This window comes from Populus nigra, chromosome 1 (assembly GCF_951802175.1).
Source record: "Populus nigra chromosome 1, ddPopNigr1.1, whole genome shotgun sequence".
Lineage (NCBI taxonomy): Eukaryota > Viridiplantae > Streptophyta > Magnoliopsida > Malpighiales > Salicaceae > Populus > Populus nigra.
The window spans coordinates 17,181,831-17,303,726 of record NC_084852.1 but is presented as its reverse complement, the minus strand read 5'-3'; the positions used below and the strand labels follow the sequence as shown (position 1 = coordinate 17,303,726).

The window sequence follows — 121,896 nt, the reverse complement described above, 5'->3', positions numbered from 1 at the left end:
AAAACATTGAACTGATCATTAGAGGTAAAAAGATATTGGATTCATTATTCATTATCATAGTAATTGGAGGCAAATAGGTCTTTTTATATTTTTTTTCATAGTAAACGGACTTAATAACTCTTAAAAACAAAATAATTTAAATTATCATCCAAAAACTTTCCAGTCTTCGCGCCTTTTCAGTACAATAATATGATTTAATTATAGCTAAAAACAAAAATTACTAAACTTGCTATCAAGGGCATTTTTGTATTTTTCATTTATTTTTTGTTATAATAAAGTTGATTGAGGGGAAATTTAGTAATTTTATAAATATAAAATATTAATTAAAAAAATAACTAATGCGTGCCGTGTATATGTCAACAAATAGGTTGTTACTCTTATCGTTTATAGATGACGCAAGGGGAGTCTTACGACGACCAAATAATATCTTTCAAGGAGGAGTTCAAATTATTTTGATGGCCCCTCCATTCCTGGACAGCATGTGTGGCCAACAAACCTCTAGTTTTACACCCACAACCTTTTTTCTTTTGTTTCCCTATCTTTTTCTCTCTTTATCGATTTTCATGTAGGACCTTTCAAAGTTTCAAAGCAGTCTTTTAATTTGTTTCCCCTTAATATTTGATTTATGTTCTTTTGATTACTATTTATTTTAAAAATAATTTATAAAATTTAATTTTTTTTCAATTTCATCTTCATTCAATTTTTTTATTTATCAAATTTAGTCCATATTCTTTTGATTTATATTTATTTTATTTGAGTTGAATTTTTTTTTTTACAATTTCATCCTCCTTTAGTTTTTCCCTATTAGATTTGGTCTTAATTTTTTTTATTGCTATTTTTTTACTTTGACAATTTTTAAAAATTGATATTTTTTTTTATTTTATCATTCAACATTAAATTGATTGAGAATTGAGTTTTCTGATTGACTTCAAGTTAAGGATTTCACGGGTTACAGATTTGAGAAATTAACTTAAGATTTAAGAGATTCGTCCGGGTTTACTTATTTTTTTAAAAAAAAAACTTATGTTTTTTTAGTTTTATCATTTAACATGTATTTAATTAGAGATTGAGTTCCTTTAATTTTTTATATTTTCTTTTTATAAGATTTTTTACTAATTTTTAAAAATAACATGGGTTATCTCGGGTCTTTTTTTTTTTTTTTGTTAAATTTAGCTTTTTTGAAATGATTTTTTTCTTGAATTAAATTAAATTAAATTAATTGATTAAATATAAACATGAAAAATGAGCTTCTTAATTTAGCCAAGATTTAGAATTTCATGGGTTGCAAGTTTAAAAATTTAACATAAATTTAATTTTTTTTAAAGCTAATTTTTTTTTAGTTTTATTTTTTAATATTTATTTAATTTCAATATTTGACTTCATTATTGGATATAGTTGTATTGTTTTTTCAAGAGTCTTAGATTTTTTATTTTTATTTTAAAAAACACTAGCATCACCTGATCACGAGACATCCATCTAGTCATGTTTAAATTGGTAATGAACAATAAAACATCTACAAGGCTACAAATTTAACTTATTCTTGTTGTTCTTCAGCAATAACTTATCATATATTGATAATTCCAGAGAGAAAGCACGTCAATCCAACAGAAGCAAACATTGGACCTGTCATCTTCTAGACTGCCTAATTTTATGTACATATACAGGCAAAAGCACACTGATTTGTACAAGATTAAGTCACTCTTCATTTCAGGTAAAGCTCTGTTGTTTAACAAAATGCACTGCTATCTTTATAAGAAACCTAATAGAAGTCATCCAGAGACAAGTTCTCAACAGAACCGAAGCTCTCCAGATGCCCGATCCTTGAGAAATTAGTCATTGATCCACCCAAAAAATCAAGGGGTGAGTAATTTGAGAAGGTAGTGGTATCGTAGATAAAAGACAAGCCTGTATTGTCAACCACAGGATAATTCACATAAAAGGAGCTGAATTTGTTAACTTCATAATCATGAAGAACAGTGTCATTGACTGCATTTCTAGCTATATCAGTATATACATTTTGATCCGAGGCCTTTTTAGCTTGGATGACCTGAGAAAACATCAAGAACATGTAGCTATTAGCATTTAAGAATTGGTAAGATACTTTCTAATGGGAAACCTCACCATCAATCTACAGGTTTAGAATAGCAGCATACATAATTCTGACTTTGACTGTCTTGGTATACCATAATAAAGTCTCCAAGCTGTAATCCATGAGTGTTAACAAAGTCCCCTGCAAAAAATCGATACAAGTTCGGTGATTTGTATACATATATTGTTTATGGAAGAAAAAATTGGATGGAGAACTTTACAAGGAAATCGAGGTTTTACCGGTGTTTTCGAGTACATACATTCGGCTATTGTTATTAGGCCAGTACCTGCTTACGAAAGTAAAGAAAAATGTACGAGATCAGCAGCTGTATCTTGATGAAGTTCCTATTTGAAGCTGCAAGCAACCAATTCCACCTTCCATCGGAATTGATGACTTTTGGCAGTCTTGCAGATTTAAATTCGAAAACTTTTCGAAGTAATTAAATGTGCCGTCTAAAGGTTAATCCTAACAAAAATATTATTCCGTCTCCCTTGATGTACACCATTCATTATTGATATGTAATTTCTGCCATCAAAAGGAAAGGGGAGGGAGCTTGCACCTGTACTTGAAGCTCCAAACATGTAGACCGTCCAAGTCATCCATGCTGATAAATATCCCTTCCTTGGACTCCAGAAAAGGGAGGTGTGCCTCAGCTGCTTTCTGAAATATTGAGCCATCAAAATACATGTAAAGTTCAATTAGGAAAAGAAGTTTGAGATTAAATTGTTGCACCATGAAGATGCATTGACAAGGATACAACATTGTCCAAAATATATGAATCTCAACAAAAGAGAAATACAAAATACAGTATTAATTAGACCTTTGGGAGTATCATTCTCCTCAGAGAGCTTACATCACTGTTCTGAAGTTCCTTTTGGAAAAGGAATCTAAGTCTCCTTGGATCAATGACCTATGGCATAAGATCATTTGGAGTCGTAGATCAACTAATAATCTCGAAAAACTTATCAAATCATGAATTAAGAGGCAATTTATAAGTGATACAATGTGGTCAAATTTTCTAATCAATATCAAGCATATAGCAACAACGATTTGTCCAATATGTGACGAGCTCAAACTAAAGCAAGAACAATAAAGGAAATACATGTGTCTTGCAAATCACAAAAGAAAAAATTGCAAATTAAAATTGGAAGCTGGTAGAAACAGATTTCAATTTCCAAATTTCGATTGAATTTCTCCCATAACAAACCGCAGACAAACAGTTAACTTGCAAGGTATTCTACCGCATAAGACCGTGAAAGTTACTATACATGCTGCATTGAATTGAGCTAATGAAGAACATAATCATTAAATTCTATGTGTTCTGGAATAAGTGAAACAGATCAGTTCTGAGAGTTCAGTCAAAGCTGTCCGATGCAAAATCCCCCAAATCATGGCATTTGCTCTGTCTCTGAAGTAGATACATAAAGCAGCTCTTCGAAGTTAATTGGTTACATACCAGTCAAAGTTTTTCAATGCTCTGCATGAACTCATGTCTTTGAGAAACAATTAATTGGGATACATAAATACTCTTATTGAACAATTGATCTTTCCCTTTCAACAAAGTAAATCTTACCTAATTGTTCTAGCTAGATCACAGTCAAACAAAATGAGTCCAAAAACAATATTTAAAATTTAATTAAATTACTAAACGAAGAGAAACTTACCACTAGTAAAATCTTACCTCTCAGATTACCTTGAGCAAGACAACATCAAGTTGTCCAAATAAGCAGAAGTAGCTAGTAAGGAAATCCAAGACAATTAATGATATAATGACATAATAATTAAAGCTATTTATGAAAAGGAAAAGTTTCTCACACGTGCGGGGAGGGAAGAAGGGTCTTGAAGAGGAAGAGAGAAGGCAGGCACGTGCAAGTGAGTGGTGGCAGAGCAGGAAGCATTAGCAGCAAAAGAGAGAAGGTGATTGATAGTAGAAGATGATCTCCTCTGTCTGGGCATCCTTTTCTTCCTTTTAATCTCAAAACCCACCATAGAACCAACAAGGTGGTCACGGGTCGACCCGCGTATAACAAGATCTGAACCCCCTTCAATATTGGGACTCTGCTTATTGTCCCCCTCCACAGTGACACCTTCTCCATCTGCCATCCAAGAACAGGCCTCGGTTTTCTCATGAACCACATCTTGGTGCATCATCATTAGCTACTAAGGGTATTCTTCTTTTGGTTTCTACTTTTCTTGATTAAAAAGCAAAGAGTGCTAGTAGCTACTGATTAGTGAGTGCGCGCGCGCTTTAACTGGATTTCAGTGAGAGAGACTGACTGTCTCTCTCTGTGTGGCTTGGCAGATCGAGACTACCGGTGATCGACGCTCGGCAATCACGAAATGGGGGGTTTTCTTGACTTTCTTGTATGCTGTGGGTGGTCAAAGGGATCATAAAGAAAACAGTAAAGCTGGTTCTGTTTCTATTTTTAGCAAAAAGGGTTCTTGTAATGATTTCACTGCCAGGTTTTTATGCCATTTGTGTTTCTTTCATTCATGCTTCCTCTCAGATCTTTTGCTCCCATCACCCATCTTTAGTATTTTTAATCTCCAACACATTGCAACAATAATTACAAGTGGCATGGGGTTGGCAGGTGAGATTGGCTGCAGAACAAGGTAGAGTTAGGTTTAGTCTTTACATTGAGGTGGTTATGGAGACAAATGTGCAATGTGGATTCATGGCCAGTTTTTAGGGATCTTTTAGTGTTACACTGTCTATCAATACAATGGTCTTGTACTCTTGTTGAGGATGTATAGCTAACTAGAGTTAGGATACTTTGGTTGGTAGCTAGCTAGTTAGGGTTAACATTGAGAAAAGAGAGAGTAGTGGAGTATGGAGGGTGGAAAAGAATAAAAACTGGCTGAAGAGGGGGTGTGGGTGGTGGTGGTGGCGGCGGCAACGGAGCGGCCAAGAAAAGGTTGACGAATGGAGGGCGGAGAGGGAACAGGTGTTGCAAAAGTTCTGATTACTGTGTTGAGAAATCAATGGTGTTTTTGGGATTCATTGGGCTCCGTCTTTCTATGTACCAAAAAACAACACTCTCTTCTCTCTAGTGGTTTTCATGAGCTTGAATAGAGAAATAGGAACTAACCACTGTCATAGGTGTCCTGGCTTGATTGCGCGCCAATTCCAGGGTTTTTTTTCACTTTTTAGAGCTAGTGGGTCTATATATATATATATATATATATATATATATATATATATACTCGTACGTACCAGAAACCACGTACGGTGTGGGTATATTTATTTGCTTTTAATGATTTTTTAGTAATTAAACTCCTTTTGAAATTTATAGCAGTACCGTTAAGAGCATTCAAAGCCCAGGAGAATGTTTGTTATTGTTTTTAAAAATTTTATTTTTTATTTTAAATTAATATTTTATATTATTTTAATGTGTTAATATCAAAAAAATAATTTTTAAAAAATAAAAAAATATTATTTTAATATATTTTTAATTAAAAAACATTTAGAAAAATAACTTTTATCACTAAAACACTTTCTAAACTTAATTTTAAGAGTTACAAACAACTTATAGCTCTCCTAAATAATTTAAGGGTGCTCCTAAAATTTTTGAATTTTATTTTTTTGTTTAAAATAATTTTTTTTATGTTTTCAGATCGTTTTAATATGCTGATGTTAAAAATAATTTTTGAAAAATAAAAAAACTTCATTTTGATATATTTTTAAGTGAAAAACACTTTGAACCACCACCATAATCTCAAACAGGTCGTAAATAATACAAGAAATTTTAGATAAAACATGAAAAATTATTAAATAATTCTAAACTAAATAAAAAATTTTAATTAACAAAAAAATATATAACTAATTCCAAACATTAATTATTTGATCTAATCCGAGCGCTTTTCTAATATTAGATGGTATAACAGTAAAGAAAACAAGAATTCTACGATTTCTTAAAAGAAAATGAGGCCACTCCGATGAGAGATTGTACCCGAAACTTGAAGGCTACACGTTTAATCAGAATCTGCTGTGATCTGTGAGATTTGATCAAATTAAATGCCATTACTTTCCAATCTAATGAGGTTATAGCTTACACAAGTCGCAATTATATCGCCCTTTTAATTTGAAGTCAATATCTCCATTCTCTCTCTTTTTTTTAGATAGTAGTTTAGGATGTAAACTAGAATTTTAAAAAATAAAAAAAAAAGTAAGTAAAATTATGTGTTCAAATTAAGCCCACGTAGTTGGATTTTGAATACATACAAAAAAACAAAAAATTCAATAAATGCAAGGAACACAATCAAGCTGCAACACTTTTTCAAGGGGTGTTTTGAAGAGTTATAATGGTTGTGTTTTTATTTAGAAATGTATTAATTTTTTTTTTTTTTGATGTTAGTATATTAAAATGATCTAAAAATACCCAAAAAAATTAGTTTAAAGTAAAGAGATAAATAAAAAATTTTAATTTTTTTTCAAAAGTGCTTTTAAAACACAAAAACAAATAGATCCTAACATACGACAATAACTCTATCACATTTTTTTTGATAAATTTAAATTTAACGAGTTTAAAACAATTCCTAAAATGCTAAAAATCTCTATCATAAACATGCGGGATTTTGTAGTTGTCTAAACCCATGCTGGGCATGCTGCCTAATCAAGAAAAACAAGCTCAAGTTGATGCCTGAGCATATAATGGGTGTGACACGCCTAACTAGGATATTGGGTGTTAGGTCAGCACTCCAGCATATTTGAACTTATTTTTCACTCTTATCAGACTCAGACAACTCGTTTGAGCCCAATACTTCCTTTGAAATTTTTTCACAACCCCGTGCGGATTCCTCGATAATATTTTAGGACTCAACATGAGTTTCTTGATATTTTATATTAATACAATATATGCTATTTTGAGTGGAATACAATTCAAAAAATTATAAGGATAAAATTACACTTCAGGTTTTATTTTCTATAAAAAGACAAGATTCATGGATTATAAATACCCATAAATTCTTCAAATTCAACATTCAAAATCTCTTCATTCTTAATATTTTTATCATACATATTTTTATAGCATATCTCTTGAAAATATCATTACACTTTCTCTTTATATAAAGCTACTAGCCACTTTTACTTAAAAAAAAAAACAAATAAAATTACAAGAATTAAGTAATTAACTATTTATCTAACACATAATTAAATTTTATTTCTAAATCAATTGGATTTTTTTCCAGGAAAATCATCATTATCAAGTCTAGGCACACAATCTACCCGGTAGTGATCGTGTGAAAGTGGAAAGATAAAAAAAAAATTAAAAATAGAAATGCAAAATTCTACAGTGGTTTGGTACTAAACTATTACTCCACTTTCTATTTAAGAGTCGAGAATATTGGTGTTGAATTTGATTGACATTTTAATTACTCAGTTTTGTAATAAATTTATAGTAAAATTAAAAGTAAAACAATAGCTTATATTTTTTAATTATTTTTTAAAATTTTAATTTATTTTAAGTTAAATAAACTAAAACATATATATATATATATATATATATATATATATATATATATTAAATGATGTAAGTGAATTGAAGTTAACCGAGGGCTAATAATGATATTATAGAAATTATAAACATGTAAATATATCTATAGAACTCCACCCTATCCAGTAACTCACCGGTACAAAACCAACTCAAAGTCAAGTTCTTGAATTGAATTTTTTTTTATTGACTAAAACAACTTGTATCATTTAAAGAAAAATCAAACCTATTAAAAAAACAAAAAGAAAATAAAAAATATATATTCTTTGAGGGATACAAGGATTAGCTATTTTGCCCCAGTGAATGAGCTACTGCATTTCCATTTCTCTTCACATGTGATTTCTTTGTTTTTCTAAGAAAATTATATATATAATGGGATGATTAATTCAATTCATATACGTACTTTTATTTTTATAATTCAATTATAAAGTGGAATTAATAATTGATATAATACAAAATAAAAATGATCCACTTTCTATTTCATTCTCAAATACATGTAATTAAGAAAATGGAAACAATTTGTTAGAAAGACTAACTAATGACAAGAAATAAATTAGCTAGAACTAATTAATTTGCATTATCGAATAAACGATGTTCCTCCAGCTTCCCATCTTCCCTGAGATAAAATGCGCCCTCATCTTTTAGGCTCCAACTGCAGATATCGGCGCATCCTAACTTCGTAGCAAATGCCCAGAAGACTCCATGATATCTATCATTAAGCTGGGCATAACACCATACTAGTGGGAACATAATATCAACGACTTCGAATGCTATGCTTTCCTTAGGTCTTAATGCGTGCAATCCCTGGTCAAGTTTTGGGCTGTTACACATGTATGGGATGTCATGGCTAGCATCATTTGTGATACTGACTGTAACTCTTGGAAAAAACCAATCCTCCAATCGTTTTTTGAATGAGGGCTTCTTAGATGAGGACGACGACGACGACGACGACGGAACGAGGAATATTGATAAAAGAAGAACCAGAAAGATCATGTTATTACATATGGAAGGAGTTGTCATGGCGGAAAAACTAGCTATAATTAATGATGGCCCTGAGATGGATCAAGGCAATTAGCAAGAAAAATGGTGGTTAACATTTAGGGTTCCTAGCTAGGTCTTAATTTATATACGCAAATGTTAAAGAAGACAGATCGTATATGCATGCATGTAGATAGTTAAATCAAGCTGTTGCTTTTGTTTGTTTTAACAAAAAAACAGGTTTAAGGTATTAGTTAGTTAAGAAATCTGTGTGCCTCTGAATGATTCAGTCATATCTGTTTGGTGACATTTTGTCGGTTATCTTACCTTTTGTGGGCTGTACATGGTTGTTTAAGATTACATGTAATTCTAACATTGACAGAGAGCTATCTTGTTTTTCTTGTTAAACAACTTTTAACTAATTTTTGGGAATTACAAACATATATGTTTCTTCCAACAATTTTTCTTCTATTTCTTTAAAAATAATTAATGTTAGTATATATGTTTTCTATCCGATCAATTGGTTACATATAGCATTAACTTTGTTTATGTAAATATATTTAATTTTAATAAAAGTTTTATTTATCTTTACTATTTATTAAATATTTAATTAATAAATTTGATATGTAATTAATAAATATAGAGTAAAGATAAAGTTGTTATAATTGTGAGCCTATTGCATTAAAATATTGTTTCTAAATGTTTATTGTCAATGCTCTATTAAGACTTAGATATTAATTAGAGTCACTAAGACTAGTACATATTATGTTTTTTTCTTTATGAAATGAAACAATTGTTCTCATAAGATGATGTATAAGAAAAACTTAGAACTAATATATATAGGTGTTTGTCAGATGACATATAAACTAAATTGACTCGCATGAGAATTTTATATGAAGAAATCACTTGTGTCGATACAAAGACTCATGTGATAGTTGTGTAAGTGATCCTTAGATTTTAGATAACTAAGTTATCTTATATAGGAAACGTTATGTTTTGATCTTGTTGCATGTTTTCCTAATCAATGGTAATAAACGTGTAAATATTGGGTGTAACATAAACTACATAAAGGTATTTGAGTAATCACGAGAAGATTCATCATCCTAGGTGAATTAGATAAAATGTTACATCCGTTCTCAAATAATATTCATTGTATATCTTTATGCAAAGTGGAATGAGATTTGAAACGATTTTCAAATCTTATTCAAAGAATCAATGATTATGGTATTGAGAACACTCATGATTTGACAAAGTAAACAGAGTTCATACTATAATGTCTAAATCAGAACATTGTTGTGAAGAAATAATAATTATACTGAAAAATTAGTCACTGAAAGGTTAAATCAAACCACTTATGACTCTTATAATATTTGAGGGATCATGACATGTTGCCAGATATTATACTTGATCTTCATATATAAATCAATCAATTGTTGAATTGATAATAAATTGATTTGTTTAATTTGTTTAATACTATTTTATCTAGTATTGTAATTTATATTTAGGTCAACTTATTAGAAAACATAATGAGTCACACACATAAGAACTATTGGTCATAAATTAAATTGTGATTGTTAAAATTAGTTTTAAAAATTGAGAACTAGAATATAATTTATACAAGGAATTACAATTCTAAACTTAGAAAAATCAAGTAGAGACTTGATTAAATAAATTTCTAAAATTATCCTGAAATAATATATGTGAGATTACTTAGGGGAAATTTGATTTTTTTTCTATTTATAGGTTTTACAGGTTTTTCTATAAATAGAATTTTATGTATTTTATTTTTTTATACAACATAAAATAGTACATAAACTATGTAGGTTACAAAACACTTCAAAAACACAAAAATAAAAAAGTTAGTACTCAAAGGCATAACAATCCCTCCCTCCTAAAAGGTTTTAAAAGGTTTCTCATTGGTGGTTCATGTGGATTACCATTAGAGGTCGAACACTTGGACAACTTGTGGTTTGTAAAAACCCAACCTTGAAGCAATTATTCAAAGCCAAAAAGAACCTCTAATCTTCAGGTAATATTCGTATAAACCTTAAACAATCTTTGATCTATCTAGCGGGATATCCTTAGAACTCTTGAAAAAGTTTTAAATTTATAGTTTTCGCTATGTATGTGTTTTAAGTAGTTTGACATTACATCACCAAATGTGTTTAGCATTTTACTCCATTACTTAACCTCCTCATCCTTTTTCAAAGTTTTATTTTTTTAATATAAGCTTAATTATATTATTTATCCGTGTGCTTGTCTCTCTATCTATTTCTATAAAAATATTTAAATAAAAACAATATTGGTGATTGTAAATGAACCTTGCTATTATTTTGTTACCACCAATGGATATTAGCTATCCAACCGTTTTTTTTTTAGTAAGTGTAATTTAGTTGATGACTTTAAGGTGGATTAATAGTTTTATTATATAATAATTAAAATAAGTTGTTAAGTACAAGTGATTAACATGAAGTAGTCCATGATTACTATTAGTCCCTTGGTATTCCACCAACTTATTTTTATTATTTTTGGATATTTTGATTTATCTTAGCCTTATGATGATGGAAGGATAGAGGAATATTGATTACAATACCTTGAATTAGTGTTTGAAAATTCCTTAAATTGGATTTAATTCGTTACCTAGAGATTTTATGTGGTAGGCTTTCATGTCGAGTATGAAGCTCCACTTAAGAGGTGGTGTGTTTATTATGTATCTATCTATTTAATTTTCTTCTTTTCTTTTATTAAGCTTTTAACATGATCTCTTTCTCTTTCAAGCCTAGTAAAAAATAAAAAGAAATTATTAGAAAATCATGTTGGATTGAATTTCTGGTTGACTATGTTTACTCATGATTTCATCGGAAAAGCCAATAAAAATCCATGTATCCAAATTTGGCATACAAACAACACTTTTATGAGGTAATGTCATCTCTTTTTTATATGCTCTTTGTCTTCCAAGAAAAAGAAAATTATAAAAAAAGTCCATTTTGTGTTCAAATTAATGTGATCTACATAACAAATTAGAGAACATTCATATATATATATATATATATATATATATATATATATATATATATATATATTGTTCACAATAAAACACTTAGCTTTTTAATATAAAGATTAATTGTTGTTAAAATATGTTGTATTATATTAGACTAGGAGACAAGGATGTCTAATTTATCATAACAAGAGCATACAGAACATAAAAAAATTGTTCAAGGTAAGGCTAAAGTACATACAATTTTAAATCTATAAATATACAAAAAAAAAATATCTAGACAAACATGCTTTCAACATAAATATAATAAAAATAATACTATCATGCATATTAAACATATATTTAAACTTGTAATATATATATATATATATATATATATATATATATATATATATATATATATATATATAGAAGATCAAAGTTCTAATATGCATACTAATAATGGAAACAACAACACTTAAATTAAAACAAAAAAATGATACTTACTTGTTGAAGCATTTTAAAATAATAATACTTTTATTGTTGTTAATAATGAATCTTTTGTCCTTAAAATTTTATTACTCCTCATTTATACTATTAAGATGTTTGAAATATACATCTCAAGATTCCAACACCATCATCTTAGTTTAGATGCATTTCGAAATAAGGTTTTTAAACTAAAATAAAAGAACTTAAATTTCTCTGAACAAAGTATGAATCTAGCTATAGATTTGGAAGAAAAAACCAAAGCATAAAAGAGAATGAAAACACTAAAAATAATGTGAGAAAATGTGTGAAACAAATATGAAAAATTCAAGTTGGAAACTTTTCATTCACCTCTCTGTTTTTGTAGTGAACTTTAGAATCTAAAAGGTTGAAGAATTAATCCCCATCAATATCAACCTTTAATTAAACACCATAAATTAACAATTAAATCTAGTAAAACCATGAGTTCTTTAATATCAATTTCTCATTCACTCATAATTTATTTAAATCATGTTAATTAAATAAATTTCCAATAATCCCTTATATGAATGAAAATTATTTCACCAATTTGAAAACAACTTGAAGGTTTGTTGAGAGATATTGATCATGTAGATTACTACAATATGATATGTAGCTTTTGGTCTTAAATTTTTCTTAGTGAGATACTATCGAATTTACTCAGCTATACAGTGAACATGATATGTTAAATTATTCAATCTTTCATGTAAACCAAGATAATAGTACTTATATAGTTTTATACCTAGAGATTTCCTTTAGTTCTCACTGTTGTGTTTATTTTGTCCCTGAACAACTATTGGATTCATGAGTGTTTTACAAATTACAACCTTTATTAAAATTCTCAAAGAAACAACCATATTTCTCACTCTTGTATATGATTTTTCATTTAAAGTATTATGTAATACACTACTTAGTGTACCAAGATATGAAAATCATTAAGAGTTTAGCTTAGCATTTATCACGTTGCAATTAACACTTTTTTCGTCATAGAAATAAGTAAGAAATAATAATTTTCTAGTGCTACCGAGAATGTTATATGACTTAGTTTTTTATTTGAATCTAGGTCTTGGGATCTTCAATTAACTATAGATATAGTTACCACCATTACATTTTTTCATCTTTTAAAGGCTTTAAATTTATTCCTCTCGATGAATAATTATATACAAACTCTCTCGATAAACATTTGGTTAGTGAATCTATAATATTTTCCTTCGACTTTACATAGTCAATGAAAATAATTTCATTTGAGAGCAAGTGTTTAAATATATTATGTCTACGATGTATATGTCTAAACTTACCATTATACATACTACTTTGTGCCCTTCCACTTATTGACTGATTATCATAATGGACATAATAGTTGGCACTAGTTTGGACCAATATGGAATATCCCTTAAGAAATTTTTAATCCATTCGGCTTCCTCTACAGTTTTATCAAGAGTAATAAATTCTGATTTTATCATTAATCCAATGATATATATTTTTTTGGAGGATTTCCATGACAGAACTACTCCATTAAATGTGAATACTCATCCATCTGTGGATTTCAAATTCTTAGTATTAGATATCTAATTAACGCCATTATACTCTTATAGTACCGCTAGGTAACTAGTATAGTGCAGCCCATAGTCCACGATGTGCCTTAAATATTTAAGTACCTTTTTTTATTGCCTTCAAATGATCCATACTTGGATAACTTATAGATTTACTATGTTTACTAATCGAGAAAGCAATATTAGACCTTGAATAGTTTATAACGTCTATTAATCTTCAAATTATTTATGAATATTCTAATTGGTTTATTCTCTTACCTATATTTTTGGATAATTATATACTTATATCAATTGGTGTTTTGACAGTGCTATTGTCACTTTTAGAAAATTTGTCAAGCATTTTCTAAACATAATAAGATTCAAACAATACTAATCCATCAAATATCCTAGAAATTTGTATTCATAGTATGACATCCGCAACACTCAAGTCTTTTATGTCAAACTTTTTAGTTAACATTTTCTTAACAGACTTGATTATATGATCATTGCTACTTAAAATTAGCATATAATCCACAAATAGATATACAATGACATAACTTTTAGTTGTGTTTTTCACATAAACTCATTCGTCAACTTCATTGATTTTGAACTTATTTGACAACATAACATTGTCAAATCTTTCATGCCATTATTTAGATGCTTGTTTCAAACCATTTAATGATTTTACAAGCTTACAAACTTTCTTTTCTCATCTATTGATAACAAACCTTTCAAGTTGTTCCATGTAAACCTTATAATCAATGCCATCGTTTAAGAAAGTTGTTTCTCTATCCATTTAATGTATTTAAAACTCATTAATAGCTACAATGACTATTGATGATCGTATGGAAGTTATTCTTGACACAAGTGAATATATGTCAAAATACCCTACACCTTCTTGTTATATAAAACCTTTAAAAATAATTTTAGTTTTATATTTATCAATGGTGCTATCAGCTTTCATCTTTCTTTTGAAGATCTATTTATGACTTAATGGTTTACTTATAGGAGGAAGATCCACTGGTTCTCATGTATGATTATTCATAATAGATTTAATTTCACTATTAACTGCCTCCTTCTAATAGAAAACTTCTAGACAAGATATTTTCTTAGAGTAGGTTCAAGGTTCTTTTTTTAACAAGTATATTAAAAAATCATGACCAAATATTTTAGTTATTTTTTTCTTTTTTACTCCTAAGTTTAACATCATCATCTTCTGATTAATAATGATCATTTGAACTAGCCTTAATCGTTCTCTTAAGTGAATAATTCTATCATATTTCATTACATGGAAACACATCTTTAAAAAATATAGCATTTCTTGATTCTATAATAGTATTAGAATGAATATCCTTAATATTTTCTTTGTGTATAAGAAATCGATATGTATTATTATTATATGCATATTCGATAAATACATAATCCATAATTTTAATTCATATCTCAACCTTTTTAAGATCAGGTATTGCTACCTTTATAAGACACCCTCATATTTTGAGATATTTGTAGGAAGATTTTTTACCTTTTCATAATTCATAAGGTTTTCTTCCTAACTTTTTATAGGGTACATTGTTAAGTATATAATTAAAAGTTAACATTTTCTCCCCCCACAAGTTCTGAGGTGCTTTAAAACTTATTAACATGGTATTCATTATTTATTTTAATGTTTGTTTTTTCATTCTACAACACTATTTTGTTATGGTGAATAAGGAATAGTAGTTTGGTGAATAACATCATTTTGGGAGCAGAACTCACCAAATAGTGCTTTGTATTCTCCATCTCTATCACTTCTTATTACTTTCATCTTTTTGTTAAGTTGATTTTCTACTTCGTTCTTGTAATGTTTAAACATTTTAAAAACTTCATATTTGCTCATAAGCAAATAGGTATAACAATACCTCGTGTAATCATCTATGAAAATAATATAATACTTTTTTCCACCTCTTGTTTGCACAAACTTTAAATCACCAATATCTTAGTGAATTAACTTTATAGGTTCACTACTTATTTCAATTGTTTGAAAAGAAGAATTTATAAATTTTGATTCTATATAAATCTCACACTTATAATTTTTCTAAAAAATCATTCTTAGTAATAATTCATGGTCTTATTAACATTTTCATAGAATTATAATTTACATGACCTAACCTATCATGCCACACATCATAAAACTCAAGCAAATAAAAAGAAGAGACAATCTTATTATTAGTTTCATCATTGATTATAATGGTCTTTACATTCATTTTAATGAGGTCATCACAAAGATGCTTTTTTTACTCTTAAAAACATTCTTAAAACAAGTTTTGCTCAACAATGAGCATGACATTAAATTCTTCCTAATATTAGCAGTATGTAGTATATTGCTGAGGGTGAGAAGCTTTTTAGAGGTCATATTTAGTATGATATTTTCAACACTTAGTACCTTGGAGGTTGATAAGTCTCTCATGTATAAGTTTTCTTTATCTATTTTTTTATGAATGGAACATCCTTTTTTCTCAATATATACATATCTTATTGTACCAATATCAACCCATTACTACTCAGAACTTTTAATCAGGTTGACTTTGAAAACAACAAACATGTTTATTTATGAAACTTTATCAGCAAGGTAATCAACCTCATTGTTATTGGCTTCAACAATCATTCCTTTTTTGAAGTTACTTTATTGAGCTTTATTTTGGTCATTGTAATGTGTTCAATTAACACCATTTTATTTTACGAACTGTAATGTACATGAAAATAATATTGTGTAAATAATATTTTCTCTAAGTTCTCATAAAAGATTATAAAAGTCATAAATGATTTCGTTTTAAACTTAATCTCCTTAAATATAACTTTTTAAATTGTATTTATTCACCATATTAACTTTTTGTATATGTGAATAATAATGTATATATGACTAATGTTTTATACATGAACAAAACCAATCAAATAGCTATAACACCATTCTTAAGGAATATAAATTTATTACTCTCAAAGACGATTTTGAGATTTAAAAATTTACAGACTATGAACCTTTTCATAATGACAACTTCAAACTTGAACATTTTGGCCAAAGCTTTCCAAAATATTTTCGCACTCTTGACAGAACTATATACATCATATTGTTTACTCTATTCAAAATGTAGTTATTACACATGAAATTAGTATGATTCCATATGTCCAAAGCTACTATAATAATAAAATTGGATTTATTATTTGACAACTTTAGCATTTTGTTTCTACAAGAACTTAACTAAGTTCAAGGTGGGCATATAAATCAATATTTTCTGTTGTCAATATTTAAATTATAATCCATTAAACTTTTTAACTTTCTCACTACCGAATTAGTACTTGCAAAAGCAATATTGGTTAGAAAAACCAATTATTGAGTTAAAAACATGATATAATCTATAAAATAATAGACAATAATATTAACAAATAAATAAAACTTGTGATAAGGCAAATTAAGAAATAAAAATATTTAAACTATGCAAGATAAAATTGACATTTTAAAAGCTTAAATTCTTTTTAACATGCATCATATCATTATAAAATATTTGAGCATGTCAAGCATTTTGATTATATATACTTTTTGGTTTGTTATGATTTTTTCTTTTATTTATTTTTTGAAGGTTACTATAAATCTGTATTTTAAATAGTTTATCTTCTAAAACTATTTAACTTGGGCTCATTAGAGTTTTTATTTTTTAAAACACAATATTATAACTATTTTTCCTTTGATTTTTTTTTAAAATAGCCTTCTTTTCAGGGGTCTATTAGTACTTTTATCTTGACGTTTTTAGTAATTATCAAGTGGTATTAATGGTAAATTGATATTTTTTTATTAATATACAAAATAAAAAAATAATTGGAGCGTGCATCGCATACGCTAACGTGTAAGTCACCTCGCTATATTCAAGTGATGCATGTAGTAGTACTAAAAATGACCTTCCGAGGTGTTTTATGATTCGTTTCTCTCCACCTCGATTAGCACGCTGCCCCTGAAAAAAATCACAACAATCATTCAATTTATATTTTCTTGAGATTTAACCCCTTTTATTTTACTGCACTTTTTTTATTTCAATTAATTATTTCAAATTGAGATTTTTTTTAATTTCATCCCCTTCGATTTTTTTTATCTCTTAAATTTGATCCCTATTATTTTGATTGTTATATTTTTACGTGATTTCTCAAATTGGATTTTTTTTTAATTTCATCCTTCATCATTTTTTCTACAGTCATTATTATTTTGATTGTTGTTTTTTTCTTTGATAAATTCTTTGAATATATTTTATTTCTGATTTAATCCTTCAACATTAAATTTGTTAGGAATCTAACTTCTTTATTGAACTTAAGTATAGGATTTTACTTGTTGCGAATTTAGAGATTAACCCAGGTTTAGAAGATTCACCCGAGTTTACTTGATTTTTTATATTATTAAATTAGGGTGGTCTTTTTTTTCATAATATTAAAATAACAGAGCTTATCAAACCAGTTGACTCAATGACCAAAGTCTAGAATTTTTTTTCTGATTTTATTTTTTTACATAAAATTTGTTGGGAGTTGAGCTTCTTTATTAAATATGAGTTTAAGATTTCAAGGGCTTTGAATTTGAGGGACTAACTTCGGTTTAGAAGATTTGTTCTGGTTTGTTTGGTGTTTCATATTATTAAATTAAATGAGCTTATGAAACTCAATCACCTGAGTCTTAAATTTTTTTCTTTGCTCCTTTAGAAACACTTATGTACCTTTAATTTATTTTTTTATGATTGGTTAAAACTCTCTCGGTCCGCTTTGTAGTACCAACAACCAATCTAGGTTTACTTGAGTCACTTTTATTGATCCTTTTTTTTAGATTTATATTTCTTTTACCTTTAATATTTGGTTCATCACAATTGACCTTCATGATTTGACTTGATTTAAATTCCATAAGGTTATCATGTGCTTATGTCTTGAATTGCGAGTTTTGCATATTAACCATGGTTAACCCAGATCAATTTAATGTGTTGTTATCTTAATTTTTTTTTAAATAATAATTCATCCAATATATCGATATTTTAGTATTTTGAAAGATTGATTTTTATCCAGTATGCATCAAGTTTTTGACTTCCTAACATCTTTAATTTTTTTTAAGATTGGAAAGAAATTATCTGACCTATGGAGTAACATGAGTAAAAAAAACTAGTTAAATCTACATGTGAGAATATTATAAATTAAAAAAAAATCATAACATATATTTCAAAGATGCTAAAAACTTCTTTCACAAATAATAATAATAATAATAATAATAATAATAATTTATTTAAATTATGTTAATTAAAAAAGTTCTCAACACTAATTCTCTATATTATTGCGGGCATCTATTTCACTGGTTAATTGATGCTTATAATGGTAATTAAGGTAACTATTTATTATGGTATAAGATTTTTTTGGTGCTATCGCATTTATTTAAGAACTATTTGGGTGCTATGTATAATATTTAGTTAATGTTAATTTTGTTGGTATTATGGCTTGGGTTGTGGAGAGATGGCATGTTATTTTTTTAGGGATGACTTTCCTTTGATGAATCATTTTATTTTATTTTTACTTTTAGGTGTTATTTAGGTTTGGTTGTCTAATGAGGAATGAAATCAATTATATATGATTGTAGTGTACTTGCTTGCTTAGAAATGTCTTTAAATTTCGATGGAGGTTGCTTCTTCATAGAAGATGCTTATAGTTGTTCGATTGCACAAAGTTGAAAGTTCATAGGACAAGAGCAAGGCTAACTTTTTATGTAATTCTCAGCTGTACAGGGCTATGGATCTGCTCTAAAGGGTTGTAGTGGCAAGAAGAATATATGTTTGGCACAAAGGTATTCATTAGAGTTTATTTTTGGTTGGATAATTGGATGGCTTATTTTTTTTCATACCCAAATCTTCTTCAGATAAAAAAATATTAACTCAACTATATTTGGCTTGGTTATAGCAGCAATGAATTTTCTTAAAGTTTCTATATGATTGATTTTTACTTATACTAGTATAGAATGATCTTGGGAACTATACTAAGAAAATTTTGATCTTTGTTTTTCTTTGGAATAGTTTGCTCCATTCAGGATATTCATAATAATTTGATCTTCAATGAGATGAAAATAAAATAGAATAATAAATATTATTTATTTTTTCATAGAATTGAAACATAGACAAAATATTATGAGGAGAGTTTTTGTTATACTATGATAGATTTAGTAAGATCAATAAATGATATTCTTATATAGACCAATAAAGTAAGAGTGTGTTGTGAATCATCATGAATTCCTCCTCCTCAAGGTGTGCTTAAGTGGAATGTAGAAGTATTTGCAAATGACAAATCTAGATCTTGTATTAGGAGATCACGAAGGAAAAATCATTTGTATCCTTTTCTTATTCTACATGTTTTAGATTGAATCCAATGAAGTTGAGGTCTTAACAATTCAAAGACTTTCTTGTTCTACATGTATTAAGGATTAAGGTTTTCATTAACAAAGAAACTAAAACATGTTGCGATATTATTGTTCATCCAGACTCATGCAATTGTGGATTATAACAGTTGCTTCTGCCCTCATATCTTTTCTTTTGGTTTGTACACCCATGCCCTTTTTTTCTTTTGTTTTCTGCATTGTTAATTAAATGAGTGGGCCAATACGCATTAAATGAGGCAATGGCATCATCGTTTTCTTTTGGTTTCTTCATTGTTAATTAAATGAGTGGGCCAGTGCGCATTAAATGAGGCAGTGATATCATTGATATGCTATTTGCTGTCACATTGGTCTCTTTATAATATTAGGAGGGCTCTCTGGTTTGTCTGGGGAACTACTATCATGTTGGTTAGAGATAAGATTTTCCACTCTTTACATGTGATTTATTATGTAGCAATTGTCCTCTGTTTTTTGTGTGACCAGAAATTGAAAATGTCCTGTTCTTTTTTAGTTTACAGCCAAATACCTTTTCTTTTGGTTTGTCTGATTCTAGTCTATGTATTTCTTTGCCCACTAGTTGTTGGACTATCTTTTTATTTTTCTACATTGCCTCTTCTGCTGGTTGTTGCACCATCAATTTAGTGTTTTTTTTTCATCTTTCCATTGCCTTTCTTACTATCTTTGTTTAGTTTGTTTTCTGATGCATCCGTAATTAATCTGTGTGGCTCCTTTATTTTCAGCAGATTTGTTGAGCTTTTCTAGCCTTCTTTTCGGTTGGGTTGCTGGGTTGCTGCTTTGTTCACGTTAAGGCTTGATTGCTTTATGCTACTGGTATGTGTATGTATTTATGGTCTGCAAGATTAATGGTTGTCTCTTTCTTGCTTTGTTGGACTGTAAGACCAACTTCTTTTTTTTTTTCATTTGCTTTTTAACCAACCAACAAAGACGTTGGTTGCTAGGAGTTTGTATTGAAAATGGTTTCTGGTGTGTTTTCTTCCCTTTTAATGGTTGTTAAATTTGTGCTTTAGATTCCCATCTTTATTTATTTGGCCAATTCATGTTGCAATTTACATTTGTTCTTTTCATAGCTTGCCGTTTTAATTCCGGTCATTCATTTATTTGTGTTTACACTGTCATCAAATATATAACATTTAGTCAACAATTTTCAAAACTGAAAAAAATGAAGGAACGTGCTTCTTTCTTGCAGCAACAGATAACATTTAGTCAGTAATTTATAATTTTTTATTTACAAATACACAAAAATCATTAGATGTCAACCTTGAATAAGCTTCTTAGACCAAACCCTCTTCAAAATGTTTTCATATTAAAAGAATTGTTTAGCTAATGGAGAACCAAACAAATATACCTTATTGTTTTCACATCTCCAGCCATGTACATTGATGCAGCTAGCTGATAAATAGGTATTAACATGACAGAAATAGAATCATACATATTGCGGGGATATAATGACATAAAGGAGCAACTTATAATAAGGGGAAAAAACTGTCAAAGTTGTTATTGATAAAAAAGAAAAAAAAAAGTAATAGGGAAAAGGGAAAAGGCGAGTGCTACTTTTGTTGAGACATGATTATAGTGGTGACAAGAAGAGGAGGAAACGTCATATAGAGATCGTGCTGCAACTGCTTTTATGGATGGACCCACTCACTTTGCTTCTTCTTCTTAATTGAATAAACAATTGGTCTTGCTGAGGGCCTTGGAATTTTGACAATTTAATCTATAAGAAGATAATAGTAGTAGGAGGCCTCTAGCAGTTGCAAGAGTCAATTGTGAAACTGAATGTGAAAGAGGAAGATAAATATGAGGTTATTAACTGGATAGGCAGGTAGGACATCGAATGTGAACCGCAACAATCCTCTTATGTCTCAGCCTTTCCCTCCCTAATGATCTAGACATGAACTCAACCTTATAAGTGACTAAAATGTAGGATAAGAAAAGGTTCAAATTATTGTATTCGTATTTTTTATATTTTATTTGAATGTTGACAGAGTTTGAAGCTTTGACAATCCTAATGCAATTCACCAACTGAAGATTTGCAACCAAGCAACTTTGAAATCTTAGCCTTTTAGGTTGACCATTTTAATTATTGAGCTATCTCAAATGCTTTTTTCGGTCAGTCACGTTATACACCATTGTTTTCGCTGCTTGGTGTTCTTTTCAGTGTGCTGTGCAATTTAACTGTTGGGATTCTATGGATAAAATCCTTTTTCTTTTAATCAGTTGTTGGATTAACATATTAGCAAATTAGCATATTAGGCCAGCCTTAGCAGATTAATTAACTTCGTTTTATCCAGGAAAGTCAATATTTTAGGTTCTGTTAAAAATTTCTTTATTGGCCACACAAGTTTCATTTCAATTGATGTTTAGCTGCATATATTTCCTCTTATAAAAAACAATTTAGAAGTCAATGAGCATTTTAGGCCAACCTTTTTAAGTTGGTTGATTAATTAGCTTGATATTTGCTATCGTAAGCCTATAAGTAAGAAATTCATTTTTTTTTGTTTGGTTTCTTTTTAAAATAAGTCTGATAAGCTTTGGTTTGTTTCCTTTTGAACAAAAGAAAAAAAAATGGTTGCAAGTTCACCCAGGTAAATAGATATTCTAAGTTCTATTAAAAAATACTTCATTAGCGAAACAAGTGCTATTTGAATTGCGGTTTGGTGGTTGAAAAACAGAATGAAGATAAGGATTGTTGCATTTGAAACTTGGAATTTAAGAAACAAGAATGCAAGTTGGTGGTTGCTTTTTTCTGCATATCCTAAACTAAGATGGGGGTCTGGGAGTTTTAAATGCTTTTTTTAGGGTGAATATTGTTGTCATTACTACATGTTGTTGAGCTCAGACTGATGATGATTGTACATGTGTTTAATTCACTTAGGCAAGAAAAACAATCTTTTAATGGTTTGTTGAATTGCTAGCGCTGAGGATTTTTTCTTGTTAATAAGGGGTTATTATCATTCTTAGGTTGTGTGTTTGTTTGGGCTACATATTAAGAGGTAAAAAAGAAACAAGTGAGCGCTTTTAATTGGGTTATGAAAACAAAGTGTCAGGTTTACATTGTTGATCACTGTAGGTAGAGCCACCGATTGCTTTTTAATAATTTTATCATATCGGTGTAGCAATTATATTCTCTTAATCACCTCTAGGAAATTTATGTTGTGGTTGTTTTAAGTTGTTGTACATTAAACTTGCCTCTATTAGTTAGATTTTTCAAGAACTTTTTTTTGCATTTTTAGGATTTATTGTCCTTCAGCTTCATTATGATGTTTGTATATATACACTGGTTGCCGTGTAATGTTGAGAAAGCATATATTGACATTTTTTGTTTTTTTCTTAGTTAATTTTTTTGTTGTGTTTTTTACTATAAGTGTTGATGTACTGGTATTTGTTCATAATATATTCATATTATTGAGCTATTTTATTGTTGTCTAACTTTTTTAAAAGTTGCTTTAAGAAATAAAATAAACTTTTTAGGTAGAGAAATAGATTAATTTTTTTTTTATTATCTACGTTGCTCATTTGTTTTGTTTGGAATTTGATCATTGTTTTTTTGTTTCTTTGGTCAATTGTCAAGGACTACGCAAGATGATTTTTTCCTGTCGAGATACCGTTCATCAAGATAATGTATCATACTCCTACAGTGGTTTTTAGAGAATAAAAAAAAACAAAATAGAAAATAAATATTTGATACGCTGGATTTTGTTGATGCATTATTGTGCTGTAACTTTAATCTTTCTCGCGAGGTTTTTTGGCTAATTCATTGTTGCGCTTAGTTAACCTGATAAACTTATGGCTTCAATCATGAAATGAGAACAACCCATTAAAATGCAAATTCAATGTTTAAGAACCCATGAGCTTGGTCATGAAACCGAGATAATCTTAAAAAAAAATTAAAAAAACTTTTTTAACTAGGGTTCAAATGTCCAAACCAATAACCTTAATCTTAAGGCCAAGATATCTCCATAAAAATTATATCAAAACAAATTATAAAGCTCAATACCCAATTAACAAAGTGTTGACTGCTAGAATTAGAAAAAAAACACAAACAAAATCAAGTCAATTCAGGTATACGTTTTGAACACTATTATCAAATCATTGGATCAAGATAATATAATGCAAAGTAAAAATAAATTAATCATGAAATCTAATTTTAAATCAAGCCAATATAAATGATGCAATTAGAAAAAAAATTATTAAGAAAAAGAAAAAAAAAGAGTCAACTAAGTTAATCCGCCGGATATATAATCTATGTTATAAAAGTATGATAACTAAATAAAAAACAAATTTAATATTAAAAAATTAAATAAAATTTTTTTTCTAATTAATATAAAACCCTTACGTTTATGCAACTTCAATTATTGATTTTATACCTATCATGTTAGTGTTTTTGCTCTAAGTCTTAGCTCAATTTTATTACCGCTTTTTTCCTTGCACCACTTCTTTATCTAGTTTCATGTTAAGCTTTTTCAATGTTTTATTTTTTTAACTAGATTTTATACATACATGACTACTCGACGACAAGGCTTGCAATCATCATATGCAATTATATTTCATCGCAACGAGAAAATGAAACTTATATTTGCTTTGTTGGTACGTTAACACGGTCATCAAAGCTAGCTACAAATCTTGATCCTGGGCCTTCCAATGCTCAACTCTCATATTTTTATAATTTTTTTATTTATAAAATATTGGTTTATCTAGCATTAATTCACAATTATAATACTATCATAGATATTTTTTTTATAAGCCTACGGCAGCGCGCGGGCATGTCAACTCGTTTATATTATAAGTTATCTGGTATTATCTTTGTTTCTTTTTTTCTCCTATTTTAGCCATGCATTTTAGCTATATTTCTATTATTTTTATCTACTAACTAAACAATTGAATATTATAATTGAAACTCTACCTTGATGAAAAATTTCATAGAGTATGGAATCCATTAATAAACGAAGGTTAAAATTAACAATTAGATGTCAAGACTCTCCAGATAAAACTCATAACATATTGTGTCCTTGAGTTTATGCAACCTAGAAAAGAATCCATGCTTGTGAAAAACATAGTCAAATTTAGTCAATTCAATTTACCTCAACTAAATTGCATTAGATTGTAAAATTACTACAAATTAAAGTTTTTATAAGAAGTCAAAGAATAAACACATTAATTTTAAAATAGTTTTTTTTTCAAGTGCTTTAGGAATAAAACAATTATATTTCTCGAAAAATCCAAAGTTTAAACAATCTTTCGAGATCAAAACAATTCCTACAATTATCAATCATTACAATTTTAAAAAGAAAATTTTAATTTATAAAAAATATTTTTTGCATAAATAAAATCTTGGAATATGTTTAAAGAATTAAAATATTCTTAAATTCAAAAACGCTTTCCTATTGAAAAAATTGCAATTATTCTTTAGGAAAATATAATTTTTTAAAATGTTTAACAAATGGTAAAATTCCAAAATAACCCAACGAGTAAAAGAAATGTTGAACAAATAAAAAATTCCAAAATTAACAGAAATTAATTTTAGAGATAATTCTAAGAAATAAAAAAACTATTTTTTTCTGCTTAAACTTTTGAAATAATTAAAATTTATTTTATTTTTTTAATGAAATATGTTTTTGCACCTTCATGAGATTTCATTTGTATTACCTTATATAACCATTTTTTTTAATATTTAATTGAGATGAAAAAAATTATACTAACTAAAAATAATATTGTAAAGACTAGAGATGAGCATTTTTAAAACCTTTTATTTTGGCTATTCGTTTCAAATTTTTAAATCTTATTTTGGTTTGGTTTGTTTTAAATTTTTAAAAACCAATTAAGTTAAATTTAATTCATAAACCTTTTATTTTGGCTATTCTTGACATGTTTGATTTAATAAACCTTTTCTTATTTAATGAGTTTTTTCAATTTAATTAGTTTCAGTTCAATTTTCTTTTAGTTTTAGTTTCTAAAATCAAAATCAATTTGACTGAATTGTTTTCTTTTTTAAGAAAATAACCAAAATTATGTAAGAAATTCAATCACAATTATGAATATTGTAAATAATTAGATTAATTTAATTAACTCCTAATACAGATAAATTGAACCATATATATATATATTATATAAATAACTAGTCAATTGCTTTTGCGCTATCTCCAGAACTTTTCAACAATGTTATCAAATCCAGTTAAGTTTAATGACCCAGTTGTTCACTTGATCCAATCGAGTTTCAAAACAAACTTTGTGAGAGTTGACCAAAAGTGACCCAACCGACTTTGTGGGTGAATTTGCAAATCGATTGGCAAAGTAAAAATTTCTTTTGATTTTTTTAAAGAAAAAATTATTTTAAAAATGTATATTTAACATTTTTTCATAACAAAAATTTTGAAACGATATTTTTGAGTGACCTGGTTAAACCAGGTAAACTTGCCCAACTTATGACCTGTGTTATGACTTTAGTTGGGCATGACAATAAATTCTGTGAGCATGACGATATGTTTTTCCCTTTTTTTAGGTCCGGTTGTGCTGCACTTATGGCTTATTAGGCCATTTTGTTTTCTTTTTTTTTTTACTTGTCCTTTTCTCTTTTTGGTTGGGTCTTTATTGGGCTTAGTTATGATGAAATTCATAATAGAGTTGAAGAATTACTAAAGAATAAAGCACTAAATTGAATGATAGGTGAAAAATGTATGGCATTGTACCATACTCACCAATGTGTGCGGAAGGTTGTTGCGTTATGAAGGCATGTATGGCTTCATTCGAGCTCTGATGCCAACCTTCCTTGGTGTTATTTGAATCATCTCAGTGGGGGCTTCATTTTGAAGCTCGTATAAGGTGACCATGTGGATCTAGCATGGCTTCGACAACTCATTTTTCTTTTGTTTATTTTCCTTTCCTTTCCTTTCCTCTCTCGTCGATTTTCGTGTTTGATCTCTTTTATATAAAAGAAAAAGGCTGCATTTTTTTCATCAATTTCAATTCCAATCCCTTTATTCTCAATCATTTGAAAAATCCTAACTATTTTTTCACAAAATCAAGCGTCGGTTCAACATCATGATATTTTTTTTTACAACGCAAGAACCTCATACTAAACTAACCAAATCAAATTACTAGTCCCAATATCAATTCCTTATTGTGGAAGTATTGAATTAAAAAACAAAAAGTATGATAATAGAAATAAACTGTAACAGTTCGGCCCAATATGTCGTTTATTGTCCGATTTAGGCCTTACTGCCCTCACGATTTTGTTCTTGATGACGCAAGCCTACTTCTGAGCCTGACTTTCCAAAACATGTACAACAAGTTAGCAACCAACACTACTAATAAGGCCAGTTACCAAACCCTCACCCGCCGATGTGAGATATTACAATCCACCCCCTTTAAGGAGCCCGACAACCTCGTCAGCACAACCGGACAACCATTGAGGTCGGATCTAATATCAAACGTAACAGACCGGCCTAACATGTCGTATATTGTCCGCTTTGGGTCTTACAACCCTCACGGTTTTGTTCTTGGTGACGCGAGCCCACTTCTGAGCTTGACACCCCAAAACGCGTACAATATGTTAGCAACCAGCACTACTAATAAGGCCAGCTACCAAACCCTCACCCGCCGATGTGGGATATAATATAAACAAACCAAAGGACTATAGAAACTTAAAGAACAAAAAAAAAAAAGCATAGTGAAAAAACAGTAAAATACTAATGCGTTTTAGTAATCACCTAAGCCTTATTATTTTTCCTATTTTGTTTCTATTCTAGTAATAATTCTAATTACAAATACTGTAAAAGGCATGGAGAAACATTGTTTCTCTAGGCACTGTGGACTAAGACTCATGAGCATTGTTAATTCATTGGCCCATAAGTTTTTTTTATCTTTTTTTTTTAATTTTTCCCTTTAAGGTCTAATTGGAGGCTAATTTGGCTAAAATTGTTAAGTAAAGGTGAAACTAAAAGATGAAGGGCTAAAATGAAACATAAGAAGAAGAGGGGTGTTGTTTGAGATCCCCCCCCTAAATTTTCAACTTAGTCCTCATTCTTTACTAATTATAACAATTCAGTCCCTCCATTTTTTGAAGTTTAAGCATAAATCAATTTTCAATACGTTGTTTTTTTTATTTAGTTTCTAGTTTGAGAAAGGAGAGAGAAATTCATTGGTTTCTAGTGATAAAGAGAAAGATGTCTTGACATTTGACTTTGACTACCAAAATGGTTGATCTCCGTGTCAAGTGGTTCCATATAACAAGAGAAGTTCAACTTCAATGTTTTTTTTTACCTTGAAAATGCCTAAAAAGTATATATAAATCCAATAAAATTTTGATTTTGAGTTCTAAGATGGTTTTTTGAGGTCACGGATTCGTTTAACAAGGTTTTATATTGTTTTGTAGGTTTTTTTGGGTAAAAACAAATGGGTTGAAAATTGGGTTTTTGGGTTAAAAAACCTCTAGCCCTGATTTTTTTTATTTTTTTTTTCAAAAATAAAAGGGTGGATGACATTTTATTTGCTCCATCTACCATTAAAAAAAAATAAAGTCCCAAGCGCGTGTGCCCTTACTAAGTGGGCTAGACAGTTTAGCCTGACTTGCTAGGCCTAGTAGTGTCTGTCCTTTTTTTTTTTTCTAAATTTGTTTTTTTTATTGATGTTTTTTAAATGTATTTTTTTAAAATAATTTTTTTTGTGTTTAAATTATTACATATTCTCTTTTTTATTTTGTTTATATAGCTTCTTTTACATAACAATTATTTTTTAGTTATTTTATATGCATTTAATTTTTGATGTAATCTATATCATTTTTTTATGTTTTATATAAATGTGTAATCTTATATAATATTTCTTTATTTTATTCCATCAATTTCATGTATATTTATTTATATTATCATTTGATTAAATAAAAAATTGATTTTAATAACAAATTCATTCAATATAATCCGGTTAAAGGCTCTTGTTACAATATCAGGTATCTTAATCTATATATGTTTATTAATTTTTTTATTTTTTATATTATCGTTTGATTAAATAAAAATTTGATTTTAATAACAAATTCATTCAATATAATCGGGTTAAAGGCCTGTGTTACAATATCAGGTATCTTAATCTATATATGTTTATTAATTTTTCTATTTTTTATATTATCGTTTGATTAAATAAAAATTTGATTTTAATAACAAATTCATTTAATATAATCAGGTTAAAGGCCTGTATTACAATATCAGATATCTTAATATATATGTCTATTAATTTTTCTATTTTTATCTTTATTTATTGTCAATGATTTTTTTAATTTTTTTTTATAAATAATGTTCTGGATATATATATATATATATATTAAGATAAATATTGAAGCCGCGATGTAGAGCTGATCAAATAGCTACTCCAATCCTAATCCTGATCCTAATTCTAATTTTGATACTTTTTATGTAACTTTTAAATCAAGACAACCATGTGTGCTGTGTTTATACCATGAAAATAAATTCGTGTTCCATCCCACTACTTTACTTCACTTCGGTTTCTTTTCTTTCTCGTGCAAATTTTCAGTCTGTCAAACTGATCTCTCTTTTTTCTAATCTCCCAAAAACATCAATAAAACGACAACCCTGCAAATATGAAACGTTCTTCTTCAACGATCAACGAGCCAGGGCCATCGTAAGCGGGCCAAAAAAACGTCAGGTCTGCAACGTACTTGTTATAACTCCACCATTTTTTTACTGTTATTCAAACACTTATACTCGTTTCTTTTGTGCTGCTGCTTGTGTTTGATGGTTAGGTTTGATCTTTTTTCTTTCTGCCTGGTCTGTTTGGTTGTTGAGAAACTGCTGGGGCATAGGAATTTTAAACTTGGAGAAAATTTTGCTTTTTTTCCTTCTTTTAGATTTTGGGGAATTTAGGAGATAATTATAGAATTTGCACTTGAATAACATACTGGGATTTATGTTAAATCCAAGCAAACCCTTTTGACTGTTCTTGAATCTTGAGGTGAAACGTGAAAGTGGAAAGGGTCCAATTTTCTTATTGAATCGGTCGAGGGTTGATGTGATTCTATTTTCCATGTTTCTTTATAAATGAAAAATAAAAAAATAAAGTGGCATGATTTGAAAACTTTGTTTTCTATATTATTCCTGGCAATTATGCCATTGATTATGTTATCTAAATTTGTTCTTTCAGACAGGAAGAGGTTAAGTACTTAGAAGCATAACTTGTTCTCGAACCAGGATTATAATCATGAGGCAGCCTAGTGAGAGCTCAGTGAATGCCACAATCTGGGATTCAACGACTTTTTACAGGACACCGAATCTAAAAAACAATCCTCTGAAAAGGCCAAGGTCATGTCAAAACAAGGAGTGCCAAAAAGTAGACCGCATTAGCAATCTACCTGATCCCATCATCCAACACATCCTCTCTTTCTTGCCTGCTGATGATGCGATCAAAACATGCATATTATCAAAGCGGTGGGACTCTATTTGGACTTTAGTGCCAAATCTCATATTTCGCCGTGAATGTTCTTGCTCTCAAGAAGCTGAAAATTTTGCTGTCTTCGTTGACAAAGCTCTGATGCACTACTGCTCCCCAAAGGTGAAGAAGTTCCTTGTGGAGTTTGAGTTCACTGAATGTTTCAAGGCTCAAGTTGACTCGTGGGTGGACTTTGCTGTACGTCTCAAGGTGGAGGAGCTTTGTTTGGAGTTTCATAGAGAAATTGCTGATGATCCTGACTATTATTACTTGCCTAATTTTTTTTACAGCAATATCCCTGCAGAGAAACTGAGTCTAAGATTCTGTGCTTTATCTCCTAATAAGCTGAAGCAAGTTTCTTGGATGTCATTGAAGGTTTTATCCATCTCATATAGCTGGTTATCCAATGAGATGATTAAAAACATTTTTTCAGGCTGCTCCTTACTTGAGTACTTGAAATTGAATCAGTGTTGTGGCTTTGATCAGATTAATACTAATTTCAGTTCAAGTTTAAAAGATCTAGTGGTGGATGGTTCCTGGGGTCCTGAGGATAAATTTGGTGATTTTGTGATCACGATTAAAGGTCCTAATCTTCTATCCTTAACTTTAGCAGGGTATATGCATAGAGCGAATTATATGCTGCTAGATGTTTCATCTTTGGTAGAAGCTAATATTGGTTATCGGATGAAAAGTTGTAGCCATGGTTGCAGAAGCAATTGGTATAGTGCACATCGCAGCGTGTTGCATGACCTACTTGAAAAATTACAGCATGTTGAGAAACTTACAATTGGAACTTGGTGTCTTCAGGTAATTTTCTGACGCAATATGTTGCTTGTGCATTTTGTCAGATAAAACTAGCGAGGTGTTTCTTTGTTTTACGTTAGCTGCTCTATTTGTCTGTTCGCTCTTTCATGATTTAGCATCTGTTTACATTTGCTGTATTTTGAAATTTGAATGGCCTTGCTTCTGATATAGTGGAGAAGTCTATGATTTTAAATGAAACCATCAAAGCAAGTTAGGACTTTTGGGGGTTTTAGTTGCTCTCCCTTGCTCTCTCTCGCTCTTCTTGGAATGGTGTTAATTTGCATAAAATGCCCTTGGCATGATGATTGCTCTAATTCTTTAATTAGTTCATTCATAGTGATGGATGAGCACATTAAGCATTAACCTTGACATAATCAAAGAGATTTTAAATTCTATAATAAATGGTAAAATGGCTACAGCTTCAAGAATTCTGTTTCAAGCAAGTCAAGACTTGAATTTTTTTTATGGAGTACTTCTGTAACAGCATCTATTGTTAAGGTTTTTTTGGGGAATAAAAGAAATACATACTGTTTATTCATGCAACTCATGAAGTTTGTTATTCAAACTTCTGTGCAATCGTTATACTTTCTGTTGGATGTATCAATTTAATTGATTGCATCTATTTATGTAAAACACTTTATAAAGGGTATTTTCTTGCTTGTTCTTGAGTTCCCCTCATCTGCTTTTGGTGACAACATTATAAATGTTTTGAAGCCCCCTTTTCACCAAGTGTTGACTTACTGATCGCCCATTATTATTCATTATTGGATAATAGTATTTGTCAATGACCTATTTGAGATAAAATATCCCCATGACATCTTATTTAACCACCATGATACTTTCTGAGTCCCTTTCTTTTTCTTTTTTTTCTTACCTCTCAAGGTTCTATCTATATCAGAGGTGAAGGGTCTGTCTTCTCCAACTTCAGCATGCAAGTATCTAACACTGAACAAGAAGATCAACAAATGGGACCTTCCTGGGATTGCAAGCTTGCTACAAAGTTCACCTAATCTGCAGAAATTAACTATCAACTTGATGCCCTCCAACAATTTTGAGGTGTTTTTCTATCACAATCTCACTAGTTTATCTCTCTTCTTGTCGATCTAGCTTTGGTTTGGAACTTTGATAGGTTTCCTTTCGATCTCCATTTTCTTTTGTTTATCATGTTATTTTGGTCTTGGTATAATGAATCTGCACTGTCCTCTCACTGTGTCATCAGGTCTTTGCTACAACTAACATTTTAAGTTAAAAAATTCCATAGTAGTACATAGATCAGTTGAAATTATTTATGCTAGAATCATCACAACACTACTGCATGCCAATTAAAAATTAAGTTGTCTAATACAATGTTCATCTTCAGTTTGAGCTTGACAGGTCTTTTTATAAATATTATAGTTTTGATGGAGAGGAATACTGGAGTTTATATAATCAGAGGATTTTCAAATGTTTAGTGCTGCATCTCAAGAGTGTGGAGATTTTTGGATTTGACACAAGTTGTTCAAGTTTGAAACTTGTAGTTGATCAATGGGTGCAGTTTCTGCTCAAGAATGCCAAGGTACTGGAGAAGATGATTATACATGCACAGAGAGATGATGTAAATCGCACTTGGATGTCTGTTGAGGCACAGGAATTAATGGAATTACTTGAACTGACCCAAGCGTTCTTGTCCTACCCTAGAGCTTCACCAAATGCAAAGGTTATGTTAGAAAGTTGCTTTAAGTAATTTAAATTTGTACAAGTGCATTTGCCAGGGTTCCTTTAAGCATGTTAAAGTTAAGTTGAATATTGCTTTTCTGAAAAATGTAGATATTCTCGTTTTGAACTGAAGGATTTGATTTTTCGGCAGATTTTTTTCCAAGCATGTAGTGTATATGAAATGTTATATATGTCAGCTGTTTAGATTTATCTAACCTCTTTGGTACTGAACATTTTGAGTTTCGGAAATGTCATTCATGCATTGGCTCTTGAGATGATATCATTGTTAGGTCTTAGTTTAACTTCTGGGCGGAACAACAACCTGCTTCCGTTGTCCAACTCGCAGCTTTAGGCCATCTATTATGAATTAGTTGCTTTACGGTTTAGCATAATCAAAAGAGATCTCACTGCTATAAAATATACTTGTTTAAAAGGTAGAAGTTCAGTTTTATGTGGAGTGATTAGATTCTTGATTTTTTCAAACCGCAGATTCACCCAGAGATCCTGGGACTGGGAAGGATTTGATAGCACTTTATAACAACATTAGTCTTATTTTTGGGATGCTCATTGCGATTATACTTGTTATTGGTGCATTGAGCTTATACACATTTAAGCTCTGTCACTCCCACTGTATAGTTTGTGTTAGCACTTAGCAGGCCTTAAGATAGAAGTTTCTCGTGGATGGCTATTTCATTTTGAAGTCATTCTACGTTTGCTACTTCGTTCTTCTATATGGTTATGCAAATTTTTATGCTCTTCTTGATTGCGTAGCTGTAAAAACGCTGGCCGATCCCCGTCCTGCAGTGGTCTGGGTCGAAGAAAATATAGAAAGAAAAAACCCTGTTATCTAGTTGACTCGGGTCTGATCTCGTCAAAACCAGCTCTCAACCTGTAAATTTTTTTAAAAAATTAGTCAAAACCAGCTCTCCACCTGTAAATTTTTTTTTAAAAATAGTCAAAACGATTTTGTTTTATCCTTTTAAAAATAAATTTTTAGGGTTGACTCAAACTGATTCTCTTACCCCGTGATTTAAGTCTTTTTTGAGGTCGACTTTGAACACCTGATTGTAAAAATCAGGTTTTATAATTTATTTTATATGAGATATCCTCTTCTAATGATCCTCTTATAATGATCTGAGTTTCACTTTTAAAGCTGCTGGTTCTCATTGCCTCCATGTCTACCTAGGGGTTTGTTTGGCAGTGTGGTTGCAGTTGTTTTTCAAATAGCTTTTCGTGCCAAAATGCATGCTAATGATGTTTTTTTATTTTTTAAAAATCATTTTTGATATCAGCACATCAAAATGATTTGAAAACACTAAAAACATATTAATTTAAAGTTAATAAAAAAATTTTAAATTTTATTAAAAATACTTTTGAAACACAAAAACAAACAAGCCCTTCATGAATCGATATATTCACATCCCCCTCTAGCTAGGCGTTCTTGGGCTTCCAATAAAAAAAAAAAATGATTAATGATGATTTTGTTTTATAATTCACGGCACAAAATTTGTGTCTTATGATAGAAAATCCATATATAAAGTGGGTTGAAAATATTAAAACTAGCAACTTCATTGCTTAAAGATGTAAACGAGCGAACCTCTCATGATCTTACCATACTTCATCGAAAAACTATGCTAATGATATTTTAGTTGGATTGAATTAAAATAAAGTTATTTTAATATTTTTTTAAATAAAATAATATTGTTTTTAAATTTTTAAAAATCAATTTAAATTTTATTTTGAAAAGACCGAGTATTACTAAGTCTATTCTTTGCATTTTTTTTAAAATCTAGAATGCCTTAGTTTTTATTACATGTTGGTTTAATAACAGAGAAATAAATAAATTATAAACATAATTAAAAGAATTATAGAATTTATTGTTTTACGTTTCAAATAGTATGGCCCAAGTAGAAACCAGATACATGAGGTGTGTAATTGAAAAAAACAATAAACCTCGGGTGTCATAAATAAAAACTCGTCAATAGAAGAAACTAATAATGAAGCCCTCCTTTTCTTTATTCACTACTTACTACCCCACAAACTCTCCTTACCGTAAACCCTAATTTTCTTCAATAAACCCCGAACAAAACCAAACAATGGCAGAAACCGAAACCCAAAACGAACCCACATTACCTACAAAACGCAAACTCGATGACGACCCAATTCCTGAAAAAGATCAAGAACAAGATAATCACTACAACAAATCGCAAAAAATCGACTCACTCTCCAACAATTCACCAATCATCCAGGAGAAACTCGCTGAGAACTCGCGAACTCTAGAACCTTCAATCGATAGCCAAAACGACAACGTACAAGAAGGACAAGATGAAGATGGTAATCACTCCAACAAATCGCAAAAAATCGATTCACTCGCCAACAATTCACCAGTCATCCGAGAGAAACTCACTGAGAACTCGCAAACTCTAGAACCTTCAATCGATAACCAAAACGACACCGTACAAGAAGGAGAAGTTGAAGATGAAGACGAAGACGAAGATGGTGAGGAAGAAGATGGTGATTATGAGGATGAAGAAGAGAACAGGGAGGAAGCGGTGGTGGACAGGAAAGGAAAAGGGATATTGATTGAAGACGGAGACGAAGACGACGACGACGACGGGAGTGAATTAGAGGGTGGCGATGATAGTGAGGAGGCAGAGGAGGATGATCCATTGGCTGAAGTTGATTTGGATAACATTTTACCATCGAGGACGCGAAGAAAAGTTGTGCATCCTGGAGTTTATATTGCTGCTTCCGCTGATGATGATGATGACAGTGATGCGTGATTTTAAAGCAAGGTCAGTGTTAAGAAAATCGAGGTTAATTTGCTTAGTCGAGTAGTAATTAGAATTTAGTGATTTCGCAATGCGGCAATGTATGTTCTAGCAACCTTGATTAGATATTTTGTTCTCTTTTTTTTTTAATGATGCTCGTGGAATTGTAGATGTGGTAGTCTGTGGTTTCTGTTTTAAATTTTTTTTATTGCTTTTTGCAGAGGAAATAGAGTTAGGGTACGTTGGTGATGTTATCCTATGAGTGTTTGTCTTCAAACCTAGTAGTAATGTTGAAGACGTATGAAGAAGAGATGCCAGGAGAGTTGCGCTAGGATGTTGTTTTTTAATGAGCAATGTGGAGGAAAAAGATGAAATGAGTTTTTAAGTTGCAACAGTGGTGATGCTCCAGTAGGACCTTTTCGTTCTAGAGTTGGTAGGAAAGGATACCTGAGTGGTTGAGGTGTGTCGGAGAAAAACAAACATGCAGGTTAGCAACAACATGACGGTGTAATAGTTGCTCCTAATTGGGCCATGATAACCATGTATAATCATTGTTCCCATCGATTCTAATTTGCAAGTTTGATATAGGAAAAAAAATCCATGAATTCATGATCTGGGAAAATGATTAATGAACTTTGATTTCTGTCCTGATAGAAATTTTCTTGAATTAGAAAGAATGTTACTAAATGTTGCCCATCATCAATGCATGTTTCTGCCTTTCACAAGTTTATTTGAGTATTGCTTGCAGCTATTTGAATAGTTGAACTCGTATATTGTTCTTCCCTAAACTTTGTTTGGGAGTGTACAGAATATGATTGCTTGTTATAAACAAATAACTGGTAGCGAGTTCCACACCTGCATTAGGGATTGGAAATGAGTGGGAAAATATGTGTATGAATTTTGATCCTTGAAAATGAGTAGATAATTATGAGATTATGTAGTCCTGTGAATTAGTGGTAAAGAGTTAGGGGTACCTTTGTGTGGTTTCATGGGGTGCATCAACTCTTGGCAAACTTTTGGTGGGGCGCTCCAGTGTATGCTTGGCAGTGTCATTGCCATGTTCGTAAATGATGCAAAGATAATAGTGTGACAAATCTGTCCAAAACTATTGAGCGTATGGGTTGCAGTTAAAACATTGAAAGAAGAGGTGTATTGGAGTTTGCTAGGATATGACTATCATGCTTTCTGAAACTAAAGTTGGTTTGCTTTATTTGTGAGCTACAGTGGGTGGGTCAATGTTACCTACAAAGTGGTAAGTGGTATGGATACGGATACTCTGTTCACTACCCCTCCCAGATCACGGTTTGAGGGTTTAAGCTTAGTGTGGTCGCTAGTTCGGGTCATGTTTCATTTTTATGAGGGTTGTCCATATATATGCCCATATATAATTGAGGTAGAGGTAATATTTTCCATTAACATTCTTGTAAGTTGAAGGTTGTGTAGTAAGTTACAAAATTATTAATATTCTTTTGGCTATTAACCATTGGATTGGTTTTGTTAAGATAATCATGTCATGTTTTACTTTCAATTTCAATAAAAAGATAGAAGCATTGAATGGATGCGCGTAGACTAAAACTTCCAGAAAAGATATTTTCCAACTCTGGCTCTTGAAAATAGCGTACAAATTATCTCTTCCCAAAAAAACCTCTTGATCTTCTCCAGGCACGCAGCTGTACCAGCTTCTTTTCCTTTCTGTTTTATTTAAAGGCAACAAATTGAAAAGCTCAGCCTAAATATGCTACCTTTTAGATTCCAGTTAATAACAGATAATTAATGAGCAATTGGTGTTTTCTTAAATTTTGTGTTTTTACAATTGGTGTTTTCTTAAATTTTGAGTTTTTTCGCAAAAGGGCCAATAATAATGGGATATGAGTAGTAAGTCTTATGGCAAAATTCCCACCCTCACTGCCCTGCTCCAAAGCACACAACTAAACTGTTTAGCTCTGTTCTGTTATAACTTCTGACCTCTGGATTTCCTGGAGAAAAGCATATTTCCTATTTATCCATATCATATGTTCTCACTTTGACTGGCCACTGCCCTAACACATCGACCATGGCAAGTTTTTCTAGTCCTCTAAGAAGAGGGAAATAACCCACAGTTATCTGCCTTGTGATGAACTGTGTCTTGAGGCCCCATCTATCTTGGAGACAACCAGTACACTGGGGATATGCCATGTGGTTATTTCTTGTTCTAACTTATACATTTCCTATAGGTTATGTGTTTTGATGCTGAACTTTAATCTTGTTTGTGTTTCAGCTTGATTCAGTTTGACCCTTCCAAATTTTAGCTAAATAAGAGTTTGGGTCTCAACCTTTCTTCTAGGGCAGCACAAGTGGCAATACGGCCGGTGGCAGGCCTATTGTTCCAACCTCAGTTGGTCTCAATACCAATCATCCTGATCACAGTTACAAAATTAGCCTTCTTCAAGATTTTTCAACTAGGGATTGCACTGGGAGGTAGCTCTTGGATGACATGTGCACACATTGGTGTGTAGAACCCTTCATGATGACCCAAATTTGGTTAAAGAATGAATAGCTAGTCCAAGCCAATTACTCTCACGGATTCTAGATGTACCCGACTTCCTTTAATCTGAGTTGCATTTGGAGGTTCGGAGTAGATTTTATTTGTGCTCCTAATAAAGTAGACTGCTCAACAGAACTTTTGAATTCCTTTTACTTTTATTCTCTAAAACAGAGTAGTGCAGAAGAATTAATGAGTAAATTTGAACATATTGATTATTATATGCATGTTATTGTTAAATTGTTTCTGCAATACGGCCGCTCTTTGAACTTTCTGTGGTGTGTTTGGAAGGTTGGATCCTTTGGGACTTGACTATCAGTTTATCAAATAAACTTTGAAATCCAGATTCTTCTGTATTCGATATTTATTCAAATTCCCATTTCCTTGTTCTCTCAAGCTCTAGTTTATGCTGCGTAGTTATTTTGTATGTCATGGCACTGTTGAGATATCTTTTGGCCCAGTTTAATTAGCTATGTTAGTGTCACTTGAGCTGTTGTCAGCCACAATGATAGTGTACGCAGGCAATGTGTGGAGCAGCTGGATGGTCCTCACAGGACCACGCACTTACCTCACAACTGTACTGTTCTTAAACACAAGGCTGGGAGGATTATGTTATCTCGGGGTGCCAATATGTCCTCAGGCCGGCTGGTTCAGAGCATGATAACGAAGTTGCTGGTGCTTCGGTCCCTGCTTTATTTGAAGGTCCTCCCATAGCTTTTGCTGTAAGAACTTGCCTTTGTTTTGCTTGCATCTTAATGGATGTACACATTTGAGCACCTCCTCAGGTGCATATTTCTTGAAATCAAAATCGAGCAGGTCTATTTCCGTACTCTCAGCGTCCCGCAATCAACTCATTTGAAATGAACATGGACCACCCAAGCGTGGATTTCATATAATTGATTGCATAGAAAAAACGGTGTCACATTGGAACTGATAGTAACCGGGAAAACGCTGTAGAAGTGGCAGAATTCTGGTGTGCATCTTATCATTGATGTTGGCTTTCAGCTTTAGAACCAGTACGCCTACAAGTCAATTAATTGTCTGCATTCTTGCATTATAGCATGGCCACCATGCTCTTAGCGCTCATCTATATCAGGGATCAGGATCCATAGCTGAGGCCTAGCGTTCACAGTCTTGCTAGATGAGAAGCCAGCTTTACCTTTCAGCCTCCTACCATTACTTGTATGTAGAAAATGGCCATTGGCTTATTGAGGTTTAGTTTACACGCGCCACTTCCAAAGTCTCACCCTGGACCAGCTGACGACATGGTATCTGAATAGATGAAGACACATCGTAGGTTCACCATTGGCCAATCAAAGCCTCTCCTTTACAAAAGATAGGATGCTGACATCAACCGACCATTTACGTGGTCCTTTACCTCCTACTCCCTTCCTCGCTCCGCCCTTCATTTTTTTTTTCTCGACCTCTTCTTGAGTGTAGACCATGACCCTTTTGTCCCTCTCGCTCTCTCTCTCTCTCGCATTACTTACAAAAAAGTTTCGTTGTGGGGCAAAGCTTTTTGGACCATCTGAACCAATAAAAGGGACATCTTATGTTTCGTCTCCCTTTCAGCAGAGTCCAATCCCTATTTCCTCCCTACAATTATACGTGCCAGGACTCAGGACCACCATGCATTGCCATGCGTTATGATGCCTCCTGCCTCCATTTGAGCTCAATTTGCTTCCAAAATCAGGGTTTTCCTACTGTTTTTTCATGACATGAATCACACCCATATGCTGTGTAACTTTAAATTACTGCAGCAATTGTACTGCGCACATGCCCCATTTGGTGTCTAGATAGAAAGGGAATTGAGTTTCCAGTTTGTTGATTAGATAATATCTTGTGTAAGCTCTCACATGACTTGATGCATATCACATGGAAGCAATTCTAGGAAATGATGGGAAGGGCAATTGAAGATGGAAATGATCATGAGTGGTGCCTCTTTTTGAAGAATAGTTTTTTTTTCCCCTCTTCCCCTTTCACTTTCAATTATGCCCTTCTCCTTGTAATTATATGCAAGTGGGGCTATAATTTTATTTGTTTTAGCCGGCCTTTTGGCCTAACAACTCCCTCTTAAAAGGCAGTAAATATCAATCTTTTTGGATGATGTTGTTCGTTGTGCTCCCATTAACGTTGTTGCTTAATTAATCACGTACTCATACTTAATTGTTACTCCATGATTTTGTTCAGGTTGAGGGCTAATTAATGCCAGGCTAAATCTACTAGCAGGCATTAGGCTAGAAGATAGAAACACTTCCACTAATTTTATTTATTAAAAAATAAGAAGAAAAAAAAACTAATCCCAAAAGCACCTTTATCACGTTACTTTTCTTTCTTAAACAAGCGAGGACCTTCTCTCCATCATATAAACCTTATAATAGTTTATAGAACCGCAAATTATGTCATGTCAGGCAGTCAACTATGGCAGCTCAGCTTATTCGAAGCGGATCTTAGCCTCTCTCCATTGCTCCACGCTCGTCAACCAATTGAGCAGATAGTGCCAGCTCACCATGTATAAAGCACACGAAACGTTCTAAACATGGCTTCTTTTTTCTTTTCTTTTTAATTTATCATTTGGAGATTCAATGGATTTTATCTGCAAATCTTCGCATAGTGCGAGTGAAATCCAATATATATATATATATATATATTATAAGGTGGTACTCATCTTCTTCTTTAAACTCATTCGCTATATATTAATTAAGATTTGAGTGAGTAAAATATATCATTTAATAATGGAAATCTGAAATATTAACTGCTGGGTGTCCCTCAACGCAAACACCTCGAAATCTCCACGAGAAAAACGAAAGAGAGCTTCCATAGATGCTCTAGTAGGTGAATGATGATCCAATAAAGAAGCTCAAGATTTCTACCAAATCCAATCGAACCTTCACTAACGTACGTATATACAATATTGAATTAGGAATTAGTGCTCATGATTCAACATCACCTAACATGAAAGACAAGGAAAATGAGAAAAAAGTCGTTGGATTATGCAAGCTTTATGTTGCCTTACACTACAGTTGTGATTCTTGCTCTACTTTCTACATGTTGTCATCAATCGCATTCCACACACTAGCTAGCACTTGCACCTCAGAAGATTTCTTTATAGCTAGGAGGAGAGCCTAGACCATGGTCCAAGGAGCTTCGGTGCTACAAGAACCAGGCTCAGCGTGCTGTTAGCATGAGTCATCTAGCCACCTAGCTCTAATATTCTTGGCCGCCGTTAGGGCATGGATCGTAGGAAGAAGATAAACAATGGTACTGCCATCAAAGAATAACCAGTCACGAAGGACTACCCCACAATCGCCTGGCTAGCTAGTGATGCTCCTTAATTAGCAATGGCCCACGTTAGCGAAGTAAACAAGGTAGGTTAAAATTTTGGAAAGACTAGTCCGCTTGAAAATCTCCGCGTGGCTTAACCAGGTGGGGCTCTGCCATGCTTGGCTCTGCATGTTCAAAGTTCAAACACGGGTTCATGCCGCAAAAAACCAACAGAAGAGACACCAACGGTCCAACACTAGGGTACTATGCTCTCTAGAGTCTTGACGAAACCTGTGTGTTTGGTAAAGTATTTTTTAATTAAAAATATATTAGAACAATATTTTTTTCAGTTTTTTATATTAATATATCAAAATTATTAAAAAAATAAAATAATATATTAATTTAAAACTCTTTAAATGAATAAAAAAAACAACTTATAACGCAAAAAAAAAAAACTAAATAGCCATAAGTTTATAAAAGAAACCTTATTTTAGCCTTTCTTTTGTTCCAAATGCAAGTAATTAACATTGTATAACGTTGTTATGCAAATCCATGCTTTATTGGTGGCATTTGTTTTTACTATTTTCTTGAACTCTTTAAAAGTATAATAATAATTCTTTTTTAAAATATTTTACTTGAAAATATATTAAAATAATATTTTTTTATTTTTAAAAAGTTATTCTTAACATCATCATATTAAAACAATTCAAAATATAAAAAAATTAAGTTTAAGTAAAAAAAATCAATCTTTTTTAAATGTTGTTTGGAACGCAATTCCAAACAGCCTATAAATATTTTTATTCAAGTTATTAAAATAAGTATGATATAACTCAATTACCAGTTTTAGTTTTAGAATTTATCTTTCAAGCTAGATATAGGCTTTTTTTTTCTTTGTGTATTGGATGTGTGTTTGAGAATGTGGTAACGATTGCTTTTCAAAATATTTTTCGCTCGAAAAAGCATCAAAATAATATATTTTTTAAAAAATTTATTTTTGACAGTAGCACATCAAAATAATTCAAAAACACTAAAAGAATTAATTTGAAGAAAAAATATCGAATTTTAATAAAAATACAAGTTAAAACTCACTCTTACACACCTAAACACCCCGAAAGCATTGAAAGATTACATCCAAGTTAGATGGAATATTTTATTTAATGTTAAAATTTGATAGACGATCGAAGGGTTGAGAATGTTTAATGTGGATTAAGTTCGGGATAAACTCGAAAAACCAAAAGGTTTAGAATTTAATTCATAAGAAGGCAATACATTAGGGCCGGGTTATATTGGGTTTCTCTAAATTTATACATGTATTTCAAAAGAAAGGAGTGGCTAGTATATCCCTTGGAAATATCCGATTTTGACTCATATAGTTTAAAGTTTCCCAACCAATCATATATAATATATACTGACAAAAGTGGAACTTTTATTTATTTATTTATTTAGAATAAATAAATAAATAAATTCGAATGGTGGGCTTGCTTCCTATTTCATTAATTAACTATATATCAAGGATTAGGGATTAATTATGATGGAACTTCTGAAAACTCTGGAGATATGGTATTGAAAAAACTGAAACTTCGTGGGCGAAAGTGGAATATATATATATATATATATATATAAAGCTAACATATATTTTATTACAAAAAAATAAAAATAAAATCATTGCTTGTGATATCCTATACTCGGCCTTGAAATAAATACACATCACGAGTTCTTAAAAAAAAAAAAAGAGAGACAAAATTCCATTTGTAATCGATTATCCATTGGACACCAAGTGGGATCGGAGAAAGATTTTGGACCACGATTCATGTGAAGGTAAGATGATCAAGAAAATCATGTCCAAACTAGAAGGATTGTCTTTCTTATGTTTTTTGGATGACTACTCAAAGTAAATAATTCCAAGAATAAATATATATTCAGAAAAAAAAGAAATGAATTATATGCAATAATTTGCAGCTCCTAATATGACAATAAGTCATCTCATCAAAGCCACCAAAAGTTGTTCTTCGGTCAAACATACATCCCACTCGAAAGAAAGAAAGAAAAAAGCCGCAGCTTAATTTAGAATATATACGAAGGTTGACATTAGAGGCTAGATTAATATATATCATCCTAATCCTGGCAATCTGTGGTGGATTAATGCTTGACAGCAACGATTTAGTTAGGTATCAAGTTGACTTGACGAATCCCTAACTTATTTAGTCGTGATTAATCAAGTTGCATTGCAAGCTCAATAATCACGTTTGATATGGCTGCATGCATTAATTATTAATTATGCCTCTTTTTTTTTTCTTTTCTTTATTTTTCTTCAAGGAAATTAAGGGCTCCATGATTGTCTGGTTTCAAGCCACCATGGATCATTGGATCTAGACTAGCTAGGCCTTGTTTCAGAGCATGCACCTGCAAAATATATATGCTCTGGGAGCTGGATGGAAGGATAATTTGGAGGGGATTAGCAAAATATTGAAGGAAATAATTGTACTTTGCTTGGGAGAAAGGAAAGTGGATATATGGCAAATTTCACGTTGGACCCACCACAGGCTGAGGAGAAAGAATGATGGGAAAGTATAAATTTAAAGAAAGATTTATCCTTCGTTTTCAAGTAAGCTTTTGTTGCTTTTTTCTATGGTAGGAATTTGGAATCAATAAAAGATCAGAAAAATTAACTACATTAAATTTTTCTTTCTTTCTTTGGTTTGAAAACACAAATGTAAACTGCTTGATTTGATATTTTTTCACTTTATAATTAAATTTTTTTAATATTACACTCTGCATCTTAGTCAAAACAAATTTAAAAAATCAACCAAAAAAAATAATACTTCCATATATATATATATTAAAGTATTCTTTTCTCTCTTCCCCACCCCCTCACCCACACTACTAACCTTTTTTTTTTTTTTTTTATACAGGAAATAACTTCTTAAAATCTTATGGCATTAAATTATAGTGTAATAAAAAATCTTAGGTAATTTTTTTATTATTTATTAGAGTAGATTGATTTTTTTCTTTTTTTTTTCTAATTCTGTTTTTTTTTCTTTTTTTTTTCATATCTTTATATTTTATTTTAATTATTAGTTTTATGATCTTTTCAATATACTCTCGATGATTATATATATATATATAAAACCCTTCTCTCTTCTCTCACCCCTCTCTTTTACAAAATAATAATAATAAAAAAAATCACATTCTTCTTCCTAAAAAACTACTCCTACATGGGGCCAAGTGAGAGAACATCAATTTGAAAACCGAATGGAATATTTTTGGCTGTGAACGTACGAGGGAGAGGATCAAGAAAGACATGGCTATGAAGGTCGCTAAAAGATCTCTGTGTAGTAGAAATCACCATTTACGCCCCAAAAAAGAAGCTAAGGAAAACACGTACAGTTTTTGTAGAATGAGCTTGCACGAAGTAAAAAGGGTCATTAGCAAATAGATTAATTAGGAGTATGTATGTATGTATATATATATATATATATATATTGCGAGTTAATAGAAGTGGGATCGGACTCCACAAAGTGAGCTTTTGAAAGTGAGATCTGATCATTACATCTCTTATTAATTAAGACAGCCACCTCGTCCCATTTCAATGGAATATTGGTTAATCTTCAAATCTTTCCTTAATTACCATATATATGAAACTGACTTTGATCATGGGACTCTATATAACGCTTCAATGGCCCTTTTTTTTTTTAACATCAATCGATTGCTTGTATCATAATATAAGCACCTTACAAATTACATGATTTTCAGATCCTCTGCAAGAAGGAGAGGAAGGCCAGGAGAAACTCCAAAAAATTATGCTTCCTTGCTTCATTAATTCTACTAGCGAGGAAAGTTGGGCAAAGGGGGTTGGTGGCTGTGTGGGAGAGAGAGGGGAAGAAGATGAAGAAAAATAATGAGGGTTAGGTTTTCTAGTTATTTTAAAATTAATAAATTCATTTGCGATATTCCTCACACTAATTATTTTTGAGATTTCATATCAAACTAAAATACTTTAGGGGTCTTACAAAAATATATAAAACTATTTTTATTCAAATTATTATATGCACATAATATACAAATTTTTTAAAAATAAAAATACACTACATAAGGATAATTTGTTTTTCAAATATATGATATTAATTAACCTAGCATATGAAAACCACAGATATATAATAAGAATTAAACATCATAAGTTAATTTGACAATTTATGCTAGACATTTCAGGTCATGTATATACATTAAAAAGAAATATCGAGCATAAGGGATCAACCAGCAATTTTTTCAAAAAAAAGAGAGAGAGAGAGTATAAGGGGGGGCTAAATGATTAATTCAAGAAAACAAGATCCTAAAAACATGAAATTCGAAGAGGGGGAAAGGAGGAGAATAAAAAGCGTACACAATACATGGAAAGGAACTCTTTCCGAGAGAGAGATTGAAGATGTTACATGTGTTGTGGGTGACAAAATTGACATGGCAGGACAGGACAGAAGATGATGTTAAAACAACAGCAATTTACCAGGAAATAATAGCAGTACTATATATACATGTAACAGCAGCAGCAACAACTGGGTCAGTGGCTGGTTTCCAGCATAATTGAGGTATAATGTTTTGCAAAATGACAAAAAACAAAAAAACACAACATTTTCCTATGATTTGTCAAGCAAGTAAAGAGAATCCCAGATGGCATGGGTTTTTTTTTTGGTCGGGAACCACCCCTTGCATGTCTTTATATTCTTTCAATTTCACCCTTTACTGTGCTTTTTTACCTGACGTAGCAAGCATTACCATACATCAGTTTAGCAGTTGGTTACAGAAAAACAAAATATTTATATAGCAATTTACTGGGAATTAAGTTATAATACAAAAATTTATTATATTTTTCACAATCTTTATTTACAGTCACATAACAAGGTAACACATACGTACGTACGTAACATCATTCTAAAATCCCCTCACCCTAGGCAATGATCATTTCCTATGTGTACATGTACAATCCACGGCTTATAGCATCATATATATTCATTTATTGGAACATGATGCAGTAAGTGTTTGTCTATATATATATATATATATATATATATATATATATTATTGTAATTGTGTGTATGGTCATAGTAGTTCAAGGAAAATGTTTATATTTTGATAATTAATTAATTTTTTTTGGTTCTAACAATCTGATATTTTTTTTTTAGTTGGAGTGGCTGGTGGCTTATATCTTACATCTGCAAAATGTTTTATTTCGTGAATTTAAAGAATTTATAATGTTTAAATAATTATTTTTTTTTTAAAAATAATAATATTATAGAAAAAGATTCTGAAAAAAATATGTTGGAAAAGAAGATTAAGAGCCCCTTTTTATGAGGATCTAATAGGTCTCATTCTTCTTCTCCTTTTATTGAGGGGATGATGCTTATTTTTCTGATAGCATTTAATCTTTTTTTTTTAAAGAGAAAAATATATCTGATTTAATTACAGGAAAAATATCTCTAATTTTATTTAAAAGAAAATATCTTTGTATACGTGTTGGCTCGATATTTGGATGGATCCAAGGATGCCGAGATAAACCATTCGCTGACTCATATATGTTTGAGCTCAGTACTTAGCTAGGTTTAGGGATGCCGGGTCTAATAGTACACCAGATTTATACATGCTCGAGCTCAGCATTTGACTGGGCTCAAGAATGCCAGGTTTACTCAAAATATTGGGTTATTTTCCTTCCTATAAATTCCTTTAAATGAGGGAAAATAAGAATAAGACATGTTTATCTTGGTACGCATGGTTCTTGTTCTTTTCTACTGGCTCTTGAGGTTGTCCTGATCATGACAGTGAGGAAAAAATTATGTGCTCAGTTCGTATATGTTACTCCGACAAAACCAAAAATGTGAAAAGCAAGTAAATTAACAGTGCAAGAAGCTTGCTTGAGTTGTGGAAAAATTATACTTTATAATACAGGTGAATCTCCGGTCTCCACCCACAACAGCTGCGAGTGATAAAGTCCTGCTTCATTTTAATTACTAATCAATTAATTAATATCAACCAATCATTTAGAGATTTTCAAGAAAATGTTCAGTCAATGAGAAGAATTTGAAAGGTAAGAAGGGTTGCAGGGTCATCGGTTTTTTTTTTTTTTTGCATCTCAATATATAATTATGGTAATTAATCTTAAATCAGTTTTCTCACATAAAAACAAAGTTTTTCCAGTTAGATTAGTGCTTTTAATTTTTTGTCCGGTTGCATTTTCTTGAATTCCAACTCAAAATGCAACCAAGTCTGATCCCGACATGAATTTCGAAACACAAAAGCAAAAGCATCTTTGACTTTAGAGTTGGCAAGGTTCATTTCGAGATGGGTACGAAGACATTGAAGTTATTAGGTTTAATTTGGTGGGTATGTTCATTAAATTTACATCTTTTTTTGCTATATATATTCTAAATAAGTTAGAACCATTGAAATTGGTGCGATGGTTTAGTTCCTTCAGCCTGATCCTGATAGAGCTGCTTCTTTTTTTGAAAAAAAATATTTGAGAATACATAAACTTGAATAATTCACCAATGATCACAGATTATGTTCTCTCGTAGCAGAGGCTTTGAACAAGGCATACTGTTTCAAGGAAGAACCCTAGTTATCACTTCCACAAACCAAAAAGCAAGCCTAAAGTTGCTATTCGCACCATGACAATTTGACTCATGAGGCGGCTTCAAGCCAAGAAACCATTGGATAAAAGAGTGAGCCTATGGCAGCAGGTGGTCAGAGCCACAAATGATTGGCGAGATTGCAATTCACAGCCAGCCATGGGATTAAACTTGAACGTGTCTTTGCTAGAATCATAGTATATATATTTACTTTGTACTTTACACGGTGAAAATTTAGACGAGAGAGCTCTCATGCTGGCCACGGTATTGGCAGGTATACCTTTTATTATTATTGACGAGTGACTACCATGCTTTGCTTTTCTGGGCCGAGGAAGAAAGGTTTAGAATTAATGCACTTTTTTATAGTACTTTACATCAATCCAAACCTAACCAAAGTAATAAAAAGGAGGAGGGCCATCTCAATCATTGGGAGTTTGGGATATAATTAACAGCTCTTATAGAACCCTAATGAAGACGCCATTTTCGTTTTAAAGCAATAAAAGATATATGTCAGTAGAAACCGATCCATACACGACCTCGGATTGTTATTTGTAACGGCAAGAGGGTTGCTTGCAAACGCAGTTTCCTGCGTTTTGTAGGGGAAAAGGAGATATGTGCTTTTAATCGCAGCACTGTTGGAGTTTGTTCCTGGATAAGGAAATAAGCAGTGAAAGTCTAATTATCAGCTACATAAAGATGATGCCCTCCCCCTTCTTTTTTTTTTTTTTTTTTTTTGTCTTGTCCTTCGTTACAAATTAAAGTAGAAATACTGTTGCCAAACTAAATAGTTGTGTTTAGTTGCATCTATGTACTTGCATATAAAGTACATGATTGTGATTATTAGTGAGCATTGATATGTCATAACCCCCCATTCTTTCTTGTGTTTTTAAAAATTATATTTTTTTATCAAACTTAATTTTTAGTAATTTATCTAATTATTTTGATGACGACGATGATAAAAAAAAATTAAAGAGTGAAAAAAAAGAGAAAAAACAAAAAGGACTAATGTGATTAGGAATTAAAAATAATAATTGAAAATTATGCAAAAGAAAAATAAATAGGATCAAGCAAAATTAAAAATTTAATGAAAGAGATCTTGCACTTTAAAAAGATTGAAGTTTAATTAATTAGAAATCTATAGTCATGATTTTTTTTCCTGTGTTCAATTATGATTGTTTATAAAAATTGAGTTGGGTGAAATATTTGTGTTTTTTTTTAATTAATGAATATACTTGGGGTAATAATTAATTTATTATGGGTTAACATAAATTAGATAATTAAAGGAAATAATTCGAAAACCTCGTCCTTGTTATTTCAATCCTTGCCTCCATAATAATAATAAAAAAAAGTAAGTATTATATTTAGTTTATATGAATCTTGACATATTATATTACTATCCTATTAAGCTAAAATCCTAAATTACCATCCTGAATATTTTTACCACTAATAAATATATTATATTTAGTTTATATGAATCTTGACATATAAGCATAATTTTATCATTAAAATCAAATAACAATATAACTTATCTTAAATAACATGTTTTTGAATGATATTTATTTTTTGTTTAGTATAACCAGCCCGTTATCTAAATTAAAATATTTAGAAATCAGTTAGAGTTTTTAATTATCACAGTGATTCATTTCCTTTATTTTACACCTTTGGCAATAATCAAATAATTTGCCTAGATCGTTGATCTTTTTCATTTTCTCGTGAAGAAACATAGCAACCACCTTAAAAAATAGCAATTAGCTAGTGTTGGCCATCTTTGATGATCTTTCCAGCGGCACCAACAATTGTTTTTATCCTCTTTGAATAATCTCATATATATTGAGGTATTCATCATTGGATTCGATGTTTTTCATGGTTCAAAAAACTAGAAAGTAATCTAGATCTAATTAAATGATTTAGGAATTTTAGTTTGGTTTGATTGAGTTGTCGTCGGTTCTTAATTAGTAAGCTTTCTTTTGGTTATTTAGATAAGATATATACAGTGGGAATGATTTAGAATCTTTTTATCTTAATAAGATCTCCTATGCAAATTAATCCTAGTTGACCTTGTTCTGCTCTTAACTATTTTTTACATGGATCACCACGCAATTTCTCTGCAGATAGTAAATATATAACTTCTTCAAATATAGAAAAGTTAAAAACTATTCAATTCCTTCCATCATACACGATCCATTCATAACATTCCATACGTGCTATTTCGTGCTACGTATTAAGAAATGCTATGAGCACAGTAAACTCAGCTTTAGTCGGCTCAGCCCAATAGATTTATTTAAGACCCGATCAACTTGATTTGGGTTTCGAAAAAATCTCTTCGAATTCGATTGACCTAACAAGTCAAACTATGACCAAGTTAAAATCAAGTTGAACTTTTAAAAATCTAACTTGACATGTCAAATCATGACCTCGTCGAAATCAAGTTGGACTTTTAAAAATCTTTTCCCTTCAAAACAGCCTTGTTTTAACTTAAAAAAAGAGAAAGATTAAAACAAAGTCGTTTTAGTTTGGCTTAGGTCAATCCGTGTTAATTTACCAAACTTATGACTTGAACTTTGAGTCGGGTTATAGGCCGAGCCGAGTTTAATTGCTTTGCTTATAACAAAACTAAAATCATTGGTCTATATCTTATGTACGATCTTGACGAGTTCTAACGAATGACAAGTGGTATGATCAGTTTTATTAAATCAACTGAACCCATATATTACCGAGCCTAGCTTAGCAAGGTTAGCCGGCCGACCCACCAACCCAATTCCTAGCTAGGGTCGAGTTTAAGATCTGGTCTAAACTAGATTGGATTCATTATTTGTTTTTGGTAGATAAGAGAAAGAATTATCATAATCCATAACACTCAATGTGAACTATCCAATTTAAACATTAAATTAACTTAATCAATAAAATCATTTGAGTAAACCCTAAATGATTAGAAATCTAATTAATACAGCTTAGAGAGACATGGAAAGGGGAAAATAGCCATAGCAATCACATAGTATAACATCCACAATTACAGAATGGAAACATTTTCAAGTATTGAATCTGCAACACATAAATTTCCAGTACAGACACATTTATTAAACCCAGTCTTAGATTTTGTCAAAATCATTTCTCTCCTTTCCTTTTACTGGATTCCCTAATCATTAAAAGCTCACCCATTTCTCAATTATCCACAAAGCAAATCAGAAAAAGAAAAAAAAAACCCAACAAAATTCAGAAAAAATGGAAAAAATTGCTGACACACAGAAAAGGTCCTCATTTCTTGTGGAAACTAAATAAAAACCCATCTCAGAGAGTACAAAACCCGCATACTCTCTCCTCCTTATCATCATCTGCTCAACTGGGTCGCGGACGATGCCACCCCACATGGTGATGTCTACGTCAGAGAAAGCGAGTGCACTCACACTCGCGAGTACAAAACAAAAATCTTATCTTCACCGTGGCATCTAACGTAAATTAAACCAAAATCAATGTCCTGATAGCTAGCAATCCATTACTACTCGTCTCTTTAACAAGAAGACTTTTAGCAGAGATAAGGACACATGCATGTCACACCAACCAACGGTCAAGACTCTCTCTACTTTTTAACTAGATGACTCTCACCCTTAGATCTCTTAAAAAACCAACCATGGTTTAGAAACATTATTTATAACCATGGTTAAGTTAAGCTACTAGTCACTTCTCACTTGAGTTTAACTCAAAAAAACATTTTTTTCTCTGAGTTTAGAGAGAAGGGGAGAGATGAAAATCTGAACTTGAAGTAGTAATACGTGTTGGTCTCTCTCTTTATAACACCATTTCATTTCTTTGGTTTTTGGTTACTATTATTGTTATCATGGGGTTTTGATTTAGTTAAGAATCTCCAGTTATGGAAACCTTAGATTCTCAGATCTCTGTTTTTTTGATCAGTTTATGTTGTTTGTTTTTGATATTTTTTTTTCAGTTCTGTGTGATGTAATCATCACTATCTGATTCAACAACATTATCATTTCATAAAGAGAAAAAACCCAAAAAATTTTCCTTCACTTTCTCGAGAACGTTTGAGTCTTTTCTCATTTCTAATAAAACCCATTTGGTTTTTAGATCTCTAGATCTGTTTCCTTTTTTGTAAAGATCAAATTTTTTAGTTTCTAGATCTGGGTTCTTCCTCATCTTTGTTTTTTTTAGAAGTTTTTGAATAAAAATGAATTATTTCCCTGATGAAGTATTAGAGCATATTTTCGATTTTGTAACATCACAAAGAGACAGGAACTCAGTGTCTCAAGTGTGTAAACCATGGTACAAAATCGAAAGTACTAGCAGGCAAAAGGTTTTTGTAGGGAATTGTTATGCAATTAGTCCTGAGAGAGTGATTGAGAGGTTTCCAGGTTTGAAATCTATCACTTTGAAAGGAAAGCCTCATTTTGCTGATTTTAATTTGGTTCCTCATGATTGGGGAGGCTTTGTTTATCCATGGATTGAAGCTTTTGCAAGGAATAATATGGGGTTAGAGGAGCTCAAGTTGAAGAGGATGATAATATCCGATGAGTGCTTGGAGCTGATTTCAAGGTCTTTTGCCAATTTCAAGTCCTTGGTTCTTGTTAGTTGTGAAGGCTTCAGCACTGATGGCCTTGCTGCTATTGCTTCTAATTGTAGGTAAGAAATGCTTTCCTTTGTGGGTTTTTGTTTGATTATCTATCTAGCCATTTCAGTTTGTAATTATTGCTGATTTTTTTGGTTAGAAATTGTTTAAGCTTTATATTAGAAAATTAGGTTTCTTAACATGGTTTTGATTGCTAATTGTTGAATGCTAGTGCAAATGTCAGCACTGTTCGGGTTATCGTTGTTGTCAATTGTTGAATACAAGGGCAAGTGTCAAGTATGTTTGGGTTCTTACTGGTAATTAGTGGGGACTATTATTCTTAGTTTTCGTGCTTGTTTTGGAGTTTGGGTTTTGGTTTCTTTGACAGTATTGTACGGGGTTCTGCAGTTGTCTAATTGATGGTGGATGTGTGGCTATTAGGCAGTCAATGCTCTTAATTGCTTGCTAGGAGTTGAGCATAGAGTAAAGTAATGGAGTTAGCTTGGTATAACTTTATAGTGAAATTGTCGGATGATTCGGTGTTTCTTTTGTTTGTGATCTCGAAGCATATGTGATTCAGCTATATTCATCTTATTAGTACTTATAATGTTCTTTACGTTCCCCCTAGTGCCTATTTTGTGTTATTTCAATTCGTAATCTGTGAGTTATTACATGTTTTTTAAGTGTCTATATGTACACAGTCATCATTACTGGCCTGCTAATTAATACAGAAGGCTTTTCTATTTTATTGCTATTTATAAGGGTTACTGACGCCCCCATTGCTCAAAATATATATATATATATATAAAAGCTCCCTTTATGATCTCTGAAGTTCAACTTCTAATTTCCATTTGAGAACTTCTAATTTCCATTTAAGTTTTAAGTGCAGCTAATTGTAGTCCAGATGTTCATTCATGTTTGAGGTTTCAATTATTTGTGAAATTGTTATCCAATTTGATCTTTTAAAAGCATCTGAAAGATAAAATGCTGAGTAAACAAGGAGCAACAATCATTTGATTGATTTAATATGAATAGAAGAAAATGGCATGAGGGGTTTCAAGAGATGTATATATATTGAGATAGTTAGCTATGCTCTAACTACTTTGAACGTCATTCTTCGACCCAGGTTTCTGAGGGAGCTGGACCTGCAAGAAAATGATGTCGAGGATCATAGAGGCCATTGGCTTAGCTTCTTTCCTGACACTTGTACATCTCTTGTATCACTTAATTTTGCATGTCTCAAAGGAGATGTCAATTTAGCAGCTCTTGAGAGACTTGTAGCTAGATCTCCTAATCTGAGGAGTTTGAGGTTAAATCATGCCGTGCCACTTGATATACTTCAAAAAATATTGATGAGAGCACCTCATTTAGTGGACTTGGGTGTAGGGTCTTACGTGCATGATCCAGATTCTGAGACCTATAATAAATTAGTGACTGCTCTTCAAAAGTGTAAGTCAGTCAAGAGTTTGTCAGGGTTTCTGGAGGCTGCTCCTCAATGCCTATCGGCTTTTCATTTAATTTGCCCGAACCTGACTTCCTTGAACCTAAGCTATGCTCCAGGAATTCATGGTACTGAGCTCATAAAGCTAATTCGTCACTGCAGGAAACTCCAGCGCTTATGGGTATGCCTGTTCACCTGTTTTTAGGAATCACAAGTTCACTTGTTCTCACGATGACTGACAATGGTTTTTGCAATATCTGCAGATACTGGACTGCATTGGAGATGAAGGACTAGAAGTTGTAGCTTCCACTTGCAAACATTTGCAGGAAATAAGGGTCTTTCCTTCTGATCCATTTGTTGGGAATGCAGCTGTGACTGAAGTGGGCTTGGTTGCTCTTTCAAGTGGTTGCCGCAACCTTCACTCAATCCTATACTTCTGTCAGCAGATGACCAATGCAGCCCTCATAACTGTAGCTAAGAACTGCCCCAATTTTACCCGTTTCAGGTTGTGCATCCTTGACCCCACAAAACCGGACGCTGATACCAATCAGCCATTGGATGAAGGTTTTGGGGCTATTGTTCACTCATGCAAGGGGCTCAGGCGGTTGTCAATGTCTGGTCTGCTGACTGATCAAGTTTTCCTCTACATTGGAATGTATGCTGAGCAGCTTGAAATGCTTTCTATTGCTTTCGCTGGGGACACTGACAAGGGAATGCAGTATCTATTGAATGGTTGCAAGAAACTTCGCAAGCTTGAGATAAGGGACTGCCCTTTTGGTAATGCAGCACTTTTAATGGACGTGGGAAAGTATGAAACAATGCGATCCCTTTGGATGTCATCCTGTGACGTTACCCTTGGAGGCTGCAAGTCCCTTGCGAAGAAGATGCCGAGGCTCAATGTGGAGATCATAAATGAAAGTGACCAGATGGATATTACCGCTGATGATGGGCAAAAGGTAGAGAAGATGTTCTTGTATCGGACTTTGGCAGGGCGAAGGAAAGACGCACCAGAGTTCGTGTGGACTTTATAGGTGAATCTAGGGTGTGTTTTTGGCCCTACCTGGCATTTCTTTGTTATTAAGTAGTTGTACTTTGTTTAGGCCAGCTGATTTTATGGATTTTTTAGCCTGTTGGTGTTCTAGTGGCATGCTACTATTTTTTAATTTGTAAGAGATTTGCTACTTTGTACTTGGATGTTTTTATAAATACATAACTGTGCTAGTATTGGCATGATCAGCCAGTTCCATCAGGAATTGGATTCTCAAGTACGAGTTTGCCTACCTTCCAGTTGTGAAGATGCTCAAAGATTGTCAAGATATAGAGTACGGGGCAGAAGAGTCCTTCAACGAAGCAAAGCCTGTTTGTCAGCTCACCCATCAAAACATGACACGTTCCTTGTGGAGTTAATGAAGCTGCCATGTATTTAACCTCGCTTCTTTTGAATGCTGTTCGTCAGGATTTCATCAATGGAAGTTCTTCGGGTCAAGAAAATTCCAGCTGTGGCTAAATTTAGAAGCTACGAAGCATTTTAGTACCGCAGAAACGGAATCACAAGCGTTGGGAAATATATCGTATCATGTTTGCAGGCATCTAACGAGAAACTTGAACAATAGTCAACGTCAGTGCATCAGTGAATTCTTGGCTCCTAGCAGATGATGAGATGTTCAAAATTTCACATTGCGCAACTCCTCTCCTGTAGTTGAAAGTGTCCCAACTTATGCTTCCCCTCCAGAAGGAGAATTTTCCTGGAATCTTCGTGCTAGCATCTTTTGTTGGTTCTTTCTGATAATACAAGCAGTCCACCATTAGCTTTCAAGTTACAACCTTAGTTATTAATTTCATCGAGATCTTTTCCACCTTCCATGATCCCTCAAATGTCAGGAGTCGCCTATAAATATAAAGCTTTCAGCTTTCTCTGCTAGAAGCTTTCAGCACAGTAGTAATTAAAAAACAAGCTTTGCCAGATTTATCAAGGAAGCCACATTAAAGTCAAGAAGGTGCGCGAGACAATAGCATTGAGGCATATCTAAACTGTTTTCAAGTTGGAGGAAATGACACTATTAAATTACATGTACATAGAAATCCATACAATTCTAGACAAGAAGAATGCGAAACCATATACATCATTTGAAGCTAAATGAAGCAGTACAAATTTAGAAGCAGCATTCCTCCAACACACAACAGCAACATAGCGCGGCCAAACTGCACATGCACAATAAATAATCATTATTATCACATCAATAATGAAGAATAAAGGTCATCATTCAAGTACATTTAAATGAAGTCATTACAAAAAAATCAGGTAGATGCCATGATTATAAACATTGCAGGGTAAAGTAAGTGAGGATTCAGCAATCTAATATACCAACAGCTAAGCGACCGGGAGCATTCACAGCAAAGAGGAAGCATTAAGTGCTCCCCCATTTGCAAAGCAAATCGATGGGCAAAAGAATCCCAGATTGCTAACCAACCAGGTGACAAACCTATATGCATTTGCTGCATTAAGAGTTGCTGAAAGCCCTGGGACATGGAAACAAGATCTAATATCAAACAAGGAATGACATAAATGTTCATCGAAAGAGAAACCTCAACGACAATGATCACAAGGTATCAAAAGCATCCTGTTGATCCCAGGGAACCCAGACCTTATAGATACTGACTAGGACTGAAGTCACCCAATCAAACCTTGTTGACTTGTGAGATAGCTTGTGTTCTGACTCTTTTGAGAACTGAATCATACAAGTGTAAGTAGTATAGTAATACATAGACCAAGTCAGGTGTTTAATGTTCTATAGGGCTTATTCAAGATCCTTTGTTTCTTTCCAACTGCCAATTTTTGTGACAAGCATGGACGCTTATTTTCTACTCCATCTCAGGACCTTCATAGGAATAGTACACTAGCCAGAGCTTATTCTAGTCATTAAAAGCTGATAGATGCATATGGCAGCATGCTGTTGTATGTTGGCCAGCTGTTAAAGACCTTGTTTTCTGAAATCTGAAGTTAGGTTGTGACATTAAGACTTGAATACACCATTAAGCTCATTTAACATCCAAACGCTGTTATTAAGTGTCATAATTGTTTCAAACCATGTGTAAAGTTAGGTTGTAAGACAATAATAGATACATGTCGTTAAACTAATTCAGTATCTCCGACCCAGTCTTGCAATAGGTAGTTTCAAGTTTTATCATTGAACTGTTTCAACATGACATGTGGCGTGGAGAAATTTCAATGTGCCCCAACAATGGGACTTCAAGTAGTAGGAAAGGTTCCACAGAATTGGCGAACTATGATAATGAAGCAAATTATCCAGGTCCTGTAATAAGATTAAAGGTGCTCAACCAACTTCACCAGTTCAATGACATCCAAGCTACCTCGTATTGCTGAAGGAAACCCTCAATGAGTTAGTAATAATCTATTACAGATAGTTATAGGGCATGCTTTTTGGTCTAGTTATTTACTGCTTCAACCTCATGCTGAGCAATTCCAAATTAAATTCGAGCTAGGTTGATGAAGTTTTTAAGAAGAGAACAACTTTTAGTACTAAATTTTTCAACATTTTGGCTATTATCTGTAATCATCACACATTTTCTCCATTTCCTTTCTGTTACAAACTCCCTGTTTTACTCCTTCCTAGTTACTCTAAAACTTTGCATCTAAATAAGTTACCTAATGCCCTAACCAGAATTTAAAAAGAATCCAAACTTGCGCTAATGACATATTTAAACAGTGATGTAAGAGTATTCACACATTTTTTTGTAAAGAAGAGTATGAGGAAAATCCAAATTGATTTTCCCTTTGGGGCTTCAGTTAACAAGAATGCTGTAGATTAGAGCTCCAAGGTTCATTTGCTTTAGTGGCAAGAGAAAAACAGTAATTCTCAAATAACTTGCAATTCCAAATCACATGATAAAACCCAAAAGAAATAGAAGTCCTGGATTTTCCTTACCAACATCACTTTGAACTCGTGATGACAAGACAATAGAAATCTACAGGTATCTGAACTAAAAGGTAGTCATTGAACACCAGACATCAAAAGCCTCCTGCTAATTTAGCACCAATTTCACCAAGACCTTACAGGTATTGAGGAGGACCCAAGTCATCTAGTCAAACCTCATCACTTTCAAGTTAGCTTGTTCAGTTCTGGGTGGTTTGAATCCATTAAGTTTAAGCAGTATGATAATCAATTGACCATGGCAGGTTTTTAATGATACAAGGCTTATTCAAGACCCTTCCATTGCTTTCCAACAATCGCCAACCTTTGTTAGGTAGATGGACAGTTCTAATCTACTATATTGTTTTCAGAATCTTCATAAGTACTAGCCAGAGATATGAAATAGCCATTAAAAAGTGCTAGATGTGTATAGCTGTTATACGTTTAGCAAATATCTCAAACTTTGTTTTCCAAAGTTAGGCCGCAACGCAGATCTGCAACACAATGTAGCTTCTTTAACATAGGATGGCTTTTCTTTCATTGGGAATTATTTCAAACTCTTTGTAGTAAAGTTCGGCTGTAAGAAAAAGATTGACTAAACAAAGAATATGTGCTCTAGCCTTGCAATAGTTAGGTTTCCACAGAAGTAAATAGGTGGAGAACAACTTTCTGGTTCTCTAGTAGCTTAGATGCTCAACCGATTCCTACATAGATAATGTCCAATTCAATGCCATCCTACCCACCTCATATTGCTAATAAAAACCCTTAACAATTCAAGTGTGATTCATTACAGACAGTATAAGATCAGAGAAGTTTCTACTACGGAATTAGTTATCAGCTGATTAAACAGCATCCTAAACACTTCACAGCGAAACTGATAAGCTCGGAGAAGCCGCCAAGACTGAACTATTGGAACCAATCCTAAACACTTAAAGTTCCATCATTGATTGAATCCCATGATATTAAACTAAATTCAAGACAAGATCACACAAAAACAATCATCAATAATGGAATACCATAACATTAAACAAAATTCAACCCAACCACATAGCACAAAATCCCCCCCCCCCCCACCTAAAAAAAAAGAAAGCAAGACGGAAGAAACAGAGCAAATAGATACGAAACATACCAACCACGTAAAAACGAGGAGCAACCATCATCCTGGTAATGATGATGTTCATAGTGATAACACTCTTGGTACTGTTGCGGACCTGGAGGCGGTGGTGGTGGTGGATACCCTTCGGCGAAATACCCTTGGTACCCACGAGGTGGTCCCGGTGGTGGGTATCCAGAGTACCCTGGTGTTGGTGCTCCAGGCGGTGGGTACCCTCCGTACGGTGGTGTTGTTGGTGGGTACCCTGGTGGTGGGTAAGGTGGTGAGTACCCTGTCCCAATTTAAATTAAAAAAAAAAACATAAACCAAATTCTAAACTCAAAACAGAAAAAAGAAAAAGAAATTAATATTAATAATAATTAAGGAATTAAATGAGTTTGATTACCTGAAGGAGGGTAGGGTTGATGAGGGGCTTTTTGGTAACTCATCTTCAAGAGATTGAAGAGAAAAAGAAGATGATCGAGTGGCTTTCCTTTGTGTTCGTCAAGCGTTCAGGTTGTATAACTTGAAGATGAAGGAAGCCATTGATTTTCTTAACGGGTTTGTGAGGATGGTCTTAGTTTATGCTGGTGAGCGCTTTCTTGTAGCCGTTGGATGATATTGACAAATAATAGATCAAACGGTCTTGATTTGAAGGCTAGGTTACTGGTGCTTCTTCCGATGCCATAAAAGTCTGATCATTTTGTTCAGACATAAAATTCTTATTCATGTTTAGTATTTGTTTCGTGTATAAGACAATATTTTTTAAGAGAATTATAAATTTAATATTACCATATTAAAAATAATTTTTTATGGATGTCATGTATGTTATATAAATATTTTATTTGAATAAAAGACTTCTTATGAATAATATTATTAAAATATAAATATTGATATGTTACATCTAATACTTTATATCGAGTTTTGTTTTCTTTGGAGCATTTTAAGATTTTTTAATTATAAATATTACTACATAATTAAAATCAAAGAAAGTTTTATATTTATATTTTCATATTTAATTATATTTTTTCATCTTGTAAGAAAACTAAAATTATTTTTCAAATAAAAATGATAGGATAGTTTTATTTTAATAAAAATAATTGTTTACATGTATTGGGAAGAAAAAGAACTCTATGAAGTTGAATTTTAGTTTAAAATAACCGCGTAAGACAACTTCAATTATGAGTGAAAAAACAAATTGTTATAACTTGTATAAAGGATATGGTACGATGTGAAGTTTCATGGGCCAGATATAGAAGCTTCAAACCTTAGTCCATTTATGAGTTTACTGATACAAAAATTACTCTTAATTTTATTTATTTAGTAACGTGGCTGTTTAGATCAGTTTGTATATAGTTTGACTATTTTTCTGGGTCTTGAAGTTAACGATCATGTAATTTTTTAGTGACCCTGAGATTTGTGGGACTCGAACTGATAACCTCTATGGAGTAAATCTAGAATCTGATCAATTAAGCTTCATCCTTCAAAGTTAATTTACTTTTTATTACCACCACCACCACCACTACTACTATAAATGGTATAGTTATTAGACCCGATCTGGTTCAAGACTAGGATAATCTAAGATCTTGACTGAATCTAAATCTAGCAAAATTTAAATTTATAAGTAATTTGAAAAAAACTATTTTTTTTTTGTTGGGTCAATTTAGATGTCGAGTGATCTAGTATATATATATATATTGCTTCTTTTGACATTGGTGAGGAGATAGAAGGGTAAAATGGCTGTGATTCTTGGTTGGCGCCGTTCATTTTGGGTAGAGAATGATGCAAAACTGTGGCTGTGGGGATGTGTTTTGGCTATGAGAATATATATGTGGCTCTGACCATAGCATTTGAAGGAGACCGTTGCTTGTAGCTGACGAGAACATTTCATGGAACCGTACGTGTGTACTTGGACTCTCTTCTAATTAGAAATTTCCAGGGGTATCAACACGGATTTCTTCATTGTTAAGCATAAGAAGCAAGAGATATGAAAACGAGAAGGTTGACCATGAATGGTATACTCTCTTCTAACTTCTCGTATTTTTCTTAAAAGCTTTTCAGATTAATCTAGGTATGACTTGAAACCTAACTCCTTGATTGAGTCATCAGGTTTAATAACTATAATTAATAATATTAACAAGGATTAGATCTAGTGGTGAATTGCTAGTACTTCTTATTTGATTCTATTTATTTTTATGTTTTAAAAGTATTTTTAAAAAATTTAAATTTTGTTATTTTATTTTAAATTAATATTTTTATTATTATTATTTTAATGTACTAATATTAAAAATATTAAAAATATTATAATAAGCATCGAACTTGAGACACCTGTAAGATACCATTCATGGTCAACCTTCTCGTTTTCATATCCCTTGCTTCTTATGCTTAACAATGAAGAAATCCATGTTGATACCCCTGGAAATTTCTAATTAGAAGAGAGTCCAAGTACACACGTACGGTTCCATGAAATGTTTTAGTCAGCTATAAGCAACGGTCTCCTTCAAATGCTATGGTCAGAGCCACATATATATTCTCATAGCCAAAAACACATCCCCACAGCCACAGTTTTGCATCATTCTCTACCCAAAATGAACGGCGCCAACCAAGAATCACAGCCATTTCACCCTTCTATCTCCTCACCAATGTCAAAAGAAGCAAGCCCTTTTCATAGAACAATGTCAGACTCATTGCCTAGCACTTCCCGTCATTCATCATTCTCATCACCACCATATGATGAGAACTCGGAGAAATGGGGGACTCGTGTCATGGGAAATCCTGCTGTTCCTTCGTGCCATCCAGATAATAAAAAGGCAGCCTTATGGGGTGCAACTGATGATGAAGCCCAGAAGTTCCATCATCCATACCTCCAGTACAGCCCCATTGAAAAATCATCACGTAGCAGTAAGGAATCCATTCTCCAGGTGTTTAATTCTTGGGGCACCAAGGCTGACACCATCGCTCAAAATATCTGGCACAACCGTATGTAATTTTTTGATCATATTCAATAGATTTAAAATCTTTGATCATTTCAGATTTCAAAAATGAACTTTTTATGTTAACATCATCATGATCATTTTGTTCAACAGTCAGGACTAATTCATCTGTTCCCGGAGCCGCATGGGGCAAGGTGAACCTGACAGCTAAAGCATTAACAGGAGGTGGGTTTGAGGCTCTATACAAGCAGACATTCACAAGTACTAATCCAAATGAAAAGCTGAAGAAGACATTTGCCTGCTATCTGTCCACAACAACAGGTCCAGTTGCCGGAACCCTTTATCTATCTGATGCTCATGCAGCTTTCTGTAGCGACCGTCCCTTGTCTTTCACAGCACCCTCAGGCCAGGGAGCTTGGAGTTATTACAAGGTAAAGAAAAGGGTTACAAACCAGCATAAATTGTGTGATCAATAGCACCTAGCACAAACCAATATCAATGAAATAACTATTTAATGTCTTCAATATCTATCAGAATTATTTGAATTGAGTGTCAGAGGTTTGGCTGGAACAGGTAATGATACCTTTGAGCAAGATTGGCACCATCAATCCTGTAGTCATGAGGGAGAATCAATCCGAGAGATACATCCAGATCGTTACAATTGATGGACATGATTTCTGGTTCATGGGCTTCGTTAATTATGAGAAAGCATCGCGGCATCTAACAGAAAGTATCTCAAGTTCTGTAGGAAGCATAGCAGCAGAGCCGATGGTTGTATAAAATTTGTGGCCCTACCAGATCCCATTGGATTCTTTCTCAGAGAGATTTTCATTACTGGTCTTTTTTCTTCTTCTTTTTGTTAAAATCTCTACCATATACCATATCGCAAAGCATTTTTCTTTTCTATGATCTTCTCCTATGAATAAAATTACGTCATTATTTTGTCTCAGGGTATAGATAGAGCTCTAGATCATTCAATCAAGCCATTTTCGTTTTTGGTGAAATATCTATTTCAAAAAAAATCTCCTACGATCAACCGCACCACCCATAACCACACATGCTATCTTATAAAAAAAAGATGTGACGACATAACTAATAACACAAAAAAATATAGTTTTTAGCTGGCAGGAGACGTTGCACGAGTCGCTCAAAAGACACGACCACCTCCTACTTGTTGGCGCGTGCAACTACTTTTTATTTTTTAAATTTATTAAAATAACAAATCAAGATTCTTTCATAACACAAATATCGGTTCTCCATACAGTAGGTTATGAAAGAATCAAGTATTTGTTGTGCCAATAATTGCACACCACAAATGAAGACTCGCCATTTAACAATAAAGATATTAAGATTGATTAAGATAACAATTATAACACATATTAATAACAAACTTTCTTGAATTTAAATATTAAAGTTCATATTAAGTTTGTATTATACTTATTATCACATCATTAGTATAACCTTTTCACATTGAAAAAAATAAACTTAACTAAATATAATTAAGAAGAAAAACATAAATAGGTAAGATAAGAAAACATAGTTATGATATAAATTAACTACGTATAATAAAAAAATAATAAACATAAATAAGAGATTAACGAGAATATAACATAAAATAAAACTTGAATATTAAAAAAATACAAATTAAAGAAAGAAAGCAACAAATTATCAAAAAGAAAGAAAGAAAGCAACAACATGGATCTTGATGTGAAAACCAATATGTCTAAATATATGACAAATGTCTCTTTTTAGAGGATAAAATTTAAAACTATTAATTTAATGGCTAGACAAAATGTTATTGATAACATTATAATCTAAATAGATGGTTTGCATAAAAGTTATAGATATTTATCTCAAATTTTCAACTTGAGAAAATGATCTTATTTGGATTTCAGGACAGATTCATACTTCTATTTTGTTATTATGATTTGAACTTAAAAACAATTGTATTAAGTCTTGGTCTCTGCATAAATGTTTTAGACCTATATCTTATCTTTTTATTAAAGTAAACCACACTTAAATCTAGATCGAGAACTTCAGTTAGAAATTTAAAAACTAAATGGTGTTCTAGTTTGAATAGAACCAGCTAAACTAAAATTTTTTTTAAGCCTAACCCTCTATTTGTCTCTTCATACAAACCCCAATTTAAATAATAAAACACATCAGTAGGCCTTTTAAATTGCGAGATATACCTATTTTAAAAACCTACATTTAAAACCGAGCATTTATTATAAATTAAAGATATGTTATATTATTATACTTGTTATTATAAAACGGGTTTAAATTAAATAACTTAATGATACTTTAAGTGCAATATATTAATATAAAACCTTATCAAAAATATACTTTTAAACATTAAAATAATTTTTTTATATAAAATTCAAAACCAATATATTCATAGTTTTACTTTCACTAATCAATTCAATTAAAAAAAAAACTCATTAAATTTATATTTTTATGTTTTTAATCAAGATATTAATAAAAAAAATTGTGTTTAATATATCAAAACATGGTCATTGGGCTTTACTTGAAAGGAAAAAAGAAAGATATGTTGTAATATTTTCTATGGTCGTCTTCTTTAGGTTAGTATATATGTATAAATTTAAATTTGAATATGTGGAATATGGAGAAAAATGGATTGCTATTTATGGACACCATATGGCTTCGGGTTTTAAATATGCTTTGATAGGAGTTTATACACCATGTTCTGTTTTAGAAAGAAGAGAACTTTGGGATGATCTTACTATCTTGAGATAAGCTTTTGATATACCATGGTTCCTTATGGAAGATTTTAATGAAATTCTTACGCAATAAAAAAGAAACAATGGCTATGTCAACACTATAGGCTCAAGAGCTTTCCAAATTTTTCTAGGTGGCTGTGATTTGGTTGAGTATCCCCTCACTGGTCATCACTACACTTGTTTTCGTAGTGGATCAATGAGTTGAATAGATCATGTGTTCTCCTCTTCTGCTTGTCACTTGAGGTTCAGTGGGTTAACACTAAGCCAGTTGCCTAGAAGCCTTTCAGATCACCATCAGTTACTTCTAGGGGATCCAAAACAGAACTAGGGTTGGAAGCCTTTTTGCTTTATAGACTGTTGGCTGTCACATCTGCAATTTATAAAGCAACTGGAAAAGTTCTGGAATGCTAGTCACTTGTAGTTTACAGGAATGTTCAAATTGATGAAGAAACTAAGTTATCTTGCCAAGCAACTGTGGATTTATAATCATTATTATTTTGGCAATCGATACAATAAATTGCTAGCATTACAAAAGCAAATTATAGATATGGAAAAGGTAAGTGAAAGTCGAGATCTATCAATAGAAGAGTCAAGAATTATGGGTGAATTGGTAATAGAGCAATGGGTGGTAAGTCAACACGAGGAAGCTATTTGGCGTAAGAAATCAAGGCAAAAATGGTGCAAGCTTGGTGATCGCTATATAAAGTGTTTTTTTTTTACTTAGTAGCTAATTTGAGAAGAAACCATAAGAACATATCTCGAATCACCTATAATGGTATCTTTTACTATACCCCAAATGAGATCAAGAAAGTTGTAGTCTCTTTTTACTCCAAGTTGTTCAATAAGTCATGTTCTAAAAGGGATAAGATGGGTCCTGCTGATTATAAAAAGCTTAGTTTGGAGAGGTCCCATTAGTTACAACGGGAAGTATCAATGAAAAAAGTTAAAAAAATAGTTTGGGATTATGATGCTACAAAATCTCCAGGATCAGAGGGTTTTAATTTCAAATTCTACATGAAGGCTTGGAGCCTGATCTGTCATGATATGATAGATTTAGTGGCTGAATTTTTCAGAACAAAGAAGCTTCCAAAAGGTGTAAACCTTGCCTATGTAACCTTGATCCCAAAGACCGAGGAATCAAAAAGATTTTCCAACTACAGACCGATTAGCATGGTTCATGGGATATTGTACAAAATAGTGGCGAAGGTGCTCTCCAATAGGCTAGAGCATGTCATCCAAGACCTCATTAGCGATGGCCAAATAACATTCATAGCAGGTAGAAAAACTACTGATGGGTTTACATTAGAAAATGAAGTGGTTCATGAATTACAAACGAGTGGGAAAGCAGACATGATGTTCAAAGTAGATTTTCACAAAGCTTTTAATACAATCTTGTAGGATTACCTTGATGAAGTGATGGGATACATGGGATTTCGTAATAAATGGAGAGGACTTATAATTTATGATTGCCTTTCTACTTCATAGCTCTTACTTCTTGTTAATGGCTCTCCTACCAGAGAGTTTCGTGTTGGTCGTGGTATTCGACAGGGTGACCCTTTTGTCACCTTTTTCACTCAACATAGCAGTATTGGAGGGCCTTTCAGTGTTGTTTCATCAAGCATCAACTAGCTAGAGGTATGTATAGTGGCATTCAATTGAGAAATGGAGATTTTATCACCTATCTGCAGAATGCCGATGATACTCTAGTTTCCTCTCCAAATAATCTCAATTCTTTGCTCACCATAAAATGAATTCTTTGATGGTTTGAGTGATGATCGAGGCTTCAGATCAATTTTTACAAGAGCTTAGTGGTAGGAATTAATGATGATGAGGTTTGCAGTGCAGGGTTTGCAAATGCCTTTAAAAGTAAGTCCCAGAAGGAGGAATCACCTAATTTTTAACAATACTGTAATTTTATTCATTTCCTTCTAAAAAACAACTAATTTACTTTGAACTCTTGTTTTTCTTGCTTAGGCCATGTTTGTTTCCCGGAATTCACTTTTCGGGAAACCACTTTCCAAACTTTCATGTGTTTGTTTGCCATTAGGAAAGTTGGTAAACGGAAAATACTTTCTGGTCAACGGAAACACTTTTCGGTCAACGGAAAATACTTTCCAGTCAAAGAAAAAATTGGTTTGGTTTCCAGGAAAGTGTTTTTTCCTTTTGGCTGTGTTTGTTTTCCGGAAAGTGGTTTCCGGGAAACCACTTTCCAAACTTTCCTGTATTTGTTTGCCATTAAAAAAGTTGGTCAACGGAAAACACTTTCCAGTTCAAGGAAAATTTGGCTTGGTTTTCAGGAAAGTGTTTTCCTGGAAAATTTGGGCGGAAAACACTTTCTGAAAGTTGTGAAAAATTTAGAAATGTCATTATTTGCTGATTATATCAAATTTGATCATCAAACTTTTGATTGCTATATATAATTTGTTTTGAATATTTATTTTTTAATTCCATCTCTTAAAATTTAATTTTTATATTAATTTTGGTCCTTATTTTTATAATTGCTATTTGATTTTTCCTTATCATTTTTTTATTGAAATTTTTTATCTATCAAATTTGGTCCTCATTCTTTTGATTTTTACTTATTTTATTTGAAATAATTTATGAAATGTTAATTATTATTATTTTAATTTCTTCACCTTTTATTTTTTTTTTAATTTTTTAGATTTGATCTCTATTATTTTGATTATTATTTATTTTATTTGAGATAATTTATGAAATTATATTTTTTTTCAATTTCATTCTCATTCAACTTTTTAATTTGTAAGATTTGTTCCTCATTATTTTAATAAACTTGAGAAAAATAAAATATTAATAAGTTATTTTCCAGCTCATTTTCCATGACATAACCAAACACTGGAAAGTGTTTTCCAACTTATTTTCCATTACACTACCAAACATTGGAAAATACTTTTATGGAATTCACTTTCCCTGGAATTCACTTTCCAAAAGGAAACTACTTTCCAAAAGGAAACTACTTTCCAGCAAACAAACGGGGCTTTAGCCAGATACTAATGGCTAGCTTTCATTGATAATATTGCTTGATTATCATAAAAAAAAATTACAGTTCAATTTACTAAATAAAACACAATAAAAAATTATAAAACATGATGAGGCTGAATTTTAATTAATAAGTTATAGATAAGTTATAGAAAATACTAATTAAGGTACTTAGCTATGTGTATATGAATATTTAGAGAAATTTTATAATATTCAAGGTGTAATTATGAATAATTATAATAATTTTATTATTTGTAATGATTTTAATTGTGATATTCTCTTTCCTTTTATATCTAATATTGTAACTATTAACATATTCCTGATCATGTATAAACTAGGGGTGTTCACCACGTGCTTGTGGGATCCATTACGCATGTTGGACACCATCTATGTATAATGATGTGGGCAAAATATGATTGTCTTTAATGATCATAATAAATTTTAATATATCCAACGCGTTAAATTTACAACCATGCCATCAATAAATCCTCTTATTAATTAGAAAAGGCTAAATAATAAATAAAAAACTACCATATTGTTGCTTAGTGGAAAAAACAAAAAAGGGAAAACAAAGGTTTGACCAAAACTTTTTTTTTTTGGCATGCAAAGAATCCATTTCCATTTTTAAGCATAGAAAAGCTTGTTGAGTGTGGTGCATGGAAGACTAATGTAAAGGACTCTGGAGAAGCTAAGCTGTCAGATATAATTAAAATTGATGATTCTCAATTACCTTGGTAGAGTAATTAAACCAATACAAAGATGACAAGAGATCATAGCAATTCGACACCAGTTTGGAAATATTTTGCACACTGTTTAGTATTTTGGCCATTATAACTTTGGCTGTTGGTATCAAAATAATGCAAATCATCCCAATTTGAAATAAGGATTGTTTCAGGGCATACTCCATAGACAACTAGCTATGCTTGTTGGAGCTAGGTCGTTTGAAGCCCCAAATCCCATTATTTCTGCCTCCATTTCCCTAAAAAAAATTTTTGCCATTTTTTTCAACTTTTTTTAGGTTTGTTTTTGTGGTTTTTATTTTATTTTAATCCATGAACATTTAGAGTTTAGGCAACATCACTTGGATTGCATAAAAATTAAATAAATTAAATTCATTAGAAATCCAACTATATATTATGCCTTAAAACATTTGCATGAGAGCTTCACCAAATTAATAGACATGCAATACTAATGTGAAGCTTCAATGCAAAGAAGGAAATTTTTTCAAACTTAATTTAGGAACAATAATTAATAAAATAAAAATTATTTAATGCCAAACACGGTTATACATGGATAAAACTCTTAACCTACAACCCCACTAAAACATAAAACAAGAACAAGAAGATAAGATTAAAAAGCCCAGACGAGGGTTGTGATTGGTTGATGATGATGATTTAGCCTACAATATAAACGAGACTCTCGCAGAACGGGCAGTGGTTGACAAACTCAGGCATAAGCAAATACACCACTGGACCACAGCAAGTAGCATGGAGGAGAAAAGGCTGAGGGTTTCGTCTTTGGAGGACTGAAGGGCAGTGACGGACACAGCTGGTGCAACCACCAAGCTCTTGCCACATGTTGTTAGTGTGGAACAAACCACCACCAAGATTGATTTGGCACCTCATGTCGATCAAAATAGTATCATCCAAGGTGTTCGTATAGAATAACACTTCATTCTACAATACAAAAACATCACAACAATTTAATTTAGATAAATAAAACATGCGTATGTGTATTTTTTTAATTACCACATGATCGAGATATTTGTCTAACATATGGTTTTGATGAGGGAAAAGCAAAAGAATGTGTGGGGGGAGAGGGCGTGGAAGAGCGACACAGAGAGAAAGAGATAACCTTAATATCAAAGCAACGTTCCCAGGGTCGGGGGATGGGGCTTTCAGGGCTGTTGAGAAGGACAAACATGAGAGACTGATCCATTGTAGCAGAAAAACTAGCTCGCAAATGGCAAAGGAGCAACACCGAGAGCAAGATAGTCTATTAGCTAGCTATGTCAAGGGCTCTTGGAGAAGAAATGTGTGGGTTAAAGGTTGAGGAGAGGTGGAGGCATTTATAGAGAAAATAGAAAAGGAAGGTTGTTGACTCACTTGTTCTCGTACAGAGTTAGACATAGCAAATATACTAAAAGACATGAGCGATTTTTGTAGTTATATACACACTTCACTGTTTATTATAATAATGGAGTGACTTCTATAGCCTTGGCAAGAAAAATAGATTGTTTTTGATTCAAGTGTGTTTTGATCTTTTAACTCGGTTCATTTGTCATTACTAATATATTTAGGGGTGTTTTCATTGATTCGTCTTTTTATACACAATACAATAACTAAAATGCCACTAGAATAAAAAAGAAACTAACATTGCTGTAAAAGGATGTTTTGGTATTTGTACTTTTTAATTATGCAGCACAATTACACAATTGTCCTTAGGGTAAAAAAAACAAGCCATGTGAACATGGGTATTGATATCTTTTCCTTGAGGTTTTTTTCACTTACCAAGGTTGGTCAAGAGTGATGAAGTAATTTAATATTTAATTAATATTTTTTTCATTAAAAAAGTTGTTGATTCGTGGGGCGCCTCCCGGTGGTGGAAAATTATATTCCATCGTCTCATTTTATGCCCCATCATGTGCTCTTTTTTCATAGCCGGCATGTGTCATTCGAAGGATGTTGGTTTATTGCCGGTATCCCTTGCTTCTTTTCCCTTTCATTTCTCTCTCCTATAGGGAGAGATCCTCTCTGGTCCCTATTTTTATTGCCTTTTCAGGTTTAATCCTTTTAGTTTTGATTGCTTATTTTTGTTCTTTTTTTTTTGTTAAAGTTTAATGATTTTTCAATTCAATCCTTCAATTATAATTTCTATATATAATGGTAGTTATAACAATAATTATGGTGATGATAGTAATAATTATGATAATGATAGTGATAATAATCAAAATAACCTTGGAATAATGTCTTTTGCTATATTAGTTATTTTTCTCTTCAATTTAACCCTCATAATGAAGATTTTTATCCCTTTTTATATATATATTTTTTTATCCATTGTCCTTTTGAATAAGTGTTATGCCTTTTCAATTTAGTTCTTCAATGTCAATTTTTTATGTATCTTTTTTTTTATTTGATCTTTATTCTTTGGATTTTTTTAGCTCTTTTATAAAAGTTTTATTGGTTTTTTTTTATCTCACCCTTCAATCCAGGTTTATGGTGTGTTATTTTTTTTAATTTTTTTAAGTTATTTTTCTTTTCAATTAAACCCTCCAATCGAAAAAATTTAGTTGCCCTCTAATTTATTTTTTATTTTGATTTTCACCCTCATTCTTTTAATTACCATTTTTTATTTTAGATCTTTCTGTGTAGTTAGTTTTTTTACCTGTTATGTTCTTCCGTGTTTGTTGACCCAATCCAATTTTTTCATCCTTTTTTATCTAATGTCGTGCTCCCACCGTTTTTTCCGAGGTATTGTAATATTTTTTGAAAAAAATCAAATTAATATCATTGTCTTTTCTTTAACCGTCTAATTAAAATAAAACCAACTCATTAATTTCAGTTTGTGATATAACTCAAATCATTAATTTCTCTTGTATCTTTAAAACATGTTTGCATCACTTAGACATTGTTTTTCATGAATAAATTATAGACTATTTGCATCACTTAATATCATTTTTTCAAAAAAAAATACGAACCCGCAACGTAACGCGGGTCCATGCATAGTTATGACACTATTTTATTTGTGAATAACCATTAGGCAAATTAAGTGTCTAGAAATGAATATAATTAAGTGGTGTGGTTCTAAGATTTGAATACTTGATTATGTAGACACCAAATAATTAGTATCTCAATTGAGAGAGTCAATAACACTGAAGAATTATTTCATATATATTTTTTTTCATTTAAAATCATATAAAGAGCTAGTGTAAATTAGCAAAAGGACTAAAATGCAACATGGGATTTGATCTTTGCATGCAAAAATCTCTCTCTTGTGTGGTGATATATAATGTTTTGATAGATTGTGAACAAATAATTGCAACATCAAACCAAAAATTTATGGCTATGCTTTGGAATTAGTATAAATATAGTTGATTATGAATCAATATTTGGATAAACAGGTGATTCAATTCACATGTTTTCCTATATGAGTTGTCATATTATGATTACATTGAAAATGTCTCATCAACAATGATATCAAGATGGTACTTATTTTAACCAAAGCATCTAATTTGTTTAAATGTAGGCTAATTAAACAATATATTTCCGTTTAAAATAAAATAACTTGAAGTTGGCTTGGCATAAATTTTTAGACTACGGAGTGTAAATCAACTCCTTTTACAGAAAATACAAATAATATAACCCTAAAAAGGAAAAATTAGTTTTGAAAAAAGCAAGAAAGGATTACATTTCAAATTACAATTTTCTTCCTTCAATCAATAAAAAAACAAAATATTGAACCAATCCTAGATTCTCGAGGTCGGTATGGTAACTACCGAGCGTTACGTGGCATTGAATATTTAATTAGAAAAAAGCAATTTTTTTTGGAAATCTTTTTCATATCCTCATCTCTTATTTACGTAACGCTCTCCTAATATATATCCGATTCTTTGATATTATTATTGTGTTTAGATTTTCAAAAGTAAAGAGTGTTTGTTTTTATGCATGGTTTGACTATTTTGCAAACTGTTTTTTACTTAAAAAATATTAAATTAATATTTTTTAAATATTTTTAGAGATATTTTTGATGTATTAATTAAAAAATTATCATTTTAATATATGTTTAAAAGCACCGTATTTGAATAAAAGTCGGAACAAGGTTGAAATACACACAAAATTGAAATGGAAAATGAAAGCTTATAGTGAATTGATATCCATATGTTTGTGATCTATCCTTGATGTTCTTATTCCATGAAAATTTTAAAAATTAAAATTAATATTCATTGAATGAGTGATAGATAAGGATAGAAAACTCATAGATTTTCGATGGTAATTGGAACAAACTATAGCATAATAGGACTTAATTACTGCTAAAAAGAGTAGGTGAACTCAATCAAAAGAATTAAAATTAAGAGTTTAGCGATGACTGGGCACAACCCAAAATTTATGGCCAAGTTTAAAATTAGCATATAGTAATTAAATCAGATTAAAAAAAGTGTTCAACTATTTTTAATGCATAAACATACAATGCCCACATTCCCTTAAAATTAATACTTAATTATCATGATATAGCTATAAATTAAGAAGATCCTAATTAAAAATATATCCAAAGCATCTAATTAATAGTTAAGATTTGAGATTTCATCAAGATTTCTGATCATGTTTAGATCTTAGAAGGGATCGAATTAAGGATTAGAGCAAGCATTCTTTCTATTGTATAGCCCAAATTCGAATACCCTCTTGCCAAACCCAAGAAGAAAAACAAGGAAGAGAAACGAAATTAATTCAACAAATTGTATATAAAAGAAAAGAAAAACAAAATTATCGAGATGTCATTAGACACCTTATTTTTAATATTCATGTCAGAAAGATTCTAATTTAACAAATTAGTATTCAATTTGTTTAAAGTTAGGTGACTAATTAAATCCTATGAATCTCCAAATTACTATACAACAAAATATGGGGTCTCAAAATAGTTAGTAATTAATAAACTCTCTCTCTCTTTTAAGAAAAATAAAATATGAACATTTTATTTTCACTCTGAAGATAAATTTGAAAGGAATGAAATGGGAATGTGGAAAAAGAAATTAATATGGTTTAATTCTTACGTAAACCTGCAAAACCCTAATATGAATGATACTGAACCTCCTGGGAATTCCCATGAGAGGCTGGATATCAAGCTGAACAACGAAATAAGAAGGTGAAACACTCGTCGGACTTGAGTGCTTAGACGACATTGATGACGTTCAGGAACGAAGACCAGCATGCTCTTATGGAACACCATGTTGAGAGTACCTGATGACTGATGAGAATATAATACTGGAGGAGGATGGGGATGGTGAGCCTTCATGCCTCGGCAAAAGAGTCTATCAAAATTTGGAGATGGAAAACAGGGGTATAAAGTCTTAGTCACATATGGAACTTGTTTTCTGGTATAATCGTCGACAGTCGACACGGACGTTGGGAATGATTTAGCTGAGAAATTATTGCCTGAAACCATGCCAAGAGTTTGATGCTAACAGTAAAAGAAGCATGGAAAACTCTATCAATGTAATTTCTTAATTTGAGGAATGGAAGCCAGGAATAGTAAAAGCCTAATGCCAACAGAACAATTGCAAGGACCCCAAACGCCCATGAACTTATCTCTTCTGTGTTTGGTACTTCAACTGGAGAAGGAGATGAAGAAGGTGAGGGTGAAAGAATCATATGGTTATGTGGTTGTATTAATAATATTTCTTACTAAGAACCAAGAAGAAATCGAAACTGGCTAGCTAGGGTTAGAGCGTGCATGAGGGGGGAATTAAGGATCCATATATTTAAATTTGTATATACGAACATATCCTACATGGATTGGGATTTCTATTGGGATTAATTTTTTTTTTTTAAAAAAAAAGCAATATTGTGAATATCCAATAATATATATATATATATATATATATATATATATATATATATATATGAAAACACTTTGAATCCCATAAAAGAGTGGATTACCTTTTACTTTTATTTTTATTTTTATTTTTATTTTTATTTTTATTTTTCTATAATTAATGGATATCCAAATAAGTTTATTTTCCAATAATGGACCAATCACAATCAACTAACTACATTTTTTTACGGTAAAAAAATATTTGAGTTATATGGCTCGAATCCAGATTGCATGCTGCTTTTCAGTTTCAACTTTTCTTAATTCCTATATATTTGTGGTGATATTTCTTATAAAATATTCACAAACAACCTAAAATAAAAACCAATAATATTTCAATAAAAATCATAAGTTTTATTATTTATTTTATTGATAAAAAATTAAATATTTATATTTAATCTATAAAGGTTTTCAATATCTATTACTCATTTGATATTTATTATCCTTTTCTTGGAAGCTGATCTTAATTGCTTGTGCTTGTTTGTAAATCGTTAGTGGTATAGATTGTCCTAGATTGATGGCATAGACTCCGTCATGAGCCAAACTAAAAAAAACAAAAAATAACTCATGTGATAATTATATTTTTAAAAAAGTAAAATAAATTTGATAATTAGGTTAAATATTGATAACATGATAAAAAATTAAGTCAACAATAACAAAAAATAAATTAAAAAAAATTATCTCCGGTAAAGTTGGGTTAACACGCAAAACTCGTGATCTGACATATGAGATCGGGATAACTTTATATAAAGATGGTACCAGCAAAAACCAATTGGAAAAAAGGACATGGATAGAAAGATCCAAGCCAACCTGGTCAAACCTTTCAAACTCATGACCTGAAAGGTTAAAAAAATACTGATCAATAAAATGTTGAGGGGTGAAATTAAAAAAGAAAGTTCTAATGAAAAAATATTAAAAATAAAATAAATAGCAATTAAAAGAATAAGGATCAAATTTGACATAAAATAAAATGAACTAAAATATTGAGGGATGCAATTAGAAAAATTATTCAATTAAGAGAATGATATAAAATATTGAGGGGTGCAATTGAAAAGATATTTAATTCAAAGAATAATCGAAAATCAAAAAAATCAAAATCAAAAGAATAAGGATCAAATATAAATGATGAAAAAACTAGAGGGTTAAATTGAAAGAAAACTTTAGATCCATGGATAATCTAAAATAAAAAAAATGATAATAAAAAAAACATGGACCAAATCTGAAAGAAAATAAATCAAAGGGCTGCTTTGAAAATATACGGGGATTGACTCTAGAACCAAGTAAGAGAGAGGGAAGAATGAAAGGGAAAAAATGGCCATCAATCCTGATATATTTTTGGCACACGCACCACCAAGTAATGTAGATGACGCTATAAGGATGAAAACATCGTTGTTGAAGCTGAAATTTAGCCACCATAAGATATTATGAAAATCGTTGAAAAACCAATGCATATCTACATTAGCCACACGCATAACCACCTTTTTTAGATTAAATAATAATTTATTTATGCACATATAGCCGTATACTAAACTACCCCTGACCAATCTCGACAACTATAAAAAAACCAAAATTCAAGAGTTGGGTTAAACTTTGATTTTGATAATATTAAAAAAAAATGACAAAAACAAATAGTATTGGGTCAGGTCAAGTTGAGTTAACACACAAAATTAGTGACCTAATACATAAGATGAGGACAATCCTATAAAATGATAGAAAAAGAAAAGGTCAATTGTAAAAAATAACCTGAAAGAAAAAAAATATATGAGCAAACCTAGTCCAATCTTTCAAACTCGTGACACGAAAGGTCAACAAAATCCTAGTAGATAAAATATTGAGGGACAAAATAAAAAAAATATCCCAATAAAAAAGGATTAAAAATAAAACAAATACCAAACAAGAAAATAGGATCAAATTTGACATAAAATAAAATGAACTAAGATATTTGAGAGATACAATTGAAAAAATAATTCAATTAAAAAAATAATATAAAATATTGAGGGAATTAATTGAAAAAGATGATTCAATTAAGAAAATAATTAAAAAAACATAACAATAAAAAGAATGAGGACTAAATATGAAAGGTAAAAAAAATGAAATGAGGATTAAATTAAAAGAAAATTTCAATTGCATGGGTTATTTAAAATAAAAACAGCAATAAAAAGAATAGTGACCAAATTTAAAAGAAAAACAATTGAAGGGATGTTTTGAAAATGTGCAAGGGAAGGCTATGGAACCGAGGGGAGAGAGGAAAAAGAAAGGAAAAGGAGAACCCGGTCCAATCTTTTAAACTCATGACACTAAAAGTCAACAGAATCCCGATAAATAAAATATTGAGGGATGAAATAAAAAAATAGTCTCAATAAAAAAGGATTAGAAACAAAACAAATAACAATTAAAAGAATAAGACCAAATCTGACATAAAATAAAATGAACTAAGATATTGAGGGATGCAATTAATAAAATAATTCAATTAATAGAATTATTTAAAATATTGAGGAATGTAATTGAAAAGATAATTTAATTAAAAGAATGATTAAAAAAATAACAATTAAAGGAATGAGGTCTAAATCTAAAAGGCCAAAAAATCAAATGAGGGCTAAATTGAAAGAAAATTTCAATTGTAGGGATTATTTAAAATTAAAAAAATAGTAATAAAAAAAATATAGACCAAGTCTGAAAAAAAAACAAAATGAATGGCTACTCTGAAAATACGCGGGTGAAGGCTTTGGAACCGAGAATAAGAGAGGAAAGAATGAAGAAAAAAAAAAGAAATAGTCATTGGAGGAAAACCCAACATTTTTTTGGATACACGCGCTACTCATTAATGGAGGTGACGCCATGGGGAATAAAACGCAGTCGTGGAAATCGTATTTTGGCTGCCAAACGATGTCGTACTCGCTCTCCGAATAAAGTGGAAGCACCCACACGCTACCACATGAATTTAGCATGCAACTGATTTTTTTAAATAAATTAATATTTTATATATGGCTAAATACGAAAGTACTTCTTATCAGAATTGATAATTGCTAATAAAAAAACCAAAAAGAAAACGACAAAAAACACCCCTTGACCCCAGGCACATATAATTTCAATTTAAGAGCATTGCAGTAATTCTAATATGCATTTGAAATGAAAAAACCAAAAGTGCCCTTCCCGCCATTTCATTATTTTTTTTTAATCCAGATGACATATTAGTCATTTTAATGTATAAATAAAAAGAAAAGGACTAATAAACCCCTTATTTAAAGGTCATATGTGCTTTGTCAATGAAGGTAAAATTATCATTTTACTTTTTAATACATAGTAATAATAATTCTAGAGCTAAAATAAAATAAAATACATATTAATATCACTATCCTTTTAGTTTCTTTTAATAGGCTTCTCTGAGTTACTATTACAAAATATACTAAAAGAGCTCAGTGCTTCTGTTACTATTTACATAGATACAAAGCACTCTGAATTGAAGCAGTGTAATGACAGCCCAACCCATGACACAAAGAGTTGCAAGGGCAGCAGGGAAGAGATGGGGTTGTCTTTTTATTAGGATGCATTTGACATTGAAGGGTTGGTTGGGGGAAAAATAGTCAGCACAAGTTTTGGTGGGGCTGCAGGCCATGGGGAGCGGGCACATGGCATTAGCGTTACCTACACAAGGACAGTTGTCGCTTAGTCTGCCCTGCCTTTGCGCAAGGCAGACCCGAGCACCACCTAGCGCTTGGGCAGCTCCACTGCGCAGGGCAGATCCCAACGCCACTTGACGTTTAGGTCTTGGCAAAAGCCCTGATTGGCTATGGCAGTTCCAGCGCCACGTGGCACTTTGAAAAACCCGAGCACAACCTGGTGCTTGGGCGGCTCCAATTAAAGGGGTAGACCCAAGCGCTAGGCGATGCTTGGGTCTGGCAAAAGGCCCAATTGGTTATGACAGCCCAAGCGCCACGTAACGTTTCTCATTGTTATTATAATATTATTACTTATAATAAAAATAGTATTATTTATACCACAACTGATAATATTTTTAGTATTCATACTATTAATTATAAATAAAATAATAATATTTATGGCACAAATAATACTATTTTTTATATGAATATTTTAAATTTTAATAACAATAATAATATTTTTTAACGCAAATACTATTCATTATACAAATAAAAATATTTTTTATATTAATACTTTTAATTATAATAAAAATTAAAATATTTATAACACAAATAATACTATTTTTTATAGTAATACTTAAAATATTTATAACACAATTAATACTATTTTTTCTAACACTACTTTAATTATAATAAAAATTAAAATATTTAAAATTTTTCATCAGGACCCAGAATTGAGTCACGCCAGACACATTGAGATGGGCATATGATGCCGGACCAAGAGAATCGAGTTTGGTTTTTGTCTTGATTTAGTAAAAAAAAAAAACTGAATAAACTAAAAATGCGTGTTATATATATTATGTTTTATATTATAATTCAAAGTGTTCAGATCAAAAATAGTATTATTTGTGTTATAAATATTGTTATTTTTATTATATCTCAAATCTTTGGGTTTTTTAACCTTTCTGTTTTTATTTCATCTTTTTCCATTTTGTTCATATTTTTTAGTGCTTCGCACCATTTCTTATCTCTTGCAGTGCACTTGGGCTTTTGGCTTTTTTCGGTATTTTTGGCTTTATGCCACTTTTATTTTATTAATAAATTTGCTCATTCTAGTAAAAAAATATGTTGTTTATTATTTAATATAAAATATAAAACAAATACACACACAGACACACACCGATGTATCCAAAAAGAAAAACGTCATATTAAATTGGTATCTCTACAAATGTGACATTTTTGGAGTTGCTGAGAAGACAAACAAGCATAGTTTTTAAATTTTCCTTCGAGGATAACCTGGTATAAGTCCTGAGTGAGTTATTCAGGATAATTAAATTTATTCTTCTAAAAATTAGAACTAATATTTTTTTTTTTTAGAAAAAAAAATATCAGTGAGTTTTGAATGAATTTTTCTTAGGCTGACCATGTTGTAGGTCAACTCAGGTTTTTTACCAAGTCACTTCAAGTCAATTATTTATTATTTAATAGAAAATACAAAATAAAATTTTATATTCACACCTCAATATTTATACCCTATGTATTCTCTATTATTAAAAATAAAATAGATATTTGAGCTTTTTCTAATAAAAATCTATCAGATCAAAACATGGTTTATAAATTTAGCTGGAGATTCAACCCAAGACAAATCTCAAGTTAACCCAAATTTTTAACCAGGTGACCATGAGTCAATGATTTTTCAATTATTGTTGAAACCTGATCAGCCTGCCTTGACCTCATTTCACAAGTCGTACTCGGTTAGGTTTTAAGACAATGCAAACAAGGGAACCAAAACAATTGCTACAAATTAGGGGATCCTATTCGTAGAAAACATGTTCCTTATATCCAGTATTGATGTTGCTGAAAGCCTGAAACGCCTGGGGGCAAAGCTTCCTTTCAAAAACCTCGATTTACCAGTTGGCGCCCAGTAATTGGGAAGCTAAGGCAAGCAGGTTGTGTTCAATCAGATTGCTGCTCAATAGCTTACCACTATGATTTATCTAAAAATTAAATTTAAATTCGCTGTTGCTACTTGCTAGAGAGTTTAGTACTTTGCAGAGAACATATTCATGGAGTGGCAACGAGGAAGAGACGAACATTTTACTGGCACGAATGGGGATATGCAATTGAAAATGATGGTTTTACGGTTGGCACGAATGGGGATATGCAATTGAAAATGATGGTTTTACGGTTGGCACTATGGCCGACACCCTACGAAAACATGCAGTAACAATAAAAAGTTATGTTATTTAAATTGCTAACTCCTCCCACTTACAAAATTTCAGTTCTACGGCTAGAAAACAATTTAACTAGCAGTACTTGTGGAGAGATTTCCTCTGAAAAATCTAAACTGCAGACAACCTACCGGATCAGTTTCTCGGCTGTAATGTTTAACGTCTCTTCTTGCCTGATTTTGCAGCACCGGATTTGGATGGGGCAACGAGCAAGTACACGAACAGAACCACAATGGAGATCACAGAAATTAGAGACCCATACTTAACCAACAGCTTCTGTAAATAGAGAAATTCTAATGTTAGAAAATAGAACGAGTATTATTGCAAATTGAGGGAAGAAAAGCATGTCATTATGGAGACTTGAAGAAGCAGTTACAGTTGCTCTACATAAAATTGGGGAAAAAAAGGTCTTCAAGGAATCATTTAAATGATAACCATGGTGTCAACATCAACAAATAATATTACCATTTAATTTTTTTTTCAACTCTCCTTTTAGAATTTCATGTTCACCAAGTCAGGAGGGGTAAAAGGGTGTTCGAAAAATGGACAATGAGGCCTTACTTCTTTTGGCCTTTTTACTTGTCAAGTCAAATTTGAATTCCAGGAAGCATGTTATAATAACTTTTAACAACTAATGATCAAGACAATAAGAAGATGATTCGTACCTTCGCCTGCAGAATTTTGGCCAAACCAGAGGTCATCCCATACAAAATGAAAGAAAAAAGACCACCTTAAGTTAACAGCAAAACCAAAAAGAAGGGTGTCCAAGCATAAATTGATGAACTTGCATGTTTGAAATCCCAACAAGAAACTTACCCACTCGAGCTTCTGCACTGGTGGTTTGTCTGCAAGGACATCAAGAGGCAGAATAGGAGTTGAGTATGCCTCCTGTAAATAAAGCAGAAGTCAGAAGATAGAAAACTTGATGCAAGAAGGCAAGGAAAAGAAAAGAAAATATAGACTGTATAAACAATAAACCTGCAAGGCAGCCTTTGTGGGGATGCGGAATGTAATGACAGCTGGAGAGCCCAAAAACAATCCTTTCACTTTGCCCTCCAATTCAAAAGAGTGTGACAGAAGACCACCACTGCAAAATATGGTGTGAAAAATTGACTAAAGAATGGTAAAGCTAAGATAGACGGCCATTATTGCAAGATGGAACTCACGCATGAAGTCTTTCCCATGACTGTGAAGTGTTGCCACTGACGACATTAAACATATCTTGAGGCCAGTGATCATCAACAAGGGTTATATCATATGCAGTCCTGTAAATATATGAATAAACCATTCTAAAGCAGATGTAACAAAATATATGTTCATGTTACATTTAATGAAGAGCAAATTAAGTAAGGAAGTAAATCAACTACAAAGTCCAAAGATAGGGGGGAGCCCTGCCTACAACCAGGGGAGAAGGGGAGTGGGGTGTGCATTTCAACGTTAGCTGACACATTTAAACGGATAAATAACTGCTTTCTTCTCTTGTGGAAATTAACTACTTTGTCTACCAACAAGCAAAGGAGCATTTATAATTTTTTGTAAAACCAAGCAAAAGTATGATCACATATATTCTCTCGGCCCATTCATGCACATAGATGAACAGAGTGAAGAATAAAGGTTCTAACATACTGGTCAGCAGCATCAGTGCCACCAACTCTATCAGTCAGTTACTCAACCCATCAAGCAAGTTTCCAGAAGCCAGAACATTCTCTCTATTTTTTCCAAGAAAGGATTGATACTCCAATTACGAAAGCTCACAAGCTACATGAGAAAGTTGCTTGCATGCCTCTATATGCATCAAGCTATTAAACAATTTTTGACATTTCCACACAGCTACTTTTTTTTATTAATGTTAATTTACCTTAGTTCCTTGATGCGTCAAGGGATCATTTCACTTTATTTGTATAAGGATAAAATTTTGTGAGGAAAAGAAGAATGTGAAAGCCCTTTTGAGAACAAAGCATCTTCCAAAAAGAACAGAAATAGACTGAAACATGAGGACACTATCATCTCATTGCATATATCAAGTATAAAAGTAATAAAATCTCATTTTCCACTGGAAATTTTAAAAGAAAACCAGATACCATCAAAGCATTTTTTGAGGACTGTATTAAAGGCAGCTTTAAAATACATTTAACCCTTAAATTCCTGTGTCATTAAAACCTTGCCAAGCCCACACATAAAACTCAAAGCTCCAAGAACAAAACGCTTTTCAACTGCGAACCTAAACTCATTTTCAAAATCAAGCATTGCTTCGATGCATAAAGCATGTCCATCTTGATGAAGCACCATGATCTAAAACTTCACGCTACTATTTCTCAATTAAATCTCACATTACTTAACAAAATTTACCTTCGATAACATCCTACACAGCAGAACACTCTAGCCATCATCATTTGAACCCAAAACCTTCCACAATTAAAGAACAATCCAACTTTTGAAGCTGACCATTGCACAATTCCCTTTAAGTTTCTAAATTTTATGTTACAAATGGCTACCAAGCTTCGGATTTCACATCCAACCATGGAAATCAATCCCATTCCGTCCTTAATTTGAGTACAATCAGATCAAAACTTCCGCTCCTCAGCTCTCACAACTCAACAAACATCTTTTAAATCCATAACTATTACGCTGGTAATAAAAATTAAAATTAAATCAAACAACAAGCAAGGAGCTCTCATCAAGAGAACCAAACACCAAATCTCCCAACTCAAACCCCTATAACTCTAAATCACATGCAATGAAATCTCTTAATTACATTTAATTTTCTAAATTATCAGCAAGTAAACTTAGCTCCGATTCTTGAGATCTAATATAAATATATAAAATAATAATTACAAAACTTAGATCTGATCAGGGAAGAGAAATATTCGAACTAACGAGGATCCTTGATTGTAAATATCAATGGAGACGGAGACGCGCTCAGCTCCGGATTTGAGGCTGCTGAGAGTGGCTTTCTTGTGAGCGACGATGAAGGGAACATCGGAGCTTGCGATTGATGAGGATACCAATAAGAGTGATAGTACGAGAATGAATAACGGTTTTGTTGTTATTTGATTCGCCATTGATGATTGGTGGTGGTGGTGGTTGTGGTGGTGGTCGTACGGTGGTGGAGGGTAGTTAGAGTTGTCTCTGACAAATACGTGGAAGAGGAAATCAAAAAACCAAGAAAGACAGACCATACGGTACGTAATTGTTAAATCCAATGCTGTGACATCGAAACGGTAACGTTTCCATATTTCTTATCTTTTCTTTTTTGTCATTTTATCGTGATACTGCGTTTTGTTCTTTCTTTCTTTATAAAAATATTTTAAAAAAAACACACTACATTAATTTACAGTATCAATCATACATAAAACTTAGTCATAAATATTACTTGGATTGGATATAAGAAGATTTCATCGTTAAATCATTAGTTAAAACACATAAATCAATTTTCATAATTTTTTTTATTAAAATTATGCTATTTTATTTTTTTTAAAAAAATCTTTATATTAATCTAATTAAACTTAAACCAAGTTTAATTAAATTAATCGAGTTTGATTTTTGCCTTGATTTAGTCAAAAACCTGAATAAACTAAAAATATTGAATTCATTTTTTTATTTTTATAAAATAATTAGAAGATCAAAGATTTTAAATTGAAAAGAATTAAAAACCATAAATGAAAATGTGAAATTAAAATAATTTGATTCACACAATTCAATTAACAAACTAGCTGTACACCCCTAGATGTAGGTACTTGTCACAGGGTTAAAATCCGTCAAGGCATAGGCTGACAAAAAGCATTGCTGGACAGTAGCTACGGGGTGGCAGCTCGCGTGACAGTAGTGAAAATCGGCAGAGTATGTGTGCGGCAGCGCACAACAGCTAGCAAGGCAGTATGCTGACGAGAGTTGGGGCTTGGGCGAGGATTGTCCAAGGCTTGACAAAACAGTGCTGGGATGACACGATGAGACAGTGGGGAATTCGGCAGCGCTGGTGAATTCGGCAGCGTCGACAAAATCGGCAGCAGGGGCTGACGATAACTTAGACAGCGGACGGTCCAAGGCATGCGAGGCAGTTACGCTGGCAGCATGTGTGCTGGCAGTGGGCAGTTGGCTTGTGGGAGAACATGCCAATGCAGTTGTGGCAGTTTTGGGAGCAGTTATCGGCAGTTTGCGGCAGTTTCTTATGTGGGGAAGAAGTTGGCTGAACATGGGATAATGGGTGCTCCAGCTGTGCAGGAAGTTAGAGGCAGTTTATTCTTGTAACTTCCATATCTTGTAAATAGATAGGCTGTAAATGTGTAGCATGCAGAATGTTCTGTAGGAGCAGAGAACGAAAATGGGCATAGCACACATAATGGACTTTGTGTAATCCTTTAATTGAGTGAATGAAAAGGTTGGGACTTGTTCCTGTAAATTGCTGCTGTGTTTTGTATTCTGTTCATATTCATTGAGTGTTATTCCGCTTGCTTACGTTGAAAGAGTGTGGGGATCTCTTGGGTTTGTGGGACAAACTAGTCGTAGGCAAAACACGAGTGAATAGGCGAGGGAAAGGCTGAGTCTAGCGGGACTAGACTGCCGCGCGAGGTCTGTTTCGAGAGCGAAAAATTGACCCCGTGACAGTACTAAAGTAGCTTAAATGGGTCTTTTGCCATCTTAATTTCATTTCTCTAACCCATAAACTAGCTTGAAGTCTCATTTTCTTACCAATTGTTAGCCTAAACTCTAGAGTCAATGTCCAGAGCTGAGTTTATTATCCTCATTACTCAAAGGAAAAAGGACATAGTTACTATGTATAAATTCTTAAGTCATTTTTTTATATATTACTTGAGTTATCGGACATCACACTTTGAGTCTGTTTAGAATCGCGGATCAACTCGTTTTTTTAAAAAGATTAATTTTTTTTGCTAAAAATTAAAATTTTTTATATGTTTTTAGATCGTTTTGATGCGTTGATCTTAAAAATAATTTTTAAAAAATAAAAAAAATTATTTTGATACATTTCGGCACGAAAAGCACTTTAAAAAGCAACTGCAACCGCAACCACATTCCTAAATAGGCCCGAACATGATTTATCCTATATGGAATATAACAATCACGATTATTTTTTAAGATATTTTTTTATTTAAAAATATATTAAAATAATTTTTTTACTTTTAAAAAAATTATTTATAATATCAACATATCAAAACAATTTAAAAACATTAAAAATTTAAAATTTTTAAAAACTCTATTAAAACTCCCCTAAAAAATAAATAAATAAACTCAAGTATGCTAACCAACCGTCTATCACATTTCATGGTATACTCAATATCATGCATTTCTATTTTCAAATTAAAAAGTAAAGTACTATCAAGTATTTCAATTCCCATTCATGTAAATAATAAAATTTATTCAAATCAGATTTTCCCCGTGCAAAACTAGGTTTATAATTATGATTCATATCGATAATATATAATATTTATCCAAAAAATATAAAAGACATTTTAATTTAATCTTGTCTTTTAATTATTTTTCATTAAATTCATAACACCCCCCCCCCCACCCCCCAAAAAAAAAAAAGTATCTTCCCTGGGCCAATACAACCGATACATTGTGGATTGATTTAGAATATAGTATAAGTTAATTTTCAAAAGTAAGAGTTGACTCAGTCAATTCAATAAGTTAGTATGTAAATTGATTAACTTGATTTAATATTTATTTTTAAATTTAAATTGATGTTGATTTAATTTTATTTAAAAAAATAAATTGAAATAAAATTATTTCAATTAACTCTGATTAAATTAAGTCAACTTATTTATTTTATGATTTGGATCTTGAATCAGGTCATAATAGATGAAACTAGTGTGATAACTTTATTTCAGACCATTGACTAAACATGATGCTAATCAATAATTAATCCATTTGTTCATTGGATGGAATTTTGTTTTAGAAGAGTGATAGTTTTGTTTTTTTTTTTCATTCAAGCATGGTTACTGTAACCAATCACATCTCGTGCAGATTGGATAAGAAATCAAGGTGATGGACCTACTTAAAAGGATATTGAAAAGTGAACCTCATCATTAAAGAGTGGCATCATGATCTGTTTACTGATATTGTATGATATTAATTACAAGAAATCCTTTGAAAAATATTCAATAAATAATTAATAATAGTGTAATTAAACAACATATATATATATATATATATATATATATATATATATATATATATATATATATATAGTGATATGATACGATCTCTTTTCATTTTTGGAAGCTCAATACTCATGCAGGAAGTAGTAATTCATTCATTTCATGGCATGCAAGCGCAGATAATCATATGCATTCTTTGTTACTTAGTAAATAAACACCCATAAAATGTTAGTCCGTCCGTGAAATCACGAGTATCAAGCAGGACCTGGCGTGGAAGAAGAGAAGGCCTAGCATGAGAGAGAAGAGCCTGTCAGGTTAGCCAAGGAGACTGCCTGGCAATCAAACAAGAGTTTCATTACATTTAATTCCATGCATATTTCGTTCTCTCTGTGCTGCATGCAGAAACTCTTGCAAGTAGCAGGCAAGTCATCCTTGGCTATCAAACGAGACTCTTGTCTTCATGTAAGGCCTCCCTTCCTCTCAAAGTGATTGCACAATGGCACCGTACAAGTGTTAGTTTACGTACGCGGCACCAAATAGCATGACCGAGGGCTTATTGGTGAAGAAGAGAAGGGCATGGCATGGCAGGAAAGAGCCAGTCAAGTTAGCCAAGGAGACTGCCTGAAACGAAACAGGGGTTTCGAAACTATACATGTCTGCATTTTTTCGGAAACCTCCTAGAATGGAGCAGGCAAGTCATCCTTGGCTACCAAACAAGACTCTTTACCTTCATGCTAGGCCTCTCTTCCTCTAATATCAGCTACGCACCTCTAGCTATACTCCATTAATTGTATGTTCAAAACAAATGTTCTCAGTTTCCTTTTATAGCCCATATAAAAGAATCGAGACCATATTCGTATCGTGAATGGAAAAATCATTTCCGGTCAATTATTTATGCGCCTCATCCATTATGAATTTACTTTCTGTATCTTTCTTCCACACCTATCAAGTGCATAATTTAACCTATCCATAATGGAATATATTCTCCCTGCATGATTATTTGCTACATGTCACTGATACAACGATGGAGATAGAATTTCTGCAAGGAAAGAAAGCCCTCGAAGGTTTCGATCATCTAGCACATTAGTCGGGCAAGAGGCAACTTGCATTTGACGTTCAGATCATTCACTGGATACTTGTCCCCCTAGCTAGTCCCTGCGACAGTCAAGATATGCCTCATCAACTTGTCTTGATTAATTCCCATTGATATTGGGATGTGTGCAGTGTCTGTTCAATAAATTTGGCATCATTAATTTGATGATATTAACAGTAGTTATTCACAATATGATTTGCATGTAAATGTACTTGATTAACACAAAATTAGCATAAATTTTGAAGTTAATGAGCGTTCGTCCGCTTAATTACTTGCTTTCATGCTCTTTTTGTGGTTTCGAATTCTGGACCGCTGCAAAAAAAGCAGTAGCATGATTTGAAGGCAAATGGGCCTCTGACGTGATTTATTCTTCGTTTCCTAGTAATTTCAACGACCTTCATACATGCCTTAAATCATTATGATTGGAAGGAATCACAAAATCTTGAGAAAAAGATAGCCTGAATATTGCATGGCTTCTCTCTTGCCCTTTTTATATGCTTTAATGTTGAAAGCACATGATTCCCAAGGCAATACCGAGCCACTAGTGATAGGCAGATGCCCCCACCGAAAAATTCAGGTCAATGGCGTTGCCACCGTATAAAGGTTCTATTGTTCCGATTGACTTTGAGATTGAGGCCGCGTCAGTGCTTACACATTGAATTACTCTCTTTCCCTCGTTTAAAGCTGAGAAGCTATACGCAGAAGAATAAAACTCAATATTTCATGCAAAATGCTAACCTTTTCAAGTCAGTACTGATTTACACGAACATATGTATGGAAAAAGTCATGAAGATATTTTCTTGATAAGAAGTATCTTTGTATCAACTTGCATAAATTTATCAATATATATAAAATTATCTTTTCTAATAGTTTTAAAATACATATTGAAGCGAACCTAACCCTAGCGGGGTTTTTAATTGAATTCGTGAACCTAATTGAGACTTGAGATTGATAATTGAACTTGATATAATAGACAACATGTTTTAAAATATCAAGAGTATAATAACCACCCCACACAGTATCTTTACCTGAAGACGAGTATAAAAGGTATAAAATCATAATAAAGATTACTCAATTATTTAAAGAGTGTAGTTCAATCAAGAACCAAGCAAAAAAATATTTATTCTCTATGCTTCAATATGCAACAATTAATGTGTATTACAATATGAAAATTAAATCTTACAAAAAAGTATTTATACTATTAGAAATAAACTTCTAAGATAACTTAATGGGCTTACTTAACTGAATTTGAAACTATATCCAAAATAACCCAAAAATTAACTAATTAACTTAAAAATAATTAAATAAATATTCTGAATTTTTTATCCTATGGTGCTGCAACTAATACCTAAAAACAATACAAGAGAAATAATTATTTGGATGTAAAATCTCTCTATGCCGCCACTTCTCTTTGAGAAATAGATTAGGAGATTTTCTCGTCCTAATAATTCTGGTTTGCCGCTATCTTTGGTGTCTATAGTAGAGTAGGACTCTCCTTCCAACTAAATCTTCTTGATAGATTAGGTTTTTTTTCTAATTAATTCATGATTTTCTTGTTGGATTAGAAAACATAAAATATATACTTGACGAAACAAGCTCAATAATGCCGAAATTACTCCCTTAGACGAAACCCATAGTTCTTGAGCCCATCTTGGATACGAATCAAATTTATTAAGGCTTGTTCTTCTTGTATTGTTGCTCTTTTGTAGTTCACCTTGGTCATGTGTCTTGTAAAAGTTAATTAAAGACTTCCTTGAACTTCTTTGCCCTAACCCTTGTGATTAGGTCTGCAAGAACTAATAATGGATTTTTTGGTGAGGATTGGATTGCATCACATATCCCTTTAAATTAAAAAAAAAGAACTATTTTTTCTTAGATATTAGTTTATTCCAAAGTTCAAAACAAAAAAATAATAATGGAGGAAATATGAAATGATAAGTAAAGCATTAAACCTAACAAAATAAATCACTTAAAATACAAACAACTTTTTGATACTTAAATTAAGTAAGTACATATATAAGAAAAATATATAGAAAGAGAAAAATTAAAATGAGGGTCAGGGAGTGTACATTTATCTTAGAAATTGTATAGACTACCCTGAGTTGGCTTGAATTTCAATGATTTGGACCTAGTTATTATGACTTTTGGCTGGCTTTCATGGCCTTTAGCTAGCTTTTCTTTTTAAAAATTATTCGTTGGTTCTGGTTTGGTTTTGATACCCGGTAATTAGATGTATTTATATATCTAGATTTTGAAATTTTTTTCATGGAAAGAAGACGGTATCCTTGGTGAAAAAATTGATGTTGTAATGGTTCAGCTAAAAATAGTGATTCTTAGTTGATATGTTATGTTATGATTATTATGTAATGCATGCTATTGATGAAAAATATTGATGATAATGTGCTATTAATGTAGAAAATAAATAGATGCTCGGCATATAAAAAATTATACCAAGAAAAAAAATGTATATGAAAAGTTCACATGTACAACTCTTAGAATCCAAAAAATACATATAAAAGAGATTTCTGTAGGATTGACGAACAACATAAAACCTAGGGTGGGATTGTGGCTGAAAATCATATTCATTTAGAAGCCAAAATAGCAGGAAATTTTCTATTTTTGTTTGAGCCCTAACTTAAACGGTGGGGGAAATCTTTTTTTAGAAAAAACTTTTTTTCCCCATCACTTGTGATATATAGCAAATGAACATCATGTTACTCAAGTCATCAAAGGGATAACTCTTTTGCTTTATATATATATATATATATATATATATATATATATATATATATATATATATATATATATATATATATATATAGAATTGTGGCTATCCTTAGTGTCGTCTACGAAGTTTAATCAGTTAGATTGATTGATAATTATGGCTAGTGTGGTGATTGATGGGCTTAGTTTTTTTTTTTTTTCCTATGAATGAGAAAATTAACTTATGAAAATAGATTTAAGGACCTTCAGTTCAATCGAACCAAGCAACTTCAGCAAGATTACTTTTCTTTTGCGGCCATGATTATTCTTAAATTGACTCCGTTCAAAGGATGCACCTTTTCTGCAAGGATTGGTGGGCTTAATTATATTGCATATATTCGATGTAAAAGAAAAAATCAATCAATCAATCAATCAATCACACATGCAGAGGTGGAACTAGAGATTTTTGAACGGGATTTTATCACCAAAAACAAAAGGAATAAAACTAAAGATTATTCAAGCCAAGGAAAAATATATTATTTTTTGGGGAGACATTATGAAAAAATTAAAATAAGACCAAAATTATAGTATTTTACTGATTTGGGGTGCAAAAATTAAACAACAGGTAGAGAGGCCAGAAATATTAAGGGGAAGATACTTCATAGGGTGCCCCCAACATGGCAGTACCATTCTTGCCACCTCTCATTCCTCTTCTTACACTTAATCCTTGAATTTTTAATTTTTCTCATGTCTTCCTAAAATTCAAGATAACTCCTGATGAATATTTGAGTCTTGTTTCAGTACTGAATGCACAGTGGATTTGGGTTATCTATTTCTTTATCTAGTTCATCTAAACAAGATAGGCTTTTAAGAATATCTTTTTAGTTTTTGTTAAACAAATATGTAGGGTAGCTTTAAGATTACTATGTACTAAATACATGGTCCACACTACATCGCAGATTGAGTTAAAGTTTTATTAATACAAAAAAAATTCGCGTGATGATAGCGTTTATAAAAGAGTAAAAAATTTTTAAAACTCAGATCATTAATTTAAATTAATTCAATAAACTTGATTATTTTAATAGTATGATTGTAAAATAAAAAGGCAATGACAATTTTAAAAAAATAACAATGATTATTTGAAGAAAAAAAATGCTTGTCGACATTATAAAAAAATAGTCTATAAATATTTTTAAAAAGTCTCAACGATTTATTTGATAACTAACAATGTGTATTATTTTTAAAAAATCTCAACGATTTATTTGATAACTAATAGGGTATGTGTCTAAAATGGACGGACACCTAACATACCCAGTATGGGCTAGAGCTTTTTACTCGAGCCCATGCACCCTAGGGAGTTGGGTTCGAGCTACCATGCCTGAGCTTGTTCTCCTTGAGCCACAACTGTATATTGAGCTTAGGCTTGGTAACCCAAGCCCAAAACGTGTTTTATAAGCTTTTTCTTTTAGAGGGTTGTGTTCATTTTATTTGGATACATCAAATAATTTCTTACAAGTTTTTATTTTAAATAAGATGTTTTTTACCTTGAAAATTCTAGGGATCCTTGTCCATAGTTAATAAGAAATCTTAGGTTATATAACAAATTACTGTAACTCTAGATTCAATGGCCCTGTAGGTTGCAATAGTAAGGTTACGACTTTTCCTCTCATGAAAAAAATACTTGGCTTGACTAATGAGGCTAATAGGATCTTTTTGTTAATTTTTTAATAGTTAAAATGCAAAATTATCCTTAGAGCAAAAACATTAGACTTGACAATTAGGGGTGTTTTTGTCTTTTTAATTTTAATTGCATACTGAATTTATTAGGCTGCCCTCGAAGTCAAAAATGTTTTAACTTTGGTCCAAGGTCATTTTTTTCATTTCACATTGGTTTTTTTGTTATTATTAAATGGGGTTTACTATATAATAAATAATTGAAAAAATAGATGACACGTGCTTTGCAGGTGTTATCTCGTGCATGTTCATCATCGTCTTTAGGTGGTGCGTTTGACATTGTCCCACAGGTAAACAACGACTTCCAGAGTGGTTTTGGATTCATCTCGGTAGCCTCTCTGACCCTAAACATCATTCATAATCAATTAACATCCGGTTTTGTACTGGCAACCCTTTTCCCCCTTGCTTTTCTCTCTCCTTATTGGTTTTTTTACCCTACCCTCTAAATTTTCAAAACAACCTCTCAATATGTTTTGTCTTTAGATTTGGTCCATTTTTATTTTTTTTCTTGGACTTCTAGTAAAGTTTTGATTTGTTTTTAATTTCATCATTTAATCTCAATTTGCCATGTCTTGTTTTTTCCACTTTGATCTTTTTTTTTATATTTTTTTATTTTTCATGTGTAATCTTCATTGGTTTTTAATTTCATACCCCAATCCAAGTTTATGGTATATATATATATATATATATATATATTTGTTTTTCAATTTGGTCCTAATTATTTTTATTTTCTTGTCCTTTTGTTAAAGTTGTTTTCCTTTACAGTTTCACCCTTCAATCTAAAATTTATAGTTGCCATCTAATTTATTTTTCATTTCAACTTATTCTTCTAATTGCTATTTTTTTAATCCTTTGTATAATAGATTTTTTAAAAAAATTTATCCTTTAATGTTTGATTTATAAGGGATTGAGTTTCATGATTTTTCCATATATATTGCTCCCGTTATAATGACTTGGGGTCACGAGTTTGAAGAGTTAACACGGGTCAACATCTTTTTTTTTATTTTGACTTATTTTCTTTTAAGATTTCATTGCTCGACATTAATTTTTTTATATATAAAAAATTGGCTTTGTGGTTTTCTTTGATTTTTTATCAAGTTATCTTGTTCTCATTACCTAAATCGCGGGTTAACTCGAGTTACCTTACCTCTTATTACGTATATTATATGAATCTATCATGCTATCTCAATTTGACCCAAGCTTTTCTTGTCCATTTTTATTCAATTTTGCACTTCAAGAGATTTTTTACCATATTATTGTTATCATTTAAAAAAAAACAAATATTGGTTTGTTTATTATCATTACCTATTTTTTTATCGCTTAATTAAAATAAAACCAACTTATTAGACCTAATCAATGCTATAACTCAAGTTATTGATTTTTTTTCATTCTTTGAAACATGCTTGCGACTCCTAAACATCGCTTTTTATTAGAGAAAAAAATATGAACCTATGTCATATTACAAGCCCACATCTAGTTATTGCTTATGCTTACTTAGGGCTTTATGTCTTGTTTGTTGTAAAGTCATACCACCTTTGTTATCTTTTTGTCTTGAAGATATATTTACTTTTATTCTATTTTAAAGATTCCTTTTATTTTTATCTTCTGGTAGGTAAAACATGTCACACAAATGGTCCTCTTCTAAGATAAAGAGATGGAGGTTTTTTTAAAAATTTAGCATATTAAAAATAAATTAAAAAATGACACATTCAAATAAATATTTAGAAAATAACACAATTTAGAGAATTATGAATAATATTTGCAACTCGTAAGTCTTTAAAGTCACTAACAAGTCTCTTAAATTATAAAATGGCTAAAAAGAAAGGAGAAAAGAGAGATAAAAAAAAAAAGATCTTATAGGCATACCAAAACTCGAATAATAACACCACTAATACTACCAAAAATATCTCGACAAGATGAATTGAACTATAAACAGAGTGGATCACACAAGGCACCCAAAGGTGGCAGTGCTCGTTTGTCTCTTTAATAATCATTGATCACCTTTCCTGGTGTTTTTAGATTTGTCTCATTGAAATATTTTTTATGGTACAAGTTATGTCAACATCGAAACTTCAGTATGCCTTTAAAGTCTTTTTATTTTTTTTCTTCATTCTTTTTCTCTCTCTCCTCTATCTAAATTGTGTTACTTCCCTAAATATTGTTTGCAATGTGTTATTTTCCACATTTGTTTTACTATGCTAGAGTCCAAAAATAATAGATTTTTCTTGTCCTTTTGTTAAAGTTGTTTTCATTTACAATTTCACTATTCAATTAAAAATTTATAGTTGCCATCTAATTTATTTTTCATTTCAACTTATTCTTCTAATTGCTATTTTTTTAATCCTTTTGCATAATATATTTTTAAAAAATTTTATCCTTTAATGTTTGATTTATAAGGGATTGAATTTTTGTGGTTTTTTTCATGTATGATGCTCCCGTTATAATGACTTGAGTCATGAGTTTGAAGAGTTAACACAAGTCAACATCTTCTTTTTCTTATTTTGACTTATTTTCTTTTAAGATTTCATTGCTCGACATTAATTTTTTATATATAAAAAAATGGTTTTGTGGTTTTCTTTGATTTTTTATCAAGTTATCATGTTCTCATCACCTAAATTGTGGGTTAACTTGGGTTAGCTTACCATTTATTACCTATATTACATGTCTACCACACTACCTCAAGTTGACCTAAGCTTTTTTTGTCCATTTTTATTCAATTTTGCACTTCAAGAGATTTTTTACCATGTTATCGTTATCATTTTTAAAAAAACTTATATTGATTTGTTTACCATCATTACCTATTGTTTTATCTCTTAATTAAAATAAAACCAACTTATTAGATCCAATCAGTGTTATAACTCGAGTTATTGATTTTTTTTTTCGTTCTTTGAAACATGCTTGCGACTCTGAAACATTGTTTTTTATTAGAGAAAAAAACATTGACCTGTGCCATAACACAGTCCCACATCTAGTTATTGCTTATGATCATTCAAGGTTTTATGTCTTATTTGTTGTGGAGTCATACCACCTTTGTTATCTTTTTTTATCTTGAAGATATATTTACTTTTATTCTATTTTAAAGATTTCCTTTATTTTTATCTTCTAGTAAAACATGTCACATAAATGGTCATCTTCTAAGATAAAGACATGGAGTTTTTTTTTTAATTTAGCATATTAAAAATAACACATTCCAAAAAATATTTAGGAAATAACACAATTTAGAGAGTTATGAATAACATTTACAACTCGTAAGTCTCTAATGACACTAACAACTCTCTTAAATTATAAAATGGCTAAAGAGAAAGGAGAAAAGAGAGATAAAAAAAAGGACCTTATAGACATACCAAAACTTCAATGATAACACCACTAATACTACTAAAAATATCTCGACAAGATGAATTCAACTATAAACGGAGTGGGCCACATGAGCCGCTCAAAGGTGCCAATGCTCGCTTGTTTTTAGGTGACTCGTGTCACCTATTCTAATTATCATTGATCACCTTCCCTGGTGTTTTTAAATTTATCTCATTGAAATCTTTTTTATGGTACAAGTGGTGTCAACATCGAAGCTTCAGTATGCCTTTAAAGTCATTTTATTTTTTTTCTTTCATTGTTTCTCTCTCTCTCCTCTATCTAAATTGTGTTACTTCCCTAAATATTGTTTGCAATGTGTTATTTTCCACATTTTTTTACTATGCTAGAGTCCAAAAATACTCAAAGAGTTGGCGATACCTTACTCTTATAGTTTATGTCATGTGAAGCTTTATGTTTGTATGAGTGTTTATTTTTGCGTTACAACTTATAACAAACCATAAACTTAATGCATATTTATTCCTTTTACATTATCAATCACGTGTAAATAAGGTAATTGTTTTTTACCAGGGTCTTTACTCATTTTAATATGTTTTCGTTGTCACATATGATACAAATGTTACATTGCATAATATCCATTTTATGAAGTGTTTCTTTTCCTTTTATTTTCATTTAAGTAGGAAATTTTCCAATTTTAATAAAATTTCGTTAGAGTTTCCTCTATAGGTAACTCTACCTAAAATTTATCATGCATTAAAATACCTATAACAATACTAACAACTCAATACATAACATTTCACTCAATCCACAATCATAGGTAGTCTTATTTGCATACTCTTTAAATTACAATCCACTATCATCATTGTCATCCTTAATTACATCATTAATATATATAACATTGCTTCATGGGCCTATAAAATAATATAACATAGATAGATAATAAAAGTTACATTACTTAACAATTGAACATTCTACCAATTATAATTGCAAAATATTTAGACTAGACATGTGCATTAGTTAGTTATATATCATGCCATGAAATTCAAAAATTTCTACCTAATATAGACTATCAAGACCTAGCTACGATGTTGCTGCTATAATGACAGATGGAATAAACCTGTAATACATACACATAAAACAAATAGAAACTAATTACAAAGAAGTATATTTAACACTTAGACAACATATTACTACTTAAAATGCACACCCAAATACAATACTTGTCTTTATATAGAATAATTTATTTTTCAAATACAACACCGTCATTTCGATCCACTCACATCACACAACTAGTTCCATTAGAGCCACTCACAACCTTTATATAATTAGTTATATCAAGGTAACTTCTTTTTTTTTCACCTAAAATCATCGCTCTTATAATTGGTTTTAACCTTTTCAATATAAACTTCGTTCATGTGATTCATTTTACTTCATAAAACAATAGTCCATGCTCATCCAACCATCTATTGTTTTTCTAATTTAACAGCCCTTACTCATACAACCGACGTAATTCCTTTAAATCGACAAACCTTATTCATGTGATCGACTAAATACTTTTAAATCAAAAGCCCCCACTTGTCCAGCTGGCTAAACTATTTTTCATAAGTTATCAAACCCTGCTTGTGCGGCTGGCTTAAACTTTTTTTTTCAAATCAATAGTCCTTATTCATATGAGCGGCTTAATTTTTTGCAACAATTATATTTACTATGTTTTCTTTCAACAACTCATTTCTCAAATAAACATAATTATTGAAATGGCATTACTAAAATTAAAAAGGCAAAGTGTTTGGCACCTACCTAGTCCTCCTGTCAAGCGGGCACCTTTTGTTAACGGTCCAACATTAGATGTCTCTCCTAACTTCAATGAGCCATCCATATCAGCACCTAAAATTATTTTAATTTTTTAAATCATAAAACACAAACACATCATCATCCATTACCATGCTACCATTTAACTTCCAAATACAGTCATTTATATCTTTGCACCTCCCTTTTACTTTCATACACACAATTTATATTTCGTTATATTTCATTACTTCCGAACATGTGATCTACAATATTTTTAATTTATCCAATTACACTAAAACACGTACAAGTTCACATTTTTCATACCAACCCATGCCAATCTAATTTCTTTTTATATTACCCATTTACAATTAAATATAGAACCCTCACAACCCATATAACCAATTCTTATTTTCAAAATGTCATTACGTACTACCATATCAAATTTGCATCCAAACACATATAATTCTCTACATATTCCATATTAATATATATTAACTAATTTTATACACCACCCATAAATCTTACATCTCATACCACCGAACTTTCCAAAAACATGTTAACTTACTTTCATGTTATCCTTTTTATAATCCAATATTCACATTTATATTCTTTCATTTTCTTATTCTTTTCTACTAATTACACGTCTACACACTTTATTGCATTTTCCTACCGCAAATTTCATATCTAACACGTAACACTATATTTTCATAATACCAAAACCAACATAATATAATTACACTCCTAATTTCCCTAATTATGGTTAGCCACTAAACCTTTGATTTTTTGTATGATTGGCTTTTCCTTTCACTAATTTAATGTTTAATCATATAGTGCTCATTCAATTCATCATTAATTAACATACACTCATTTTTTTCCAAAACAAATCACAGAAACCCTAAAATTCAAGATTCAGGGTTTTTTCAATTCTTCACATAATTGATCAAATTTAAACAATTTTTATGCATTCTCTTAACCCAACAACAATAATGAACAATCCAATTAAACATTCAATCACAAAAAACATTATGAATCTTAATTTAAAAAATTGGAGAAATTTCAATCCAAACATAAAAATTCATAATACATGAAACTAATTTGTTAGAACCCTTACCACAACCAAAGCAACCAAATAGAATGTGTTTCTTACAAAAACTCTAATGAATCCCCTTCCCTTTTCACTTTTCAACACTCTCTATCTCAAGTTTTCTAAACTTCCACCTCCTTTCTCTCTATAATTTCTCCCAATTTGGTTTGATATTATAGACGAAAATCACTTAATCACTCTTCATAACCAATAACCCAAGTAAACTTGAAGAAAAGAAGAACAAGATCATAAATTTTAAGTTTTTTCCACTTTACTTGGCAATAGGTTTTATTGAGAGAGGATGAAGATTATTTCAAGTCTACAATAATGCCAATCCTTTTTTATACCCTACATGGTATTCTTGTCAAAACTCTAATCACAAGTAATTTTTTTTCATATTCTTTTTTTTTATGATTTTGTTCAAGTTTCATACATAAAAATTTCACTATTAGTCATAATAAAATTTCTCTATATTATTAGTTTTTGGTTAAAAGTCATGTTATTAAGTGCAAGTTTATTTCGATTGTCAATATTTTCATGCACAAATTTATTCTTTAATTTGTTTAGGATTTTACACTAACTTACCAAGAAATTTCACCATTAGTTTAAATTTAAGTGATTTATCATGGGGTTTACAATTCTCCCATATTTAGGATTTTATCTATGAAATTAGGAATTACCTTCTTTAAAAAAAAGTTTTAGATACTTATTTTTCATTTTTACTCTCTTTTCCAAGTTTTCTTTTTTACTTGAGAGTTCATCCACATCACTATTACTAGAGACACTGCCTTTTTTTGCAATTTCTTTTATGCTCGATTCGTAACCCTTACAAGCTTAACCTTAAATGTTAATTATTCTTAAATTTCTAATGGCATTTTGAGAAATACTTGAGACATATGGAACACATTGTTTATCTTTGATAAGTGCGCTAACAATGCTAACTGGTAGGCCATTAGTCTTGTCACATTTCCTTGCGCGACGTTTGTGGAAAATAGGGGAAAGATTGGTCGTCCTCTAGTTTTGGGAGAGGGGTTTCTCTGTTTTTGGTAAAGAGGGTGTGGCGGCCTACTCAATGTTTTTGCCCAAAAGAGAGGATGGGGCTGCGATTGGCTTCGGAGAAATAATTTAGATTTAGGGTTTATTTTTTTGGCTGCCCTCTTCTTCATAATTTTTTTTCCTCCTCTTTTTTACTATAGACTAGTATCTATAGGATAAGTGTGGCTTGGCCACAATCATAATGGTCCCTCCACTTTTTATTTTTTTTCAATTTTGATTTTTTCTTATTTTTTATATTTTTGAAAGCGAGCAATATCAATGTCGACTCAACAAGAAAAATCAGTGATCATAAAATTTACGCGTTAAAAGTTGAACGCGTTCCAAATACCTTTGAAAATTTAAATTCTTTTGAGATAGTGTTGAAAATGCTAAAAACGATGCAAATATATCAAAAATACATTTTTTGGGGTTTTCGTTATTTTTTTTTGCTATTTTTGTTTTTTTCTGCAAATTTATCAAAAACATGGGTAAAACATTTGATAGCAACAAGTCTGACCCTCTCTCTAACTTTAAAGGGACTGATATTTCTTGGTGATAGTTTCCCTTTCTTTCCAAATCAAATTACATTCTTTTAAGGAGTGAGCTTCAACAACACCTGATCTCTTACCTCAAATTCTAACAGTCTTATTTGATTATCAATATAATTTTTTTTGTCTATCTTAGCCTTTTTTCTTTTGGCCTTAATTTTTTAAACCTTAACTAGTAGTTTCATTTTTCCAACTTCATCCTAACATAAAATAGTATGATATTTCTTCCTTTATAATGCCTCAAACAGGGTCATATCTATGATGGCCTAATAATTGTTGTTATACACAAATTCTACCACTAATAAATGATTCTCTCAGCTCCCTTTATAATTTAAAACACAGTCTTAGAAGGTCTTATAATATTTGAATAGTCTTTTTTTATTGTCTATCAGTCTGAGGCTGAAAAGTGGTACTCAAATTCAATTTCATCCCAAAAACATTCTATATACCTGGCCATAAATAGAAAGTAAATAAGGGATCCTGATCTAAAATAATTGACACTAGGGGACTCCATATAATCTAATTACATCATAAATATATAATTTGGCCAATTTATCCACTAAATCTATCATCTTTATTGGTATAAACAAAATAAACTTGGTCAACCGATCAATAACCACCCAAATTGCATCATTTATTTTATTATTCTTTGGTAGTTTAAGATTGGGATATAAAAAAAAATAATTAATCATTACTCATAAAGACCAAAGACCATGTTAGGGTTAGCTTTAGGACATATGTTGTACTTGTTGTAGCTTTCATGGTTTAGAGTTTTGAGCCATCCATCAATGGTCATACATTCATATACTAATTTGTTGTATTTTAAAAATTAGTTTTTATAATTGTTTTGTGTATCTTTCAATGTTAATACCTTTATTATATATATATATATATATATATATATATATATATATATATATATATATATATATCTTGAGATAGTTTATCTCTTTCTTTCAATTTTTCTTGTTTGGAAGGAACTATTTTTTTGTAGTGGTTTAGTTTGTTTTTTTTTTTAGTTTCACCTGTAACTAGAAAAATGAAATTTTCTCTCAAGGTATTTATATTGGATCTCCAAACTCATAGGCTAATATAATCTCATAATTGGGCTCATTTTTAGGCTCATCTTTATAATATTCAAGAGAACTATCTATATTAGTATTTATTTTATGGATATTAACTTTGACTTAAGATCATAAGGATACTTACTTACCATGGTAACTTTTATCTTGATATTGAAAAAAGAGATCATATAAATTAGTTTGGATTTGAGTGATGTGATTCATTAGCAACCTCTCTTGTCGGAATATATATATATATATATATATATATATATATATATATATATATATATATATATATATATATTAAAAAATTATCTTGACGTACAATATATTTAATATCAAATTAAAAATTAGCAAACCATACTTACCATCCAATCTATCTTTTGTTCGCTAATGTGGACTCGGGTTATTATATATGAAGGCTTTAGCTTGTTTATTATTACTTCTAACTAAAAATATTTTAGAAAAAAATATATATTTTAAACTTCTCAATACCTATTTTTATGGCTAAAAGTTCATTTTTATTAGAGTTATAATTAAGTTCACTAGCTTCAAAGAGTTTAATGAGTATCAAGATTATATTTCTTTCCTTCAATACTCCTAACCAAAGTCTTAGATTTGATAGTCTATGATAATAATCTTTTATTAACAATCTTTGGTGGTCTAATTCCACTTATATCATTAACTTAAAAACTAAAACATGTGTGGTGAATGATGTGCAATCGACATTGTTCATCCTCTCACAAAACATTGTGGATGACTCTATTTATTTTTTAAAAGTTATTTTAGTTCTTAAAGTTTTATTTTGGATGATTTGATCCTAATTGAAGGCCAATTGATTTGGATTTCTTAGGCAATGATGGAATTGTAAGAATAGAGACCGAAATTAAAAATACACTAAACATGGGTGACGTGCCAAAAGTTTTGGGTAAGATACACTTTGGTCCTCTAACTTTAAAAATAACAAAAATTATATGATTTCGGTGCCTCAATCTTTTACAAATTCAATTTTGGTACAAAAGTTTATTTTTGTTGTTTTTAATCCATAATTGAGAGAAGAGAGAGAAATGTCGTTGGATTCTGGGAATAGAGAGAGAAGAATATCGTTGACACTGATTTAAACCAACAAAACGGTCAATGTTTGTGTCAAATGGTTCCATTTGATGAGGAGAGTTCATATTATATGTTTTTGTTTCCTTTAAAGTTCATGAAAATAGATTTGAGCTTAGTTTTTTTTTTTGTTCCAAGTTTATTTTGATTTTTGGAATTATTTTTTGGTTTTTTTAAGGCATAGATAGACTTATCATGGTTCTTAAGGTGTTTTGGGTCAAAATTGGTTGAAAAATAGGTTTTTAGATAAAAAAAAACTTAAACCTTGATTTTTCAGCCATTATAGTAGCCAGAACCTAGGCAAATTAGACGACACGTCGATTGCCACAGTAGGCAACACATCGTTAGATTTTTTTATTTCAAAAAATTTTTCATGCAAACCCCAAGTTGTAAAAAAAAGGCCCAATCATGCGTGTTTTGATGAAATGGGTTAAGTGGACTGACCTGACTTGCCAGACTCAATAGCTCTTGGCCTTTATTTTTTTCTTGTTTTTTTCCTAAATTATTTTTGTTTCTAATTATTTTTTTAAAATTAATTCCTTTTTTATATGGTTTTTTCTCTAAATGTTTTTTTATTTAGATTAATATCATTTCTCTCTTTTATTTTATTTAGAGAGCCTTTTTTAAACGACAATAATTTTTTTGTTATTTATTTAAATTTTTGAAGATTTTTTCTTATTCATCTACACTTTTTATCTTCTTTATAGATGAACTTTATTTTTTAAAATAAAAAACATAATTTTTGGGTAATATTTCTAATATGTGCAGCCTTACATATTTTTTTTCATTTCATTTTATTCAGTCAATTTAATTGGTGTCTCTATTTCTATTATTATTTGCTTGAATAAAAAATTATTTTAATAAAAAATTTAGTAGGCACAACTAAGTAAATTCTCGGCTATTGAGATTAAATATCATGATGCAATTTGTCTCTCTTTTTTTTTTTGTTATCGTTTATGGTTTTTTTTATCTATTAACATAAATAGTTCTTAATTTATTTAATTGGTGTCTCTATTTCTATTATTATTTGCTTGAATAAAAAATTATTTTAATAAAAAATTTAGCAGGCACAACTAAATAAATTCTCGGCTATTGAGATTAAATATCTTGATGTAATTTGTCTCTCATTTTTTTTATTTTTTTAGTTATCATTTATGGTTTTTTTATCTATTAACATAAATAGTTCTTAATTTATTTAATTATATGTATACATAAAGAAATTTAACTCCATAAACATGTTGAAAAAACTTATGCATGCAATATTTTTATTTGAAAAGAATATATGACCCGCGGTGAACCACGAATCAAGTATACAGTTTTTTAGTGTTTCTTGTAATGTTTTCTCTTTTTAACTAAATTTTTCAGATATAAATTAAAACATTTAATAAATTCTACTAAGTAATAACCCTAAAATTTAAATCCAAGAATTTTAAAAACTAACTGGTGACCCACCATTTGAAAATAGGTTTGGGATATTAAACAAAACAAAAACATGTCCAAATACAAATCGTGGTCAAAGCTCAAAACAGAAAAGTACAAGTAAAAAGCACTAAAAGACGCAGATTCACTTTCCCGGCAAAAGAGTGAATCAACATGTGGACCCTCACTTATGTTGTAGACTTGACGTCTGCATATCTTTCATGCTTATCATGTGCGTCAATACATCCATCACTTGATGACACACCTATATTACTCCATCTAAGCTTCAAGGCTTAAAGCTAATCAAATATCTCTCCCTCTTCCTCACTTAACCCACCGAAACCAGTTCCAATCATTTTTTCTTCACAGGTTTACGATTTTAATACTCAAAGCATAGTATCTTTCTTGGGTTTCTTTTTTCATCCAATTCTACGGTGTTTTGAGCGAGATATTTTTACCTTTTTTTTTTTTTTATGATAATGGAGAAGTGTTTAAATTCTAAACAAAAGAAAGACTCTTTCTTGTTTCTACTATGTGAATTTTGCAACTCAAAAGCAGCAATCTTGTATTGTAGAGCTGATTCTGCTAAGCTTTGTTTGCTATGTGACCAGCAAATTCACGCTTCAAATACTCTGTCTCTCAAGCATGTAAGGTCACAGATCTGTGACAATTGCAGAGCTGAACCTGCTTCAATTCATTGCTCAAATGATAATCTTTTTCTTTGTCAAGATTGTGATTGGGATTCCCATAACAGCAGTTTTTCTGTATCTTCCCTTCATAATAGAAATCCAGTTGAAGGGTTCATGGGTTGCCCTCCAGTTGTTGAGCTTGCTTCTTTGTTTGGGTTTGATTTCAAATCTGATTTTTTTGTGGATTCTGATCCTGGGCCGTGTTCGTTTGAGCAAGAAGCGGTTAATTTTCAAGATTTTGCGGTTTCAAGTGATGATTTCTCTGTTTTGTCAAGTTCTGGGAAGAGTAGGCAAGAAGTGTATAAGCAGTTAGTAGAGATGGGAAAGAGGGGAATGGTGAGAGTGAATGGAGATGGAGCTGAATTGGGGCCTGACACACCACCGAGTAGATGTGCAGTGCAGTGGAATTTGGAGAGTCTTGAATTGGAGAATGGGGATGAAGAATTGTTGCACCAGCAAACGCCATTTACCTCTTTGCTTATGTTGCCAAATCATGTAGATGCAAGTGAGAATGACTGTGTATCTGATCTAGGTTTCATGTGGGATTGCAATTATACCCATCAAGGAGCTCAGGTTTGGGGCCAACCTTTAGAATTGAGATTGTTTTGTGGTAATATGATGTTTGTGTAATTGAACCATCTTGTAATTCTATTGAGAGCTAGGTCCGAGGCAAATGTTTAGTCCTTTGGCTGATGTTAATTACTTTTTGAAACCAACAGTAAATTCTCTACTAATTAGCTAGTTAATTCAAAGCAGTGAGAGGTGGCACCAGTCTGAGATGCACTGTTTGATCCCTAATTTCATTAGCTTAGCATGCCCATGCTATATGATCTTTAAGTAGTTCATTCTAAGTTTGGGAAAGATTGTTGCCGAGTCCTTTTGGGTTCTATTGACTGACATTTTCCCTTAGAAATTCTAGGCCAGCTTTCTGTCTTCAGTAATAGCTGATCTACCTTGTTCCCAGTTACATGAAGCATGCACAATGTGCTTCAATTAGAAAGGGCTAGCTGAGCTATGTGGTTCACCTTCATTTCTGCTCTTTCAGGCATGGAATTTCCAACTTGGAACATCATTAGATTGTACACAACCTGGTCCACAAGAAGAAGGATATGATGTAAAGGATCCTGGTTTCATGGTCAAGAACTATGTCGACTTCACTGAAGATGGTGCCCTCGCTCAACAGAAAGTATTGGATGATGGTCATGTGACGAGCTGCTGCTCTACAACGTGTGAGGATAACTTGTCAAAAAATGTAAGTCACTCCACTGAAGATAAAGTCAGAAATTACATATCCTATTTCTGTATGAATGAATTCAACTACTATTAGATTGTGGGACTAGTGACCAGCAAATCGAAGTCATTTTTGGCTTGCCATCACCAACGCAAATATCCTTTGTCCTGATACTTGGCCTTTTAGGGAGAGGCAGGCATGTGGGAAATCATTAGAGGGATGTTTAATGGAATTATTTTTTACCCTTTTGGAGTCAGAAAGAAATTTCTTTCATGATGGTAGCACTCAAGTCATATTTTTTCTTCTCTTGAAATCAAATTAACAAACTCGAATATTTGCATCGATGAAATTAAGATTTCTAGTTCTTATGAGAGCAGGCTAAGGATAGAGAATCATTCAGAATAAACGGGAACATAAGATATCCCAGTGCTTTTGATAATTGGCTAGAAACTTGTCTATTTGATTTGATCCGATGCACTAGCTTTGGCCTACATATGCAGAATGTAATATCTTATATTTTTGGTTCTAGCCATTTTCTATTGTAATTTCAGCGTTGAGATAGTTAAACCTGAATCCTGATGTTGCTTGCACAGCTTATCTGTTCCTGATTGTATTGAAACATGAATAACAAGTGTCAATGAGATTGTTGTCAATTACAGAGTTGCTCCAACCAGCAATTGTCAAGGTACAAACCACCAACAGAAAATTGCAACAATACACCACTGATAGGACTGCCTCCAGAATCCATGCCAGGTGAGCCTAACGCACATATCCAGGTCATGGAGCAGCCTTCTCTCACTTGGTTTGAAACTCTAAATGAGGTGAGACAAAAGGGTGATGCGGGACTTTTTGCACAGAACAGAGGCAACGCCATGTTGCGGTACAGGGAAAAGAAGAAAAATCGAAGGCATGATGACACTGATACCTTTTTACTCATCTGTTTCTATCTTGTCTCTCTTTAGCTCATTTCATTGACCTTGAAAATTTTTAGTAAATTCCAATTTTATGTCACTGAGTGGTGTGTTAAACCATGAACAGATATGATAAACGTATCCGTTATGAATCAAGGAAGGCTAGAGCTGATACGAGAAAGCGAGTGAGAGGGCGGTTCGTAAAGGCAATAGAAAATTACTGATATACATCTTCCTTAGATTTTCCCACTACAATCTGCAGCCTCAGCAGTTTCATTTCATTTGAATAAAGTTCTATAGTAGTGTATCAAATGAGGATGGAGTTCACTGAAGAAATATGTATTTATTTGGCTGCCTGCAGTGTAGGCAATAAATCTCCATAGCTCTATAAAATCACCCGATTGAGGAAGAGCTGAGAGGCTAGTATGTTCAGATCAGTGCATTTTTGAAGAATATTTACTTTGAGCGTTGTAGACATGCCTTGTCGACGCAGAGGAAAACCTGTGTTTTTGGGCAAAGCATCGCCATTGATGCTTTGGCCAGAGTTGGTTGTGACCTGCAATCCTTTGGACCACATTAATGGTGAGTAGAGCTTTAATAAAAATTCTCTGCAGCAGTCATTAGAGAGAAGTTCTTACTCTGACCGTAACAATGCTTCATTGTCCTTTGCTTCAACAATGACAGTGACAATGCTTCATTTAAGGTTGTTGAGAAATTGAATGTTGATATTCAATAAGATTGAATGGCTACAGTACCCAGTAGATATTATATTGCTGTGATTTCTATAAATTTTGAAGAATGGGAAACTAGATGATCTATGTAGTTAAAAGATTTATTAGAGCTCGTCTCTTTAGATTTTATTTTTCTAAACAACATAAATCTAAAAAAATACACATATAATATAAGATTTAAACAAGACTTAAAGAACATTTAATTCTATAAAATATTTATTCTTCCCATCATTTGAATAAACACTATACTGATTTAAGTTTTGAAGTATTTTTTTTATAGGTGTTGTTGGCCACTAAATTTTCAAAATCTAGTTTTATTAATTTAAGAAAAGCTCCCCTAATCTTTCTACTAAGGATTTTTCTAGTGTCGTCAAGTTTCATGTAATAATTTGTTTTTATTTTTTTTTTAACTTACAAGACTTTAAAATTTAGTTCAGTGTGATGAAGTTTGATAGCTTCAAAAGATGATATCAACCTTAACATAAGGGAATGAGAGTTGATAGAAGATCATTTTGGATAGCAAAGTGACTCCGTGAAAGTTCTAGAGTGAGGCATAACTTGACTTGCAAAAAGTTTGAGATTGGTTGCTACTTAAACTAAGCTCAAACTAGCTATATATTGCCCAGGGTTGATACGTGGGTCGAATATTTTTTTTTCAACATGAAAAATGAATATCTCAATATTTTTTTACTTTTTTTTAGATAAAAAATCACAATTCTAAATTGAAAATTTTATATATTTTTTTAATTAAATAAATTAAAAATTATTTGAGCAACCGAGATAAATTATAAAGTTCGATTTCTAACCAATCGACCTTAACTAATCAACTCATCACTAATGTCATGTATTTAATCAGATTTAATAATTTTTAAAAGTTTTTTTATTTAATTATAAGGTAAAAAAATAAACGATTGTAAAATTAAGAACTAATTAAATATAAGATTGTTTTTTTGAGATCGCGATAAACCTACAAATATTAAACAAAAACAAACTATATTACCCAATAAAAAATCAACAAAAAATTAAAGAATGAAATTGAAGAAAATTAAGCAAGAAAAATCAATAAAAATCCAATTATGAATGATCAGATTGGGAAAAAAACAATTCAAATTTTTTTTTAAAAAAAGCCAATTATAAAGGATCAAATTGAAAAAAAAATGTAAAAAGCCAAAAAAAAAAGAAGGAAAAAAACAAATCCTAGGATGCATGCCTAGATCTACCTTATATTTTTTTATAAAAAAAATAACAGCAACTGCTTTGCCTAAATTTTAATGACTAAATGTCATTGAAAAGTTAGGCCAACACCCAAAAAAATTTATTTTATGATAAAATAAAACATCTAATAACATTAAAAAGACCTAAATAAACCGATTTATATCTTCATATAACCCAAAAAAGATTTAAAAAAAAAAGTCAACTCAAAACCCAAAACATTTCAACATCAGATCTGCCTTTTCAGGCAATTTAAAGGTGAAATAACATCTTATTTGAACTCTTCTCATCAAATGGAGCCCATAAACATCATGATAGATCTTTTTAGTGGTCGAAATCATTATCAACTGACATTTTCTCTCTCTATAAATTCCTCTTTTTTACCTCAAACTAATGACTGAAAAATAGCAAAAATAAAGTTTTATACCACAATTGCATTTTTAAAATATTTAGGGATCAATAAGTTATTATTTAAAAAGTAAAAGGACTAGAGTGTATTTTTATCCCATTTTTCTAATTGCCACTTGTTTCCTCTTTGTTTTAATGTTATCCCTCATTAATAATTTTTGATAATTCAGTCATGAATCTAGGCATAAAATGATGCAATCGAAGAGTAGGATCAAATTGAAAAAAACTATAGGTATTGTGGATTGATACAGTGAAAAAACCATGTATTTTAGAGTTTTTGTTAATGATCTTAGTAAATACTAGTTTACATGTTGCGCTACAGTGCAGGTCGGATCAAAGTTTTTTGGAAAGTAAAAAAACTATCTAGGCCATAAGAAATTATTTAGCATTCTTATTAAATCTAGGTTAGCTTTGAAACCTCCTAACCTGACTCCTTACCTAACCTGAGTTTAAAATTAAATCATGTTGGAGTTTTTCCAATGTATCCCAATCAACTTGGTAGGTCTAAAGCCAACCCAAATGACCAGTAAAAAGTATGATTTGATTTTTGAATTTTAAAAAAATAATCAAAATAACATTTTATTTTAATATTAGGACACCAACATATTTGATTAACTCAGACAATGTGACAAACAAAAACAAATTATGAAGAAAAATTCAAAATCAAGAAAATATAAACGGATGAAATTGAGAAAAAGTGGAAGAAAAAGGAGGGGGAAATGGAAAGGAAAGAAAAAAAAGGGGAAAAAAGAACCTACTTCATTGTTCATATGAATATATAAACAGATGAGGTGGTAGACCAATTTTCTTGTTGATGGATGAAATTGAGGAAAAAAATGAAAATAAAATATATAAAAAAGGGAAAAATGGAAAGGAAAGGAAAAACAAAAACAAAGAAATGAATGGAGATCAAATTCTATTTATATTTCTTCTGAAATGAACTTTGTATTTAGTTTGATATTTTTACCATAATTTCGGGTGTAATCTCATCAAATTAGGTTATAGAATGGTATAATTATGTCATAACCTAATTTTGGATCCTCAAAAATTGTTTTTATTAAAATACATATTCAAAAATAAAAAAAATCATAAATTCCAAATCCAAAAATTATTTTTGAGACTTGAGGAGATAAGCTTTCGAGTTGCAAAAGATCAAAATATCAGAAGAATAGCTATATTATGAGATTTTGATAATATGAGATGTAGAAAGAAAGAAAATTGAGGTTGAAATCCAAACTTGACCAAAAGTGAAAGAATTAATTAAGTTTGAGGACTTAATTAAACTTTTAATAGGTTTTATGAATTCAATTAAAGACTCAATTGAGAAAAAAAATCAAGTTTGAATTTTTAATTCAGATCAATTTGTAAAAGATTGGAAGATTAAGGACATAGTTGAAACTTTAAAAGACTAAATTGGTGCAATCAGGGATTCAATTGCAAGAAATTTAAAGTTTGAAGGCAAAGCTAGGGCCAAATTGAAAAAAGATTCAAGATCAAGGACCTTTCTGCAAAAGACGCGCAACATTGGGCGTTGTACCAAACTTTTTCAGGGACTAAATTGAAGAAAATAAAAGTTTAATGCTTAATTAGGGATGAAATTGAACAAATTAGAAAGCAATGACTACTTTGTAAAAGGCTCCAGACTTGAAGGATCTCAATTGATTTTTAGCAAGGGTCTAATTGTATAAAATTAGTCAGTTTGTCTCCATTAATGACTTTTGAGCTTAGATAGAAACAAACAAATTGAAAAACAATAGCTACTTTGTGAAAGATGCTAGAATTAAGGGATCTCAATTGATTTTTGACAGGAGTCTAATTGCATGAAATTAGTCAGTCTTGTCTCAACTATGAAAATTTGAGCTGTGATTGAAACAAAAGGGATCAAATTGAAATTTATCACTCCATTTCTCACACAGCGGCGGCTGTCATTAAGTTGTGCATTGCTGAAAATTATTAGTCTCTGACAACCAGGAGTCTGGGATTGAAGCCTAGAGAAGAACGTTGATTGCTGCCATCCATGAACCAGGCTGTCTTGTCCTAAGTAACATGCATGCTGCATCTATGAAGCTTGTACTTCATTTTCTTTATGAGAACTACCCCACCTATCTCATCTCGCACGTATACAGGAAGCTGCCAGATTTATTTAACCTAGCGCCATTAACGGCAGATCTATCCAAAACCACAGCAGCACTTCTTCTCTATTTAAATATCATTTGACTGCAAAATTCAGTTTTTAGCATAAAGATTAAAAACGAAAAATGGGAAGCAAACACACAGTTTGAACACATTCAACATGGCCATGGAGCTGAGGGTTTTTCCTTGTGATCTATGATTTCATGATGGCTGGACCACATAGCCCAGGAACCCATATCAATCTGCATAATTCCACCTAAAAGTCTTAAACATCATTATTGTGTTTAGCCATGTGGGGAAACTTGGAAGCTATCGATAAAAAAAGAGAGGAGTATTTCAACGAAACAATGGCTCCTGTGATTTCATTGGATGTAGCGTAGATAAGCCCTCTGATCAACAGATAACCCTAGCTGTTAGACAAATGCACCAAGCAGTCAAAACAGTTTTTGTTTACATAATCGGATTCATGTAATAATATTTTAATAGCTAATAAATACTCAACAATTATTGTTCTTACCATAGTTCGAAAGCCACCAGTTACTTAATTTCATGTTTATTTTGAACAAGGGTCAACTTTAAGACATAGTTATTAAACTAAATCTCCTTCGGTGAATTCATATGAAAAACCCACAATTCAGAGTCTTCCATGTGTTAGTTTTTTATTTGAATTTAAAAAGACATTGATGTGATCAAATTTTTTTAAGAGGCAAACTTGGTCATAATATTAATTGGGAAATAGAATAAAATTCAAGGATCGGTTGTGTTTTGACCCAAATTTAATTTATTTTCTGTCTTTTAATGCTTGTTCTTATCTTGTTGTGCTTCTGCTGGTATCAAAAAGAAAGTTCATTGATTTTTTTTTTGGATGAGTAAAAATGTAATTATACTATAGCGGTGATTAGTAAAATGTGTTTATAGTCTATTTAGTAAAAGATTAAATTGCTTTTCAATCAATCTAAATTTAATTTTAAAAAACCGGTGAAAAGACAAAACAATCCTTGGGAAGAGTTTTTTCATTTTTTCTTTTTTAATGCTATTATTCACTATGCAAGAAAAAAGAAAATGAATTATCTTTAAAGACAAGTTTATTGATTTTTTTTCAAAAAAAATAAAAATATAATTATACTGTAGTGATGAAGCACAATATATCTATAACCACATTGGTTTTGCTTTCCGTTTTAGCTTTTTTGTTATTACATGTATACTGCAGTGCCGGTGGCCCGGATGACTGATCATTAACATTTGTAAGAAATAAGGGAGTTGCCCGCCTGATGAACAAAATAGGCCATGCTTGTAGCTTGAAAAAAATAAAAGTAAAATAAAGAAATTACCATCAGATAAAAAGAAGAATATAGTTAGTAAAAATGGACAAATTAACCAGTAATTAACTGAAAAGCTTACTTGGATTAAAGAAATAATAGTAACACAAGTTGATTATAAATTTTCAAAGAGCTCCTGCAGAGATTTCTACGACGACTCCATGTGAGCCATGTCTCGGTTCCTGAGCTTCCTACTCTCTCTCTCTCTCTCGCTGCCTCTCTAATATCATCAACATTTATAATGCATCCTCGAAGCTTCACATTTTCATCCACTCCTCCTCTTCTCTCTGCACCAATTGTGAGTGATCAAGATCTCATCGCTTGTCTGCTTTCTTTATTAACTATGAATCTTCCTGCTCTTATATATCCCACTACTCCATTAATGCTCCTCTCTCTATTATTTATTACTAATGTTTGTCTTTATTGCTCTTAATTAATCTTTATTAGTTGACACTTCCATTTCTTGTTATCTTCCACTGCTACTTCATACTTCTCTTGTATTTGTATAAATAGTGCTATTTGTTTTTCTTGCAACGTATTTTTTATTGAAAGAGAAGCTATATAGAGAGTTTCTTACGTGATATATTTTATGTAGAATGCTATATTGGAGAGAGCTTGAAAGAAGAAAAAATGGGGTGCAGTGCTTCTATGTACGCAGTCGGGAAGAGAAAGAACACATGTATACCAGAAGTGGTGGTGTACGTTCCTTCTATGAGAATACCAGCACAATCTGATCTTCAAAGGCCACTTAGAGGGTTAATTCTTCAAGATCTTGTTGATAGGCTGGCCTGTCTTCGCAATCAGATTGTGTTAGTGGCTGAGGATACTGGTCTGTTGTTTCTCACAATCCTGCTTATAGCGTTTCATTAGTTTGTGTTTTCTTTGGTTGCTGTGGAGAAATAGGAAAAGGACATACATTATAGTATCTGGGAACTGTGCATTTTTGCTGTTGGAAGGGATTTTTGAATTTTTTTTTAAGAATTGAAGACGAGATTAAATTGCAATACAAATTGTGGTCAATGCAGGTGGATCTGCTGTAGCTGAACTGAGGAGGGCATTGGAAGAGTACTTGCCTCTTCTGATTGGGCTCACCAAGAAAGGTTTTAAGGGTTCATTTCTAGGTTAATCTTTTCGTCAGTCTCTTTCACATCTATTTTTCTAATGAATTGTCTATGTATCTTGCAGAACATGGACTTGAGGGCTTGGTGGAATTCAACTGGAAAAATCTGGAAGATGGCCGGCTGGTAAGCCTATCGATTCTCTGCTTTCAGCTACTTCTGGAATACCTTTAGTTGGTAGTAGACTGGTAATTTGAAATTGATCAAATATGATTCAGAAGGAAAACTCTGTGGCAAACTCCTGGTTTGAATTACTATCTGTCATTCACATGATAGCAATGCTTAATTTGTCGGAGGCTAACTCGATGATGATCCCTAAGGATCACTCTGGTTCTGGCATTAGGGTTGTATCTTCAGGTTCGCATTCGTATCCTTAATGGTCTATGTTTAGTCTTCAATTATTATGACAAAGATCTTTTTGTCCAAATCTCAAGGGATTGTGATAAATGTATAACATAAAACTCAGATTGTAAGAGGGATTCTGTTGATTTACTGCTTAAGGCATCAGGATGCTTGGTATTCTGCGTCCGTGAAATCATGGCTCATTTAGCACCAGATATCAAGTAAGAAAACGAAGATGCAGACTTAGGAATTTTTCCTGGAACTTTAAGTCAATATGTTAATGTTTGTGATTGATTCTGTGTATCCAGGAAAAAGTTTTCAGAAGATTTTCAGGATGGTGTCCTGGAGGCTATATCAATTCAAGCACTAGGCCAGGTATAATGCTAGCCGACCTCCCACATTGACTGGCATTTTATCATCAAATGCGAATTAGAGGAAACTAATACTATTGTCAAATTCAGGGAACTGAAATTCAGCTTGGTTTAGCTGTCGAAAGTCAAAAGGTTTCATTGTCGGTGAAGAGGAGGTTGGCATGTGAACAGCTGATCTACTTCGGTCAGGTTTGTGATTACGCTTTTATTCTCCCCAAGACTTGAACTGGTCAAGCTCCGATACAATGTTCTATTGCATTATTTTGTGGGTTGTGACTTTAGAAGCCTCTTTCAGTAGAATTCATCATTCAACAAGGAGGAACAGATAACTTTCATTTGAAATATACTAGAAGACTATTTTTGAAATACTTTTTCATGACGTATTTGGTAAACTTTCCTTGTTTGTTTAGATCTTAAGCTTGGCAACCTTCGTTGTTTCTCAAGTCTCATCGTTAGTGTTTGTCTCTATGCTTGTTCAGGCTTATCACTGCTTGTCAGAGTCTAACACGAGTAATATGCATGGAAAGAAGCATCTCTGTTTCATCAAGTGGAAGTTCCTTGAAGCAAAGGTTTCCATCGCAATAAACTTTAAATCCTGATTACTAAATCAATCTTAGGGCTGCATATCACAATTTTGCATCAACTAATTCTGATTATTCCATATAACCTATCAGGCTGCAGCTTACTACTACCATGGTCTGATCCTTGACAAGGGCACTGAACCAGCCTGTCATGTTACTGCTGTATGCTGTTTTCTAGCTGCAGATGGACTTTTGTCAGAGAGCAAGAAGGCCTGCTTAACTTTTTGCCTCACTGCTCCTGTTACCAGGTTGGTTTTGACAGTCTTCTGTAAGAAGTACCTGAGAATAATATTTGTTTTGTTATCCTTTATTTTCGCTTATTTCTCCATTTTTCCTGAAGATCCCCTCCACTTTGGGGTGCAATGAAGCACTTGCATCAGAAAATTCCTGAAGTTGCAGCAAGGAAGTCTCAGATGTATGGCTACCTCTTGGAAGAAGAGAAGTAAGCAGCTTTCTACTTGACCTTTATTTGTATTTCAGTTCACCTTTTTTTTTTTGTTTACAATTACTGTCCGAAACTATAATTTTAACATTGTTAATGTTGCAGGGCTCTACAAACACCGCCTGACCTACCAGATTTCCAATTGTCATTAGCACCCGATGACTATTTATTGCCTGAAATAGATTCAGCATGGGATCGCAACAAGTGGGAAATCCAGAGCCAGCCCTTAAAAGAGCACCCCAAAGATTCTGAAGATGAGACTGAAACTGAATGAAACCCTCTATGACCTCTTCTTCTGTGTAATTGCACATGTACTCTGATGAACTGAAAACTATGCCATGCAAGGCTAGTACAGTACCATACCTTACCGTGGAATAGCAACTAGATACTTTCTTCTTCATCTGTCTCTTCCACTTCCACATCTATGTACATTCTGGTTTTAAAATACTGTCTAATAAAACCTGCAAGATTTTATATCTTTAGAAACATGGTCTTCTGTTTTGATGAAAGACAAAAACAAGAACAATTTTTTTTTTGTACGCTTCAAACAGGCAACGGAAGTCAGTTTCCGATCAGTGTTCATCTTTTGGTGGTTATTGTGATTATCACCAAATAAGCTGAGAGATTCTCAGCAACGTCAGCAGGGGAAGTTGGATGTGAGAGCTCCAATGATTTCTACAGTCGTGATTTTTTGGCGATAAACAGTACCCTGTGTAATAACATTCTTTCTTAGCAAATATAATTTGAGCATGGTGGAGACTGCAAAAGTGGTTAAGAATTAAGATTCAATTTCAAGGTGATAAAGCATGATCCAAATGCCCTTAAATTTAAAGGCTCGTGACATTCTAGCCACCTACCTTCGAAACTAAAATTTACAACTATCCGAAACACAAATGTTATGTTCTATTAATAAAATGTTGTGTTCTGCAGCAATACTGTAGCTTCCAATGACAGACAAACATAAGAAAGAAAGACACCTATAATCTGCTCTACCCCATCCCTCTTTCATCTTGTAAAACAAAGAGAGGCATCCCAGACCAGAAATCAATGGGTTGTTGATCAGAGGCTCCTTTTTAATACCTTATTGTTTAATCTTCTTGGTCAGCCTCTCCTCTTCTCTGCTCACAATTCACTCAGTTGCTCGAGACATGAGTTTGTGCACAGATAGAATATTAAGTGCCAAGTAGCAAAAGAAAGCAAGGTAAGATAGCACAGTAGATATCAACATTTGGTGGCAGAACTTCTTCACAATATCGCAAATAGGAGACCAATAAGTCTCTGGTTGCCCATATTGACTCAAATAACCCACAGCTGTTGCTGCTGCACAACCAGAAATCAACAACAGCGTCATCACCTGCAATCCATACAAATTTCATCCTCGCGTCAACTCGTGGGACGATTTAGAGCTAGAGGTGTTTAGCTATTTTAAAGAACGTTGTTTCTACAGTATGGTGGTGGATAGAATGTAATCAAACATTTTTTTAGCAAAAATTAAACCAAGAAAATTAAAAAGAAACAGAGTATATAAAGTTTAATACCGAACCAAAAGAAGAGAGACCGGCTGCTTTGCGGTTATACACTATTATCTGCACTTTATAGCATTCTACTTGTTATATTGTCGGGAGAATCTTTTCTCGTGAAGCAAATTTGCACGAACGCAGGACGTGAATCGATAGAATCTGTAATTTTTTTTATTTTTTAAAATTATTTTTGATATTAGCATTTTAAAATGATGTGAAAGCAAAAAAATATATTAATTTAAAGCAAAAAAAAATAAAAAAAAATTTCAGTTTCTTTTAAAAATACATTTAAAATACAAAAACAAATAAAACAGCTTCCATTATGAGTCCATTTACAGGTAAACTGTTTTTAACCTCAGTCAACTGTTTTTATAAAAGTATTTTATTTCTCTTTAAACTTCTTCTTATCCGTTTTTTGTGTAGAAAAAAAAAAAAAAACTTTTGGTGAATGACTTTAATTAGGTAGGTAGGTGGCAACTAATTTTTTGTTGTACCTTGAAATATTTATAGAAGAAGGTGACAATGAATGAATGTTTGTACAATTATGATTATATTCATGTTTTAGAAAATCAACAATAATCACTTACCATGTCATGCAAATGAAGAAAAAAATAATTGATAGGCTTTGATCCTGAGCGCCTGAGAGGCCAAACAAAGAGCATTGACAACACAGTGAAGGCAAACACAGTTGCATTGACACCAAGCAAAAACCTGCAGGATAACCCAGAAGCAAAAAAGCTTAGCGTATCTCCTGTATAGCTAATAATACGTGCTTAAAAGTTCTTAAACCCCCCAAAATCAAAGAATATATATGTTTAGTGTGTAATTACTTCATGGCAGAACTTTGTTTGTAACTTGGTGTAATGGCCAGCCCGAGAAGAGAGACTGGTTCCTTTGCAGTGATCATTACGGGGATAGCAGTCACAGTGAAAGCAAGGGCTAAGAACCTTAGTGTAATTTGAGCCATGATGAGACTTGTCTGTGATTGACTTGCGGTTGGCATGCCTCCTGGAGAGTTGGCTTGGAAATTTTTTTTTTCTGAAGTATTCTGTGGAGAAGCCATGGAAAAAAAAACCCTCTCTGCTGTTGATTCCGAACAACAAAACAAAAAAGCCCGAGAGCAAATAGAGGATGAAATCAAGGGAGCAGAAGGGGATGTTACTACAGAGAAAAAAAGGTGTTTTTATGGGGATGCTTCTTGGTTAAAAACTAAGGAAGGGAACTTAGTTTGATCTAAAGTCTGCAATCAGTCATAAATATGTGTAGAAAACCCACCCACCCACCCACTAATTGACAGGTCAGGAAAATCAAAGCAGATGCCAGCCCAGAAGGAATCCTGAAAGAAGAAGGAATTGTCTCTCTATTTTTCGGAATTGCATATCCTTTTCTGTTTCCAATTAAACAAAATTCAGTTTTTTTTTTTAGAATAATCAAAATTTAGTTTAAAAACTCATAAGAATATTAATTTGTAATAATTAATGAATGGGTAAATGCTAATCTTACCAAATATATTTAATCTCTGGGAAATCACTTTATAGAAAAAGTCTTATGCGTGGAATTATAAGTGGATCTTACTAGAGTTTATTATAAATCTAATATTTGAAATATTTTAGAAAAAATGTTTTGGCGAGATGTTAATCATTATATCATTTCTCTCTCTCTTATTAGCCGAGACTTAGGTCAACCGTTGAACATCACTATCTCAATATATTTATTTTACTTTATTGGTTGTTGGACCATGATTAAAAAACAAATCAATTATTTGAATAGAAATAAATGATATCACTTATTTCATATATATATATATATATATGGTAATATTTTGAATTGTTAACAGTAAAGTAATTATATAAAAAATAGTAATCAGTGGAGCTAAAAACTTATTAGCCACGTAAATATAGATTGAACATTATGATACGGATTAAATACCAAAAACGATCCTTTCAATAATAATAATAATAAATTACTGATGAACACATTTTTAAATAATCGAAGGACACATTTGTTAATAAAGATTAGTTATGTGTTTCTTTCTTGATTAGTATGATTGATGATTTATTTATTTATTTATTTATTAATGTGATAAACCAACTTCGATTTGTTTTTTTCTTCTTATTTTTATCCAATTTGTGCTCACAGGATATCTGTTCAGTGATGAAATTGTTTGATGAATTATTAAGGAACTATTAATTTATTATAGCAAGAGTTGAAATTAATATCCAAAATAGAATCGTCTTATTCATAAGAAAATAAAAATAAAAATCCTCCAACTCTTAGCCCATCAAGAAAAAAAATATTTTTAAATATATAAAAATAAAGGTAAATTATACTTTTCTTTTTATTAACAATATCTAAATAGTGTGGGCAATTACTGTTTTCTCATACCTAAATCACTGTGAATTACAACAGTAATCCACAATGCTTCTTCTTCTTTTTTTTTTTTACATTTTTTTTTTCCAACTTTCCCTCTTTTTTTCATGTTTTTTCAAAAATTACTATCCTCTTTTATTTTTTCAACTTTACTTTTTTCTCTTTTTTTTTCCATTTAATTTTTTTAAAAAAATTATCTTTGTTGATTTTACTTTTTAAATATTGAGCTGGTTAAAAATTCCGCTTTATAATTTTTTTCCTTTAAAATACTGTGGATTGCTACGATGTTTTCTCACATAGTTTTTTTATTTTATTTTTTTATTTTTCAAAATTATATTTGTCGATTTTTTTTTATATTGAGCTGATTGAAAATTTAGTTTTGTAATTTTTTTCTTTAAAACATTGTTAATTGCTACAGTGTTTCTTCGCATGGTTTTTTTTGTTTTTGTTTTTTTATGATTTTCTTCAAAATTATCTTTTTTTATTTTATTTTTTAATATTGAACTGGTTAAAAATTACAGTTATAATATGTGAGGAAAGCACTGTAACTTTCCTCGCAAATTACTGTAGATTACTACAGTGTTTTTTCTCATAAGGTTTTTTTCTGTTTTGTTATGTTTTTCTCTAAAATTATTTGTCAATTTTATTTTTTAAATATTAAGTTGGTTAAGAATTGCAATTACAAGTAAATACAAGTTTTTCCTCACAAAACACTATGGATTGATACAGTTTTTCCTCACATGGTTTTTTTCCAGTTTCTTTTGTGTTTTTTTTTTGTAATATTTCTTTCCAAAATTATCTTTGTTGATTTTATTTTTTTTAATATTGAATTGATTAGAATTTAACTTTGTAATAAAACTTAATCATGTGAGGAAATCATTATAGCTTTTCTTACAAAACATTGTTGAAAATTACAATTATAAGTCATTACAAATAAGGTTAAATCATGTGGGGAAGTACTGTAGCTTTCATCACAAAACACTATGAATTGTTACAGTGTTTTCAACATGATTTTTTTCCTCTTTTTTTGTGTTTTTTTAATATTTTTTTCCTAAAATTGTCTCTGTCGATTTGATTTTTTTAATATTGAGCTGATTAAGAATTTAGCTTTCTATTTTTTTTCTTTTAAACACTGTAAATTATTACAGTGTTTTCCCATATGATTTTTTTTATTTTTTCCAAAATTATCTTTGTCCATTTTTTTTTAATATTAAATTGGTTAAGAATTATAATTATAACAAAGCTAAATCATATGGGGAAAGCATTATAGTTTTTCTCCCAAAACACTATGGATTGCTACAGTATTTCTCTAAATGGTTTTTTATTTTATTTTATTAGGGAAAGCACTGTAGTTTTCCTCACAAAACATTGTCAATTGCTACAATGTTTTTCCTCATAGGTTTTTTTCCTTTCAAAATTATCTTTGTTAGTTTTTTTTTTAATATTAAGTTGGTAGAGAATTTAGCTTTATAATTTTTTTTTGCTTCTTATTAAAAGAAAAGTTAAATCATGTGGCGAAAGCACTGTGAATTGCTACAAATCATTTTTTTTAGTCTTTAAGTTTTGATCACCAATACAACTTTTTTTTTGTTATAAAATATTGGCTCTATTATACTTTTAATTTTTATTATTTATCTAGCACTTATTTATAATTATAACATTATTAAATATATTTATTTTATAAATCCACAGCAACACAGTGCCATACATCTCGTATATATTATTCGAGTTCAAGCAAGACGCTACTTCCAAAACACTATAAAAAGTAATTGAATTTGATTAAACATGTAGATAGCTACAGGGCAATTGTTCAGAGCCGAAGTAATTATTTTAAAGCATAACGAGGTATAAATAAAGAAAAACACTGAGATTTTCGAGAAGGATATCTATGAAGTATCAATCAAGCTCCATTTGCCGATTTAGGACTTTCATGCCTGAAAATATGCATCAATCAACTACTTTGAAAAGCTGTAAATAGAGAGAGCAATTTCTTGAATTATAAGAAAATGAATTTTCGAGACAAAACTGAGATTTATGATCCCAAGGTCTCAATCATGACCTATGAAGAAGACTTATCAGGCCAATCAGCACCTAGTTTGTTTTTTTAAAAAAAACATTACACCTTATATATGTATTTTTTTTAAATTAATTTTTAAATTTATATTTAAATTAATAACTCTCTTCTCTTATTTTTAGATTGTTTATTTAAATTTTTTTTTAAATGGCAATTGTTTTCTTAATTATTTTGTATGTATTTAATGTTTCAAAAAGATTATTTTAATTCATTTATAATTTTTTAAAACAAAAAAATAATTTCCTTGGTAATAAAAAAATGACCTTTAAGATTAAAAAACATTGGACATTAGCAACTCTTTCTCATTTTATCAAAGAAAATACATGCCTCATCCAAAATTCATGATAATTTTTTTTTATCTAAAATTTTATTTTATTCATAGAGAGAAGAGAAATCAAGTTGCCAAAAAAGATGAAAAAAAGAGAATGGTTGGTTGTCGTGATACCGACAATAAACATGATCAAAATTGCTATCAATGAGTTTTATTCAACTAGAAAAATTTAGAATTGATGGCTTTTTTAAGGAACTGATATGCTGGACCACTCAAGCTCGCATGTCTGGCCTGCCCTATTTTTTTTCTTAAAAAAAGCATTTATCATTGGGTTTTTGATGAATTTTTTTATTGATTTTTTTTAATTTTATCATTTACTATTGGGTTGATTTTAAATTAGTTTTTATTTTTTAACATATAATTAAAATAAAAAAAATATTATTGAGCTCATTGGAATCCACAACCCAGGTTAAGGGTTAAAAGAGTTAATTTAGGTTAACAGGAATCGATCCAATATGTCATCGTCTCAGTGTTAAAAAAATACGAGTTTTTATTAAGCCAAACCTTTTTTTATGGTCATTTAGGTTGCCTTTAAAACTGCACATCTAATCTTTGTTTTTATGTTGTTTTTTTTCCTTTGTTTTTTTTATCTACTAAGATAACTCTTATACGATTTAATTGAAAATCTAGACATGACAAGGATTGTACAAAAAAAGCAGTTGCTTATGCAACACAAAATCTTATAATTTCATTTGAAAATAAATCAAGAAAAATAACAAGTTCATTATTTAAATGAAATAATTAAAACAAAAAACTTAAGAGAAGTTATCGTAGTCCAAAAGACATTACACTATTCATTGGAATAGTGAAATAACACAATTGTCCCTGACCCAAAAAAAACTTTGAACTAAGCATTGGAGGCAAAGTTGTCTTTTCACCATGA

The 121,896-nt window shown here is 31.5% G+C and overlaps 10 protein-coding genes across 21 annotated transcripts; 6 read left to right on the top strand and 4 right to left on the bottom strand.

Moving 5' to 3' along the window:
* Nucleotides 1-1,541: 1,541 nt before the first annotated feature.
* LOC133703306 (B3 domain-containing transcription factor FUS3-like) lies at nt 1,542-5,129 on the bottom strand. Of its 2 annotated transcripts, none has more exons than XM_062127784.1 (6): nt 3,905-5,129; nt 2,943-2,999; nt 2,649-2,749; nt 2,329-2,375; nt 2,154-2,230; nt 1,542-2,047 (listed from the first exon to the last, which is right to left on the bottom strand). In XM_062127784.1, the coding sequence occupies exons 1-6, from the start codon at nt 4,241-4,243 to the stop codon at nt 1,760-1,762; spliced, it is 909 nt and encodes a 302-aa protein (XP_061983768.1). In that variant the 5' UTR covers nt 4,244-5,129; the 3' UTR covers nt 1,542-1,759. The 2 variants fall into 2 exon arrangements, with proteins under 2 accessions (XP_061983768.1, XP_061983760.1); XM_062127776.1 differs by having other exon boundaries at nt 1,543-2,047; nt 2,910-2,999.
* A 24,219-nt stretch (nt 5,130-29,348) lies between these two features.
* Nucleotides 29,349-33,153, top strand: LOC133692202 (F-box protein At5g03100-like). 5 transcript variants are annotated; one of them, XM_062113006.1, is made up of 5 exons: nt 29,349-29,659; nt 30,155-31,246; nt 32,126-32,299; nt 32,778-32,939; nt 32,995-33,153. In XM_062113006.1, exons 2-5 carry the CDS (start codon nt 30,212-30,214, stop codon nt 33,067-33,069), a joined length of 1,446 nt encoding a protein of 481 aa, XP_061968990.1. In that variant the 5' UTR covers nt 29,349-29,659; nt 30,155-30,211; the 3' UTR covers nt 33,070-33,153. The 5 variants fall into 5 exon arrangements, with proteins under 5 accessions (XP_061968990.1, XP_061968972.1, XP_061968962.1 ...); XM_062112988.1 differs by having other exon boundaries at nt 30,202-31,246; nt 32,604-33,153; XM_062112978.1 differs by having other exon boundaries at nt 30,159-31,246; nt 32,604-33,153.
* Nucleotides 33,154-34,930: 1,777 nt separating this feature from the next.
* LOC133702383 (histone H2A.Z-specific chaperone CHZ1-like) lies at nt 34,931-39,059 on the top strand. 3 transcript variants are annotated; one of them, XM_062126862.1, is made up of 2 exons: nt 34,931-35,733; nt 38,752-39,059. In XM_062126862.1, the coding sequence occupies exon 1, from the start codon at nt 35,035-35,037 to the stop codon at nt 35,719-35,721; it is 687 nt and encodes a 228-aa protein (XP_061982846.1). In that variant the 5' UTR covers nt 34,931-35,034; the 3' UTR covers nt 35,722-35,733; nt 38,752-39,059. The 3 variants fall into 3 exon arrangements, with proteins under 3 accessions (XP_061982846.1, XP_061982774.1, XP_061982742.1); XM_062126790.1 differs by lacking the exon at nt 38,752-39,059 and adding an exon at nt 37,967-38,586 and having other exon boundaries at nt 34,932-35,733; XM_062126758.1 differs by lacking the exon at nt 38,752-39,059 and adding an exon at nt 35,931-36,366 and having other exon boundaries at nt 34,932-35,733.
* A 12,727-nt stretch (nt 39,060-51,786) lies between these two features.
* On the top strand, nt 51,787-55,378 carry LOC133680570 (protein AUXIN SIGNALING F-BOX 2-like). Its single transcript, XM_062103587.1, has 3 exons — nt 51,787-52,746; nt 53,799-54,294; nt 54,377-55,378. The coding sequence occupies exons 1-3, from the start codon at nt 52,295-52,297 to the stop codon at nt 55,142-55,144; spliced, it is 1,716 nt and encodes a 571-aa protein (XP_061959571.1). The 5' UTR covers nt 51,787-52,294; the 3' UTR covers nt 55,145-55,378.
* Nucleotides 55,379-56,096: 718 nt separating this feature from the next.
* Nucleotides 56,097-59,823, bottom strand: LOC133680579 (protein CYSTEINE-RICH TRANSMEMBRANE MODULE 13-like). 2 transcript variants are annotated; one of them, XM_062103605.1, is made up of 3 exons: nt 59,545-59,823; nt 59,175-59,403; nt 56,097-56,315 (listed from the first exon to the last, which is right to left on the bottom strand). In XM_062103605.1, the coding sequence occupies exons 1-3, from the start codon at nt 59,585-59,587 to the stop codon at nt 56,267-56,269; spliced, it is 321 nt and encodes a 106-aa protein (XP_061959589.1). In that variant the 5' UTR covers nt 59,588-59,823; the 3' UTR covers nt 56,097-56,266. The 2 variants fall into 2 exon arrangements, with proteins under 2 accessions (XP_061959589.1, XP_061959582.1); XM_062103598.1 differs by having other exon boundaries at nt 59,175-59,430; nt 59,545-59,743.
* Nucleotides 59,824-61,686: 1,863 nt separating this feature from the next.
* On the top strand, nt 61,687-63,020 carry LOC133683283 (GEM-like protein 5). Its single transcript, XM_062106764.1, has 3 exons — nt 61,687-62,117; nt 62,225-62,502; nt 62,645-63,020. Exons 1-3 carry the CDS (start codon nt 61,727-61,729, stop codon nt 62,849-62,851), a joined length of 876 nt encoding a protein of 291 aa, XP_061962748.1. The 5' UTR covers nt 61,687-61,726; the 3' UTR covers nt 62,852-63,020.
* Nucleotides 63,021-80,217: 17,197 nt separating this feature from the next.
* LOC133686608 (uncharacterized) lies at nt 80,218-83,410 on the bottom strand. Of its 2 annotated transcripts, none has more exons than XR_009839977.1 (5): nt 83,102-83,410; nt 81,391-81,489; nt 81,203-81,311; nt 80,786-81,112; nt 80,218-80,500 (listed from the first exon to the last, which is right to left on the bottom strand). XR_009839977.1 is itself a non-coding variant. In XM_062106985.1 (5 exons), exons 1-5 carry the CDS (start codon nt 83,401-83,403, stop codon nt 80,487-80,489), a joined length of 747 nt encoding a protein of 248 aa, XP_061962969.1. In that variant the 5' UTR covers nt 83,404-83,409; the 3' UTR covers nt 80,218-80,486. The 2 variants fall into 2 exon arrangements, 1 of the variants encoding a protein (XP_061962969.1); XM_062106985.1 differs by having other exon boundaries at nt 80,890-81,112; nt 83,102-83,409.
* Nucleotides 83,411-103,515: 20,105 nt separating this feature from the next.
* On the top strand, nt 103,516-106,822 carry LOC133702979 (zinc finger protein CONSTANS-LIKE 13-like). Its single transcript, XM_062127356.1, has 4 exons — nt 103,516-104,492; nt 104,965-105,171; nt 105,810-106,057; nt 106,189-106,822. Exons 1-4 carry the CDS (start codon nt 103,704-103,706, stop codon nt 106,283-106,285), a joined length of 1,341 nt encoding a protein of 446 aa, XP_061983340.1. The 5' UTR covers nt 103,516-103,703; the 3' UTR covers nt 106,286-106,822.
* Nucleotides 106,823-112,046: 5,224 nt separating this feature from the next.
* On the top strand, nt 112,047-115,204 carry LOC133692273 (uncharacterized). 3 transcript variants are annotated; one of them, XM_062113094.1, is made up of 12 exons: nt 112,047-112,162; nt 112,460-112,693; nt 112,890-112,964; nt 113,050-113,108; nt 113,201-113,339; nt 113,449-113,545; nt 113,633-113,699; nt 113,786-113,884; nt 114,175-114,264; nt 114,370-114,524; nt 114,617-114,718; nt 114,824-115,204. In XM_062113094.1, the coding sequence occupies exons 2-12, from the start codon at nt 112,495-112,497 to the stop codon at nt 114,990-114,992; spliced, it is 1,251 nt and encodes a 416-aa protein (XP_061969078.1). In that variant the 5' UTR covers nt 112,047-112,162; nt 112,460-112,494; the 3' UTR covers nt 114,993-115,204. The 3 variants fall into 3 exon arrangements, with proteins under 3 accessions (XP_061969078.1, XP_061969088.1, XP_061969097.1); XM_062113104.1 differs by lacking the exon at nt 112,047-112,162 and adding an exon at nt 112,317-112,367; XM_062113113.1 differs by lacking the exon at nt 112,047-112,162 and having other exon boundaries at nt 112,374-112,693; nt 113,204-113,339.
* Nucleotides 115,205-115,603: 399 nt separating this feature from the next.
* On the bottom strand, nt 115,604-117,476 carry LOC133692286 (CASP-like protein 1F3). The gene is made up of 3 exons (XM_062113124.1): nt 117,069-117,476; nt 116,826-116,949; nt 115,604-116,072 (listed from the first exon to the last, which is right to left on the bottom strand). The coding sequence occupies exons 1-3, from the start codon at nt 117,299-117,301 to the stop codon at nt 115,848-115,850; spliced, it is 582 nt and encodes a 193-aa protein (XP_061969108.1). The 5' UTR covers nt 117,302-117,476; the 3' UTR covers nt 115,604-115,847.
* Nucleotides 117,477-121,896: the final 4,420 nt, after the last annotated feature.

What these genes read in the sequence shown, in the direction of transcription:
- LOC133703306 (XM_062127776.1), bottom strand. Translation starts at nt 4,243, where the DNA reads ATGATGATGCACCAAGATGTGGTTCATGAGAAAACCGAGGCCTGTTCT. An exon ending in GGAGAATGATACTCCCAAAG is followed by an intron (nt 2,750 to 2,909) that starts GTCTAATTAATA and finishes TCAATATTTCAG; the next exon opens with AAAGCAGCTGAGGCACACCT. An exon ending in GTTTGGAGCTTCAAGTACAG is followed by an intron (nt 2,376 to 2,648) that starts GTGCAAGCTCCC and finishes TTTCGTAAGCAG; the next exon opens with GTACTGGCCTAATAACAATA.
- LOC133692202 (XM_062112988.1), top strand. Translation starts at nt 30,212, where the DNA reads ATGAGGCAGCCTAGTGAGAGCTCAGTGAATGCCACAATCTGGGATTCA. An exon ending in TTGGAACTTGGTGTCTTCAG is followed by an intron (nt 31,247 to 32,125) that starts GTAATTTTCTGA and finishes TTACCTCTCAAG; the next exon opens with GTTCTATCTATATCAGAGGT. An exon ending in TGCCCTCCAACAATTTTGAG is followed by an intron (nt 32,300 to 32,603) that starts GTGTTTTTCTAT and finishes GTTCATCTTCAG; the next exon opens with TTTGAGCTTGACAGGTCTTT.
- LOC133702383 (XM_062126862.1), top strand. Translation starts at nt 35,035, where the DNA reads ATGGCAGAAACCGAAACCCAAAACGAACCCACATTACCTACAAAACGC.
- LOC133680570 (XM_062103587.1), top strand. Translation starts at nt 52,295, where the DNA reads ATGAATTATTTCCCTGATGAAGTATTAGAGCATATTTTCGATTTTGTA. An exon ending in GCTATTGCTTCTAATTGTAG is followed by an intron (nt 52,747 to 53,798) that starts GTAAGAAATGCT and finishes TCTTCGACCCAG; the next exon opens with GTTTCTGAGGGAGCTGGACC. An exon ending in GGAAACTCCAGCGCTTATGG is followed by an intron (nt 54,295 to 54,376) that starts GTATGCCTGTTC and finishes CAATATCTGCAG; the next exon opens with ATACTGGACTGCATTGGAGA.
- LOC133680579 (XM_062103598.1), bottom strand. Translation starts at nt 59,587, where the DNA reads ATGAGTTACCAAAAAGCCCCTCATCAACCCTACCCTCCTTCAG. An exon ending in TCAACCCTACCCTCCTTCAG is followed by an intron (nt 59,431 to 59,544) that starts GTAATCAAACTC and finishes AAATTGGGACAG; the next exon opens with GGTACTCACCACCTTACCCA. An exon ending in TCCTCGTTTTTACGTGGTTG is followed by an intron (nt 56,316 to 59,174) that starts GTATGTTTCGTA and finishes GTGCATGTGCAG; the next exon opens with TTTGGCCGCGCTATGTTGCT.
- LOC133683283 (XM_062106764.1), top strand. Translation starts at nt 61,727, where the DNA reads ATGAACGGCGCCAACCAAGAATCACAGCCATTTCACCCTTCTATCTCC. An exon ending in TCAAAATATCTGGCACAACC is followed by an intron (nt 62,118 to 62,224) that starts GTATGTAATTTT and finishes TTTGTTCAACAG; the next exon opens with TCAGGACTAATTCATCTGTT. An exon ending in GAGCTTGGAGTTATTACAAG is followed by an intron (nt 62,503 to 62,644) that starts GTAAAGAAAAGG and finishes TGGCTGGAACAG; the next exon opens with GTAATGATACCTTTGAGCAA.
- LOC133686608 (XM_062106985.1), bottom strand. Translation starts at nt 83,403, where the DNA reads ATGGTCTGTCTTTCTTGGTTTTTTGATTTCCTCTTCCACGTATTTGTC. An exon ending in ATTTACAATCAAGGATCCTC is followed by an intron (nt 81,490 to 83,101) that starts GTTAGTTCGAAT and finishes ATATATTTACAG; the next exon opens with GACTGCATATGATATAACCC. An exon ending in CCACAAAGGCTGCCTTGCAG is followed by an intron (nt 81,113 to 81,202) that starts GTTTATTGTTTA and finishes CTTTATTTACAG; the next exon opens with GAGGCATACTCAACTCCTAT.
- LOC133702979 (XM_062127356.1), top strand. Translation starts at nt 103,704, where the DNA reads ATGATAATGGAGAAGTGTTTAAATTCTAAACAAAAGAAAGACTCTTTC. An exon ending in ATACCCATCAAGGAGCTCAG is followed by an intron (nt 104,493 to 104,964) that starts GTTTGGGGCCAA and finishes CTGCTCTTTCAG; the next exon opens with GCATGGAATTTCCAACTTGG. An exon ending in GAAAAGAAGAAAAATCGAAG is followed by an intron (nt 106,058 to 106,188) that starts GCATGATGACAC and finishes AACCATGAACAG; the next exon opens with ATATGATAAACGTATCCGTT.
- LOC133692273 (XM_062113094.1), top strand. Translation starts at nt 112,495, where the DNA reads ATGGGGTGCAGTGCTTCTATGTACGCAGTCGGGAAGAGAAAGAACACA. An exon ending in CATTAGGGTTGTATCTTCAG is followed by an intron (nt 113,340 to 113,448) that starts GTTCGCATTCGT and finishes CATAAAACTCAG; the next exon opens with ATTGTAAGAGGGATTCTGTT. An exon ending in CTCACTGCTCCTGTTACCAG is followed by an intron (nt 114,525 to 114,616) that starts GTTGGTTTTGAC and finishes TTTTTCCTGAAG; the next exon opens with ATCCCCTCCACTTTGGGGTG.
- LOC133692286 (XM_062113124.1), bottom strand. Translation starts at nt 117,301, where the DNA reads ATGGCTTCTCCACAGAATACTTCAGAAAAAAAAAATTTCCAAGCCAAC. An exon ending in AAACAAAGTTCTGCCATGAA is followed by an intron (nt 116,950 to 117,068) that starts GTAATTACACAC and finishes GTTATCCTGCAG; the next exon opens with GTTTTTGCTTGGTGTCAATG. An exon ending in TTCTTCATTTGCATGACATG is followed by an intron (nt 116,073 to 116,825) that starts GTAAGTGATTAT and finishes TATGGATTGCAG; the next exon opens with GTGATGACGCTGTTGTTGAT.